At 35.6% G+C, this 144,179-nt stretch overlaps 1 protein-coding gene and 1 long non-coding RNA gene across 2 annotated transcripts; one reads left to right on the forward strand and one right to left on the reverse strand.

The window, feature by feature from the left end:
* Positions 1-2,422: 2,422 nt before the first annotated feature.
* ST8SIA4 (ST8 alpha-N-acetyl-neuraminide alpha-2,8-sialyltransferase 4) lies at positions 2,423-101,995 on the reverse strand. Its single transcript, XM_007078889.3, is given in 7 exon segments — positions 2,423-5,690; positions 56,056-56,349; positions 84,637-84,894; positions 94,748-94,879; positions 101,514-101,704; positions 101,706-101,792; positions 101,794-101,995. Coding segments are annotated over 7 exon segments (1,365 nt in total). The 5' UTR covers positions 101,914-101,995; the 3' UTR covers positions 2,423-5,407.
* An 8,664-nt stretch (positions 101,996-110,659) lies between these two features.
* LOC122239813 lies at positions 110,660-131,730 on the forward strand. The gene is made up of 4 exons (XR_006219203.1): positions 110,660-110,762; positions 112,708-112,836; positions 130,115-130,214; positions 131,368-131,730. It is a non-coding gene; the product is annotated as an uncharacterized LOC122239813 (long non-coding RNA).
* The last annotated feature ends 12,449 nt before the right edge of the window (positions 131,731-144,179 follow it).

The following is a 144,179-nucleotide window of genomic DNA, read 5'->3' on the forward strand; positions in this document are numbered from 1 at the left end:
TGGAGCCTGTTTGGGATTCTCTTTCTGCCCCTCCCTCACCCATGCTGTCTGTCTGTCTGTCTCTTTCTCTCTCTCTCAAAATAAAGAAATAAATGTTAAAAATAAAAGAATGAATCAAACAATTTTATTCTTACATCCAAGATTGTTTTTCTTTCATGGGCTTGTGCATATTGAAACTAGTGAATAGGGGAAATCATTAAGCTGCCCCCTTAATTTGGAGTTTAATTACTCCTATTCTTATAAAGAGGACACTAGTAAAAAAGTTTTTAAAATATAGGAAATGCATGAACTTTGCCCTCTGCAGAACTTCAACCTTAAGATATTTCAGTAGTTGCTAATAGAGATGAATGAAACACCCAAATTCAATAAAATGTTTGCATAGGAATCTCATAATGAGAGTTTTATATAGCTGTAATGTAGTAGATTTTGTGATACATAAAGTCAGATTCTAACATAAAAGTAATCAAACTTGCATGAAAAAAATATAGGAAGAGTTTGGACCAAGAATTGGCAATGTTTATCCAACACCATCCAGGAGACAGCTACTGACTTGGAAGACACAGAGGATGATTGCTCTATCTTGGGACAGGGATAGTTTATCAGACAGTCCCAACATCTAAATTATATACCCCTCCTATATACTTACTTATGCTTTTGATTTGTGTTCATTAAATAATAATTTCGTTAAATAAAAAGAGGCAGCATCAAATTGTGATGGGTAAGAATGTGGACACTGAAGTCAGACCACTTGGGTTCAAATCCTGGTTCTTTCACTTCTAAGCTGTGTGACCCTCAGCGAATCACATAACCTCTCAATCTCATCTGTAAAACTGAAATATTGCCATATCCATCTTACAGCTTCACATCAGGTCTTATTTTATCCCAAGAATCAATAAGGATTACCCACGGTATATGGATCCTTATAAATAAAAAGTAATCATGTAAATACCAATAAGGTCTATATTCATTATCCATTGTTAATGGTTCTCTAGCAAATGCTTTACAAGTGCAGAATGGTATAAAAGGGACCTCATGAGGAGCACCTAGGTGGCCCAGTCAGTTAAGCATCCAACTCTTGATTTCAGTTCAGGTCATGATCCCAGGATTGTGGGATTGCACCCACATGTCAGGCTTGCCTCTGGCCGTGGAGCCTATTTGGGATGCACACACTCTCTCTCTCTGTCTCTCTCTCTCTCCCCCTTTGCCCCTCTCCCCCACTCATGCACTTTATTATATATAAAAATAATAAAAATAAAAACAAAAAAACCCAAAAACCCCTGTTCCTTATAATGACAGATAAAGTGGAACCGAGGGCTTAAATGTAAGAGATAAGAGAAAAATTGGAAAAAAAAGGGGGGATTTAATTTATTTTACAATTTTACAAATGATAAAACAATTACACCCAATTGCTATACATAAACAATAGGAAACAGTGTTGAACAGAATGAACTTGACAGAATAAATCTCATCTTTCAATTCCACAAATGATTTAAGAAATACTCAGTAGCAATTATCCTGTGCAGCAGTGCTATCTCTGTAAACTCTTTTTTTTTTTCTCCTGCTATATACATTTGAAACACTTGTGCTTTTTGCCTACACAAAGAAACAGTATTTATTAAAAGGTGCTACTTAAATGGAGACACAGGGCCCGGAGCCACAATCTGAAAAGTCTAAGTCAAATACATTGCCAGCTTCAAAACTTTTTTTATTTTTTAATTTTTTTTTCCTTTTTTTAAGATTTGGCCATACTAGACCCTTATTGACACTCTAAGTATGAACAATAGAATTCAGTTATAAAGTAGATCCCTCTTCAGGTTAGTAACTGAAGTCTCAAAAGAACTTCTTTATTCTAAAGTGGTCTTATCTCCAGAGTGCTTAACAGCACAGCCTCTGAAGATGTTAGCATAACACAAATCTAGTGCGTGTATATTACAGACTCTGTGTATATAACACAGACACACATATATAACATTGTATATATGCATCACACATGTCTATTTGTACTATATAGATATATCTATAGCACATATATAATAAAATATCTATTTCTAGGTGGGCTTTATTTGGATTTTCTTTTGTCAGATATGCACAATAACCCTCTCTCACTCAATTTTCAAAACATTGGTAACTTGATAAGGTCTAATGAGGAAACTTTCAAACTTGTAGAGGTAACAACTAACAATACGTAACTCTTCCTACACCTCTTCCACAATTATAGATACCCCCAACAATAAGCACGTGAAAACAACTCCTATGAACCAAATACCACATTGTGTGCATTATGACTAACTGGCTCAATTAGAAATAAATTACTTTGTTCACCCTTTTCCTGTGGAGAAGTTTAATAACTAGTTGGTATGTACACTACCCATAGCATTATTTAAATAAATTTCTTATGTAAGCATATATGTAGAAATTCCCATTAGCGATTGATATACATTTCATATGATATACAATACAGAAAGACATTTGAATGCCCAGCACCTTCTTTGAGACTCAAAAACTTCCACAGTAATTTCATCAGTCCTATGGGCAGAATCACTAGATTTGCCCGGAAAATCTGTTACTGATTCTTTTTTTTTTTTTTTATTCGAGCAACATAATATTAAGTATAGAACAGGCTGGGTAATGGTGAAATTGTTTCCATGGCCTATTCGTGTCAACAGCACAGTAACAACCATGTTCTCTAAAGGACAAGCATCTTTCACAATCAGCTGCCTGAGCATTGCCAGGTACAGGGGTAAATTGTGAAAAAGAAACAAAAAATTAAAGCTGTGAACATATGATAGATAGTCTCAAAAGAAAAAAAAAACTCAGATGTTTCAAGTACGTATGTATAGTTTTATTTTATCATGATCCCTTTTGGCCCTTATTGGTTAAACGGAATTCTTCTTCTTCTTGCTATTAGTGATCTCCTTGCCTTATCCCTGTAAGAAGGCCACAGTAGATTGTGGAGGTGGTGAGGTGAATGGAAAGGTATACAATAGGGAATGAAATGGTCTTGTACAGTTTGTTTTCTTTGAACACTAAATACCTTTGAATTCATTCTTGAGTATTGAAAGTTCCCTGAGATGAACAAAAGTAGTCTCAGTCGATACTGAAGCCCTTTTTATATGCTGAACATTTTCAGAACTGGGCAATTTATTTAGAGAACACAAAGTTAGGGTAACAAAGCAATGCAAAGCTAAAAAGGCACTACTCAATGCATCTATGAGATAAACATTAATGCACAAAACGATGAGTGGCTGTATGCTTTTGCTGTGGCCTTAAAATTGTTGAAATACATTTGTTGATAATGCAGTAAAAATGGCAAGGTTCCTTGCTGCTGCTTTGTAAGACAAACTTTTAATGAGCTCTGAGATGGACAGTACCTACCAGAATTTACTTGTGACTTCAAATTTTCTATCGAATTCAAATTAAAGACTACTCCAACAACTTACCCACAAATAGTAAAAATTAAGGTTCTATAAATCACCTACTTTGGATTTGTTACATAAATCAGACTTTTCAACTTTACATTCAAAACATGTGCCTAATTCTTTTAAGATTTCCATTAGGTAATAAGAGGTTAATGATAAAAGTGCATCATGTTCATAGCATTTTTAGCTATGTATCTCCTTTATGCATTCTATTTTGTTTTCTTAGAGACACATGAATTCTAAAAAATAGGATTTTGAAACCCAAGGTTCTCTTATATTTTTAAAAATAATACCATGTATTATTAATATATTAAGAACTCTACTACTGTGGACATCCTTTTCTATGATTATATATATATATATATATATATATATATATATATATATATAAAATCTCCATGATATTTATTCTTTTTTCAGACTGTCTTCCCTAAGAAACAAAACATACATGTTCCCCACACTATTTCTTCTCTTCTTACACTGCCTTCCCTAAGAAACAAGAGGTCATCTAAGGGTTTCAATCCAAGAGTAGAAGTGGGAACACAGCACTTCTGCTTTCTAAACAATTCACTGTCAGAATTACCTGCCGCTGAAGTAGAAGTTAACAGAAAACTGGCCCATTGGTCAATTCTATCACATGTTAAAACTTTTTGAATCACTTTATTAATAATTTCATGTGCTTCTTTGAAAACACATTAATGTAGTACTGTGAATAAATTTAACCACAGAGAAAATATTGGTCAATTTCATTCACTTGAAGTGCAAAATGCTGACACAGTTTCATTATTAAACCTCTTAAAAGTAATCATCCCTGTTTTGGAAACAGCATTCTATTAATCACGTTATTTCTGCACTAAGAAAACTTAACAGTAATGTAAAGAGAATGCCAATCTTTCCATTTGAGTAATAAGGGGAATATCAAAGAACTGGAAGTCAGATTTCAGCCCTATCAGTCTGACATTTATCCTAAAGGGCAAAATGCTTCCAGAAAATTATTATGAAATGTAAAAGTTATGGAAGTCTTCTTCAAATAAAAATAAAGTTTGAGTTTGAAAAATTCAACATATTTAAAGACAACTTCTGTATTAGTAGCATCATAATATATTAATATATTATTTTCATGAAAGGAGAATGGTTTGTTGTGTAGAAACATCAGTATAATCTTTGGTACCAAAAGTACTTTTTTTTTCCTGCTAATTTTACCATCTCAGATGACATTGAACATCTTTCCTTTAGAATGGCTCAAGATTACTGAGTGGCACAGTTTAGCTGGTACCTTCTACACCACTGGGAAAAACTCTGGAGGTTTAAAGTTGTGCAAAATAAAACGTTTTTACAAAGTCATTGTGTGATTGCTCTTTAAAAATATAAGAACTTTAAAAATGATTTCTTGAAGGTTATTTATCTCATTCATCTTTATCTCAGAAAGGATTTCTAAGCACCCAATACCCAAACCAAAAGAGATTCCAGAAGACAAAAACAAAAACAAAAACATAAAATTCATGATCAGACTCAGAGTCCTGACTGAAGGCATTTACTTGAGTTGTTTAATCTTATGGATTTCACTGCTCCAACTATTTCCATCTTGATTTCTTCTGACAAGGATGGTTTAATCCCCAGGGCTGGGTTACTCTTCTAATGTGCTTGGCGTTGCCGTGGCAGCCCAACAGTGATGAACATATTTGCCTCATTAACTAATGACAAGTGCATTGTTGGATCTTGTAAACACTACTGATTATACATTCAAACTGTGTTCTTAGTGGAAGTGGCACTTACTAGGACCCTTGAAGTCGAAATATGTTTTTTAGAGCACTTTGCAGGTATTTCATCAGCTGGTAGCGGATTTCTCATAAATGTCCTTTATCACCTTTCGGATAATTGGTGGATACTGAAACTCAGTCTTGTTCTGGATCCTATTTTCAAATCTTAGGAAGCATCTTCAGAAAAGAAGTGCATATTCAGTTTGTTTGTATGTTTTCAAATGTGCTTTATTGCTTTACACACTTTCCTGTTGTTAGTTTCAGGGCTCCTCTATTATGTAGCACATTCAATGTTTTGAATTCTAATGGCATTCTGTGAGGACTTGCATTGGAAAAGTACCTATATTTTAAGTCATCGTAGTAATGATATTTGACGGCTTTTCCATTCAAATCCTTAGGGAATGGCCAGAATCCATACAGGTGAATTTCATCACAGAATCTTGTGGCAAGTGTATACATGAGGAGACCTGTGCTGGGTCTTTTGATGGGAACTTTGTTTGTCAGCCAGTAACTGGAAAAGAAAACACACACACACACACACAGAAGAGAAGAATTTAGAGGAACACACAAAATACCCTACAGCAAAGTATACTATGTGGAATTAAAGTAAATCAAATTTGAAAAGTATCCTTATGAATAACAATCAAAAGATTCCTGAAGAAATATTTCTTAAGCATTTAGAAATTTATAATCTCTTTATATTATTTTCTCTTATCCTTTATTTCCTTATTTTTGAGGTCATATAAATAAACAGGGGACCTAGAAAGTATGTAAATATTATTGTAGAATCTCATATTCAAAATGAATTAGCACCAAATACATAGTATACAGAATAGAATCTTCTCAGAAAGTGTTAAATACGACTATAAAAGACACAGTAATTGGGCAGAGATTGAGTAATTCTCCTAGAAAAAGAAAATTTGAAACTTTGCCCCTGGGTTTTTCAAAATCTCTGATATTTCAATTAAAAATCCAAACAAATGCTTCACTTGCATTATACTGATTTATTTCATTTCAATTGTCCAAATCCCATTTTACTAAAGCTAATTAAAAATGTTGCCTCAACCCACAGAACGACGACATAAAACAAATAACATATGAACATAAACAGTTCACCATTCATTCAGTTTAACACTTTGTTAAATAGGTAAAATAAATTTAATGCTGATAAGTATTTTATACTGTTCATTTTCAAAGGTGATAAAATACTCCAAAATGTTCAGATCCATCATTGTTGTCAAACTTTGTTCACCTGAAAAGCATGCAAATTCACAAGTTAATCATCACCCCTGGCAAAGAAGGGGGTTTCCAGTATTTCTTGGCATATTCATTATCTCATGTGGAAACAGCTAAAAGAGGAAGGGTATAGATTTTCTTTAACTTTCAAAGTTGTCCAATTATAAATAAAATTAAGTTAATAATTCTTTTTTTTTTAATTTTTGTTTTTACTATTGTCTCTTATTTGGGGAAATATATACCCTGCCATCCAAATGTAAGGGCAAGATTATATAAAATTTTGGTCATTGCTGTGTTTAAACACTTGCCTTGGATTTACACAGTATTCTTTCCTTTGTCTTTTTTTTTTTTTTTTTTTTTTTTTTACTAATTTATGACGTTTTCCAGGGGACATCAAATACATCTAGACTACTGAATGCTAATCAAGAAATATTGGACTTTGAAACCTCCCTACAAACATCCAAAACAGGGAAAAGATACTTATCCATTATTGTTCCTCTTTTTTTCCCCTTCATTTCTCCCTCTCTGAACCAGGATTGACCTTTCACATCTTTTAGTTTTCTACTTGGGTAAAGGCCACGTGCTAAATGTTTTGAGCCATATGAAATGCACTATAGATCTTTTGTAACAAAAGTTTTTTAAGAAAGCCTATTCTCAGTAAAGAACATTTGGAAGGAGTCTTCAAAGAAGATTATATAAGAATTTTCTCATAACACAAAGGTAGCTAATGAACAAAAACCATAGCGCATGCATTGTTGACATCATGAAGAAACCCAGATATTGATTCTGTGTGAGAAGTTTAGTTAAACTATGGTTTGAAGGTTTTGAAGAGACTGATAGAGACCAAAGCTGCCTCAGCTTTGAGAAAGCAGATGTTCTAGCATAGAATGATTCTTATTGGAAAATTTTGTAATGTGATCTGTGTGTGATTACAGATGTCAGTTGATGAAGTTGGTTAGTTTTAAAAAATGCATTTATTTATAAATTTTTAAAACAGGTGAAGCAAGTTCAAACTCAGTCAAAAAATGATTATTTCCACCAATGAATGTCAATGATTAGGAATAGTCTGACAATATGAAGTTTGTGCTGAATTATGTTATTTCTAAAGTGAGAAAAAAAAGCTATCAGGAAATAGTATAATGCCATATTATTTATATGGGACTCCAAGGTCACATTATATGTGACTTCAAGAACACATTATAAATAAACACTTTGCATTTTCTAATTCTGGAAAGATTTCCTGAATATTCATTCAACTCTGATCATTCATAGACAAAATACCAAAGCAACTTTTTTATGTAATACAAATAAGCAATTATAGTGTTAGGGAAAAAAAAAAAAACGCTGATGGCAAAATTATTGGCCTAAATGTTTTAAAATAGTATCACAGATACATAGTAACTCAACTTTTTTGATCCAAGGCACCCCATGTGATACCACAACAGAAAATCAGTGAAGTCATCTCCTTACCCTCAAACGCCTGACATCTAAAAGCTAACAGGCAAAAGAGTATAGTGGAGACATCAGTACATCCAGAAGAAAACAATAGAAACATGTAATTTTGGGGACAATTCTCAAGTACGTGATGTGACTTCAGTGAGGTTTTTATGGAGGAAATAAATTTGTGAATTTTGGAATAGGAAAGATATACCTAGAATATTAATTAATTAATATTAATAAAAATTGTGTTTTGAAAACTAAACTCAGATCACAAAGCATCCTATTTGAAAGTAATGGGTAGAGAGGCTCTAGAAACTTGTTACTTTAATCCATGCAGTTCAAGCACTGGTGTAAATACACTTTGCTTTAGAAGTTCTAAAACTGTCTGATGTTTGGCTTGAAACAATTTGAATAATTTCAAAGAAAATTAACTACCCATTTTCAGGATATTTTTGGAGAAAAAGAACAAAATAAATGCCATTTATCAAACAGACCTTACTAAATGGTGTCAACATGTAACAGATAAGTTGAAACAAAACCTTAAAGCAGTTGAGAACTAAGGCCACAGTTAACAACATTCTGTGAAATTAAAAAACACAGGAGCCGATCCAAATATAGTCAGTAAGAATTTCCTATGCGCTTATTATAAATCTAATGTTGGGCCTGACATTGTATAGGCCAACATAAATTACCGATATTCAGTATTTGCCCAGGAGCACATTCCATATGTGAAGAGGACAAAAATGGATATTCTTTTTAAACTCTATTAGCACAATCAGTTAGATAATATCTGCCAACTTTACAAGCCAAAATCCAGAGAACAATTTTAAAATCCATATCGCACAGTATCTACTTATGTACAAGCTGACATTTAAAGACCACAAATTTCTTATAAAGAGTTAATCAAAAATAGAATGTTAACTTAAATTTTAAATCCTAATTAGGAAGATATTGAACTGAAAATAATGCATTTATAAAATAATGAACTATTTATATTCTAATTCAGGATAAGCTGTTCTAATTTTTATCTCAAATTCATTTCTCTTGTAATTTCAAATTTGGCAATATTTTCAATTCAGCAAATAATCTAGTTTCTCTGTGTGTATTTCTTTTTATAGAAATTGATATTTTTCATCACAAAATCAATGCAGCTTCCCTGTAGAAAATATGAAGAAAAAAATGAGGAATAAAATATTACTTATAAGTCAACTACATGCAGATAACTACTGTTATAATGTGCTGCATCCTCTTGTTTCTCTGTCTGTTTTAGTCTTAATATAGCATTCATAGACATACATAGAATATTTTTTCATCAGCTAGGCTAAGTTTTATTTCAGATACTATTAATTCCCTCTCTCCTTTCCTCCTTCTCTTCCTTTCTGCTTTAATGTTGTAATACTCTGTCTTGTTGTATGAAACAAACTCACCCTGGATTTTATTGAACATTTCTAAGTTTTTATTTTTTTAAGTTTATTTATTTTGAGAGAGAGAGGGAGAGCAAGTGGGAGAGGGGCAGATCCAGAGGGGGAAAGAGAGAATCTCAAGCTGACAGAGCAGAGTCCCACATGGGGCTCATTCCCATTAACCATGAAATCATGACCTGAACCAAAACTGAGTCAGATGCTTAACCAACTGAGCCATCCAGGTGCCCTGAACATTTCTAACTTTTTATACATGCAGTAGCCTCCATAGGTCTCACTACTTCCCACCATGGAAGCTCAGTTCTTGCTAAGCCAGGTGTCTTACCTACTCTTCCTCCAACATATCCATTGTTCTTATTTCAAACAAACTTAGCGGTTGCAATGTCTCTATCCACCAAATCTGTGTCACAAGAAGTGCGTATGAATCTGTGATATCATATATCAATGCCTGAGCCCTTGGGCAAGCTACTACTTCTCTTCCTTGGGCCTTGATTAATAATATTAAGCCTGTAAGGTTGTCATGATAATGTAAGAGAGATAGTATGTGTGGAAATCATAGCAGAAAGCTTGACACATAGTAAGTAATACTAGTTGAATTTTAACATCTTCCAGAAAAACCCACTCTATTCCAGCTCACACTTCTCTCTTAATGCCTTCTGTCACTATATGTTCCCTGTGGTCATGTCATTTAACCTCAGTGGGCATGTTTCCTTAGTTGAGAAACAAAAGCATTTAATTATGTGGCTTTGGAGTTTCCTTCATCTGTAAGATTCCATTGGTGTTTCACATCTTCTGTCTCCATGAAACTGCACACTGCCTGAAACTGTGTGAAACACTCTTGGCCCTGCTGTGCTACCTGCTCCTCATTCTGTTCTCTTTCGCTTTTTTCAGGTTTGAATATACTGAAAAGCAAAAAAAGTACTTATAGTAGTTTTGACATTAAAGCCAGCAATAGGTTAGATTTTTATCTCATATTAAAATTGGGTAATGATCACCTGATAAGCCAAAATATATTATTTCAAGCAACCAACATTTTCTAAATAAAAGAAAAAAACCTTATCATCAACAGCATTCCACATGTGATACACTCATGACAGTTCACACTCAACATTTTGGCAAACAAGGAATATTAATTAGCGTTTATATTTAAACAAAAAAGTGTAGAAGTTTAGAAGTAATAGGTATTTTTTCCTCTTAAGATATTATTCTTTCAAAAATCAAAAACATGGAAATTTCTATATAAATATAAAATAGAATATAAAAATATATAATAAAAATATGCATAAAATACATATAATATATATTATATATGGTATAATATATATATTAAAATATCCTAGAATATAAAGTATGGAATCCCACTGTTCCAGTTTTAATGTTATATTATATGCAAAGTTTCCATTCATGAGCCCAGTGATTCTTTTATCTGGAATGCAATATTGAAGTATATAGCATGAGGTGCTTGTTCACACTACTTCTCCTCTCATATTTATCTTCCCACAACTGAGCTTTGTGCTTGTTTCCCAGAAAGATTCTGTTAATGGTAAATATTATGGCTTCTGGGTCTGAAATGTCTACAGAAATTTGAGATATTGTTTAAAAATTATCTTTCCAGGGGTGCCTGGGTGGCTCAGTCGATTGAGTGTCTGACTTTGGCTCAGGTCATGATCTCACAGTTGGTGAGTTCGAGCCCTGTGTTGGGCTCTGTGCTGACAGCTTAGAGCCTGGAGCCAGCTTCTGATTCTGTGTCTCCCTCTCACTCTGCCCCTCCCCTGCTCATGCTCTGTCTCTCTCTCTCAAAAATAAATAAACATTAAAAAAATTTAAAAATTAGCTTTCCATAATTCATCTTTGCAGAAGATGTTGGCATTGCCCCAATTCTGTACTCCATGCCTCCAAACTAATTTTTAATAATATCTGAATATTATATATGAGTTTTTGAATATTCTGTCCTTCATACTTGTTAATATGTTGGTTCATTCTTAGAAAAAGTACATGTGTATAGGCTGGCTAATATAACACTTAAAGCAATCATCCTTGGCATATTGAAATGGCATATCTCTGCTGTTTTGTTTTCAACTGTTCAAATTATCCTTCCATCATATTCCCAGTCTGCAATATGCTCCATCATGTGAATTTACTTTTTAAAGTATAGAAAACTTAATTTTGTTTTAAAGCTGTTTTGGTTAAGTTCATAATACCTCTTAAGATTATGAAATAGCCCATCTTTCTATAAAAGCAGGGTGGATGATCATTTCTTAAAAGAAAAGAAAAACAAAACAACACACAAAAAACCCACAAATAACAACAACAAAAAACTTCCAGCACTATACTCACAGAGAATAATTCAGTCCACCATAATTAATCCTTATGTTATTCCATTGAAAGAAAAAGTAATAGATGCTTAACTCTACCTTGATATGAAGCATATTTCAAGTTCTTAGGCAAGCTAGGAATAAAGTCAGGAATATAGACATAAGCAGTGGCATAAAAGGTAGCAATGGTAACACTAATTAATTGAGAGTGTATAAAGGACCAGAGACCATGTTAAGTACTCTACCTATGTTGTTTTTCTCCTTTAATCCTCATCACAAACCCATGAATGGATGTTATTTCACAGATGGGGATATCGAGGCTTCACAGGTTAAATAACCAGTTTAAGGTCATGGAGATTATAGGTGACAGACCGGGTTTTAAACCACCCCTATCTGGCTATGGTGATTTCAATTTAAACTAAAAATGAATGGGATTCTTTAGCTTCTCAAGAGAATTCAGCTTGGAACAGTAATTCCCCAGAACATTTTCAACATAGGGTTCATATGGGAAAAAATAAAGTTCTGTATGGTGTTTTGGTGATTAATAGTCTGGTGTCAATGGTGATGTATTTTACACATGTAGCTTTTTTGGCTTTTTTGTTTCTTTCAAAGGCAAATAAGAGCTGACCAGTATATAGGACCCACTTTTCCCATGAACACTCTCAAAAGTGTTCCACGTCAGAAGACGATTTTGTAGTTTCAATATATAACTTACTTAACCACACTGCAAATGTCAAAGGCAATGACATTGTATCAAAGGGTAGGGATTTCCATGCAGATATGAATAAGCTTCTTAAAGTATTTTGACGTGTTATTAAAATGCAGGAATTCATAACCTCAATGGGTCAGTTTGTCAGTATTTTTTCTAGGTGCCCTTTGCATGCAGAGCTCTACATTATTATACTGACCTTCATAAACCTGACTCATCAGAGGCATAGAGTTTTCATGCCATGGAAAAAGGAATAGGGATACTAATTTAGGCCCAATAATCTCTATATTCTATTTGGTACCTATTTATGTTATTTGGTGTCCAACACAAGAATCGGGCTTTGACCTTAATTTTGAATTTCAGCCCTCTTTTTACCTGGCCACATATGTAGTCTGGTTGAGCACAGATAGTGATATAAAACTCAAGATCTCCTCTTATTATATTGGTTTTGCCAAGTGTCTTATATTTTATCAGTGAACATATAACTCTTGTTATTGTAATATTAGTTATTATATTTTATACTCAGAGTTTAAAGTACTTTCACATGCTGCTCATAAAATCCTGTTATATATGCTGCAGTATATGTTATCATTTCTACTGCGCAGAAGGTGCAGTGGAAAGCCCAGGAAGTAAATAATTTGTCTGATTTTGTTCAGCCAATATGCTATACATGGTGTGTTGGTAATTGTTTAACAACCAGCAGTCACTAACCAGGGAGAAAGAGTTGCTGAGAAAGAGTTGCCTTTACCAATTTCTGTGGTGTAAATACTCCCATCACAGTTGATTTCAAGCTACTGACCTGACATCAGTGAACACTGAGTTGGGAACACAATCCACTCTTGCCAGCCAGTACCAGCTAGCTCCAGTACACCACTGGCTGGAGAACACATAGAAAATATTCTTCCTGACCTGTCTACCCATAAGGTCTGCACAAAAAAATTCAACATTAAGGAAGCTTACCTTAGAAAAATTTCCAGGTAATTATTTATTTATACCTCACTTGTAAAGAGAGAAGATGAGGGTATAGGTTGCATCTTTTTTAAAAAAAAATTTACTTACTTATTTTGAGAGAGAGAGAGGGAGGGAGACAGCAAGCAGGAGTGGGGGGGGGTGGGGCAGAGAGAGAGGGAGAGAGAATCTCAAGCAGGATCTGCACTGTCAGCGCAGAGCCTGATGCAGGGCTCAAACTCACCAACCATGAGATCATGACCTGAGCCAAAATCAAGTCAGACTGCTTAACTGACTGAGCCACCCAGGTGCCCCTAATTTGCATTCAATAATGTAAGATAATAGAGAAATTTAACATTATTATATGATGAAAACAAAGATGAATGAGTCTTCTATTTTTATCTCTTAAATATGATATTTAGCACCGTCCTGCATATACAGTAGATAATTAATGAATGCATATTTAATTTATTCTTGCTGGTGTTTTAGAGATTTGTAGTGTTAATAAAATGGAACATACTCATGGTTTGGCAATCTCGGAGTAATAATATTTAATAGTGGGAAAAGCACTGGAAAAGTTGGAGTGCTGGCTTTGCTTTACCTTAAACTAACTACATGATCTTGGGCAAACAACTTAAGTTTATTCAGCTTCAGTTTAGTCAACAATAAAATGAGATTTTTAATATGGTTCCTACTATATCTAAAACTCTCATTTTTAAAAGGTCACAATTTCTGAATTCAGAATGAGGAGCATGAGAGTTAATCTATTTGTAGCTGGAGTCTATGTTTTGCTTGTGGTGATTAACTACTCCTACTTTTATAATGTGTAATCTGATATCACATGCAGCTCATCTCTTCAATAATGTTATAGAGCCCTTTGATAAAATCACCCTGTTAAAAACTTTAATATCATTTCTAGTTCCCTATATTACTCGTATCTAGAGGTCGAAAATTCTTCTCTACATAAAAATTAATAAATTGTTTTTTGGTTATTTAAAAATTATAAAATTATCCATCACAATTTCAGAGATAAAGCTAATGGGAGAATAGTGTCCAAGAAAATGGAATCTTGCTGAGATGTGAGAAAATTAAAAATAAACAAAGGGGATCCTTTAGACTTTATTCACCACAAAAGAAATGCAAATAGAATTTAAATGGATCACTCCAAAACTATATCACATGTTGATCTGATTTTGGTGAAGGAGAATTTAAAAAACAATTATAATATACAGATTAATTCTATATTAAATATATAAAAGATGGGGGTTCCTGGCTGGCTTAGTTGGTGGAGCATGTGATTCTTGATCTCAGGGTTTTGAGTTTGAGCCCCACATTGGATGTACTTAAAGTCTTTAAAAAGTCTAAAAAAAGAGTACTTAAAATATTTTAAAAGAAGTTATTAAAGATAATATATTTTGGAATTTCTCAAAGATAATGCTTAAAAACTTGAATTGGTGCATGGGGGCTGTGCCAAAAAAAAAAAAAAAAAAAGTAGATGTAAAGCCACAGGTTTTAATGACCTTCTTTTTTAACACAATTGAAGTCTGAAAGACAAACTGAAATTTATAATCTGAACTTGCAGAATGAGGAAGTAGTGGCATCCAAAAGGTGAAATACTGGAAACAAAAGGGGGATGGTCTTTTGAAACATGATGAAGGAGTTAAATAAGGTTACTGCTAAACAGCCTTATGTAGGATCCTCCTTATGAGATCACACTGCTTTTTGAAAAGCAAAAATTATGGAAACTTTTCATTTTTCCTATTAATATGAAAAGGAAACAATGAAATCATTTATCATAGGACATGGGGTCCTACAAGAAAAGAAAAAAAATAATTAAAAGCAAGTGGGGGTAGGTAATCTCAAAGCATATCAAAAATGGGTTAGATATTGAAAGATAAAAATGATAGCAGTATTTTATTCATGGAAATTTTTTCTCTACATAAACAACTTCCAAGAAGGCACTTAGAGATTGTATTTCCACATTCCCTAGGTAACATAAAGACAACTTCCTAATAAAAGTCCCTTTTACTATGATAAAATGTAAACAACTCTTCTAATGGTCTGATGTCCTTATTTTAGCTTGATTTGGACAATTTACAAATGGGTATGCCCAGTTTTCATCAATAAGTCAGGTTACATTAACCTTCCAAATAGGGATTGTGCTAAAATCTATTTCAAGAGCGGTCAAGACTAACTAATGTGATCCATAATCCATTTGATAATGTAAAATGCTTGCTAGCTAAGTATACAAACTAAACATCAGCCAAAGATCAGACTTCTCAAAGCCCAGTGAAGGAACAGAATCAAGATAGACATAAGCAAGTTCTAAGAAGTTCTTTAAAGCTTTCCCAGCAAGTATCAAAATAATCACATGTGGGGAGGTTAGTCAAATGTAGATCATTATTCTCTATATTTATTCCTGCCATAAAGTGTGCAATAGTGAAGGGACTGCCCATTTAGACAATTGCTTTGTCTGTGACATAAATTTATCACTCAATAAACAGCTTTCTATGAGCATATAAGTTGATAAAGGGGCTTCCAGCTGAGGGAAAAGCCCCATAAAGGAATATCACCAAGGCAACACCACTGATGCAGGCTTTGGGGTCTGCATTATATTCCAGAGCTGTCTTCACTAGAAATACTACCGTTGTAATTCTCCTCCACCAGATTAATTAGGGGAAATTTTATATTCCTATCCCTGAAACTTTGAAGGGCTATAGGTGGTACATAATATTTTAATTAAGTCAAAATATTAATAAAGGCTTGTGTATTTTTCCCTCCAGATGCCATCTCTTTTTGATGAAACTCCAATCTGATGGAGTCAATGCTAATTTTCCTCCTTTTACTCTCTTTCAGCCTCACTGAATGCCAATCCCTTCAATACATTTTTAAGTAGAATAATTTAATTTATAAATCACATTTATAAACTAGTTGTTAAATGAAAGTCCACTAGTAAAAAAAAAAAACAAAACAAAACAATGTTCTTGCACTTCTGAGGAAATAAAACAATCAAATACAGCCGTAAAGACAACTACATTATGCAATATGCTATTCTTTGCAATGGAAAAGTATAAAAGTGAAAACAGTACTACAAAATCAAGCTACTGTGTAACTAACTGTACTTTAACTGAGATGTGCACTGTTGAAAGAATGAAGTTGTACGCCTTCATCATACCATATGAAAAGAAGAACTCAAAATAGATCATAGACCTCAATCCAAGAATTAAAACTCTAAAACTCTTAGAAGGAAATACAGGAATAAAGTACGATGACCTTAGGCAAAGCTTTTTTTCAGATAGCAAACTCCTATGAGTGGTGGTTATAATAAAAAAGACAAATAATAGTAAGTATTGTCAAGGATATTATGGAATGGGACACTCATACATTGTTGGTGCCTGTACATGAGAGTAAAGTGGTATAGACCCTTTGGAAAACAGTCTGCAAGATCCTCAAAAGGTTAAACATGAAGTTATCATATACGTAGCAATTGTACTCTTAGCTAGAAGCTTCTTGTCTCAACCAAATTGAGTTATGCTTCTCTGAGCTCTCTTTTCAAGTAGGCCTCTCCTTTGGCCTTCTGTGTTCCTCCTTAATGATTCTAGTGTTTAGCAAGAATCCTATTCAGTTAGTTCAGGTGAGAATCCCTCCACCCTTAATATCTGATTATCTGTGTTTCAGTTTCCTGATCTGTAAATTTGAGGCAAAACATCTTACCTTCTGGAATATTGGAGAAATTGGATGATCTCATACAAATAACAGTTCACTATAAATTATGAATTTTATGTACAAATGTATGTATATCATGTTGATGCATATTAAGGAAGTCAGACACAGTACCTATGCACATACCTATAGAATATTCACTCAACTAGTGAATTTGAGTTTAGTGTAGTTCTTGTTTTTTTTTTTTTTTTAAAGAACTTCATGGATTATTGCCTGCATTATATACTAGGGCCAAATCATCTAACAAAACAAAACAAAACAAAACAAAAAGCCTAATAGTTACTTCTTTTAAATTTGATAAATTTTAACAAGCAGGGAGAAATGATCATAAGGTTTCCATCTAGAATGTGAACTATGCAGTTTAAATGAATATAGCAATCATGAAATTCACAGAAGTTTAGAGGCACTGCCTAAGACAACCATTTATTTTATGTGATTTGTTTTATTTTAGTTTTACTGATATAATAGAAATTCAGGAATGAGAGTCAGGAAACTTTTTTCCTGACTCTTTGAATGAGAATATAAGTTGATAGAGATAATTAGCTCAGACTTCATAACAATAAACTTATCAAGTGGGTGAAACATAACTTTCTTTAACATGGAAATGTAATTGAAATGGCTTTTTGTTTTTGTTGTTGGTGCTCAAGAGGAATATTTCCATAATAAAGAATCTGAAATCACTTGTCTGATGATTGATTCTACTTGGGAAAAAAAAATCTGAAGACAGGCAATCTGTGGGAGTTGGTTTACAAAGCATGTGTACAGTATTCTTGACCATCTGTTTCTCTTTGTGTTAGTACATTCATGTAATATTGTTTTGAATGCTGACTCCAATTTCATTTAAAAACCTCCTTCATGCACAATACATGAAAGAATACAGAAAGCAAGAGATGAAATATGGAGAATATATAGGTTCAGAAAAGAAGTATGCACTACTGGAGAATAAATTACATTTAAATTTTGGAATAAAAGGATTAAGTTTAAATATTTTTAAAAATTTTTTAATTTTAATTTTTTTTTTTTTTTTATTTTTCAGAGAGAGAGAGACAGAGTATGAGCAGGGGAGGGACAGAGAGAGAGGGAGACACAGAATACCAAACAGTCTCCAGGTTCTGAGCTGTCTTCACAGAGCCAGACCCTCAGCTTGAACTCAGGAACTGTGAGATCATGACCTGAGCCAAAGTTGGATGTCTAACCGAGTGAGCCACCCAGCCACCCCATGGATTAAGTTTCAAATATTAAAAAAGTTCACACTGGTGCACCTGGGTGGCTCAGTTGGTTATGTGTTCCACTCTTGATTTCAGCTCAGGCATGATCTCATGGTTCCTGGAATGGAGCCCCGAATTGCAGAGCCTGCTTGGGATTCTCTCTCTCTCTCTCTCTCTCTCTCTCTCTCTCTCTCTCTCCCCCTCCCCCACTCACACTCCCATTCTCCCCCTCCCTCTCAAAATAAATAAATAAACTGAAAAAAAAGTTCACACTGAATCTCTAATGGTCTTGCTTAACTAATAAAATACCTCTAAAATGTCTCAGTTGCTATCATAACATTCATACTTTCAAATAAAGAGGGTAAATGAAATGCTACACCAAAAAGCTGCAAATCATTAAAATTCATGGACACTCTGTTAGAGCAGTCCTGAGGGTCCTTCATTTTGTATTGGCATGAAAACAAGCCTTTCATCTTTGGCTTATCAGTTGTATATAAAAGCAAACTCAGGAGTTTAGGGACAAAGCTATATATCCAAGGAACATTTAATTATAGAATCTAAGAGAGAGAGAGAGAGAGAAAGAGAGAGAAAGAGAGAGAGAGAGAGAGAGAGAGCGCCAATGTAGGCCATCCTGTAGAGTTCCTTAATTAAATAAGAAAATATACCAAATGAGTTCCTGGAAATGGCTGCCTACATGTGAGACCTGATAAGATCCTTAACTAGCTTATTAAAGCCAGTGATTATTTCAACTGCAAACGGGGAAACAGGTGGATTTCTGGAGTGGTGTGGATGTAGAAGAGCTATAATAAATGTTACAATTCTTTTGATTGGGTTTAAGTCATACTATTTATTTTGAAATTCCAAATATAACTAAAGAAGGACATGAGATTTGGCAGTTTTTAAAAGGGGCAAGGTTTAAAATAGCTTTAAGAATGGTCTATTAATTCTACCTAAAATTTTTTTATAATATTAACATTAAGCTTTCTCAGTTGGTAATGTTGAAATGTAGTAATAAGCATACAAATAAGAACATTGATGGCTGTCTTTCAAAGTTCACATTTTGGTTATTATATTCTGTCTGTAGCATATGGAGTTTCCAAATTCTGAAGTACTTAAGAATTCAGTTATCTAATCCAGACCAATTGCCAATTAGTTTGTCTCATAAACGTCAATTTAAAGAAAGCCAAAAATATTCACTATGATTGTTCTTCCCACAGCAAGAATTACCAGGTCAGAGAGAGGCTCTGGAAGGTGCACAGCGGTGACTGAACTCCAGGCATTAAGTGGTCCTTTAGGTCTGACAACTGGTTATGGTAAGGAAAATAATTTACAAGTGGAATATCAGTGTATAAATAAATGTGCAACCTATAGCTGTAGAATTAAAATTTAGCTGTCATAGGTAGATTTTTTTATCATCTTTTTTTTTAATAAAAGAGTATTTAACTAATTTATACCTTGTAGAGTGTTTTCCCTAAAACTGAATTTCCAGTAAGGCTCAATTTAGGTTGACTATATTAAGGTCAAAAATATAATTGTAATCTGTATAATTTATATAAAATATAATTTGGCAGAGTAAACAAATCCTTGCCAGAAGTTTAGCTTATTCCCTTCTCTCTTAACATTTAATCGTGTTCTCCATTTCCCAAATTAGTTTTCTGTAGAGTTTTCTGACCAGAGACAAACACAGGCAACCTGATACATATACTAGTTAAATACCATCTCTTCAAAAGTTTATGGAAATTGAGTTGGTTTGTAATGACCTAGAACTATTTTTTATATGTGGTGCTCTAGACTAAAGAAATTGAAACTACACTACAATGCTAAGTGATGATCTTCCGGTTTTTATTGTTACACATTTTGGCCAGTTTCCTTGTTCCTGATCTTTTGCCCACGCTTAAGAGCTGACTACATATTCCACTGTGGGAAAACACTGCTCCTTTTCAGACAGGACTTCTACATAAGTTTCAATTTCCAGTTGATTCATCAAAACAAAGCTGGTTCAGAAAGGGGAAAAATTACAAATTGCTTACATCTGTTCAACCTAAAACATTATTCATAATCTTCCAGGGATGATGTCTAAGCCATCTGGGGAATATGATAGGTGTTTGGGGAAAAAAAATATCTGTCACAGTGCAATGGAGAAATGAAATGTGTGAAAGTCTCAAGGTTACCTCATGGTTCAGTGATGGCTTTCAGGTACTTTGCAACAGACAAGTTCTAAATTTCTATATATACAAACTAGAAACATTAATCTACTCAATTTTACACAGTAAGCATGAACATACTTGTAAAATAAATTAATGAATTGTTGGAATCAAGAGTTTCTGAGATAAGTGAAACAAATTTTACAGGTTATGATTAGGAAATAGGATATTTTGTTCTAATTTAAAAAGTAAATCTCTGAGCAACCAGCTGGCTCGGTTGGAAGAGCATGTGACTCTTGATTTTGGGGTCGTGAGTTTGAACCCCACATTGGGGGTGGAGATTACTTAAAATAAATAAATTTTAAAAAAGTGACTCTCTAGATATTATATACTAAGTATGACTATATAATACATATAGTTATATGTTGCATATTATATGTACCATTTTATATAATATACCGATATGTAGAATACACATGTAAATAAGCACATACGATGCATATGTAAATGTATATCGCTAGTTTGCTATGCAAATGTATATATACATGAACAAATCATAGATATGTTATAACTACCTAGATATCAGAATGCATAGTTCACAATATTGCCTTAAAATAAAAAATCGTTTGAGATGGCAAGACTTTTATGACTTGTAGTGTTAGTTGAATCAAATATTTTTCACATCTCCTTTTGCTGTTAGAAGGAAGTCTGTTGGTTGACAATGTGGATCTCTACGATCCCTAATAAAACTCTAGGATGAGGCATTTTTGTTATGAAACTTATTTCAGCCAGTTTTATCAAGAACATACCACATCCAATCAATCATTAATTTGTTACTTGACCCTGTTTCCTACTTTTCAGAAACTTTAAATAGTAAACTTACAAGAAAATAAATTTGCTCTAAAATTGATTTACTGCCACCGATTTGGGCACACCTGAGGGACCATATGTGTTAATTCCTTATTTGGAAAATTTTTTTTTTTAATTTTTTTTTAATGTTTATTTATTTTTGAGACAGAGAGAGAGCATGAATGGGGGAGGGTCAGAGAAAGAGGGAGACACAGAATCGGAAGCAGGCTCCAGGCTCTGAGATGTCAGCACAGAGCCCGACGTGGGGCTCGAACTCACAGACCGTGAAATCATGACCTGAGCCGAAGTCGGACGCTTAACCGACCAAGCCACCCAGGCGCCCCATTATTTGGAAAATTTTTATATCATCACTAATCTTACTGAGCTTCTCTTGACATTAATGGAACAAGTTAGAGGTTTTCAAATTTTATTATAAACTTCTGTGTTAATGCTATAAATTTATAAAAATGTAGAATAGGATAAGTTCAGTATCAAGTAATAAATATAAAATACTTCTTTTAAATCTGGGTTATAGAACTGTCTCTTTTTCAGACATTCCATTGAAATATTTTGGGGAATCTAGATGAATTTTCATCTTTATTGAGGAAAGAGAAGGATATTAATGCCTAATTTAAATGTGTACGACTTCCAAATATTTCCTACCTCTCTCAAAAACAGACCAAGAGAAATAATGAACCAGTTTGCTTCCAGAAAATGCTTAGCAATCAAAGATGAGAAGAGGTACAGGGGTCACTTTCACCCATCTGCTTATTAAGTGTAGAGGATCCTGTTGAAAAAGTCACATCCAAATGTGACCAGAGCTGTACATTTGTATGCATTCCACCTTGGAAACAGTCGGAATGCTTTTCTCTGAAGACTTATGTATTTCAGTGACAGCTGCATTGACACAATATGCTGAAGTGGCTCATTTTGACAGGTCACATCCTGGATTTCACATTTTGAATGGCAGCTGGGATTCCAGAGAGTTTTCTCACAGTGGGTGGGCTCTGTATTTAATCAGTGACAAGCTGCACTTGAGGCTACACGCCATTCTAAGAAGTCCAGGATGTACCAATGCCACTCTCATGGCTCTCTAAATAGCAGTGACATTCGTGGTAGCAATCTCTGTGACACTATGAGGACCGTGTGAAGTGCCTTTGAAGATCACAGATTTTCTGTGTCCCATTGCAACGCTCTTCCCTGATGCCATGGGCAGCATAAGCACCATGCGCACTGTGATAAACACCAGTTAAGTGGTTCAAGTCTCAAACGGAATCTCTATCCACATCCATTTATCTATGTATATACAGATATATAAACCAAAGTGAAAAATCAGGACCCTTAACTTACAGTTCTGAGACATCTTGCCAGTCAGAGCAAAGCTGTGACTGTAACAACAAAACATGAGTCCACTCCTGTTCACCGGAGGGTGAATTACCTGTCCCGGATGAGCACTTGCTTCCCTCCAGAGGTGAGTTTTCACTTTGTGAGTTCATTACCAACTGGGGCCTGCATAAACCAACCACTGTGCAAAACCCTAACGAGCTGATGGGTGATAAATTGATATGTCCTGACGTGAGGAATATTTCCCTCGGCTTTTCAGAGTCTCTTGTTTGTGCCAGGCCAGCAGATTTCAGGGCATTCACCCAGAGCACCTGAGAGAGCAATCCTGTGCTCTTCCTTCTGCAGGCTTGAAGCTCCAGGTTTTCTTTCTGAGATCTCAAAAAGCAATACCTCTTTGAAAACCTCTCTGAAAGTAGCTTATAATAGAATAAAAATTTTTTTTGTGTTAGATGGGAATATAGGTTGAGTTTAAGATTTCTAAGCACATCTTTGCAAAAAGATTTCTCTCAGGCCAAAAGCATAGATTGTGCTGTAGATTGTGCTGTGCTGTAGATTGTGCTGTATCTCACTTGCAAGACTCTAGAGACATCTAAGGCCATGTTTCAGGATTAAATTTGCAGTTTGCCTGTTGAAAATCTAGGTGGAAAGCTCTAAAATTCTAATACAGGAGGATCAGCAGATTGCATGGGGCGTGGGAGATCCTTAGTCCACAGGTGTTGATTCAAGTCAAAAGAGGGCAAGGCCTTCAGTTAATAATGCTCTCTGATTGAACAAGGAGGAGTTCAGCTTTTTCAAAGACCCAGATTCCTGGGAAATGTTCTTAGCAAGTTTGAGACTGAGAAGAAGTTTCATTTGCTTAATTGTTACAGTCAGGAAAAGAACAAGGCCCTGTCAGGTGGCCTACTATGAAATGTCTATGAATTCTGATGCAGAAATATTTGAGCCCAGACACAGTGCTGTGATCCTCCGGTGGATAGTGTGGGAATAGGGATGTGTAAGTACAGGACTATTACCAAATCACAGATCTTTCCTCATGAAATGTGACTACCCTGCACGTAGAAATATCAGTGAACCCACCCCAAAGCCCTGCCATGCTCCATCTTCTCAGGATAATTACCAAAAGGATCCCAGTGAACAAAAGAACCAGGTGAGCTCCTGAGAGTTTTGTGAATCAAGGACTCTTTCCTAGCACTGTCCCTCTCTTCAAAACAATTATCTTTAGGCCTGATGCCCTCTCCTTTGTCTTTTTCCTTTCATAGGTTAGAAATTTTACCTTAACCCTTACTGGGTGAGCTTGAAGAAGATATTTAACTGTGTTGTATCTCGCCTCATCGTCAGTAAAATGGGAACAATATTCACTTTATAGGATTGTTATAGAGATTAAATAAGTTAATATTTGTAAAGTGCTGCAAATAATGCCTCACACATAGCACTATACTATTTATTACTGAATAAAACAGCGAACGAGAGAGTATTAGCTTATTATCGCTAGCTCAGGGAAATCTTCCCTATTTTTCACCCATTTTTCCTTTGTACTACTTACCCAATTTTAATACAAATAATTTATCTAATCAATGTTCCCCTGCTACAGTGAAAACTCTGTGTCAATCAGGGTGGTATTTACCAATGTATCTCTACCAATTAACACTAGATCTGACACATAGAAATTGATCAATATATATTTATTGCAGAAATCCCCAATTAATAAAATCCATAAAAGCAGCAGGCAATAAGAAACCACATTTTTGTATCTCAATCAATTTCTAAGTTGGAAACTGTGCTTATGCAGCAAATATCTATATAAAACAAAGATTTTATTTTCCTTAATTCAGGATACCCTTTCAAACTCTCAGGAGACCTATTTTATGTCTTCCAATATCTCTGGATGATGATATATGGTAATAATGCTTGTGAGTTTAGGCAAGCAGTCAAGGACACTTCATCCAGAATAACATGGCAAATCAATGTGTTATTTAGCCAGTTATCCTTTTGAATGGCTGCATTATATTTGTCTGTGTGCTTGTGTTAGCCTAGACATATAGAAAGTATATGTGTGCAAATACAACCAAAATTAATCCCAAAAAAAGATACAAATTATTTCCACAGAGGATTAAGTAAATAGTCATATCTATTTATACAGTCATACTTACATAGACTTCAAATCTAAATACTTTTCATTGTTTTTACTTAGGTTGTGATTTTATTATGTTAATTAGGTTAACTCTAACTTCAGTGTTTCAATAACAAATTGCTAAAATATAATATAACCAACACATTACTTCTTAAAATTTAGACCCATAGTTTCTTAAAATAAATCCTACTGTGAATACATATAGGACTTGCTCTAAGTTTCTGCTGACAATAATATGAGTTGAAACTGAAGTTGCTGGTTTTTATCAGCGGATCATTATTTACATTATATAATTATATGTATCTGTGTAAATTAATTTTGGAAAGATTTCCCTCTTTTCCTCATTTAATGCTCCAGTCCTCCAGCAACCACTTAGTTTTGAGGGACTACTACTCACCAGATACAGTTTACCATCCTGGAGAAAGTGATAACCTCTACCCTGTAACTGAACACCCCATGAGCTGTTTATAAGTGAAGTAAGGAGATGTATATTATACCTTGGTGGTGTCAGATTAGGAAAAGTTCCAAAATCTGACTATAGAAATACTAGGATTATATCTTATGAAATAAAGCACTTCTCAATTCTACAATTTCCTACCTGGATTTTTGAACAAGTTCTTACTTTCTGAGCCTCAATTGTTCTCATCTTAAAAAGAGGCTTATAAAATCTATTTTTTATGAAGATTAAATGAGAAGGTAAATGCTCAGTCAATGGAGTTACTGTTATTGCTATTCCACTCCCCCCATGCAGACACCCAGATCTGCAGCATATCCACTCATCTCCCTTCAGCTTCCTCACATTTACCTTTCCTTCATTTTCCACTATTTCTGCTCTACTACCTAAGCTTCCATCATAGTCAGACTCTAGTTCTTAGCTGGATAAAGTGCTCCTAGATGAGTAAGGCCTGGTCATCACTAAGGGGGCCCCAAACAAATTATTTTATTTTAAGTGTTTATTTTTAAGAAAGAGAGAAAGCGTGCGCAAGCAGGGAAGGGACAGAGAGAGGAGACAAAGGATCCAAAGCAGGCTCTGCACTGATAGCAGAGAGCTTGATGCGCGGCTCATATTCAGGAACTGTGAGACCATGACCTGAGCTGAAACCAAGAGTCAGACATTTAACTGACATAGCCACCCAGGTGCCCTACAAATCATTTTATTTTTAAAATTCTTCACATCTGACCCTTGATTTAACTTTTCCACATTTGTTTTTCTTTTGGAGTGGGGAATGATGGGTGACATAGAAATTCAGACATGATAGGAACCTATACATGTAAGTGAAAAATATTTGAGTCTCTCAGAATCTAGAACCATACTTTGTGTAGAATAATGATTCTGGTGGCACCTGGGTGCTCAGTTGGTTGAGCGTCAGCCTGGATCAGGTCATGATCTTGTGATTTGTGAGTTCAAGCCCCTCGTTGGGCTCTGTGATGACAGCTCAGAGCCTGGAGCCTTCTTCAGAGTCTGTCTCCGACTCTCTGTGTCTCTCTCTGCCCCTCACCCATTCATGTTCTGCCTCTCTCTCGAAAATCAATAAACATTAAACAATTTTTTAAATAAATAAAAAAATAATTTTAATTCTGGCAAAGTCTTAGAATTTATCTATGAGTTCTAAACAGAATCTATTTTCATGTAAACACTATTTTTCTAAGTAGATACTTAATATAAATAACAAAGACTTCATATTTGGATAAATTAAATGTGTTGCATTCATTTATATTTAAAATAAGAGCTTTGATATGAATCAGTCCCTGCTTTCTTTCTTTCTTTCTTTCTTTCTTTCTTTCTTTTTGTTTTTTTGTTTTGTTTTTTGTTTTTTTTGTTTTTTTGTTTTTTTGCTTAACTCTACAGAGACGAGTTTTTCTTTTTGGGGCTATGTCGGGACACCACAGTTTTTGCAAGTATACCTAAAACGCAGCACTGTATATCTGGGACATATGCCTGAGGGAAGCCTTTCCAATTCTTAAAAAAATATTGAGGATATTTCAGTATCACAGATGTTTCCTTATTGAAGATATTTCAGTATCACAGATGTTTCCTTTTCAAACATGCTTTGGACCCCAGCAACTGTAATAATAAGAAAGATTTGCTGTTCTCATCAATGAAGTAAGGGAAATTGTTATTTTCAAAGTGTGACTGTCTTTCAGTTAATATAGGTTAGTGCACTAACATGTATTGCAGCATCCTAAAAATTCAGTACACCTTTAGCTGACTCCCAAATCTTTCTGCTGCTTTCTCTTCTTGCTTTTATTAGTGTACTTTAGATCATCATTAATTTTCACACAGTTTAACAAACTAGCTTCTACAATATGCTTATAGTTTCCAGTTACCCAATACAACACTAATTTTAAGAAAGTACACTGTAGTCTTTCATTTCTTGCTCACAAACTTCTTATTGTCCTCTTTCAAAAGAATAAAGCTCCTTGTTACATCAATCAAGACTTTTTGGAATCTTACAGAGTCAAACTGTTTAGATAATTCTCTCAATGGTTTTACTCAGTTCTCTAGTTTTCCACTCTAATGATTTTGTTCATCCTCTCCTCCATTTGTCAAGCAAGTTTCAACTATACCACCTTATATCAAGGAAATCTTATCCATTATTCAGGGCCCCAGATGCCTTCTTTAAATGAAATATCTAATGATTTACCCTGATGCAAGTAATTCTTCCCTTTATAGCACATCATCATATTTATTCATTCTATATTTAATTAGGTGTTGCTACTATGCTATGAATCCAGAGGCAAATAAGGTAAATTCTCTGTTCTCATATCATTCAGAAATCTGCTTGGTTGTATTTGTCTTAGGTTTTATATACTCTTATTGGTTAACATATAACCTTGAGGCAAAGTTGAGAAGCCATGGAGGACAGAGATTAATAAACTAATTGATCTTTATGTCCCCAGGTCCTAGCAGAGAACTTTGCATGTAGAGAAAAACAATAAATCTTTGTCAAAGTGAAGTGAATTCCTAGTCTGTCATAAAATTCTGATTCATGATAAATGAGACAGTCTACTTGTTGATTTGTATTATTTCAGCTATTGTAAGTTGGTCTTTGAAATAATTTTACTGGTTTTATTGGGCTCCCAAATGAATACTTACTTCTCTTTCTCCTCCCCTTCCCATATGTGCATCTGTCTTGTTTCTTAAATTCCACATATGAGTGGAATCATATAGTATCACAAGAGACTCTTAATGACAGAGAACAAACTGAGGGCTGAGGGAGGAAGGTGGGTGGGAGACGGGCACTGAGGAGGGCACTTGTTGTGATGAGCACTGGGTGTTGTATGTAAGTGATGAATCATTGAATTTTACTCCTGAAACCAATATTGCACTATATATTAACTAAAATTTCAATACATGCATCAAAAAAAAAGACACACAAAAAGAATACCTAGTATAAAAAATTAAAAATTGTCTTTAATGTATGTCAATCATAAAATGAAAAGTACAGATTATGGAATCAAGTTTCTTGGCTTTGATTCTGGCTTTGCTCTTTACCATTTGTGTAGACTTTAGCAAGTTACCTAACTAGTTACTTCCTCAGTTTCCTCATTTTTAGAATGGAAGTAAAAAAGGAACTAGCTCACAGAGTTGTTTACTTAGTGCGAAAATCACTTTTAATAATGATTGCCACACAGTAAGTGCTACGTGAGTGTCAGCTAATATTAGATAACAAAATGATTGCACAAAGGCATGTATTTATATGTGTCATTTTCTCTGCCTGAGACACTTCCTCCTTATTCCTGGCATGAACTGTAAAACATCAATTTCCCCAGAAGGTCTTTTTCTTTTAATCAGTCTCCCATTCTCACTTCTAGAAGTGACCCCTCTGTGCCCCAGCCAAACACACACACAATATAGCACTTCTTATACCAGACTCCAACTTTCTGGTGGTGATATAATCATCCAAGTGAAGGTGATAATTGTGTCTGTTTAACCCATATTTGCACCCCGGACCTAGCAAAGCACCTGGCACATAGCCTATTAAATGAATACATGAAAGAATTATAGAAAGCTGAAGTTTAGGAAATCATCTTAACCATGTAAGTACTAACAATAATAATGCAGCTGCCTGTATAACATGATCTAAATATTTTAATATATATTATGTGTATGTGTATATACTATTGCGGTCTATTTTTAATAAAATTAGAAAAGTCAAAAAATGGAAAAATAATAAAAGGAAATAGGACATGAAATCCCATAGTGACAAAAGGAACGATTGTTAGTTTGTGGGGCATGAAAAAGGGTAGAAGAGCTTAGGACTTAGCACTTCTTAAAACTTTACTTGGATATTAAATACAGTAACTTCATGGTTATCTATCTCATATAAAAAAATGTCCTTATTTGTGACAATGCCTGCAATTTGGTATCCTATGGGGACATAGTTGCTGCCAGAGATTACTGTATGATTTATTTTAAGTTGATGGCTTTAAGTGATTTATTTTAAGTTGATTTATTTTAAGTTTGGATTTCTGAATGCTTAAAAAATATTTTTTCTGCCTTTTTAATTTAATTTAATTTTATATTTTGTTCTCATTCTCAAGTTGTTATGATGATGAAATTGATGCATCCTCTTTGGATTAATTTTTTTCAAAGCCATAAAACATGAGAGAAATGGGAAGAAGTCTTTCAATTTATACTATTGAATTTATAGCTGTAGCATTTTTACATCCTAGACATGACCCTAATTTGGTCTTCTCAATTTGTACACAAAGTTCTCAATCCAAATTCTAAAGACACTCGTAGGTTTAGATGTTTTAACAAGTGTTCATTTCATTAACTCAACAAAGTAACATTTCTCTCAGTTATGTGATATAATAAGAAGTATATTTAGTCTTTGTTTCCAGTCCCTGGCTCAGAGCTCCTAAAACCCTTGGGATTTCCTGAGTGATGGGAGTGTCTTTTGTTACTCATAAAGAGTCCCTTTCACTTTCACCTGACTTTATGCTAATGAGGTGACTTAACGTGTGGTGACTGGTGATTAAGGACAACTCTTAGAGGGTGGGGACTGTCAGCCCCACTCCTGACCTCCAGAAAGGGAGGACTAGAGATTGGGTTATAAAATCTCTTGAACAAGGAAAGTCAGAGAGCTTCCTGGTTGATGTATACACCAAGGTGCTGGAAGCTCCTAGCCATGTCCTTTCCATATTCTTCCACCTCCATCATACCTTGCCATATACCTCCCTTCCATTTGGCATTTCCTAAGTTATACTCCTTATGATAAAACAGTAATGGTAAGTAAAGTACTTTCCTAACTTGTGTGAGTTCTAGTAAATTATCAAACCCGAGGAAGCAGTTGTGGGAACCCTTGATTTATAGCCAGTCTGTTGGAAATGCAGGTGGCTGGGGACCTGGGATTTTGTCTGAAGTGGAGGGTAGGCATATGGGCCTGAGCCCTTTAACTTGTGGGATCTAAAGCTAAATCCATGTAGATTGTGTGAAAATTGAATCGAATTGTTGGACAACCAGTTGGTGTCCAGAGAATTGCTTGTTGGTATCAGAAAACACCCCAGAGATTACCATATGCGGAGTTAGTCAGTTGTTTGTGGAAATGTTAGATCTTCTGACAGACAAGCATGGTTTGCTATTTTGAAAGATATTGCTATTTTTTTTCAAACATAACCAAATTATGTGGGAAAATATGTGGAAAAAAGCATTGATTTTCTCAAATCCTTTTTTTTTTTCTAGTCCCAACAAATGTGGCCACCTGAAACTGGAACACATACAGTGTTATAGAAAGTAAACACCGGATGATTTACTTTATGGTGTGTTGATATTACTAGTGGTTGAAATAAGTTTCATATTCATTCATACTAGATTTTGCATCAGAAGCTCTACTTGTCACTTGTGCAAAGTTTAAAATTAAGTTTAGAACAGAAAAAGTTGCTACGGCACTATGTTTGCCAATTAGCCTTTCAGAAATAACATAGTAAAAGACAATAGAGATTTACCAACAACTGATGCAGAGTTGATATATCTGCCAAGTTTGGAATGGAGGTATTTCCCCTTTGGTGGATGCATTAGAAATATTCATCCATTATTATTATTCACCAGAATGGAATGATAAACATCAGTTTACTTCAAACCAAATTGAGAGAAAGATAAACTTGAATGGCTGGAGTAGAGTGCTTTCTGATACCAGGGCAACATATAAGATGTAATTACTGGGTCTGCGATAGGTTTTTCTACCAAAGTTTTGAATAATTCAATGTATTTTATTAGGAGCAATCACTATTAATGTAAATAAACCAACAGAAAGGTGGGGAATGAGGGGTGCCTAGAGAGATGGGAATACCTGGAGAAAGAAATGAGCTTTTCTTAATTACCCCCAGGGTAATTTATTGAACCTGTTTTTTCAGTGATGCATTAGTTAGTGCTAAGCCTTATTTAGCACTTACAATGTGCTGGGCACTGTTCTATATGCTTTACATATAATTCAAATGATCTTCTCATCAGCCCTATGAGGTACTTACTCTTAATAACCCCATTTTACAGGTTAGAAACGTGAAGCATCATGAGAATAATGAATTGGCCCAAAGTCACCGTGTTGTAAGCTGTGGAACTGGGAATTAACCTATCTCCCTCCAGAGAATGTGCCCGAAAAATTAGGTTGCCCTGAATCTCAGTAATGCTATTAATTTCGTCATGCCAGTTTTAGTTGGCATTACATTAATTTCAAATCTTTAAATTACTAAAAAGTAAAATGTGACTGAGGTTCCAATATTCCATTTTATAACTTTTTTGGGTATTATTCTGAGATTAGTTATTAGTTGTGTTACATTAACTAATTAAAAAAACAGAAATAGAAACACTTCTAAAATCTAACAAAGAAGGTTACCATGTTTTTCTCAGTTAAATATATGGTACTCCTTACTACATGTCACCCAGGATTAAACAACTTCCAGTTTTCCATGGCAAGTGTTAAATTCCATGTTGACTTCCACTTGCCAAGTCAGTTATCATTCCTTATATCTGAGGGGGACAAATAATTTTTAGAAATAAAAACTAATTTAGTCAATCAACTTGAACTACACATAATTAGAAAAAAATGCTAGAAACGTATTCTATCATCTCCAGATTCTATTTTTACCTAGATTTGGCAGAAATAACACTGATGCTTAGGAAAGAATAAAATCCATCAGAGAAAACTGCTCTGTGCTAACATTTAAATGAAACACTTTTGAGATTTACCTTCCAATTCCAGGTAAAAATACTCCCATGCCAGTTATTATCACTATTGACTTTACTCATAGGCACTCTAAAGAAGTCTAGGGAATTTTCTCATTAGTGCTAAAACACACATAGACACACACACACACACACACACACACACACACACACACACACAATAAAGCTGAAGGAAATAAGAAACTATTTTTATTATTAGCTCTACTTTCCACTTTCACAATCTGAGTTATCATAGCTGTCAGAGGTGCTTCTTTTACAAAGAAGGAAACCAAAAGACAAATGACAAATGATAGATAGGTAGATAGGTAAATAGCTAGATTGCTAGCTAGCTGGCTAGATAGATTCCTGTAGCTTTATTTTCCATACAGCACTTTCTCTTTAAATTTCAGTAAAACACATTAAATAATCAGCCAATACATAGCTTAGTCTTATGCACCCATTTCTACTCCTATATTCTGTCTTGAGGATCATTTTAGAATATGAGAACACAGGTGATTTTACTTTTCTCTGCTGTTATTTAAAAAAAAAATTAAATGTTTGTTTTTGAGAGAGTGAGAGCACAAGCAGGGAAGGGGCAGAGAGAGAGGTAGATACAGAATTCTAAGCAGGCTCCGGGCTCTGAGCTGTCAGCACAGAGCCTGAAATGGGGCTCAAACTCACAAGCCATGAGATCATGACCTGAGCTGAAATCGGACACTCAGCCTACTGAACCACCCAGACGCCCCTCTGATGTTAATTTCCATACACTCACCCCAAACTCAAAGTCCTAACCCTCTCCAAACTATTGAGTAAAGAGATAATTTACTTTATGTTTTAGGTGAAAAACTAATAAATAATAAAGGATAGAATTCAACAACTGTTCCAAGTGATTCTCCCAGTGCAACACACACACACACACACACACACACACACACACACTTCCATTTTGCCAGTCTTTTTTAGACAATAGATAAAGTAAGTAGGGTACCAGGTCCTGTGAGCATCAGCAACCTTTCACTAGTATTTGAACGTTTTATCTCCAAATCTTATCCTTCCTCCCTTTCCCTAAATCAGATGTTACATTTGCCTGTTTCCTTATTGCTTCTTTCAACCAGAAAAGAAAAATAATGGAAACAAATGACACAGATTCACCATCTATAACATTTAATAATTCTGTGGCTCTGGGTAACTCTTTTTCTTGCATATTTCAGATGTACTGGTTGTAGTAGAACTGTGTTCAACTATGGGAAGGAATTTAAGAGATTTTAGATGAAACATCCATTATTTTATCTTGCCAAAAACAGCTCTCCAAAGTCAGTTTTCTTGACAAAATCATTCTCTTCAATTATAGGATTAAAACTGCTAGAGAATAATGATGAACCATGTCTTATGTATTGTAAAAGGTTCTAATTCTCTCCTAATGAGATACTTTTTATTTTGGAATGAGGAAGAAACAATATTTCAGTTTCTTAAAACATGTCTGAAATAGATACCTGAGAGTTACAATAACATGTCACAAGTGAAGTGAATTTTTTTTTTCTAAAACTCTGAACTGCTACTTTTCACCCACATGAGTTTTTTTTTTGTTTTGTTTTGTTTTTCTGTATAGAAATGAATATTAATTGGGCCACCTAGGTGGCATTGAGCATCGGACTCTTGATTTCAGCTCAGGTAATGATCTCACAGTTCTTGAGCTCCAGCCCCACATCAGGCTCCGTGCTGATAGCAAGGAGCCTGCTTGGGATTCTCTCTCTCTTCCCTCTGCCCCTCCCCCACTCTCTTTCATGCATACAAGAGCTCTATCTCTCTCTCAAAATAATAAACATTAAAAAAAGAAATGAATCTTACTCTGTATTAATAATTAATTCAATTAGTTCAATAAAATATTGCATTAGAGTTCTGAAATTAGATATAAAATTAGATATTCATTAACTGGAATAGACACATACATATTTTTCTTTGTGTATGTTTAGTTATTACCAAAGCAAATGACTTAATATAATTTTGCTTTCTCAGATAAGTTATTATCATTTTTCCTAATATAATTTGGATTTTGGGTTAAGTAGTTAGGAAATCAAAATTTTCCAATTATGTAAGTAAACATGTTTCATTTTTTTAAGTTTATTTATTTTTGAGAGAGAGAGAGAGAGAGAATGCACAAGTGGGGCAAGGGCAGAGAGAGAGGGAATCCCAAGCAGGCTCCTTGTTGTCCAATGCAGGACTTGAAATCATGAATGGTGAAATCGTCACCTAAACCAAAATCAAGAGTTAGACGTTTAACCAACTGAGCTATGCAGGTGCCCCATAAGTAAACATGTTTCTTATCTGTGAGAGTCAATAGCAATCCACTAAGTTTCTAATAAAATGGAAAATTTTAACTCCTGAAAAAAAGGTTTTAAGCATTTATAATACAGAAATTAGAATATAAGAATTTTGCTGTATCATAACTATTATTAATGAGATTAGGAGTTCTTACATTTTAGAAAAAAATGATGAATGTGTAAGTCAAAAATAATGGACACAAATATTCATTTCTGACAAATATCATAAAATCTGAAAGCTATTCAAAAGCATTTAGCCAGGCCAAACTCAATTCCAGGGCAAAGAAGTCGAGTATTTTTCTGTAGTCAATAACATTTAGAGACTTCACGTTAGGGATTATTATATAAAATATACACTATGCCTGCTTATTTTTATTAGTATAGTAAATAAAAGTTATTGATTTTGCTTTTATGTATATCACTCTTGTTAGTGCATTTGCATTAGCCAATCTAAACTGCAATAGTAGATATAACAAAAAGAGAATATTCTAATAAATGAGACAGACATTTCTGACAGTGTGATAGTAAAGATTTTGTTAATAGCCTGTATGTTAATAGCTTGAATTTTTCTATAATATACACAAGAATTTCTTTGAATCACATACTTAGTCTGGCGGGCTGGAGCTGGTTCTTACTGATTCACCAAGGCCATTGTTAAATCTTCTTGAATTTTATAAATTGGCTGACATCTCATCATTAGCTTGAAATTGGACATGGTGGGAGTATTTACACTATACTCCAGTTTTGTTTGTTTCCCCAGAGAGCTGATTCTTAAAAAGTTATTAGCACACACACTTCTTGGAAAGAATCTGCATCAGTGAAATACTGTGTAATTTTCTACAACTATTTCAGAATCAATTTCTTGAACTAGTGAAAAGAGCATAACATTTGGTATCAAAAGATATGTTTGAGACAGGTTGCTTAGAGTCTTAGGATGTCACTTAACCTGCCTAAATATTCTTCTTTTTTTTTTTAACATTTATTTATTTTTGAGAGACAGAGAGAGACAGAGTATGAGCAGGGGAGGGGCAGAGAGAGAGGAAGACACAGAATTCGAAGCAGGCTGCAGGCTCCGAGATGTCAGCCCAAAGGCCGACGTGGGGCCCGAACTCACAAACCGCGAGATCATGACCTGAGCCAAAGTCAGACGCTTAACCAACTGAGCCACCCAGGCACCCCCCAAATATTCTTTAATGTCATTATTTTTAATGAGATCTTTGAGTAGATGACATGCAAAGTCTTCTGCAGTTCTAATACTATCTGAATCAATTACCATGTATGTTTGTATCTCATTCTCTTCCCAAAAGGTAGAGTAATGAAACAAATGGTTGAGAGATGAATAAAGCAGAAAACTATGATCAGTAAGTCAGGCTTATTGTCAGAATGGAAGAGACAAAGGGTTATGTAGATTGTGAAGAACTGGACAACAATGCCTAGACTATAGAAGACAGAACAACTCAGCTGTGGCTCATAGTTATCATGAGGCTATAAAGGTCTGATATTGCCAGATCTTCCTATTTTTTAAAGAATCAACAAAAAATAAAAGTTTTATTTGAAAGCTCATGGTTATAAAACGTTGGCAACAAACTTCATTTTTAAGTATCTGTGGTGTTAAACAGGTCAGTGGACTGGAATCAATTGTTAGTCATCAATTTGCTACCCCTATTCTTTAATCAGGAAGGGGAACAGAAATAGCAATAGGGTGTTTCTAGAAGAGAAGTGAAAGAAATCAGGGAATTTAATAAAGACCAATGTAATATTACACATACTACATACACATGCCTACAAATAAATAAGTGCCAAAGAAACACTATAAACAACATATTTTAAAAATGTGTTTTGGCCGGAAAGAATATCTAAATTGTACTTTTCTCATTCTAGTCCAAACATTAATAACTGAAGGAGTTAGTAACAGGGAGCAATCAGAGTAAAAGAATCTGTTAAATTAAATATTGAATTAAAAGTCAAAGTATTGCAAGTCACTTGGTTATGTATCTGTAAGAAGGCAATTTGTTCAATCCAAATTTAAAATAAAGACTTAATATGAAGACTTAAGTGCAGAGACTGAAGTGTAAGTCATCAACATTGTAGTCACTTAGAATGTATTCTCTGGCACTTTTCTCAGGTATATCCTTACGCATATTTGCTTTGTATACAATAATAAATATGTACAATACAAAAAATAATTACTAGGTAATTTCAGCAAATTGTGAAGCATCAACATTCTGATTCTGATGCTGTGCTGTCCACACTAAACTCCCCAGAAAAACTAAGCCATGTTGACAAAGTTTTCTCTAAAAACATTATTTATTCCTCTAAACTTTCACCAACTTAGGATGCTCAAGAATTGATATTCAGTTTTGATACAAATTTCAATTGTTCTCTAGCCAACTCCATATTTTAAGGTGCTTTAATGGCTTTCAAATTTCATTTAAAATAAAATAATTCAAATTTAGATGGCATGAGATTCACAAATAATATGGCACACCATCAATCAATTTTCTAGAAGAGATCTTGATTTGCTCCGCAGATGTCAGCTGAAAGCCTGAGTAGATAAATGAACTTAAATATAATGAAATGCTCAGAACTCAGCTATAGGAATTGTGTTATCTCTTTTTGAGTTGAATAATAAATGGAATTCTATTTTAGAATTACTTAAAAACTTATGTCTAAAGTTTGGGATAAAAATCCTTAGCTAGATAGGCAGTTTATTTAAGTGTTTCCTCTTCTTGTTTGTGAAAAATAATCTTTTTATCTCTGGCCAGGAAACACAAGACAGAAAAAGCTCAAGATATGTGGTAAGTTATATAAATAGGAATGCATTCACTTTCTGAATACCATTTTGGCAAAGTACAAGGCTATATAAATTAATAGGTATATATTACATTGAAAACCAATACATCAAAAAGGAATTATAAAATAGCACAAAAACTGTTACAATAATATAAAGCTATGCTCTTCTATGGAGATAATGGTGGAAAGTGAGCTGCTCCTATTATCAGTGATTCTGGCTTGCTACTGAGTATCTTACTAGATGGGACTCTGGGCCTCAATACCTTGCTCTGTAAAAGAAGAGGTTTATCTAGTTTACATCAAATGGTCACTAAAATTAATACATGTTAATTAGCTATGGATAATATATCTATATACTTTTTTGTCCAAGTTTTTATTTAGATTCCAGCTAGTTAATACACAGTGCAATATTAGTTTCAGATGTACAATATAGCGATTCGACACTTCCATACAACACCTGGTGCTCAACACAAGTGCCTTCCTTAATACCCATCATCTATTTCCCCCATCCCCCACCCACCTCCCTGTCCACTGACTAATGAATGGATAAAGATATATATATATATATATATATATATATATATATATATATATGCACACACAATGGAATATATTTATATACTTTTATGACAATCATATCATTTAAATATTTTCCTGCAACTAAAATCTGTTTTAAATATTCCTGATCCCTTACTTATATATTATGTTATTATGATTTTATCAGTGAGACACAAAAAAAAATTGTCTGATGCATGAAATGAGAATTTTCAATGTTTTTCTAATGGGTTTAGGTTTTTCTAAGCAGTTATGAATTTCTTCACACCTTTTTCAACATTTCCAAATATTTTATACTTATTTTAGGGAGGACCTGAGTGGTATCTTTAAAGAAACAGCTTGATGAACATAAATAAATACATGGCAAATTTACAGGTAAAGACAGGGGATTTTCAAAGACACTATAAAACATCTTTCAATGTGTTACTGTAATGGAATAAAAGCACAAGTTATGAAAATGTTCTGTAATATCACCATCAGAACAGCTTGGTTAGAAAGTCCCCAGTCAAACCTAAGTGTTAAAAGGTCCAGAGCATTGAAGAGGAATGTCAAATTCCCCAAGCAGTTCATGTCATCATGAGTCACAATGTTTGGGCAATGCAAAGTTATTTCCTAACACTCTAACTGCTAAAGAGGAAACCTCATGCTTCCATCATCTCCCAGCCAGTCAGAGAAGTGTCCTGTAGAATAGCTTTATTGTCTCTGGATCTCTTTGTTGAGGGTCAGCCTCATTTGCTCTTGTAACTGTCTTGTCCTTAGTTTCTTAAGGACATAAGAAAATCAATCTCCAAAGTTTTCCAATTACAGAGATAAAAAAAAAAAAAAAAAAAAAAGCAAAAAAAAAAAAAACAACAAAAAATGAAGATACTTTGTCCAGCGTGTCACCTTTCTCTTTCATAATTGCTTCTTCCTGTTTATTCTTGTAAACCCCACCCCCCCCACCTAATCTACTTGCAGTCACAGTATGCCTCCTCATTGTCATATTCAGTGTCTCACACACAGTGAGAAATCCAAGGACTTAGTTCCTTTGCACACCAAGTTAAATGAGAAAAATGGAATAAGGGAAATGTCAAACCCACCATATATCATGGTGGAGAAAGAGGAGAGATTCATAAATCTATTTGAACATAATTTTGTTCTATCACTTTGAATTATTTCTAAACAGGTTACTCATTTCAGTAGTTGTATAACTGTTTCCTTTTATCATCTTCCATCCCTTTCTAGAATAAATTTTAGCATGTAGAAGCATTGTTTGGATCCTGAAGCTCTTTGTAAATCAGAACTCTATTACCATTCTTTTTTTTAATCAAGCTGTAGGTAGAGGTATCATGTTTAGGTCTTTCAAAAGAGGACTATTTTGCAGTAGGTAACTCTGATACAACTTGTAAGTAGGCAGTACTGTGAATTATTGGTATATACTCTCAGTTGACTTTTAATCCTGCTTGGAAACTCTTCTGTGTGTTTCTACTCAGTGATCCCACTCACATCCCACTGAAGGTATTCCAAGCACTTGCCAAATTACATCCCCAAATTACCTTGTCCCTTCCTTACATAAAACCCTGGACTATGAAAGTGGGGATTTCCTCCCTTGCGGGAGCCCATGCTTAGATATCTTCTTTGCAGCCCCAGACATAGCCCAGCCCTGGCCATATAAATATTCCTGAATGAGCAAATGTGCAGAAACACTATCTATTCATTTTTTCCAAATGTGGAGTTATGTGATTTAAAGTATTTTGCTGCTTCAAAACAAACTTTTTAATGCAAAATTCTGAATCTGATTTTTTATTCCGTCGAATAGGACTACCATGCTTTGTGTATTACTACAATATTTGTATGAAACATATTCTGCGTTTATTATTTTCTGTAAAATAATCAGCTTACTAGTTTTGAAACTGACAGCAATTTTGTTGTAGGCATCTGGTCTAGGCAAAAAAGAAACAGAGAAAATATTTGCCAGCTGAATAAACTACAAAATATGTTTAGTAGCACTGATTCTTCCTAGTGGTGACTTTTATTAATGGGAACCTACAGATGGATTGACTACAACACATATGGATTATACAAAGAATCAAGTTCTTTTATTTTTTTATGTGATGACTATCAACAAGCAAAAACAAAGAGTTTGGGGAAGGTGCCCACATCCTACCCCGACATTGCTTCCTTAATTTTTATTATTTTAAAATGATTACTGTCAAACATTTATAAGACGGTGCAATTTTCTCAAGCACTACCGAAAAACATATATTTTAATGTAAGATCAGCTTGTCACATTGTGAAAATTTTATATGTGGCTATAAAATAATTTTTGCAGAAAGTTTACGGAGTTCTACTGAGAGGAGTAAGATCAATGGAATAAAATGCAAAATCATAAGTAGCTGCAGGTAATAATTTTACTTTGAGTAAGATCCACTGGGGGAAAGGAAGAGCAAAAAAAGGAGTTACTATTAAACCAAATTATCAAAAATATTAACTGTGTAATATAGAGTCCCTTGCATTTTAGATTATGTAAAGGTTATCTAGATGTCACATGATTGTTTTAGCTATTAAATTTCATTCAAGTTTTTAACTGGCACAACTATCATTGGATATCTGAACTCAGTTACTTGGAACTACAGCTTAATTAATTTTGGCAAATTGCCCTGAAATGTTATAAAGACCAAGGAAGCTGAGTCTATATAATTCATTCAATGGAATCTATACAAGCTAGGTACCTAAGAATTCCTAATTTCTTTATTACACTATCACTTTATGACTATTTTTTTACAGAAGGACAAATGGATTCTTCCATTGCTTTTACTATCCCTAGAGTGACATCAAAGGACAGTATTTTCTTCAAGAGCATGCTTCAAATGAGTAATGAGAGAATGAGGCAAGCAATGTGAACCATACTTTTTTCATGACAACAATTTAGTGTTGAGAATGAAAATGTTATGCTGCCCGAAACAAAAGCAATTTGTTTTTGGTGAGAAATTAATGATAGCAACCGCCAGCCCATTCTCTCTGCAAGGCATTCCATTTGACCATCAACATGGTCATTGGATGATGGTTTGGAGGATAAAAGTGGAGGCAGGATAGAATGGAGTGATTATAACTGAGTTCTTCATACACTAGCATTTGACTGACATTTTGTCCAGAAAAACCTTAATCAGGGAATGAGCTCTTGGGCTGCAAACTCATGTGAAAACAAGCAGGCATTTACCCAATAAAAGAGCAGTGACTTGTCACAATTTTTGGTGCTGACCTTGACTGCAGTGCCTAACTTCATGATCCAGCTGGATAAAGATGCAAAGTAAGGAGCAACAGGAGGAAAAAATCAGCAGTACTGCTGCACCCACGGCTTTTCCACTTCTCACTCCCCAGATTTCCCACATCTATTCTTTGGGCCTTTATGATTACTTTTCTTTATTCCCAACAACTTATTTACCATTAGTTAAGAATTAGCTATCAGTTATATATACTTTAATGTTTATCTAAGCTACTTTATCCTCTCTCTCCTGAGTATTTGAAGTGTAGGTGGTTATTTCTTATTGAAACTAAAATCTGTTCAAACTATATAGACGTAAGGTCTTTCAAAGGATGAGAAAGCCTTCATGGCATGTACAAAACTTCTACCATTTACACAGGACCCTAACTTACTGACAAGGAGTAACAATGGTGTATCAGAAGGCTAAAGTTGTGTGTGTGTGTGTGTGTGTGTGTGTGTGTGTGTGTGTGTATTGCCTTTTTTTTTAAATCAAGTTTTTAATTTTAATTCCAGTATAGTTAACATACAGTGTTACCTTAGTTTTAGGTGTACAATATGCCGAAGGCTAAGGTTCTTAAGATATGATAGAAATTATCTTTTCTTAAGAACTGAGAAAATACTGAGGTGCCTAGGTGGCTCAGTTGGTTAAGTATCTGACTCTTTATTTCAGCTCACTCATGATCTCACAGTTCATAAGATGGAGTCCTGGTCTGGCTCTGCACTGACAGCACAGAGCCTTCTTTTTATTCTCTCTCTCTCCCTCTCTCTCTGCCCCTCCCCTACTCATTCTCTCTCTCTCAAAATAAATTAAAAGAAAAATAACTGAGAAAATATTTTAGGATTTTACTTTCACTTAGGCCTCTGAAGTGGCAGTACCAGCATAATATCATTTGGAGGAAATGATTGTGACAATGAACACTGAAAACAAGTGTAAGAATTTACAACTTATATAATGTGATTTGATTGGTTCTCAAAATCAGCTGTTGAACAATATTTCCCACAGTTGTCAACAAATATATTGAGTTTAAATACAGTCTTCAGAAAACCATATTGAACCACAAGCCCTATCTTGAAGGGAGAGTGCACTCACTCACTAATGCATAAAAAGGAACATCATACAGCATATTACTGGGGGACAGAAAATAGGTCTAGCTGTTTGGGATGGACCTCAGTGAGCGCAAGCTGGTAGAGTTATCAGACTGACCTCTGCAGTGTGGTTTATCTTCCTACCACTGAATACTGGTTTTTACTGGGACTCCATAATTTTTCCTTCTTCTCTTGTTTCTCTGAATATTTTCCTTGACTTATTTCATCCATGGATTGTGAAAATGTAAATGTTTTATTTACTAGACATCAATCCCAGACATAGAAAATAGAGTTTCTAGCCTGCTCCTGGCTAACATGCTTTCCAATTCTTGGTTTTTATATAAACCCATAACTAGAAGGAATTTTTAAAAGGACTTTAAAAAATATTTTAAAATCAATCCCTTATTCTGGTACAATATGTTTACTCATTCACCCAGATTTTTAAATAATTTGGGGGTAAGAATGATGAGAAGAGAAAAAAAGGAGAGATGACCCTTCCCTTGATCCCTTGCCAAAAGTGCCTTTGAAATATGCAACAGATATGTCAATAACTTTTTTTCCTACATGAAAAGTCTAGTGCTCAAGCCCCAAGTCTTTTTCCTTTATTTTTTAAGCGTTTATTCATTTTTGAGAGACAGAGAGACAGAAAGTGAATGGGGGAGGGGCAGAGAGAGAGGAAGACACAGAATCCAAAGCATCAAGTCTTTTGCATTATTCTCTTCTCATATATTGCTGGTATCTTGGTACCAGCTGGCATTTCAAATATCTAAGCCATAATTTGGAAGTTGCAGCTGAGACTGTGATAATCTATTAAAAAATGTTAGGAGCTAGGGTTAGCTGACTGACAATGATCAATCATATGCAAACACCTGATCAAGTAGGTTGAAGGAGTTCAAGATAAACCACATCTAAATTATTCTAAGGAAATAAGAAACTATACATTTTTAAAAGATTTATGGAGTAGTTGATTCAATAACCTTCCTTGGCAAACTCAGTATCTAGTCACACTGTTTAAACATTATTATATATTTGCTTTTTATCTTAAATTGACAATTATTTTAGTGTATATAAGAAATCTTGGAATGGAATAAAGTCCCAGTCACCTGGACTTAAATTAGAATAGCTTTATGCAGAATAATTCAATACATAGTTTGCATATTGATGAGTGTTCCTCTTTTCTTTCCTGAAAGGTCAGAGAAACAAGGGAATTTCTAAGGTAATTTATATAGTTTCTACCACTCATTACAGGATTGGGGTTTGAAAGTAGAAAGGGAATAAACAACCAAAAGCATGTACTGACTATAACCTATGAAATAAATTTATGAATTTTTCCTGTAGCTCTTAAATATAGCAGTATAAACATTTGTTCTGAATACTAAATTTCAGTCTTGGAATTTAAAAATGTGGAAAATCAATATATTTCCCTGGCTACAGTATTTAAAATAGCCTTTTTTCTTCTAGAAAACACTATAATAAATCAATCTGTTAAAAAATCATATATATATATATATATATGATTTTATATATATACATATATATATGATTTTATATATATACATATATATGATTTTATATATATATACATATATATATATATGTATATATATATATGGATTTTGAAAGATAATGCTCAAGGTAATAATCAAGAGACACTAAGTTATGAAATTATAGAATTAGGGCAACTTTCTTAGTTTTTCAGGATGAATTTATAGATGTTCATTCTAGATGTTCCCAAGTGTCTCACTTCATTATTATGGTTCATTTACTTTTTAATCAGAACTTAGTCTAACAGTTTTATTCTAACAATACCTTAGGCAGGTACAATTTAGTAAGCATTGATTTACAATTATGTGGGTACTGGGCACAAGTTGGTTCTTCACATATACCAGTTGATTAATTAATACATTGCTGGGAAAACAAGCTATCTCTATGGAGATTCAAGCCTTCCTTATTGGCAGGGTTTCCCTCTGCTTCAAAATAAGCTGCATGGTAAATAGGATTTCCAGTGATACCCAGATTGATTAAAAAATTGCTTCCTCCATCCAGCCTGCTGCCCTGCTTCTTTGATTGCTCTAAAGAACTAACCCTGATTCAAACTTCAAAGTCTTTCTACAGAACAACTTTGCCCTTTTTCATGACTCAATTTTCTACTCCTCTGCACCTGTGCCCTAACCCCCATCATAATGAATATAGGCTTTCATCCTTTCTCTTAGTTATATGAAGAGATAGATAAATAAGTATTTGCACTTATGAAATTTATAACATAGAGAACAAAGGGAACAATAAAATACATTCTGATTACTGTTTAGAGGCACACATCCTTTGTAAAGAAAATACAGAGAAAAGACTCCCAGGTCAATCTCTGAATAAGGGACAAGAGTGAAGAAAGAATGGAAATGATCCAGGAGGAGAAAAGAAAAAAAAATGCATACCAAGGGGAAAAAAACCAGGATGGGTCATTGTCACTGACCACCATGAAGGCTTCCCCACTCCTCAAAAGCCATTCTAGATACTTTGCAGAACCTTTTAGTCTCAATGAGAGAGAAATATGTTGGCCAAGGGCAGCCTAGAAGCTCTGCTTCCCACAGGTTCCTTTGTGAGCCATATACCTGTGAATCATTTCTCAGATACAAGCCATTTATATTTTCACATTCCACAATGAAATATAACTGACACGAGCTGCTAGGAAACAATACTTTAACACAAGGGTAACTGGATTATGATTTCAGGAAACACTGCAGTTCCAGAAGGACAAACATCCGCATTCCCAGCAAAGAAAGAAACATTTCATCATGGAAATATCATGAGGTTTAAAATACCCAGTATGCAGTGTTTAGCTAATCAAAAACATTAAAGATGCATGTTTTTTTTAAATAAATATTACAGCTGTGTTGCTCATTGGTCAAAATAGAAACCATTTGGAAATGTTTTTGGCATAAGATTAAATTTAAAACAAGCCATTTTCAGAAAACATTTGGAGTGAATGTCACGATCTTCAGTTGTTTCTTAAAATTACTTTTCCTTGTGTGACTTTGAGTTGGTTCAATATTCCAAAACAATCCATTTGAATAACAGTGATGAACTCATATTTCCTACCAATGGTCTATTTCAGTCTCTATTTTTACTGGGAACTCCATTGGGAGCCTGGTCTGATTCAAATTCTGAAAGCTCATGTCATTTACATGAATTTAGCCTGCAGAAGATCACCCTAATTTTAATTAGCCTTTTATCTTTAGATTCATTTAAAGTTGAAAGATTTTCATGTCTGAAAAACGAGTGTAGTAACTAAAATCTGAGCAGTGGTATTTTTGTGTCAGTCTTAAAACTGGAAAAAAAGTGATGCTAAAAGATGTGTGAAGATAAAACCTTTTAATTTGTTAGGAACCACATTAAAAAATCATACATTCTATATGTTAACTAACTTGAATTTAGATAAAATCTTGAAAGAAAAAATAAAAAGATAAATAAAAATTTAAAAACTCATACATTGTTATATACAGTGGAATATTATGCAGACATTGAAAGGATGATATTGTGCCATTTGCAACATGGGTAAACCTACAGAGTAGTAGGCTAAGTGAAATAACTCAGACTAAGAAAGACAAATATTATATGACTCGCTCATATGCAGAATCTAAGAAAAACAACTGAATAAACAAACAAACAAAAAGCAGAATTAGACCTATAAATAGAACAAACTAATGGTTACCAGAGAGGAAGGAGGTGGGTGGATAGACAAAATGGGTGAAGGGGAGTAGAAAATACAGGCTTCCCATTATGGAATGTTCATGGGAACAAAAAGCACAGCATAGGGAATACAGTTGATGATATTCTTTTTTTTTTTTTGATGTTTATTTATTTTTGAAAGGGAGAGAGAGAGCGCGCGCATGAGCGGGGAAGGGGCAGAGAGAGAGGAGGACAGAGGATCCCAAGTGGGCTCTGTGCAACAGGCTGGATACAGGGCTCAAACTCACCAACCGTGACATCATGACCTGAGCCAAAGTCGAAGCTTAACTGACTGAGACACCTAGGTGCCCCTAATCAGTTATATTCTAATAGTGTTGTATGGTGACAGGTGGTAGCTACACTGTGGTGAGCACAGCATAATGTATAGGGAAGTGGAATCACTATGTTGTACATAGAAACTAATGTTAACATTGTGTATCAACTATATTCAAATAAAAAAAATTAAGGAAAAATATCATACATTGTAACAAATTAACTGTGTGCTGCTTTTCTTTTAATAGAAAGATATACTTGACTAATGAAAAATTTAGAACATCAGCTACACAGAAAAGACATATCACTTGATTTAATTTCTGCAAGTCTTGTTATTCCTTCCTACATTTAAATGCACACGCTAGAAATTATGACCCTGATCATTAAATTGTGAATGAAGTACTCACAACCTGCTAGTTTATGGGTTGCCTACCAAAGAAAACCTAAATGATCCAGCAAAACCCCAGGAAACTTAAGAGGGTATATTAAGTGATATCCCATTGTTAAACTTCATTTTATTTAATGACAAAAATGAAGAAATAAGTATACTGCTTATGAAGCATGCAGATTAATTTATTATATTCTGAATAAGAGGAAATAATTCAAAAGTTAGTCACTTCCAGTAATAGTGTAAAAGAGTACTTCTCCTCCCAACACAAGATGAAATTACTAAGAATAAATTCAAGATAGCACAACAAATGCCAACACAATAAATATAAAGTGGGAAACTTTTGCCATATGTTAAGCATGACAAAATCAATTTTTCAAAATCCTAAGTGATGACAAGTTGCATATGAATGTATCATTATAAGGAAAGTGTATTGGTACTGTCTGACATGCAAAAAGTCCAACAAACAACTTGCATGGGATACTATTAGTATATCATATGTTATCTAATTGCTCATAATAGTGTATTATATTGTATATCACATACTGTGTTAAGTGTATACAAAATATTAATAGTATATTAAATATTGTTATATGTTGTGTGTATATGTAGCAGTATATATTATTTTTATTTTTCCTGTATGCAATATATAAACACTACTCCAGAAGTAATTTTACATAATTTGCATTTATAGAAAGAGCTATGCTTTTTATTTTTTTTAAACGTTTATTTATTTTTGAGATAGAGACAGACAGAGCATGAACGGGGGAGGGTCAGAGAGAGAGAGGGAGACACAGAATCGGAAACAGGCTCCAGGCTCCGAGCTGTCAGCACAGAGCCCGACGCGGGGCTTGAACTCATGAACCGCGAGATCATGACCTTAGCCGAAGTCGGACGCTTAACCGACTGAGCCACCCAGGCGCCCCAAGAGCTATGCTTTTTAAACAGGTTAATAATTTTCAAAATTTAAAGAAAGAACAAATTCAATAGGATAAATGGCTCCCTAACAAACATATATCCCTATATCTTCTATATCTATATCATCTATAACTATATCATCTATATCTATACCTATACTTATCTATATACACAGACTTACACATATTTGTGTGTATATGTGTGTGTACATGTTTGTGTGTGTGTGTATGTCTTTTACCAGCAACAAGAAACATTTAGATGGGGGTGGGTTAGCTTAATTATGGTCTTGAAAAATATAAAGAATATTTAAATTCCAAGAGAAATGACTTTGAAGCAGGAATATTTTAGTAAGCTACCTCAATTATTATGTTGATTAAGTTAAACAAAGCTTTTTATTTAGGTTAATAGATGACATTTCTGAGGATGTTTGTAAATATTAAGTACAAATGTGTATTGTGTTGTTTTGAATATTCACTTAAGCATCAACAGTTAAAGCACAGGACCAGTGAAACTCAGCACTCAAAAGAACCTAAATGGTTATTTATGTCACTTCCCACATTTTAAAAGATACAAATCTGAGTCTGAAGGATATAAATAGTCTTGTCCATGGACAGAATAGTTTTATTTTGACCTTTCTTGTATATTAAACTCCTAAATAATTCTTGAAAATTCTCTAAGCCAGAATTCTCAGTTTGGATCAATGTAGAGACAAGTTTTCAAAAGAATAAGAATATTTTTTCAGAACCTGCAAAATACATCTGTTAACTCTAATTTGAGAAACTCTGCTATAGGTCATAGGGTATACCAAGCATTTCAAATGAAAGTTCTTAATTCCAAGCTATTTTAATGCATTCATTAGTCAATTTTACTCACACTTGTACATTTCTTTTGTAGTTTTTAAATTATCCTTTAAATAAGAAACATTTGGAAGATTTGTTAACTATAAGGGTAGCATATATATTCTCCACTAAAAGATAAAAAAAAAACCAGATATCATAGATAGAACTCATAAAAATTTTTAAAAATCTACATGAACTGAATTTATCTTTCCCTTAATCATTTTGGTGAAGATGTTTACAAATTGTTGGATAACTTTAGAATTACCATCTATCAAGGTAACACATAGAACATTATCAACTTTTATTAATCTCAATATTAACCAGTCCTTAATCTAAGTGTTTATCTTGATTAATACAAAGTATCTTTATCAACTTAAAGAGAGTATAGTCTCTATTATATGAATATTGATATTAAAACAAATAATTAGGGTATGATGACAAAATAGGACAAACATTTTTTTTGTTGTAGTAGAACTGAAACAATAAACTAATGGATGATATAAATTTATAAAATAATTTGGACTTGAATATTTAAATTTTGACTTAAATACTTTAATGCTTCATAATAATTGTCAGAGGCAAAGGATTCAAATATAAATGTTTGAATATATTTTCCAGAATGATTGCAACAAATCTAAAGGTTTTTTTTTTTATGTTTATTTATATTTGAGAGAGAGACAGAGCACGAGTGGGGAGGGGCAGAGAGAGATGGAGACAGAATTCGAAGCAGATCCCAGGCTCTGAGCTGTCAGTACAAAGCCTGACACAGGAGCCATGAGATCATGACCTGAGCTGAAGTCAGACATTCTAACCAACTGAGCCACCCCAGCGCCCCGAAAAAAAAAACTGAAGTTTAAATCAATTATGCTCTTAAATATAAATATCTGAATAGAGGTAAGAGAATTATAATTAAGATACCAGAGAATAGAGATAAGATTCCAAGGAACAAACTCCCTAAAGTAAAAACTTAAAAAAAAAAAAAAAGAGGCAGAAGACTATATATCATTCTAAGCAAGAACTGGAAATTTGTATATAACATTGTTATGCATATAAAATATAATTTTAAAATACACTTATTTATCTATCTAATCTCTTTCCTTGGAGAATTCTTTTAAAAAAAACATTTTTATGTTTATTCATTTTTGAAAGACAGAGACAGAGCACAAGCACTGGTGGAGTGGGCAGAGAGAGACAGGGCGGTGGGGGTGGGGGTGGGGAGGCGGTGGGGAGGGGACACACAGAATCTGAAGCAGGCTCCAGGCTCCAAGCTGTCAGCACGGAGCCTGACGCGGGGCTCGAAGTCACCAACCGCAAGATCATGACCTGAGCCGAAGTCGGATGCTCAACCAACTGAGCCACCCAAGTGCCTCTTTTCTTGGAGAATTCTTAAGAAACTATCAGGGGTGCACAGGTGGCCCAGTCGGTTAAGCATTCGACTCTTGATTTTATTTAGCTCAGGTCATGATCTCGTAGTTCATGAGTTTGAGCCCACATTGGGCTTGGCACTGACAGTGTGAAACCTGCTTGGGATTCTCTCTCTCTCTCTCTCTCTCTCTCTCTCTCTCACTCTCTCCCTCTCTCTCTCTCTGTGTCTCTGTTCTTCTCACACTCTCTCTCACTCTCTCTCTCTCTCTCTCAAAAATAAATAAATGAACTTAAAATTATCTATAGCACTTGGTAGTGGAACTGAGGGTTTACTTTTTCATGCTGATTTGTTTTTACCCTGTTAATAAATGAGAAAATAAAGTATAACCATCCCACTGTATAAAACAGCACTTGGCTATTGTGCATCAAATTATAGTAATTATAAAAATAGGACTTTTTTGACTAACACTAAATATTTTATAAAAATATATTTTGATATGTCATATAATAATTTAAAATTGTATCTTAAACTAGTCCATGGGTTAAATGTTTGTTGCAGTATATTATGTGTTGTACATTGACAATTTTTTTTTTTTCAACGTTTTTTATTTATTTTTTTTGGGACAGAGACAGAGCATGAACGGGGGAGGGGCAGAGAGAGGGGGAGACACAGAATCGGAAACAGGCTCCAGGCTCCGAGCCATCAGCCCAGAGCCTGACGCGGGGCTCGAACTCACGGACCGCGAGATCGTGACCTGGCTGAAGTCGGACGCTTAACCGACTGCGCCACCCAGGCGCCCCGACAATTTTATTATAAATGTAATAGAACCTTGAATTTTTTATATCTTGTCACATTTTTAAAGTTTCAGCAAGTCATTTTGAAGTTTCAAAATCCCCTCTTCATTCTTAAAGTCTTATGAAAATTATTCCTCTTTCATAAGGAAAACTGCAAAATAATTATAAAAATATGTAGTCATGTGTAGCTTTTGAAGAAATACCAGAGAAAAGCTTGCAACTCCACACCAGTTTAATGCATTCAGGTATTGTCTTAAATTTGTAAATATATCTTTTATTTGTCCCCATTAGATTACCCTTTCATTATTTTGTAAGATTGTTTTAAAATTATAATCTAGCTATCCTTTTGTCCTTACATTTTATTTAATATGGCTTGGGAAGAATGACCATTCATTAAAACATAATCTAAGAATCTCTTTGAGTTTTATGATTGAGGTTATATTTTTGGGGCTTTATAAAAAAAATCCCGACAATTGAATAGACGTTTGAAGTTGGTAAGCCATCATAATTTTCAGCGAGGAAAAAGTTTAAATAATGATGCTTGACAATATGAAAACTAAATGATTCTCATTGTGTTCAGGAACCTTTTGCTTTCCAAATCACTTAAACTCTCTACTTGTAATTGCAGTGCTTGGAAGGCCCTTTGCATACACAGTGATTACATGCACACTAAACTGCGTGCTTTTACTAGGTGTTCTAAACTTTTTATGAGAGACAACAAACTCCAGGAATCAACAGAGGCTATGAAATTCTCTAAACTATTTTCCTGAACTTTATTAACCACAGTGTTTCAGAGAGATGTAAAACAGATACTTAAAGAACAGATCTTTGGGGAGTTTGCTCATGCTTTCATATCATGTGAATCTGTTTCATCAGTATTCACACTTCCTTATTTTCTTCCAGAGTTCCAGTAGCTTTGCAGAATATAAACATTATGTTGAAATGCTACATTGCATGCATTAATGTGTTCATTTCATTAATTCCATAAATGAAGTCACCTTTCACATATACCACCTGTACAAATTTCCAATGGGATTTGAAGAGTGAAAGGCACCTCTAGAACTACTTCTTTATATCCTGGGTCACAGTTTAGAATTCAATCGTTTGACATCTGAAGGGGGAGCACATAGATGGATGAGTAGTACAGTAGCAAGGTGAGTTCTTCATGGAGAATTCAAAACAATTCTTGTGAAAAACATCTAAAGCATAGTAATCTAAAGAAAGTATACCATTAACTTCACCAGTGGTCAGAAGTTTGGCCTTGTTAATCTTTGGAATAAAATGCTTAGGTGAAATAGTTTATAATCGTTATGGAAGGAATGTGGATAAAACAAAACATGAGTATTGATGAACTAGTTATTAAAAGGTTCTGCACTTTCTATATATTTTTTAATGTTTATTTATTTTTGAGAGAGAGAAAGATACAGAGCATGATTGCTGGAGGGGCAGAGAGAGAGGGAGACACAGAATCCAAAACAGGCTCCAGGCTCTGAGCTGTCAGCACAGAGCCCAACATGGGGCTTGAACTCATGAACCGTGAGATCATGACCTGAGCTGCAGTTAAACACTTAACCACTGAGCCACCCAGGCTCCCCCCTGCACTTTCTTTTTTTTTTTTTTTTTTTTTAATTTTTTTTTTCAACGTTTTTTATTTATTTTTGGGACAGAGAGAGACAGAGCATGAACGGGGGAGGGGCAGAGAGAGAGGGAGACACAGAATCGGAAACAGGCTCCAGGCTCCAAGCCATCAGCCCAGAGCCTGACGCGGGGCTCGAACTCACGGACCGCGAGATCGTGACCTGGCTGAAGTCGGACGCTTAACCGACTGCGCCATCCAGGCGCCCCTGCACTTTCTATATTAAAAAAAAATCTGTTAAAAGGGGCACGTGGGTGGCTCATTCAGTTAAGCCTCCGACTCTTGGTTTTGGCTCAAGTCATGATCTCATGGGTTCATGAGTTTTAAGCCCCACGCTGCCGCACAGAGCCTGCTTGGGATTCTCTCTCTCTCTCCCTTTCTGTCTGCCCCTTCACTGCTCATCCTCTCAACCTCTCCCAATATAAATAAATAAATTTTAAAAGTCTGTAAAAAAGCTTATGTGAATCCACAGCTATTAATCATGCACAATTCCATTTAGATTCTAATTTATTGAAAATGCTCCATTTCAACCATACCTCTTATTTTGTGCTTTGCCACTTAGAGTGAATGAAGAAATATACAACAGAATTTAGGGAACAAAATATTAATTGCAAAGTTTATATGGAGAGACAAAAGACCAGAATAGTCAACACAATATTAATGGGGAAAAAGAAAGTCAGAGGACTGACACTCCCTAACTTCAAGATTTACCATAAAGCTAGCAAAATCAGGACAGCATATAGTCAACTAATGTTTCGGAAAGAAGCAAAGATAATATAACAGAGGAAAGGTAGTCTTTTTTTTTTTTTTTTAAGATTCTCCTGGCACCATCTTGCACTGGAAATTGCTGGGAGGACCCAGGCTGTGCATGCAACCAAACTTCACTCCTGCCCTTCAATATATACCCCACAGGCTCCCCAAGGATAATCTTTTCAACAGATGGTGCTAGAATAACTAGACAACCACATATAAAGAAAAGAATCTAGGCACGGACCTTATACCCGTCACAAAAAATAACTCAAAATGGATTGTAGATCTAAATGTGAAATGCAAATCTATACAATTCTTAGAAGATAACATAGAAGAAAATCAAGACAACTTTGGGTTTGGCAATGACTTTTTCGATATATCACCAAAGGCATGATCCATGAAAGAAATATTTGATAAGCTGGTCTTCATTAAAAATAAAAACTTATGTTCTTTTGACACTTGTCAAAAGAATGAAAAGACAAGCCACAGATTGGGAGCAAATATTTGCAAAAGACCTACTTGGTCAAGGAGCGTTATCCAAAATATACAAAAACCTCTTAAACTCAGCAATAAGAAAACCAACAACCTGACTAAAATATGGGCCCAACACCTCAATACACCTCTCACTGAAAAAGAGATAAAGACCACAAATACGCATATTAAAAGATGCCCCACATCATTAGGTCATCAGAGAAATGCAAACTAAAACAACAATGAAATATCACTACGCTAACGATTAGAATGGCCCAAACCCAGAACACTGAAAGCACAGCTGTGAGGATGTGGAGGAACAGGAACTCTCATTCATTACTGTGGAGAATATAAAATGGTACAACCAGTTCGGAAGACAGTTTGGCAATTTCTCACAAAACTCAACATACCCCTATCATAAGATCCAGCAATAATACTCCTTGGTATTTACCCAAATGAGTTGAAAATTATGTCCACAACAAAACCTGCACACAGATGTGTACAACAGCTTTATTCATAAATGTCAAAACTTGGAAGCAACAAGTAAATGAATAAACTGGTACATCCAGACAATGCAAGATTGTTCAGCACTAAAGAGAATGATCTGTCAAGCCATGAAAAGACATGGAGGAATTTTACACGCTTATTGCTAAGCACAAGAAGCCAATCTGAAAAGGCTTACTATATGATTCCTACTATATGACATTCAAGAAAAAGCAAAACTATAGACACAGTAAAAACAAACAGAAGCAAACAAAAAATGTTCTTACCATGAATTAATGGGGAGGAATGGATGAATAGGACTTTTAGGTGAGTAAAACTACTCCGTATGATACTATAATGGAGGATACATGTTATTACCCATTTGTCAAAACCCACAGAATGTACAAACTAAGAGTGAACTGCAGTGTAAACTATGGACTTTGGGTGATAATGTTGTGTCCATGTAGGTTCATCAGTTGTAACCAATGTACGGCTCTGGTACAAGATCTTGATAGTGGGGCTATGCATGTGTGGGGGCAGGGAGCATATGGGAAGTCTCTGTACCACCCTCTCAATTTTGCTGTGAACCTAAAACTGCTCTGAAAATAGTCTATTGAAATGGTACTAATTCAGAGTAATCTTAAATTTTATTAGTTTCCTATAATCAAAGAGTACTTACTTCAAAACATTTGTTTTTGGATCTTAATAAACTATCACTGGAGTGTGTATGAATATTTCTATGTGTGTGTCAGAGTGTATGTGTCTTCGTGTGTGTTTAAGATAAGACAATAAGACAGTGTTATCTTTAATATTTTCTCACACTCAAATGATACTCAACATTAACATATCAAAAAATAAGATGCGTTCTTAGCACAATGCTTTATAAAGTTATCCTGTTAAAAATACTTTTGTTTTTCCTTCAGAGTCAAACTGTAATTACCAGGAATCTTTCTAATTAAAAAAAACACCTATCCTCCAAATGAATGTATTTTATCTTACTTTGTTGAAGCTTCATGTCAAACATCAAAAGAGTGAATGTTGAATAACCATGATTTAGTTATAAGAATGCAATTTAATTGTGTGAAGAATAACACAATCCAAGAAACTGTCTCGAGCCTTAAACAAGGAAACGGTAGGTAAATCCTGGAAGGAAAGTATCACAGTAACAAAACAAAATGAAAACACCTTAGCCCAGTCCCAATTACAGTATATGAAGCAAACTATTTTTAATTCTGGGTTTGGAAACTTTTTTTCTTTTAGAACTTCTATCCATTGTATTTAATTGGTCCCTTGAACTTGCCCTTCCCTCCCATGGCCACTAATTATGCCCCACATTTTTATCATCTTGCGAGTATATTAATCAAAAAAGTCTAATTGGTCTTCATACTCCTAGCACCTCTTCTTGCCAATTCAGAGTCTGGTGTTACAAGACTTACTCTCCTAAATTCACACATATAACTGTGCTTTAAAATAAAATTGATTCTTTTCCCAATCAAATCACAAGTTATTTTTCCAACCTTGTATTCCAATGCTTTACACTGGACTCCATTACTCCTCAAGTTTACCTTGTTCTTAATTACATCATTGTCTCGGTTCACTCTAATAATGCAATAACATTTCCTTCTGTTTGGTTTTCTCTGTCACCCTCTCTCTCTCTCTGTCTCTGTCCTGTTTCTCTCTTTCTCTTTTTATCCCTGATAAATAGCTATTCTGTTTTTTATGTCTGGTTGAAATGTTAGACTTTTAAGTGTTCTTTGCTAACATGAGAAACAAACTCTACACTCCTGACAATATACCCTCTTAACATTCGTTTAAGTACTAGCCAGTTGTATACATACATCTGTTTCTGCTATAAAGCCTATGCATTCCTTTAAAGAAGTAATCAGACTTCTTCATTTTTCTATCTCCAATATCTGGCATTCAGTAGATATTCAATAAATACACATTACTGCTTATCTTTGTGTTATATATTTTACACATTTATATGTGTGCATGACTGAACTTGGCCTTTTGGCCACTTGCCACTTTTATATAAAGTCTATTTCTTGGTTTTACATCTGAGCTTGTATTAATAAAAGGGAAATGTTAACCTAATTCATAAAATTGGAATCTATGGCTTTTGGGGGGAAGCATCAGGGCATGTTATCTCATCCAGCCTTCTCTATCTCTAGTAGACCTCTTAACTACAGAAGGGACTTAATTGCTCCTTAAATATATCTAACATTTATGCTTCCACAATATTGCCCAGTAGCCATTTAGCACTTCTGTTGGTAGTTTTCTTACCCCAAATTCATCAACTTTACCATGAAATCTTATTACTCTTTAACATGGCAAAACATAAAAACCAGTAGTATGCTCATGACTAGACATAAATAGATGCTAAGTTCAAATATTTGCTTTTTTTAAGGAAGAGAATGAGCTTTAAGATAACATAGCACATAAACAAAATGCAAGTTGCTGAATAGCGTACCCATTATAAAAAAGGAGAAACATGTATCCATTGGAAGCTTTTCCTGAAGCTCCCTCCTGTCTAGGGAAAACATTTAGTTATGTGTTCCATTGTGCCAAGGACAGACTGGTCCTTTCCAGACACTTACCCTCTGACAGCATGAATAAGTCTCAATGATGGATAGGCAGTTCGCACTTTCAGTTTGTTCTTAAGGATTAATGCATTAACCCACTCCACGTGCTTCTCTCCTCCTTTGACCATGAAAGCAGGGATCCAAAGGACACTGTCATTCAGCATGGAAAGTCTATGCACAAATTTTTCTCTGTCACTCTCATTCCGAAAGCCTCCAAATGCTCTTTGTACAACTGATGGATTCATGGTAATAAAATCTGATTTAGTTCCCACATCTGCAGCAAACTCCACCACAGGGGCTAGATTACACCTGAAGAGGAAAAAAATTAATGGACAAATGAAAAATTAATATGAAACATTAACTCCTAAAACAGTGTACATAAAAAGAAGAATGGGGAACAAGCATTTTTTTTTCCTACCATGTTAGAAAAATAAGATAATCTGCCTGATAAAATTATATTTTCAGTAAGTTATCACATATTCAGGAATATTATCTTCAATAAGGATGTGCTCTCCTAGTATAGGGCTCAAACTGTCATTGATATTAATTCGGCCTGTTGTCTAAGAATACTCTTTGTTGCTATCTTCATAAAACCACATGATATGAATTCCTAATAGTTGAATTTATGATGGTAAATTCACAAAAGCTCAGCTGCCGTGCAGTAGGCAACCTAAAACCACATGCTGTTCTCTAAGTAAGTAAAACACACATTAGACTTGATATTCTAATTCCACACCACTTGTCAAACTTAGGTCATTTTAATAACTTTATAAACATAATTAAGTGAAGGTGGCTTTTCTGTATCCTGAGGTCCAGTAAAAGTACAATTTGCTATAGCATTTTCCACAACCATATTTTTAATTGCCCTCTACAGCCCTAAATGGGAAAGAAATGTAAGAAAAGTGGAATTATTACATTTAATATGCCTTTTTGAGATATTAAACAATTCAGAAAAGCCCTTATTATCAAATATCTTTCTGTTCCTTTTGAGCACATCATCAAAATGCACATTTTTTCCCCCTGCTATCAGGCCGCATATGCTTTGTGGAGGAGGGACAGAATTCCATGTCCTGTTCTCCCCACTGAAGCTCCAGGGTCTCACAAAGTGCCTGCACCTGATTTCATTCTTACATCGCAAGAAAGCTTTGAAAGCTTTGAAAAGCACCTTGAATTTTGTCTTCAATCAAATTTTGATGCTTCTTTGATCCTATCACATAGGTGTTTGGATACTTGACTTAAAAATAGTTTTAAAATGTTTTTCATTTTCTAAAAAACGTTAATTTGTACGTGAAAAGTTAGATATTTAACAAGTAATAGTTTGATAATTTATAAAAAAATCATTTGAATCTATTCAATCTACCCCTTCAAGAAAACACACACACAGTACATACACGCAATTTTTTCTTTTATTTTTCTTCCCTAATATCAGCCTTTAAAGAAAAGGGGAAATAAACTGATTTCCTCTTTCTGTATTTTTGTGGGTTATAATGCATTATGAAAATTTCTCACATTTCCCTTCCTTGTGCTCTTTGCCACTTTAATTTAATTCTCAAACAAGTCACATTTAATTAAAGGGTGAAGTGTGTGCTCCACTATTTAAAATACTGGCTTGTATATCCTTCCTTTCCTTATCTCTCTTAATTAATATATCTTATTACTTGCTAGATCTCTGACACCATTTAGCTACCATAAGGAACAACTCACACAATTCAGCAAAGTCTGTATTATTTAGGATGAGCTCCTCAGAGAAAACAAATAAAAAATAACGCATCATATTGTTTAGAAAATATTTTTTTCAAGTTATATATATTTAATTATACCCACTACAGTGTGTGACATTTATTTGTCTTTAGCCATGATCCATGCACTATATGAGATTAGATATTATTCATTCCCATCACAGTAAGAATATTATGGATGCCATCATAATATTATGAAGAATATTATGAAAGGAATAGCTACATGTGAACAGAAGCCAAAATGGACATCTTACTGTGGAACTCACTGTAGGTTGAGGACATAATTATTTTTCAAGTCCTAAACTGTGTTTCATACCAACTTTAAAAATAGTTAAAATTCTAACCAAGTTGATTGCAAGATGAATTTGAATACTTCAGGGAACATGCATTCTGAACGTCAGTATTACAGATACTTCTCCTTCCTCAGGTAAAAATAGACAATGCTTGTTAGTGTTACAGTTAACATAATATGTCTTCCCCATCAAATTCCTCAGCTATTCTTTTCAGAGGATTTCTACTGTAGAAAAACAACATCTCTACTTCATTTTTTCTATAATTGTTAAAATTACCAGAGCCAACCGAGTTAGAAAAAAAAAAATACCATTCTACTGCATTATCTTTTCAGGGGAAAAATGTCACTTACTTTATGATTTACATTACTTTTTCTTATCACAGATTTAAAAACACCCATACTGGAGCACCTGGGTGGCTCAGGTGGTTAAGCGCCTGACTCTTGATTTCAGCTCAGGTCATGATCTCAGAGTTCATGGGATCAAGCCCCACATTGGGCTGTGCTGGCAGTGCAGAGCCTGCTCTGGAATCTCTCTCCCTCTCTGTCTGCCCCTCCCTTGCTTGTGCTCTGTCTTTCCCTCTTTCTCAAAATAAATACATAAATATAAAAAAAATTAAATATTCCTAGTCCCATGTTGGCCAACATTTTTTTTTAGGATTTTAGAATTGACTTTTAGAATTGACTCAGCATGTTTCTTAAACATAAATGTATGGCCATGTGTCTTTTAAGAACTAATAGATTCATCAGTGATGTTGGGTGTTGAAAAACAGGTACTTTCCAGTAGGAAGCAAAAGTAAACTTAGAGAATAAGAATATTTTTTGAGAATAGGGTTGATCTAGGAGACCAGCCAATGTATATGATGCAAGGAATGCTAACTGATTGTACTGTTCACTAAAAAAAGCAGGAGGAGATGAAAGAGTAATTGATTCACATGAACTCTATTGTAAAGTTTTTATTACCTAAGCACAGTGTAACCAGGCTTGTGAGGGATGGAAATAGAAGCACTGAAAATAGCACAACAGAAGGACACATCATAAAATATAATCTACATTAGCTCTAGGAGTCCAGTATATTCATTTTCCTTGGAGTGACTATGTCTGGTTTTTCACTGGAAGGAAAGACTAACATCGTGTCCACATGTGGTCAGTAAATTAACTACTCTGTGGTTGAGTCAGATATTTAGTCATATAATTAGCTGAATGCCACATAATCGGGGCAAGCATTATAAAACCCAAAATAACCAACCAGCTGTGTTGCACTCCCGCAATTCAGTAGACTTGTTGTGAACTGCATAGTGTTACTAGTAGCAATACTGCTGACTGAGCAAGATTATGAATAGATCTGCAATCAAACATTCTGCATCTTTCTTTTTTCTAAAATCTTCTGAAGGATTATAATACTCAAAAGTATCCAGAATGTGTAGCAAGCATTTATGAATTAACACATTAGTTTTCATTTAATTCTTAATCTCATAAAACTGATCAGTGGCCAATTTTTAAATGAAGGATTTCTGTGAGTCAAAACTACTGAGTACATAAGAATATTAATACACTCAAACTCTATTTCTTTAACAAGATTAAATTTTGTGTACTACCTGACTATTTTTGACATATCAAAAACATGAAAACAGGTATTCAGAATTAGGTATGTTGGCCAAACTCCCTGTATACTCTAAGCTACCCAATTTTAAATTTATTTGTGTTTATTTTCCATCATTAAAAACCTGCAGGAATGTATACTCTAGACCTCTGAAATTTCTTCTTGACCTCACACCAGATGTGATTGCCTCTCAACATTCCTTTTATATAGAACTGAAAATACTTTCATTTCTTTCAATGCTATAGAAAATGTTTTACATTAATTTTAATTTTAACTCATTTAATTTTTTAAGGAAAAAACTCTTATTTCATGTGTAACACCTCAGGATCACAGAATTCCCTAGGGACATGTCTTTTAATTTGTCAATATTCTCTGCATGTCCTTTAAGTAATAGCTCAATAGTCTAAGCAACTAGAAGTTCCCCCTTTCAACAGCTCAGCAGATTTGTCTTGAGAGTTCATTTTTCAAATACTATACTATATTCAAATACTCAGAACTCTTTTCCCAGCTATTTTACTATTTGTGCTATTTTCAAATTATATAATCTGGCCAAAAAATAATCTTGACCATTATTGTTAGTAATACCCATAAGATAAGGTTCATTCATTTAGCTGTGCGTTTATTCATCCCAGGGGTTGTGTTATACACTTATGCTAGCTATAGAACTAGTCATCCACAATACTAAAGTAAAATAGTGTGTGCTGTGATACAGGAGGTTGCTAATCACTTCTTTAAATGAATAACATAGATTAATGAGCAGAAAACAACAATGAGTGGATTATAGACCAAATTGTATTCTTTTTTACCATTTAATGTTCAAACAAGTTCCAAACACATGATTAACATCTTTTTTGCTCTCTTGGCCAGTCCCATTGTGTGTGTTTCTACACACACAGGTATCAACACTGAAATATCTCAACACAAACTATCATTACCAAGGGAACCATGTTTGTCAACAGACTATGAAATGTGAGATAACCTCTTCTCTTTTCTGCCCTCAAAGGAAGCTTATGGTTCATATCCGCTCCCATCCTGCTTTTGAGTTGAAGAGCCAAGAGAACAAAGAATCTGTGATACCTATTTCTTTCTTTCCTTTCTTTTCTTCTTTTTTTTTTTTTTAGGTTTTGTGGTTAACCTCTCCAAATGGCTAGAGGAAGCTAAAACATGCAACCTATCAGTCAGTCTTGCTGACTTTGTTGAGTGACTGTAGTAAGCCCTGAAAAGACCTAAAGCCAATAATTTTTGCAATATTTTATGGTAAGGAATAATATTAGCTCTACTCAGAGATGAGAAACTAAGGACAAAATGGTTAAGAAACATGTCCAAGGACATAGTGCATATAAAAGAAAAGCACAACTGTCTTAGAATGATTCAGGATAGCAGTTTTAATTGACACTATTTATACATGTGATTTCTTTCAGAATCAGAGAAAATGTCAATATATTCATCCTTCATCCCAACCTTCCTATAGAAGAAAGTGCAGACTCCCAGGACTTAAGCATATTATACAAGTCCATTCAGCCATATGTTCCCCAAATCCTGAGAAGTTATTAAACAAAGCGTTTTATGTATCTCAACCATAAGAATAATATTTATATTTCACATCTCTTGAAGGAGAGGATTTTCAGAATGTCGATAAAATAATTAAGTATCAAACTGATATGACATTTTGAAATTTGAATCATAGGATTAACAGTTAATTTATATGTTGCATACCATCAATGTAGTAAACAAAGTGTAAGAAATAGAGATGAAACATCATGTTGAAGATTTGCGTTTCAGTGTGATGGATGCACACAGAAATACACAATCACACATACACATATCACATTTTATGCTTGATCAGATAACAATTAATGGAATCCTCAATTTGACAGAAATAAAAACAAATGACACTTATGTTGTGAAAATAACTAAGTGACAAAACAGAAGAGGAAACTTTTTCACAAACCCAGATTTGTTTACATTACTGGCAAGGGTGGGAAAAACAGTGCCATATTATTTCCAGGGAAATCACAGAATTGAAAAAAAATTCAAACTCATTCTAAAATACAAAAATGAGAGGGGCGCCTGGGTGGCTCAGTTGGTTGAGCGTTGGACTTCAGCTCAGGTCAGGGATCGCGCGGTCCATGAGTTCGAGCCCCGCGTCGGGCTCTGGGCTGATGGCTCAGAGCCTGGAGCCTGCTTCCAATTCTGTGTCTCCCTCTCTCTCTACCCCATCCCCGTTCATGCTCTGTCTCTGTCTCAAAAATAAACGTTAAAAAAATAAAAAAATAAAAATGAGAGCACCTGGGTGGCTCGATTGTTCAATTGCCTGACTTCAGCTCAGGTCATGATCTCACAGTTTGTGGGTTCAAGCTCCGCATCAGACTCTGTACTGACAGCTTGGAGCTTGGAGCCTGGAGCCTGCTTCAGATTCTGTGTCTCCCTCTCTCTGTGCCCCTCCCAGCTCGCACTTTGTCTGTTTCTCTCTCTCTCTCTCAAAAATAAATAACATTTAAAAAAAATTGATACCGAGAATTACGTTAGGCTATATTATTCCCACACTTCTGCCAAATCCAAAATGGAGTCATTGTTATATTATCAAATAATATATTAATAATATATATAAATAATATATTTAATAATATATTAAATATGCATCCAGTATGTATGCAATTTTAGCTTAAACTTTACGAATAAAAAGTATTTGGCTTAGTTTCTGCCCTCAATCATCTTTTTTTTTTAATGTTTATTTATTTCTGAGAGAGACACACAGAGAGAGAAAGAGAGAGAGACAGAGACAGAGAGAGAGAAAGAGAGAAGCTGGGGAGGGGCAGAGAGAGAGGGAGACACAGAATCCAAAGCAGGCTCCAGGCCCTGAGCTGTCAGCATAGAGCCCAACGAGGGGCTTCAACTCACGAGTCGTGAGATTATGACCTGAGCCAAAATTGGACACTTAACTGAATGAGCCACCCAAGTGACCCCCTCAGCCATCTTTTTAAGAGTAGTTATGTGGGCATTGGTGTTCACATCCCAACCTGCATGGCCTTGGGCAAGTTACTCAAACTCTCTGAGATCCAACTTTTTCTATAAATGATGCTACTAACACTGATTAAAATGCTATGAGAAAATTGAAACAAAATATCTGAATTTCATCTTAGAATTGTTTGCTTAGAATTGGTAATAAATATTAGCTTATGGTAATCATTTTTTTTATATGCCCTTTCCTTTTGCAACCTATTATGAGAGATAAAAGGAATGCATGTAGGCAAATTAAAGAGCATGTAGATAGAAAAAACTTACTGAACAACAGTGTGGGGAAAAAAGATTGACTGATAGCACATGTGATAAACCATTTTGGCTGGAGTCGAGCCACTCTTCCCCCTTCCCCCTCCAAAAAGAAACTAATTAGGATTTAAATGGTTGACTCAGTGGTTGATTAAAAATGACTTGAATATTAGACAAAACAAATCTAACTTCATAGGCAATATGAAAACTATTCAAGCTCATAAACATGGCTAAATGTACTTAAGAGAATAGGACACATATATGCAGGAAAAACTAGAATAAAGTTCTACAATTAGGACTTTGACACAATTCTTAAATAAAGTAGTGAAGGTCTTTTATTACTACAGCAAGAAGATTAATAGCTAAGTTTTATTTAGCATTGATTGTGTGGTAGAAATTGTTCTATTTGCCTTTTTTTGCTGTTTTCCTCATAATAATTTCATAAGACAGGCACTCTCATTATGTTTCTCCATTGATGAAGTAACTGAGTCGTTGTAAGTTGTATAAATTTACAAAGCTCGTAAAGAGTAAGGCAGGTTTTTAAGCTCTGAAACATCGTGCATCAATTAAGTCCTGTGTATGAAAAGGAAGAACTAGACAAACGAATTTAGATATCTTTGTCACAAGTTCAGTTGCACCTGAATGTGATAGAGCTGTATCTTTGATCATCCCAGTAACTTCACTGATTCACACATCTGATCTGAAGGTCTGGTTGGCTAAAGGAAGTGAGAAAGTTACATCCTTCCTCACTCTTCTGTAAACACTCCTCACCAAAAGTGGGGTCTTGGATGGGAGAAGATAACTACCCAGGCATGTGGAGATTACTCCTTGGCAGGGATATATAAACAGCTGTGTTCCTCTGAAAAACAATCAAAGCAAGTAAACATGAAAAGGAATGTGAAGGGGAAAAAATATGCAGATTATGGAAGAAATGTGAGGCAATTAAAAGTAGAAGGGCATCCGGGTGGCTCAGTGAGTTAGGCATCCAACTTTGGCCCAGATCATGATCTCACGATTCGTGGGTTCCAGCCCCTCATGGAGCTCTGCATTGACTGTGCAGAGCCTGCTCAGGATTCTCTCTCTCTACCCTTCGGTTGCTCTTGCTCTCTCTCACTCTCTCTCTCTTAAAAAAATAAGTAAGTAAGCTTTAAAAAAGTATATATACAGAGACTAAGGAAGGAAAGGGAGGGAGGGAGGAAGGAAGGAATAAAAGGAAGGAAGAAAAGAAGGCAGCGGGCTGGTGGTGACATTTATTTATTTATTTATTTATTTATTTATTTATTTATTTATTTTAAAGTTTATTTATTTTGAGGGAGTAACAGAGAGAGAGGGTGAGAATGAGAATCCCAAGCAAATTCTGCACTCACAGCACGGGGCACAAACCCACAAGCCCATGAGATCATGACCTGACCCGAAATCAAGGGTCAGACATTCAACTGACTGAGCCACCCAGGCACCCCTGGTGGTGCCATTTAAAAGCACAAGACTAAAATTCAAGTTGAGACTCTATGTTAACATCAGTGGACTACATTCTCTTCTGTAAAATAAGGAAATTGTCTCAGGAGAGAATGAGATGTACAGTCTACTCAATGAGTTTAATTTTGAAAGAAATACACTGAACTGTTTAGATGTTCAGTTTCTTTCTCTTCTGGGGACTTCTTTCTCATAAAAAAGTGTTCTCATTATGAAAAACTAATATGAACAAGAGGTATTGTTGGAAGAAAAAATCTCCTGGATTTTAAAATAATGAAAGGATACTGAAAAGATCTCACAACAATATAGAGAATACTAGAAGGCTATTAGTAACGGTAACAAATTTAAATGTAATATAAAATACAAATATCTCCTCTTATATAAAGCATTGGTTTAAAAATAAGGCCTATTCCAGTGGAAAAAAATAAAAATAAAAATAAAAATAAGGCCTAAAAAGTATAGACTCACTCGAAGACTTCAGCTTACACAGGTATCTTGACTCAATGGGCCTCTGCCTAGACTCTCACCATGAAATCTAGCATATGAATAGACAAGAGTCTGGGAAATCAGGTGACAGTCAAAGCTTTTCACTCTGATTCCACATTTTTAATCAATCTCTGACATTGATCATTCTTCTTGGAGCCTGCTTAACTTTGAGTAGTATGAATACTTACAAATCATCACTTATTTTTCAAGAAAAGAGGAAAAAACTGGAGGAGCGATAAAAGGAACTATAGGAGAATTAAAAGGGGAAAGTAAGGCATCAGAAGGGTAATGACTTACAAATATATTTTTCTCAATTAAAAAATAAACTCTCACAGCCTCTGGTTGTCAATGCACAGTAATGTGCAATAAGCAATTTAGAAGGAAAGAATTTTAATTGCTGTCCTCTATCTGGGGCCTGACAATATATTTATAAAAGTTCATAAACCTCCTGAGCATTGTTAAAAACTTGTCATTATACGACACAGATTTTAAAGGAATTTAAAAATGATTTATTAATGTCAGCCTTTATCACAATTAAGAATTTGCATGTGATTGTTTTTTCACAAAAGTAAATATGTAATGTATATAGGGTAGCAAGATTAATATTTATTTGAATTACTGTAAATGTTACTTCTTGGAATTGCATATAGAATGAATCCTAAGCATACCCTCAAAATGCTTCCTTTGTAATTAAAAAAACATCATTTTTATTTTTCTGAAGACGGTGTAAAGAGAAAATGCTGGCCATTGTTGAGAAATTCCCTGTTCATTATCTTGGGTAAAAATTCATGACTGGGGAATGTTTAAGACATGGGAGTGGGAAACCAAGCAAGAATACTTAGAATATATTTTCAGGTACTCTTGTCATAATCAGGGGACTGGACTACCCTATTGATCAATGGTTGCTAAGCAGTTACTACTGTTTTAAAGACGGAAGAACTGATTAAGCATGACATGTATGTCCTTAAAAGTTACGTTGTGCATTAAAAAGAAGGAAACGGGATTCACAAAACATTATAGTTGGTATTTTAATCACCCAAGAAAGAAAACCAAGGCAGAAAAACTGTAACTTCTTCTCATTGTAATTCATGGTGTTAATAAACAATGTACACTATGGTCATTACAGAGGCTGTGGGAAACACATCTGAGTTTGCTAACTTTTAGTGATTATACTATAAACTTGTCACAACAACATAGCTTTGACATTTAATTTTCTTGTTTAAGAAAAGAAAAAAAATTGATTTGTCATTATAAGTTATGAATATATTTTTTCATTTTTTTGAAAGTACAACCAAGGGTTGAAAAATAATTTCTAACTTAGTATATATGATTTATTCCACACTAGGCCCTGGAAAGACAGTTGGTAGTATGCTCAGAGGATTTAGGGATTCTGGTACCAATCAAGTATTCAGAAAAATTGTCATATTATGAGTGAATAAAAATGAATGTTTTATTTTCTGATATAACAAAGTAGGCCAAGGCAACTTCACATTCATTAAATCATATTTATTCTAAGTAGAACTTCCTTATAGTCTGTTTTAGTAGAAAATCACATTTTGACTTGGCAGAAAGGCCTTGATCTCCATATTTCTTTCATCCTCCATATCTGATTCAGAAAGTTCCTCTCAGAAAATCTCTCCTGAATAGGGGTGCATGGGTGGCTCAGTCAGTTAAGTGTTTGACTTTGGCTCAGGTCATGATCTTGTGGTTTGGGAATTTGAGCCCAACGTCGGACTCTGTGCTGACAGCTCAGAGCCTGGTGTCTGCTTTGGATTCTGTGTCTCCTTCTTTCTCTGTTCCTCCCCAACTCGCATTTCTCTCTCCCTCTCTCTCTCTCTCTCTCAAAAATAAACATAAAAAAAAGAAAATCTCTCTTTAGTATATTCTTTCTTCTCTATTCCTATTGATATTTTCTCAGCTTAGTCACCACCATGTTTCTTTGGACTTTTGTTGCAATGATTTGTTAATTAATTATTTTTTAAACTACTAGCTAGACCCAGTGGTGCATCATGAATTATATTTGGGGTCACTGATCATCATTTTTAAAGAATGTGAAAGAAGAGAATGAAAATATTAGAAAATGACAGTGTTTCTTGCACATAATTTTATGAAAATTTGTTGAAGGTTTGTGTGTGTGTGTGTGGCCTATGTAGTAACAGCCATGGAAGCAGTAGTAGGAGTATATCATGATGTAAGTTGTATTTCTTACTTTGCATCTTTATTAAACAGAATTGAAAAACATTGCTCTCCAGTTTTTTAACACAAAGACTCCAATTTTATTATTCTGTTTCAAGGATGTTATCATCTTATTGAAATGCACCTTTGATCACATTTTTATCCTAACCAAAAATTCTTTGCTGATATCAGTCCAGGGCTTTCATACATTGTCCCTACCCTTTTCAGAATTTTATTTCTATAAGCCCATTGCTTATCTTAAATCTGAGATAAGGCTTCAGACTACTCCATATATATCTTTTCTATGTCCCTTTATTTATGATGAGGTCTCGTCCTGAAATGACCTCCCTCTCCAATACACTCTAGCCTCTAATCCAAAAAAGTTGTGTTTGTTCTTACAAGTCAAAGGTTAATATCCATTGCAATGCTTTACAGTATTTCTTTGGCAGGAAAAATCACTGCCCCTCTACTGTTCTAAAATATTTACTAGTACCTTTATTCAACCACATTTGAAAAGTTATCATATTTACTTGCTTATATAGTGTTGATATCTTTAATGAAATTAGTAGAGCTAACCATAATAATAATGAGAGTTACTCTGTGTATCTTGTGTATGTGAACTGAGAACCTGTGTACAGCTATTTGATATCTCAGTCTTCTAATAGCACTGCTGATGCTCTAAACCATGTCCTGAAAACATGCAGAACTGGGTCAGAGGTTAACGTAACTTTGGAAAATGGGCAATTTTGTTTGAATATATTTCCTCATTTAAAGGGGACAGGCTCTTCTGGGCTTCTGATGGTACATGCCAAAGAAAACAAATCTACTACCTGGATTGGGCCCTCAGGGTGTCTTGTGAGCTCTGCACCAAATCTTCTGATACCTGTACAGTTGCTTCAATTTTTATTTTTAACATGTTAGTTCTCTTAAACATGTTACAGATGTCCCATTAGACATTTGATAAAATGTGTTTAGAGAGATGAGCTCAAGAAAACAAAGGGTGCGGTACCAATAAATATGTGTTAAGCTGTGTTAAGAATGACTGCTTTTACTTTGTTTTAACTGAAAGTGTTAAAATGTTTAACTGTCAGAAACTGTGCTAACTAAAATAGACCAATATTGGAAAAAATCATCCTTTTAAGTTGGAATTATTTAAACTGAAACAAGAAATGTGACCTGTTCCACTGATGTATCTAGTTTAGGTAACTAGTGTTTTCAGCAAGCAGAGCAATTCATTCAAAACGAGTTAGGAAGACAGGAGAAGCTCTAAAGACGGATAAAATTTTTTCACTCTGATGTTTTAAAATACCCATAAGTCTGAATTTACCCATAAGAAGAATTAGTACATAGGGATGGTAAGTGGAAACAAGAAACTACCAGTATTCAGCATTCTTCCAATTGTTAGGACCCCACCCCCTTTATTTTATTAAAATATAACAAGTTTCAGTTGGTGGTTTGTAAAAATGAAACTCCCACTTCTCTCTTACCCGGATAGTGTTCTTTTTTTAATTGAACACCACATAAAATATTGAGATAAGCTTAAAAGCCTATTATGCATTAAAATTGACAAAGACTTAGAAATATCCTTATCAGGTAACTAAAGAATAGATCAAAAATATTGTAAATATAAAAGGCACCAAATTAAGTATTCCAAATATTAGTAGTTTTCTTTTTTTAATTTTTTCAATATTTATTTATTTATTTTAAAAATGTTTTTAATGTTTATTTATTATTGAGAGACAGAAAGACACAGAGCATGAGCAGGGGAGGGTTAGAGAGAAGGGGGAGACACAGAATCCGAAGTAGGCTCCAGGCTCTGAGCTGTCAGCACCGATCCTTCAGCACCGATCCTGATGCAGGGCTCAAACTCACAAACTGCGAGATCATAACATGAGCCGAAGTTGGTCGCCCAACCGACTGAGCCACCCAGGCACCCAAATGTTTATTTATTTTTGAGAGACAGAGAAAGGCAGACCATGAGGAGGGAAGGGGCAGAGAGAGAGGGAGACACAGAATTCAAAGCAGGCTCCAGGCTCTGAGCTGTCAGCACAGAGCCTGACGCGGGGCTTGAACGAACGAACCATGAGATCATGACCTGGGCTGAAGTCAGACGCCCAACCGACTGAGCCACCCAGGCGCCCCAATAGTTTTCTTAAGATACATATAGAAAATCATGCTTGGGGAATTTGAAAAATTAAAGTGAAGGGCAAGGCATACATATATACATGTTAAAAAATTAAGGATGATTATCAGTGATCTTGATCATTGGGACTAAAAAGCATGAAAAGCACATTCACACGATACTTTGATAAGATGATGAAAACAAAGATTAAGGACAATAATAACCATAAAAATACAATATTCTTGGAAAGGAAATTATTTTTCCTGTTCCAAATAGAACTGTCTTAAAACTTAGTTTCATTCATTTGTATAATTAATTCCTTCTGTCTCACTGGCAGCAATACTTTGTTCCTAGCTCTATTACTATTGGTACTTTACTATTTTTTTATTCCTCTCCATGTCTATCTTCTCCATTGGACTGCAAACTCCAAACAGATTAGACCGTGTAATTTATCTTTATTTCCCTAATATCTACTGCAGTCTCTCAGGATTTGGCATATAGTGGCTGCTTGATAATTATTTGTTGAATGAAATAATACTTGTTGAAATTATGTGACAACAAATTCATAGAATGACTGCTTTTACTTTTAAACTTTAAATACATGTTTCTATTTTTTGAAATAATGACAATTAAGAGCCATATATTTATGCAAAAGATTATACCATTACTCAAAAAATTATGGGACTCTAATATTGAACTTCTTTCCTGAACAAGTTATGGATCACAGTAGAAAAATCATTCTCAATTATTTATGAGATCACTATGCTTTTGACGCAAGACCAATTTCTTCAGTCTGATCATTTGCACAATTCATTAAATATAATAACAACTACTAGTTATAACCTTTTGTCAGATGCTATATATAAGTTGTTCAAATCTTAAAGAACATTCACATAATTGAGTTATCTATAATCATGTTTTAAAAAAGAGGGGGGAGAAAGCTTCAGTTTACATAGCTTCAGATCTGGGATTTAAACCCAACTTTGAATATAAAACACTACAAATTCAACAAACGGTAGCTACACTTGTGAGCATGGCATAATGTATAAACTTGTTGAATCACTATGTTGAACACCTGAAAGTAATCTAACATTATGTGTCTACTATACTTCAAATAAATAAATAAATAAATAAGTTGGCCCAAAATGAAACTGAAGTAAATAAAACAAAACAACAACAAAACTACAAACCTAAAATTTAGTGCACAATACCAAAGCTTCAAATGATTTTGATGCTTCAAATGATTTTGATTATCCAAAACACATTGTCCCCCGCCCCGCCCCCGTCTCCCTCCGCCCCTCACACACACGCGCGCGCGCGCACACACACACACACACACCATGCTTGTCACTAATGAGAAAATACACAAAACTATAGGCTACAAAACTCTATAAGTTACCCTAGCCCTAACTCTAGCCTTATTTTATTTATTTTATTTTATTTTTTTAATGTTTATTAATATTTAGGGGCACCTGGATGGCTCAGTGGGTTGAGCGTCATGCTCTGTCTCTCTGTCAAAAATAAATAATAATAAACATTAAAAAAAATTTTTTTTTTAATGTTTATTTATTTTTGAGAGAGACAGAGACAGGATGTGAGTGGGTTAGGGGCAGAGAGAGAGGGAGACACAGAATCCGAAGCAGGCTCCAGGCTCCCAGCTGCCAGCACAGAGCCCGACGCGGGGCTCGAACTCATGAGCTGTGAGATCATGACCTGAGCTGAAGTCGGACGCTCAACCCACTGAGTCACACAGGCGCCCCTCTAGCCTTATTTTATGCTCAAAATCACTCAGGTACTATTACAACTGAACCCAACTCTTCAGATTGCCAGGATATCATCTTTCTCACCTATCTCCAGATTTTTAACCACTTTTTTAAAATATAATTTATTGTCAAATTGGTTTCCATACAACACCCAGTGCTCATCCCAACAAGTGCCCTCCTCAATGTCCATCACCCACTTTAACCTTCTTTTTAAAGTAAAATGGTTTTGTTCCCAACTTTAAAACAGTATTTGCATTCACTGCATGGGGAAATGCATACACACACACACACACACACACACACACACACACACACTATCACTACCAAAAACAGAAGTTAAGCTAACTCAAACGTAAAACACTTTTAAGTTTCCCTCTAAAAGATAGTCACTGTTAACATTTGGTACCATACTGACTGCCAATATTCTAAGAAAAAAATATTTCCAGTAATGGCATAAGTCAAACAACATACTGAAAAGACTACATTCTGTAGTTCCCAGAATTTTGGTGGATGCCAGTAAAGTAGATATGGGAAGTGGGAGGTCTGATCTCTTAGAAAAATGTCAGGGTCCTTTCCCCAAAACTATACTAAATGATGTTGATGTAAAACAACTTCTCTTCCTTTTGATGATACTTGTATTTACTAGTTCTTCTTTATTTATTTTCTGTGTACCATGACTTCCCAAGGCCTTGACCTTATCATATTTACCAAAACCTGTATGAATCATTAAAAATTAGTTTTGTTTTTCTTTGCCTAAGAAGTGATACTCTTCTCTTAATTTTGAGTCTAACATTTGCTTGACTACATCAGGAAGAAAGGCAACACTCCTGGACCAAAGGAAACAAAAGCCAGATTACAGGATGCAATATTAAGTGGACAATATTATTTCCACAAATTGACTGATGAGAAGCAAATTTATTCATAAAACATGGCAACCAGAAGGAAAAAAAAATTGAAACAACAGTGCAAGTTGACAGAACCTATCTGAAAGGTGTCTATTGAATCATAAGAAAATAAAGTCATAGAGTTTCAGAGCCAGAAAGAAATTTATGAGACCATCTAGTTCAACTGACTCATTTGGTATATTGGAAACCTAAAACCCAAAGTGATTTACATTACTTGTTCAAAGTCACACAGCTATATTTAATGCCGATGCCAGCAGGAGGATCCAGGTTTCTGAACTCTCGAATGACTACTATTTCAATTATACTTCAATGGAGAAAATGTACTGCTTAGCAACAATGACCATTTAACTGCAAATATTTACATCTTCTGTGTACCTAGGTCACAGATGTAATTTTCACATCATGAATATACTACAAATACATTAATCCTAAACCATCAGAAGAAAGATTTACATTTACTGAATAAATAATTTGTACTTGAATTTATATCAGTCAAGTTCACACATTATCTCATTCTACTTCTATACCCACAAAAAATAGAAGGATGATTTTATTTACATTAAATGTGAAGAAACCATGGCTTACAGAAGTAAATAGATCATTTGAGACTGAATATATATATATATATATTAAATGGAAAGGCTAAGACTTGAAATCAGATCTATCTGATTTAAAGATTTATCTCATTGATGAAGGTGTTAACTCTCTTGAGAGAAAAGGTCTTCAGTTTCCCCCTCATTTATCTGGCCTTAGGATATTTTGGGATACTTTTTGCACACACTAAATAGATATTAAAATAAAGGAATTTCTAGGGTTCCTGGGTGGCTCGGTCAGTTAATCATCTGACTATATCTTGGCTCAGGTCATGATCTTGCAGTTGACCAGTATGAGCCCTGCATTGGCTCTGCACTGACAGTGTGGAGCCTGCTTGGGATTCTCTCTCCCCCTCTCTCTCTCTGCCTCTCCCCCAATCGTGCTCTCTCTCTCTCTCTCTCTCTCAAAATAATTTAAAGGGCCACCTGGGTGGCTCAGTAGGTGAAGCATCTGACTTCCACTCAGGTCATGATCTCATTGTTTGTGGGTTCGAGCCCCACATCAGTCTCCATGCTGACAGCTCAGAGACTGGAGTCTGCTTCGGATTCTGTCTCCCTCTCTCTCTGCCCCTCCCCTGCTCACACTCTGTCTCTCTGTCTCTCTCTCCCTCTCTATCTCAAAAATAAACATTAAAAAAATTTAGAAAAGGGAATGCCCCACAAAATGGCCCATAGATCATAACTGGAGAAACTGCTCAACACTATAAATTCAGATTGGTGTTTCTTTTGTATTTCTGTGATTTTTTAAATTGTTCTTCCCACCTTATTGAGATATAGTTGGCATATAATATTGTGTAGGTTGAAGGTATACAACATGATGATTATATAAATACAAATATATGTGTGTGTGTATATATATATATATATATATATATTAATAACTGCCAAAACAAAGATTATTAAAATATCCATCATCTCACATAGTTACCATTTCGTGTGTGTGTGAGGTTTTATTTGTTGTTGGATTTGTTTTGTTAGCCTACTTTGAAGAATGGCTGGTGCCTTGTGGAAATATCAGACATTAAAACGGCATTCCTCATTCTTTTTTTTTCATGATAAGTTATCAAAATTTGAAATTTACCCTAATAAAAACAATCTGTCACTGGTTTTCATGTCTCAGAGTAAACATACAACTGAAGACCTCTTGATCTAGTACAGCACAAACTGTTATTTCTAATTAAAAAATATAAGTGTTTCCAATCTTAATTTAAAAATAAAATATTAAGCTTTGAGTAGGAGAGAAAAAAGCTCTATTGTTGCTTCCTTCCCTTACTGTGTGTACTCAGGAAAGTCACTCAAACTCTTTTTTTCCCTATGGAAAAACAGTTTGTCAACCTAAGCCTAAGTAACTCAGAGGAACCAATAGGAATCAGTTTAGTTTCTTCAAGATTCATTTTTTGTCATCCAAAAAAATGTCACATTTTAAAACATAGCACATTCATATTTATTATCATTTTCCTTTCCATTTAGTATACAGTCCATATCATTCCTTTATTTTTTTAATTTGCCTTCCACTCTAGCTCCACTGTCACTATCTTACTTTGCCCTCATTATCTCTACCTTTTAGACTTAGTCGTATCATTTTTATCCCTCTCTAATTTATCTATTACCTAGAAATCTTCCTGTAATTTAAACTGGCCACGTCATTCCTCTACTGAGTGGCTTTACAGACTACCTGCAAAATGAAGTCCAAGCTCCTTAGCAAGGCACCAGGGACCCTGTGTTACCTGTCTCTCAGCCTCCTTCTCCAGCCTCACCTGCTTCCATTGACCCATACAAACTTCTATTCTAGCATGCTGAAACGCCCCCACAGGCCTGGAAATGCCACTTTCTTCCACACTCAGGTCCCTCTGTGCATAATGGATCCAGTTGGGACTTGGTCTCACTCTCCTTTCTCTCCTTTCTATATTAACCTTCTCAGTCAACTCAAGTGCTACTTCCCTCAGGAAATCATCCTTGACCATCAGCTTATGTCTCCTCTCTGCCTCACCACAAGTGCTTACTTCTCTGTATAACTCTCATAAAGCAATGCACACATTTTTGATCATTACTTTATTTCCTACACTGGACTGTAATCACCTCAAACTTAGAGACTTACTCCCCATTTTTGTATCTCCACTTCCTGTTAAGTAGGCAGATAAAAAAATGAAGGTGTTAATGAATAAATTATAAGAAAGATCAAAGCTATGCTATGCATCACTTGAAACAATAGGTGCTGAAAGTTTGTATTTGATTTTGGAGTAGATATTTTGGGCCTAAGTCTATTACAGATGAGTTTGCTAGTTGAAAAATAACAAATACTTTAAACCCAAAACTGAAGCCATATTTTGAAAATCTATAGAAGGACTGATCAACTGTCCATTTGCTAATGCTCAACTCATATCAGGAAATGATAATCTCCACAACAGTTTATATTAATATGAATTATATCAACTTTCTTTGTCCTATGAGTTGGATTTAATCACATTTTGCCTCCTCTAGTAACTTCCTTATTCAGTTCTCTTCCTGTTTTTATCTTTGATTTATTTATTATCATGGTCCTTTAATCTGTAAATATGCTATGCTTATATACCTCAAAGTATATCCCACTTCTGCTTACAACAACAATAAAACCCACACAAGAAAAAACAAACCAACAAACTCTAAGGAAATTTCTTGAACTACAGGATGCTATGTAAATCCTTAATAGGGTATAATGATCCTTCATCTTATAAGCCCAACATACCTGGACAATTTCCTCTTCCACATTGTTTCTCATTTTGAACCTAATAGTTCAATGGTCCCAAAAACCTCTACCTAACCGAAGATCATGGAAAGTATTTGTCTTTATGCTTACTGGTCTCTTTGCCTTAGATTCCTGTTTTCCACTTGTGGAACGACAAATCATCTAGATGTACCATGATTGACTTATGCTTTTTTTCATGCATACATGTTATACAATTCCTTGATACTCAAGCAATTGTTTATGTTTGGATAGATTCCTACAACTGCAAATAGTAAATAAAGGAATACACTATTTGTAAGTTTTGGTAGACATTATCAAGCTGATTTTTTCAAGTAATTGTATCAATTTATGTACTTGAAAGCATTTCACAGGAGTTCCAGTATCAACACAACTTCGCACTGAATATGAAGAGTTTTAAAAGTCCTTGCCAGACTGATGGATGAAAAATTGTATCTGTTTATAATAATGTGTTTTTAGAAAATGGGCTATGCATTGTAAGTCAAATTTCTAAAACTTAAAATAGTTAATCATTGTCATTTCCATTAAAAAAATGATCTCTTCTAGATAAAGTCTTTTTATCCAAGGAATGATGTCGTTAGGAAAAAAAAAAAGTCAGACTTTCACCTCAGATCACAATCCACAATGAAGTCCATATTTGGTTTTATGTTAAATTTTAAAATTCATAAATAATTATATAAAATGGAAATTCTGCTCTCTACCCAGAACATGAATTGTATGATTAAATCAATAGAAATCATAAAGATAATTAGTTTTGTAAAAACTATAAAATTTCAAGATCAAAAATATGAATAAAATATTAAGTAAAAATATGGTAGGAAATATATGGAGTAAATATTGCATATGCAATGGAACTATCCCTAAAATATAAAATATAAAGTGGTTATTTTAATCAAAAAGAATGTCTTAAAGTTTATTTATTTTTGAGAGAGAGAGACAGAGACAGAGCATGAGTGGGGAGGGGCAGAGAGAGAGGGAGACAGAATCTGAAGTAGGCTCCAGGCTCTGAGCTGTAGTAAATTATGTGCTGTCAGCATAGAGTCCAATGTGAGGCTTCAACACACGAACCACCAAATCATGACCCAAGCCAAAGTCGGACTCTTAACTGACTAAGTCACCCAGGCACTCTTGATAAAAAAAAAAAAAAGTTTTTAAGTCTTTCCAATGCCTTGGACCTGACTCATTACCAGAAACTTAGCTGTTTGCAGTTAACACATTTGAGTTAAGGACAAACATATTCTCTGTGAAGGTGGAGGGGAAAGAATTAAGGCCATTTTCATGAACATTGAGAAAAGCAGAAATATTTTTCTCTCCCAGAAAAGAGTCTATTTTGCTGTAAGAGTTACATGCATAGAAGGGCAAGAGGATGATTTAAAGTTTGCCATAAATTACCCACTAGTGGAGAATCAAGAACTGACTAGGTTATGAAAATGCATTGTATCAGTCAAGGGGAATAAATTCCTCCATCTTGTTCTTTTTTAAAGACATATTATCCCTTCCTTTAGGAAACTAGATCATCATAAAGTAAAACATTTTTATCTGATTGCCTCAGTTTCCTGAAGAAATATGTATCTTCACTACAATTATTTCTAATATTATGTACTCAGATTTTACAGATGCTCCTATCTAAGAAGTGTTCCTGTCTGTGTCTTTGCCTTTCATATTTATGTTATTCAGTGTCAACTATATACATATTTGATGAATTTGGAGAAAGTTTATCTTCCTGTATATATCAGACAATGAGAATTTGCATTTCTAGTCAATGTCCATGTCTATTGGGAAATGCACTGACAAATTTAATTTTCAACTACAACACTTAAACATGATGTGTTTTAGTATCATTCATCATTAATTATTTTTATAGTTTTTGCATTTCTTTACTATATTTCCCAGCTGACACTATAAAAACACTTTGAAATGATAGGCATATATTATTATTATCACTGAACAGTGGAAAAATTAGACATTTGTTTAATATTATGCTTCTATTAGCAGGAACCCAGCTTTTTGACATCTAGGATATTTCACTATACTATCCTTCATATTTCTGTATTTTCTTCTTAATTGTAAGTGTTTCAATGACTTTTACTTATATATGACTCCTCTTAACATACTAATTTTGAAATCCAGTGTTGTATGAGCTCTAAGACAACAATACATGAACACAAACTGTATTTTTCTTAAGTCCTACATTAATTCTTTCATTCAATAAATATATAGCATATACTTCAGTATATCAATTTTGGTGCTAGATCGTGAAGATACAGGCTAAATAAATTAGACATATTGGGAGTTCCAGCTTACCTAGAGCTTAGTGTCTACATATACTGAGATGTCCAATACATCTCAAACCTTAAAGCACATAAGAACCACCTGAGCACTGTGACCAAATGCACATTCTGACTCAACAGGTCTGCTGCAAATTCTGAAATTCTGTATTTCTAACACGCTTCCAGGTAATGACAGCATTGGTAGTTCAGAAGTACAATTTGAACAGCAAGGATTTACTTATATAAATATGTATGTATAAATATATGTAGGTAGGTAGGTAGATAGGTAGATAGATAGGTAGATAGATAGATAGATAGATAGATAGATAGATAATTTTAACTGACCTCTCATTGCTGATTTTATATTTTAAGGAAAAAAATGAACCAAGAGGAAATTAGGAGAGAGTTGGTTGAGCACGTCAGGAACCAAGGATGATGATTAACAAAGGAGAAACTGAGCAAATACAAGATAGTTGTCTAGACTGGAGGGAAGATGGGGGCAGTATAAAATGGAGAAAAAAGAGGTACAAGGAAAGGAATAAATAAACAAAATTAAATTTGAAATTCCAACGAGCCCGAACAGAACAAAAGGTGTTTTACAGCCCTCAGTTAACCATTTCTTAATCACTTCACTCTTACTTGCTATTCCTAGCATCTCTGTTTAAGCACAGTGAAGAGCAGCATATGATGGTCAAAAATATCAGTTGCTGTTTGCAACTGTTAATTTACTCCTCTCTCAGAGTCTTCCACATGATGTCAAAGTGGTACAGAGCAGAGCATATTTATTTTATCAGACTGGACACAGTCTCCCTTCTATAAAAACCCAGTAGGGACAGGTTGCCTGACATTTCCTTCAATCCCCAGATATTGAAGGAAAAGGAAAGAATACACCAGCGCTTTCCCACACCTAGGTGAGGTGAGAAGAATAGGGTAGATGGACTGAGGATTTGTTCTCCACCATCTCTCAGTATCAATATTAAGAATTATTTGAAATTTCTGTTGTCATCAGAAAACTACTAAGTTCATGAAATTCTTGAGTAAAGACAAATATTGGAATGTACTGTTTTGTAAGTTCACAGGGGTGTAAATTATGTGAAAAACTTAAAAAAATAACTGAAGGAAAATTTAAAAGCACTTTAAATATTGCAAAATCCAAAGCAATTTTCACCACTAAATAGTTATATACTTTAAAATATACAATGTTATAATAATTTTACAACTACATGAAGTTAAAAAAAAAGACTTAAAAGATACTTTTAAACAGATTGTGTAAAAGTAGCTTTATAAACCTGTTTTCCTTTGCCTATGATGATATAAAATGATACATACTGTCTTCTAATTCTTGAAATTCTTGAAATTTTACAGCATACTTTTAGATATGTATGTGTGGAATGAACGGGGCAGAGATTTTGTAGAGGCAATTCTATCACTCTGTGGGCTCTGTGAGTAGGTAAATTGTAATACCTTAAGTAAAGATAAATACTTTATACAATGATCTCAGCTTCTAAATTAAAAAAACAAAAGCATAGAAAGCATATACCTTCTTTCAATATCATCTACAATGAACTCGGCTTGTACTCCTGAATTCTATACTGGGCAATGGTTTTCCTGTGCAGTGTTGATTCTCTCTCCAATATTTAGCATATGTCAGGCCACCCAAAGAAAAAATATAAAAAAATAATATCAATAGGATAATTTATTTAATGCTTACCAGTTTTTTAAACTTAATGATGAAGGTTCTAGTGATATCATTATTCTTCTTCATGTGATATTAAAGAGCTATCAAAATTAAATTTGGCTCAGAGAAAGTACTATTAGGATTGTTCCATAGATTGTACATAAAGTCTAAAAGTGGGTCCAACTACCTTACAGTATAACTATAGTAGAAGTCACCATGCCCTTTAGACTGAGTTGAATATTGTTCCATATCTTGTGAAAGTGATTGAGTCTATTGAAGGCTTGGTTATTTCTATAAGTTGTGTAGCTGTTTGGTATGTTCTGTTTAGTGTATGTTGGGCTGTGAGACAGTTTGTGGCACTATACTAATGCCTTGTAATGCTCTATGATATCTTCTTATAATGTATTGTATGTGATATCTAAAGGTTAGTCACCTATCTAGAATTCTTATGGAATATTTCAATATATCAAAGACTTCACATAAAATTCTGAGTTTGAACAGTCTCACTCAGTATAGGAAGCATACCTTATTCTCTTTCAAATATGTTGTATTGTTCTGCACAACTTGAACTAATGGAGCTGACCACAGACAAATATTTTAAATTTACCATGTGTGTTTAGAGATGTCTCATTTCAGGGATTATTTCTGACCCCACACAGAAGGAATGCAAGAAGGAATGTATAGGTAATCATTTCTATAACTGTGCTCCACTCAAGACTGGCCTGAGTGGCATGGTTGGCCACAACAGGTTTGTTGTATGAATAAACTAAGGTAGTAAGTTACTGATACTTTTGAGAAAATAATTACAGTTTACTTTTTAACACATTTTCATTTTACATGACAATTAGCATCATACCAAACACATATGTTCGATGAGTAGAATTATAGTTAATGTGGCACCTGGATGGGGAATTTTAGAGAATTATTTGTGGAAACCTCTAAATTTACTGGTTCTATAAATACTGGTACAAAGGAGTGTTTCACAATTTTAAAATCACATATATTTTTCCTTCTTTTGTCTACAGACATCTTTTAAAATGATGTTAGCAGTGTAACAGTAGCCCACTGAATATTTGGAATGTCTTTTTATTAATTAATAAAACAAAGCTATCATTAAGCCTAAAATTATACTTCTCTTCACTTAAAAATGCCATAGATATAGATTTTATTTGAAGAGAAGAAGAGTTATCCCAGACAGGAAAAGAAAATATTGGAGATAAAATCATACATCCCATAGAATTCTTTTGTATAGATCCTGGTCTGTGCCAACTCTATGGATGCAGAGGCACATAAGAGAAAGTCATAGTTTCTTATGGTTTCAAGATAACAAATCCAGAGTATTCAAAATGCTTAGATCTGAAGAAGTAGATGTAATGAATAATATTAAAATATTTCCTTTCCTGCCATTTGTGACAACGTGGATTGAAATTGAAGGTATTATACTAAGTGAAATAAGAGAAACACAAATACTGTATGATATCATTTATATGTGGAATCTGTTATTTAAGTGCATTTTCCTGTTACTTAAGTACATGTAAATATGAGACATAGATTTTATACATAAATTCCATATCTAGTCAGGCATTAGGGAATCCAAACTAGGCTTTAATTGATTTTCCTTTTTTTTTTTTTTTTTTTACTTGAAGCATCACAAAGACCAGGGCTTTTACTTTGTGTAATATCCCACTGAAACCATCATTTAATTTAATTAGTTAAGTGATGATACAAACTTCCACTAAGGGAGTATTTTGGTTTTTTTTTTGTTTGTTTGTTTGTTTTTGTTTTTGTTTAAGGGAATATTTCTTTTAAGACAAGAAAGGTATGACAATGTGTGTGTCTTTGTATTTATGTACAACTACCACTATACGGGCAAACATACAAATGGTCACTTTTCACAGGCTAATTTTAAAATACTTATGTGTGGTATTAAAAATAACATTTTCTGGGGTACCTGGGTGGCTCAGGTCGGTTGAGCGGCTGACTTTGGCTCAGGTCATGATCTCATGGGTGCTGGGTTCGAGCTCCACATCGGGCTCTGTGCTGACCGCTCAGAGCCTGGAGCCTGCTTTGGATGCTGTGTCTCCCTCTCTCTCTGCCCCTCCCCAACTTGCGCTCTACCTCTGTCTCTCAAAAATGAATACACGTTAAAAAATAATAATAATAAAATAAAATAATAAAAAATAATATTCTTCAAAATTATACTTCACAGGTCAATGATGCCACGTGTATGCACCATATACCCTCCTCCCCCCAATAGGACAACAGCTTAGAACAAGAGATTCCTGTTGCCATATAATAATACACTTATACATCATTAAACAAAAAAAAGCATTTTATTTCTTTAAAGTCTTTCTGAAAAAAACTAAAAGTGAAGCTTAAAATTTAATTAATGTCAACTGAAGATTTTATCTAAAAATAATATTTGGTTTATAAAGCTTGAGGTTAAGTTGAACATAATACTTCTATGTATGTGATCTTTGAAGAGTCACTGAACTAATCAGTGCCCTCTGCAAGCAGACCAGGCATAATTTATCTCTCTCTTAACAAACTTACTAACAGGAAAAGTGGGAAACAAATAAAGAACCTGGGAACACAGGCTATGCATGCAATCAAATGACCAACACCATCTGTAGATATGCAAATATATGTGCAGTAGGTATCTAGGAAGGTGAGATATTTGAAAGATTCTAAAGATTGTTACCAAAATTTGTAACAACTTCAACCAGCTTGATATGGATAGAAAACTAATTCAAGGAATGAGTCTCCCATTGAGTTTTAAAGCAAAAGTCCTTTGTGGTATTCTAGAGTAAAAGAAACATATGTACAGTAAAAAAAAAAAAAAAGACACACATACTCAGAGAAGGAAAAGGTATTTGGCACATAGATGATGTGGCAGAACTCCATGAGAAAGGCAAGAGCTTTAGGAAAGATTGAAGTTTGGTTTAGTGATATGTCATTGAAAACTATTGCGTCCATGAGACTCAAAGGAATGAATTCTCCAAACAGCTATTATTACACAACCAAGATTGTTTTCCTGCAGAGATTATTTCTTTCCAATCATAAGTGGACTTTGGCTAAAGTTTTCCTTATAAAACCAGAAACCTAATCCAGGGCTGCATTGCCCTAGTACATACTATTATCTAGAATATTCCAACTTCTATTTTTGGAAACTAGTAAAAACTTCGGGGTAGGAGAAGAAAATAAAAATAATTATAGTGATAATTTTCATGCCTTCATTAAGATCATTATCCTAATTTTTTTACACTTCTTGGTAACTCCATAACACAGTTATAAGCTTATAGAATTGGTCATTATTTTGCTCTTGTAAAATAAATTTTAAAAATAAAATAGCGGGGCACCTGGGCAGCTCAGTTGGTTAAGCATCTGACTCTTGAATTCAACTCAGGTCATGATCTCAGGGTCCTGAGATTGAGCCCCACATCAGGCTCCATGCTGAGAGTGGAGCCTGCTTAAGATTCTCTCTCTCTCTCTCTCTCTCTCTCTCGCTCTCGCTCTCGCTCTTTCTCTCTCCCTGTGCCTCTCTCTCTCTCTCTCTCAAAAATAAATATATAAATAAATAAATATTAAAATAATCATAGCTCAGAAAAGTATAATTAACCTCATGAAGTTCTGTTCCTAAAATCACTCCCCCATTTGCAAATGCTCAAAACCAATAAGTGACTTGCAACAAGGAGATAATAAAGTTCTGGAGATACAATGCACAGCACCATGATTATAGTGAACAATACTGTACTATAGACTTCAAAGTTGCTAGAATACTCAATCATTTTCACTATAAGAAAGAAGTGGCAATTATATGAACTGGCAGAGGTGTTAAGACAACAGTCTTAATTTCAATCAAAGGTGAGGCTGAACCTAATAAGTTATATAGATCCCAGTGCTAAAGCTTAGAGGGATGTAAGAACAAGGATTTCAGTCACAGGTGATCCTGTATTCCTCCAGTATTAACCAAACTTGAAAATTCTTCTCTTTACATTGCAACAATTTCCACTTATGCTATAAATCTTTATTTCTTTATTATTCCTGTCCTCTGATTTTCAGTCTCTTTAGAAATTCTAGAAGCCTTAGTTTCTTCTTCACAACCATACTTCACACAGACTTCAGTGGTTGTAGCTCATTACCTCCACTTCCAATTTAAATTTCCCTTTTTCTTTCCCAATTTAAATTTCCAATTTTTCTTTCCCTTATTAAATTTTTTTTACCTCCTCTTTGGATACATTTTTGTTTGTATATCTACATGTTGACAGAGTTTTTTCTCCCCCTCAATCCAATCAATCTTTGACCATGCATCCAATTGAGAAAAAGTAAGATAATAAAGTAAAATGTTTGTAGTTCTATTCATTGTTATGAAATGTATTCACCTGATAGTGTGCTATTATGATTTTTCATGGCCATTATTACTTTATGAAAACATTGCTGCCAATTTATGATTAATATTTATATAATTATATTTATTTTTAAGGCTATATTTCAAAGAAATATCTATACTTTTATCTTTCAAAATCTATACTTTTACAGGCTGAATTCCAGCATAACTTTAGGTTTTCAACATAGAAAATTGGTATGCTTTCCTATGTTGACATTGAGCTATTTCATATTTAAACATACATACTTCATTCATTCAGAAAATTTTTTCTGAACAACTAAAACAAGCCAACAAATATGTTCAGATGCATGAATTGGAAATTAAAAACCAGTACCTATGATGTCATCACAATCCCATTTGGTTCACCTAAGGTTAACCAAACACATGACTCATCAAACATCTGCTCACCATCAATGAAAAACAGGGATGTTTAATTATGTGAGAAAACTCAAAAACTAAAGCATACTAACATACACAAATATATAGAGTACTGTAATGAAGGCAATTTGGTGAAAGATATCAAATGTAACCTTGCTTATGTACTTTTTGAAAATTTGCTTTATAAACTTGTTATGTTCTTAGAATCTGCTAAATAATTGTCATTATAAGTGTAAAATTGCTTACATCTATTACATCATTACATAGATGTTCATAATCTTTATGAATAAATAAATATAATTTCTTATATATAAAAAGGATTATAAAATTAACGACTAATTAACCAATAATTAACTATTATTTATATTAGTGAATTAATTAATTAACATTAAATTAATTGATATCAAGGAAAATGATTAACAAAAGTCAGTTTCTGTGTATTAAATCTAATAAAATTGTCAACTGGCAAAAAAAAAAGCTGGTGTGACACTGCTACAATAAGATCACCTTTTCTTTCAATGACACAATAATTTTAACTTCATTTTCCAGGGTAAATGTAAATTTGGAAACTATGCAGAAAAACAAAGCATACATAAATATTTGTTTGATTTTTCAATAATCCTTAATATTGATACTAGACTTACACTCTTCTGTCAGTTTTCTATTCCTTAGTAAAACATCTTTGAAGAAATTACAATCTTTAGGAACAAAAGAAAGCTCACCTTATTACAAAGTTGTGACTGTCAATCTCCTTTCCACATTCACTATCAAGCAGAATGCCAGAATTTCCAACAACTGCACAGGTCTTAAATCTGCGATTTTTCATTGGTGACACTTCAGGTAGGAGGCTGTGAAGATCCTGAGAAATATTTAGTGTCCGACGCCTGTCGAGTACATAGTGTATGACATCACCAGGCTTAAAACTGCTCTTGACCACTGAGACATCTCGTTCTGCATCTAGGAAACGAAGAATGTTCTTCCTATATGTCAAATACAAAGTCTTCCATTAATAACAACATAGCCGAGAACTGGTGATATGCACAAAGTAACGGGTAATAAAATATAAATTGGTAAATTACTAATCTTAAATTGTCAGGTGGTAATTAAAACAACCAAATAAGTGAATTCTATTGAAATTGAATTTGTCCTTAAAAAATCATTTGCACATACATTCTCAATGATTTGTCAAATAAATATAGTATACACATCTATTTATAGAGTGAAAAAAGGTCCCCATCTATCAAAAGATATAGAAAAAATAATTTATTCTGCTGCAGGCACTCTGGAAAACAAAAGGGAGTTTCCTCAGAAAGTTAAAAGTACAACTACCCTATAATCCAGCAATTGCACAACTAGGTTTTACCTAAAGGATACAAAAATACTAATTTGAAGGGACACATGTACCCCAATGTCTATAGCAGCATTATCAACAATAGCCAAATTATGGAAAGAGCCCAAATGTCCCTCAATTGATGAATGGATAACAAAGATGTGGCACTTATATGCAGTGGAATATTACTCAGCCATCAAAAAGAATGAAATCTTGCCATTGGCAACAATGTGGTTGGAGCTACAGTGTATTATGCTAAGCGAAGCAAGTCAGTCAAAGAAAGACAAATACCGTATGATTTCACTCACATGTGGAATTTAAGAAACAAAACAGATGAACATGGGGGGATGGAAACAAGAAAAGAGGGAGGTAAACCATACGAGGCTCTTTTTTAACTATAGAAAACAAACTGAGGGTTGCTGGAATAAAGGTAGGTGGGGGATTGGCTAAATGGGTGATGGGTATTAAGGAGGCCACTTGTTGGGATGAGTACTGGGTGTTACATGTAAGTGATAAATCACTAAATTCTACTCCTGAAACCTATATTACACTATATGTTAACTAGAATTTAAATAAAAATTTGAAAAAGGCCAAAAAGAAAATTTTATTAAATAAAACAAAAATGCTGTGACTTGACTTTGCCTAACTACATATTCTGCTAGCTTTAGTTAATTTTCTATAGTCATATTGTTTTGTTTTGTGTTCTGTAGTTAAGGTAAATAGAAATAACTTAAAATGGTTTGGAATTATACCTTACTTAACTGTATTAAAAGGATTAAACTTCCCAATAAAACTATACATTAACTCAAATCATGTATATATTATAATTATTTGTAGAAGGGTTAAAACTACACTGTATGAAAGTTTTCTTTCAAGAATCCAGGAAGAAAGATGGGTACATTAGAGGAAAAAAAATGGATAGATAAAATAACTCACTATGCATGGCAGAGATAGCTAATAGTTCCTTAGTGATCTTCCTTGCTATCTTGCTTTTAGTATTTGAATTTTCTAAGTTTTGCTCAGGCATAAGAATCCTCAGCTAAAACATTTCCAAGTTTACAAACCCAAGCGCAGATGGGTTTGGTCATGCGAGTTAGTTTTCTTACATGGGATATGGGTGGATCATGTGCGTGGCTATACAAGAGAGAAATAAAATCTCAACTTGTTTGATCCACTGTATTTTAAGGTTTCTCTTTTGTATTATGGAAGCTTAGCCTATTCCATACCAAATAAAGAAATTTATAACAGATTCAAAGGTGCTGTATAAACAAATATGTATATCCTAAGTTAGACGATAAAAAAATAAAGGTATAGCTGGCTTTTGATATAATCAAAACTCTTATCTGCAGTAACCTGGGAGTTATATCCTATATGTAATAAGCCTGTTGCTCTTGGAAAAATGGTTAAAAAGTGTTTCATGTTGTTTTATGTTGGTTGCTCCTTTTAGGAAGGCACTAAGACAAAGTCAGCCAAGTGGCAAGTTGAGATGGAAATGGCAATGACCTGTATGTAAACTGTGTGAGTTTGGTAATTGGGACCTCCAAAATGTTTCAAATACCCCAATTATCAAAAGACACAACTATAAATCAGAGCCATCCCAGGAGCAAGAGTCATTGCCTTCCCACCAAATTTATAGATTCAAATGACTTGGGAGGGAAATTGAAGGAAAGGATGGTGAAGCTAGAATAATTAGAGAAGAGTCAGAGGCTGAACTGTTCAGAAGAAATCTCTGGGTGTGGTTATTTATACAAGGAATTAACTATAAGGAAATGGCCCAGGAGTCTAGCATGTTTTTGAGGGAATTTTATTTCTAAAGAAATGATAAGCCTGCCTACAGACGTCTGAGATCACTTAATCCTCAAGCTACCAAACATATACCAGCCAGAAGCAATCTGAGAAACTCTCTCCAAGATTGGAAGTTGGATATAATTTACTGAAGTGCTCTTATTATAAGCTTGTATTCTCAGAGTGCTAAAAACAATGCCATTATTATAACATTTAAGATATGACAGACATGTTTTCCTTTAGTGCTGTTACGGTTTAAGCTCTAACACATTTGTAAATTTTATTACTGAGCACAATGTGATCTCCTCCCACTACTCAACCAAAAGGGCAATTCTCCATATCACACTTACAAGCCAGAAGCATGAATAGCAAGGAGGGATGAAAAATAACTAACTCAAATCTTCCTTTTTGTTTTACTTTGGTTTGCTTTAAATAGGTGCCAGTTTAATGTCTTATTAGAAAACCAGTTGACTGAAAACTTTGGCCAGGTTTGATACACAAGGGATATAACCATTAATTCTCTGGAAAAGAAAATATTTTTTGAATTTTTGCTCCAATCAGAATATCAGGTTCATAATTAGAATTTATACAGGAAAAACCTTTATAAATGCCCTATCAATGAAATTTAAAAATTAATAAAAATGCTATCAAGCACCATAACAGTTCATCTTAACTAAGTACAGATTATATGTGAAGACAATTGCTAGTGAAATCAGCAACTATAGGGTATATGAATTACAAAAAATTAAGAAGTCTTTCATTATGTTAAGAACATATAATTCTTCACAAAAGTTAACTATCACCAAGAACAGCAATCCATAGAAACTTTTGTACATACTTACTGACATTTGTTTGTTTAGAGAAAAGTTTTAGTAATGCCTGACACCTGTATTTCAAAAAAAAATTCTCATTTCCTGTGAAAATGACAAGGCTGGCTCTAAAATAAAAACTGCACGGATGTGGTCAAATCACCAAACTAGATTATCATTTTCCTTTGAACATAATTTAAAGGGGATGTTGTAGATATGTGAAGATGTAACTCACAAGTGGTGAAGTGTTTCAAAAGTGAAGTAAATAGACCAGAGAACAAGATTTGAAAGAAGACTCTTTAACTGGGAAATCCAAAAAGCAAAATCCCTTTACTCAAGAAAAAGTTACCACTTACGTTCTTGTCAACTGATGGGGACTTTCCAATTAACAGCACCGTTGCTGTGTTATAGAGACTTCGCAGCAAAATGTTTTATTCTTTATTTTTTTTTTCAGGGCACAAAGCTACTGTATTTGGACACAGTTTGCTACATACACAGAAAAGCTCAATACGCGTTTCCAGCCAGCCCAACCCTGAGCACTGCAAAATATTTTAAACACAGGTCTTTCACATTCCTCAGTATAATAGAACATCTTTAATTTGTTCACTTTTAGGGAAAATTGATATTAAAAACGAATAATAAGAGTTCAGAGAAATTTCAAAATATAACACATTGTCTAACACTTGAGATACATGACATAATTATTAAATGCAGATAATACTATGTGTTCTTCCAATGCTCTTGTATAGGCTGAACAATTGTTTATTTTGTTAGTATAGTATTTGTCTTTTTATTCATTTTATTTTTTTAATGTTTATTTATTTATTTTCTTTTTCTTAATGTTTATTTATTTTTGAGAGAGAGAGAGGGAGAGGAAGGAAGTGAGGGGCAGAGAGAGAATCTGAAGCAGGCTCTGCACTGTCAGTACAGACCCTGACACGGAGGCTGAAAACCATGAATTGTGAGATGTGACCTGAGCCAAAGTACAATCTGAGTGAGCCAAAGTACAACACTTAACAGACTGAGTTACCCAGGCGCCCCATGTTTACTTATTTATTTTGAAAGAGAGAGACAGAGCATGCACACAAGGCACAGAGAGAGAGAGAGAGGGAAGACAGAATCCCAAGCAGTCTCCGTGCTAACAGCACAGAGCCCAATGTGGGGATCGAACTCACTAACCGTGAGATCATGAACCAACCCGAAATCAAGAGTGGGAGGTAAACGACTGAGCCACCCAGGTGTCCTTATTTGCTTTTTTTAAACTGGGAAAAGGGGGAAAGGAAACCTTGAATGTCTGCTGTATGTCCTTTTTCTAATATTGAACTAAACTTTTCTATTTTAGGGCTTACATCTATGCATGGAACATTATTTTAGCTCAGAATCCTGGTGTAGGATCCAAGAAAAATTGAAAATAATTATTATGAGTGAATAATATCGTGACTTCAATGCTTAATAACTTCTTTTTTTTTTTTTTTTTTGCAAACAGTATGGAAAGGTTATGTTTTTCTCCCTAGCACGCTATAGGCATTTTTTTTTTAGATTATAGATGTAATGGACTATAAAAAGTTCTGTAGATTTGCTAAATCTAGTTGTTATTCAGACTGTAAATCTCTGAAAAAAAAGAAAAAAACTAATGCCTAAGTATAATTAACTAAATGCCATTGGAAGCATGAAAAATTCTTATGCTGAACTGAAACAACACTTTATCACCAAGAACATACATGCTTTTGCTCAGATAATTGACATGCATGAAAACAGCAGATTCAACAAAATGATTTCAGCAGGAGAGAGACAAATTATTCCTAATACTTTTTCTTAATATGCGGTCAAGTTATTACCAGATACTTAAAACAAGGGGTCATGTTTTCTGCATGTGACTGAATAGAGCAACAACAGAAAAGATTCCTGACAGGTCTTCAACTGTCGTTTTGTGGCCATAATGTAACTTTTGAAGCAAAAACCTAAATTCAGTAACTGTTTTGATGATAAAGATAACTGAAGGAGTCTGAAAATATGTTTCACTTTCAGTGAGACTAAAAATCTTAGTCATAAAGATTATGTTTTGTTAGGCAATCCTGGTTTAAACTGAAAGGCTGGTTGAGACTGTTAAACTGACAGGAATAGATTCTATACAGAAACTTTTCAACTGAATTTTCAACTAGAACTTCCCTTTCAACAACACACATCACTTGAAATAGCAGCTGCAGAGTTCCAGAGAGTTAATTTACTAAACATTGTTTTCACTTGTGTAATGTTAAATATAGCTAACCTATCACCAGGTGCCACTCTTTCTTCTCTGTAGGTTTCTTGTCAACAACAAGCATACGTGCTGTGGCAACTAAAATTTAATCTAAATGACACTGTTGACTCCATCAGAGATTATTGTTGAGACGAATCTTACAGCTGGAACACATCACAAGTTGAGAAGCAAATTAGGTTATAAAAAGAATCAGTTTTTGTAAACTTTTGACTTTAACCAAAAATCACTGAATTGAATCAATTGTACTAATGTGGTTTATTAAAAAAATTAAAAGGCTAAGAAATGCCAAGTGTTTCATTATGCCTACAAAAATGCAGAGAGAACACACAAATTTTTGTCTCAAAGATTATTTTCACAAGGCAATGTTTTTCAAAGCACTGAAAGAACATAATTAGCTTGTTATAGGACTTCTGAGCTTAGGGTCCCAACTGATACAGAAAGATATTCTAGCATCAAAGAAAAATCCTCCAGAGCCAGGCAAAATTGTCTCAAAATGCTTGAAGAAAAGCATTTTTTTAGCTTAATTTACACCTCAGATGGTCATTTGATTATTTGGCACAGCATTTAGCAATATGAATTAATACTATATTTTATTATTTTGGAGCAAAAGAACCCTCCACTATGTGTATTCCATAAAGACTACATTTTTAGTATGAAAATAGAGTCCCCCCCCCCCCCCACAAATTGTTTTAATAATAAGAGATCTGGTACCAGTTGGACAGAACTAGCTTTGAAGTTTGAGCAACAAACAAGCTGTGTGACCCAAAATGTGCTCCTCTGGTTACTTACTGAACAAAGTATGTAGAAGAATTTTATGTGGACTTTGCTCTAAAGTAAATGAATGCATGCAACAGTGAATTATTTTTGATAGGTAAGCATATATAAATGTGCAATTATGTTTAGTTAACCTGCAAGCTTGACCTTTTTAAAAACCTTGATGTCTGACAATGCTAAGAGTTGAAAATATTATTTCAAACTAATCATGATGTTTTTAATCTTTCCCGATAAGTTGCTGACCTTGTACCTCTCTATATGTCCACATTTGGTATTGTAATTCTTTAGGTTTCTATTCAACCTATGAAAAATGAGGGGAAAAAAAACAACCCAAAGATGTAAAAAATGGTCAAGTCATCAGTGTCGGACACGATCAAATAATCTCTCAGTACAATGTTTATGGATTTACTCACAAACACCTGATGTATCTTAAATGTATCATTTCTTGGCTTACGCTAACAAAGAACAAACAACTACCAATGAAATCAAGTCCTTAACCAAAGTAATTATTTTAAATGTGAAATTAGCTGTGGAATGTATAAACTCTTCTAAATACTGATGAATTTTCAAAGTACAATGAAGGTGGAGCCATCTCTCTTAGAAAACTCCCCAGAGGTACAGTTGTTTGATGAACATATATAAATCAATTCTTAATGTGCTTATGAAAGTAGCAGAATATATATATATATATATGGCTGGAAAAATTAGTAATAAGAAAGAAAATCATGTCTACTAATGTAGGGAAAAACAATTTATCTTTAGTGACTGCTTCACATGTTAATGCAAATAGATAAATAATTTATTAGGAATGTCACAAGAGCATTATAAATGTAATGAGATTTTTAAAGTTAGAAAGATTTGTAAGCATGGTTTAATTATGTAAGATCAAAAATGATTAGTTGTAATATCCTAATCAAAACTTCAAAGTAGAATTTTAAAAACACTTGTAAAATATGTCCATACCCACTCACAGACACCAAGTAATATGGTTCTTCATAAATGTTATACATGCAGGGAAGAAATAAAGAAATTTAATAATCCAAAATAGTTTATGGTTAGTTTCTTGTACAACTTAAGAAAAACAAAACTCAGCTAACAACCAGACATTTTCATAGTCTGAATTTTTTATTACAGGTGTCAAATTGATTAATACTCACTAGTTACTGCTACTATAGTCAATTTTAATTTTTATGAACTGTTTGCATGTTGTACAATAATGGTTTTACAGATTATTTCCTTGTAAGGAAGTGACAACTTTGTATGTATTATTCAATATTTGCTCAATGTTTTATTGTTTACTTCTTTATCTGTTACGGAGAATCATATGAAAAGAGTACTAACATTTCATACATATTATCATCTGTTATAACTGAAAACAGATTAATCGCCTTCAAAGATATGAACACAATCTTCATTAAACGGTAAAATTATAATAATGAATTTCTTCACTCAATTTATGGTTAATACCCTTAGTTTGAATATCTTAAAAATGGCAAAATGTATCTCTTTATCCTCATGGGGATCTATAGTATTCATTTTTGTATAGATACTAGAAAGGCATGGCCACATATATTAATTAAACTATTGCTAATTACTTATTGAATTTACTTATTAGACTTTACCTTATCTGATATGTTATTTAGCATACTTAGATACATTAAACTATTAAAATTTCTTATTTTACTTTACTTTCTTCCACTACTTTTCTTTTCTTTTTTTTTAATTTTTTTTTTTAACGTTTATTTATTTTTGAGACAGAGAGAGACAGAGCATGAACAGGGGAGGGGCAGAGAGAGAGGGAGACACAGAATCTGAAACAGGCTCCAGGCTCTGAGCTGTCAGCACAGACCCCGACGCGCGGCTCGAACTCAGGGACCGCGAGATCATGACCTGAGCTGAAGTCGGACGCCCAACCGACCAAGCCACCCAGGCGCCCCTCCACTACTTTTCTTTACTTGATCTGTATATCCTTACCTAATTGGCTCCCTTCTTGCCCAATCTTTCAGTTTGAGAGTTCTTTTTGGGACACCTATAGATTAAATATTTCCTTTTTAAATCACCCATATTTCTGTTTTCCCAATCTACTTCCAAGAAGTAGTAATCCTTATTCTGTTCTAAACTAAAACACACCTGTATTTATGACCCTATGTAGTCCCATATTCTGTTGCTTTTTCCTCATATAATTATCCTTTTCAGGGTTTTTAATTTAAATGTGTGTATAGGGGTGTGAGATAGTGAGGAAGATACTAGATATGTATCAATAAAGAAATGAACCCCAGGTGTAAAAATGTTGAACTGCAGAGATCATGGCTACAGTTGGCCTCAGAAACTAGTTCTCAGGAGGAATACAGGCCCAGTCATCCAATTTTTCCTTTTCTCAAGAGTATATGAAAATCTGTGCTTTTATAAGGAATCTCCTAATTTTAATATTGGTTTTGAGGGTTTTTATTTATACAGTTGAAATAAATCTTGCTTGCTGACCATATTCTACCCAGAAGACACCAACTTATAAACTGTCATCAGATTCTACTCATCTCCTCATTCTTATTATCTGCCCACAAATATACAAAACTTCCCCTAAACTAAAAGCAACCAAGCATACACTATTTGATATTGCCATGATTTCATTTCTGTTTCCCTCTCCTTATACTTCCAAAGCTTCAAGCAAAGTAGTCTAATGATTCCTACATTTCCCTGGCACCCATCTTTTAAAGAAATTTCCAGACAATCTTCCAAGTATATTTCAACATGTAGTGTCTTTGCTACAACTCATTTTAAGAATTGTTATGCATACTCTACAGATGAGTATAGTAGACTCTTCCTTCAAGTTGGTCATAATCTATATTATATGTTGGTATGATCCAAGAAGCAAGTAGATAGAAACCCAACAAACAGATCAATGGCTTATCCTCTTAACCACTAACCTAGTCTTACAAAATCTGTGCAGGAATATCCAATCATTGAATAATTAGCATTTTGCCAATATAAAAATGCAATTATTTTATCATGTAAAGGATATTTCTTTGAAACTTTTAAAACGAGTTTGATTTACTGAAATGCTCTGATTTAAACATACCAACCAATATAGCTATGTAGTTGTAAAGACACATGATCTGCTTGCTTCCTCCATGCTTAGGAAGGTCTGGCCCTAAACTTCTTATTAGTTATAGGATTATACTAGAAGAAAATAAGATATAATAGATATATGCAGGCACTGAGATTGATTTCATGAGCTTGTTTCAGGTAAAATGCCAAAATCTTATAAAGAATAAAAAGTAAAGAATAAACCCGTACTCTAGAAAATGTACTTTCTGACTTTTGCCAATTTAGGATATAATCTTATTACAGGGACTCACATAGAAATATCTATTCATAGATAAATAGATAAATGAGACTCTTATTACAGGGGCTCACATAGAAATATCTATTCATAGGGTAAAGCAAATTTACTTATAATAGTCAGCAAAATAGGAATTGCATAGGCTGTCCTTTCATCCAGTGTGCAAAAACACAAGATAGGGAAAAACTTATAAGGAAGTTAAAGGTAGGTTTCAAAATATATGTCCACCCTGACTAATAGAATAAAAAAAAGAAAAGCCTATTAAATATTAGTATTCTGTTGAATATTTTATTCCATTAAAATAGAGACAGTATATTCAAAACTCACACATTCATCCTTAAATTTCTGACTGCATAATGATTTCAGTTTTATGGCTTCATATCCTTCATTGATCAACATTAAGTAGAGCTGGTTCACTCTTTTATTAAAGTATTCATACTTAAACTATAAATCAAGCATTCAATATAAGTTTGCCAAGCCCAATGTATTCAAGAACATGATGTGAAATTTATTATGGCTTATTAAAGAAACCCACCTTATTTCCAGCACCAAAGAGGAATTGATTTTCCAACCTTCTACAGAGTGCTGGAAGATTGAAGAGCCAGCCTTTCGAATGATTTTATCAGAACTATTGACAAGTGATCGACTCAAACACAGTTCACCATCTCTGAAACAAAACAAAAATGCCAGTTATGTGAAAGTAAGAAACATTTTATCTAAGCAGCATAATACATAATTTGACTTAGATTACTGGTAACAAATTGTCGATACAACTTTTTTCTACATGTTAGAAATATGACATTGCTGAATGGTACTACAAGAATTAAGAGAATATGACTTTATCAGGGTAATCATTTACACTTATTCTTTTTGAAATAAAAACAGTTTGCCTATAAAGTCTTTTGTGGTGTTTAAAGAAAAAAAAATCCGTTTCAAACTCTGTCACCCCTCCCTGTTGTGTTTAGACAATAGAAACAGGAAGTTTGGCCAATTCTCCTGCATCTGTATAATTGTGACTCTCAAGATTGTAATTTTGTTTCCACAGAAGGCCTACAGACACAATGGAAAGAAATTTTTTTGGGGGTAAGAAGACCTTGGAATACCAGGTGATCTGGACATGTTGGTGATTCTTTCACTTGCTAGCCTATATGTCCTTGGACAATATTCTCTTTCTAGGCCACAGCGGCCTTGCTTGTTCTTGAAAATTGCAATAACATTATCTAATATGCAATGAATTTGTGACAGTGGGAGTCTGTATGTGAAAGTAACTTATAAAGCATTATTGACGTGCTAATTTCTAAAATTACATTGAGTCTCAAATCATCTCAACAATGAGACACTTTCCTGATAATTGTTGGTGGTAGGGAGACAGGGATTATAATAAGGAGAAAGAAAACTTATTCACTAGCCATTTTTACTGGTACTTTCTATTACATTATACACACATGTACACACACACACACACACACCCACACACACACACACACAAAACAACTGTGCTACCCATTTCGGTCAATATTGTCAGGCAAGTACATAATGTGGCACGGTCGGTGCTGGTGGTAGTGCTGATAGTGACAGATACCCGTGAAAGTATTTGTGTCATTAGAACAGTTAAAACAGAACCAGTTTATTGTTCAAAAGACTATTTTCATGGCACTTTATAGCAGCTATAAACTGAGACTCAGAGAAACAAAATCCTACCTGTTTATTGTATAGCCCTTTCAGTATCTGCATTCATTTCTTTACATGTTACCTTTTACTTTTTTTTAGATCTCAAAAATATAGTTAAAAAGTTAGGCGATTATTTGTTCAGTCAAAAAGTTTAAATCTGTATTTATTAGTAGGCAATCCTCTCCCACTATCAATGGAAACATTGCCTGTGTAACAGCTGTTAGATGAATTCTGTAATTAGAGGCTTATAGTTTGGTATTTTGGTTTGCATTCTTTTTTAAACATGTAGTTCCAGTCTGAAGTAACTCAAAGTATCACATGCATCTACTCCCTGTGAAATTTAGAATTCTATAAAAATCAATATTTTAAACTATGCTGCTGATGAAAATGATGCACTTGCATGCCTATTCTTAGCTAACAATAATCATTTTAAAGAGGTCATTTAAGATACTAGGAAATAGGGGTGACTGGGTGGCTTAGCTGGTTAAGCATCTGAGTCTTGGTTTTGGCTCAGGTCATGATCTCACAGTTCGTGGGATTAAGTCCGCATTGGGCTCTGTGCTGATGGTGTGGAGCTGCTTGGGATTCTCTATCTTTGCCTCTCCCCCTCTTGCTCTCTGTCTCTCTCAAAATAAATAAATAAACTTTAAAAAAATTTAAAAAGATGCTAGGAAACATGGGGTGCAATTTACTACTCAAAGGCCCAGAAGTCAATTTTTATGTTATATGTTTAACGATAATAACTGTATTTGAATGAGAATATGGATATATACAGAAGTTAACCTTCACACTTTAGGAAGTATACTTTCAAGAATATGGGCACAAACTCTCACCATTTTTAAGGCTAGGGATTTTTTGCCACTCTTTCTCTCATTAACTGGCTTGTTAATATCATCTTTTTCTAACCAGAGATTGCTATAATTATAACAATTGTTTTTACCCCCGATAAACCTTCATAGGAGAAGTAAAAATATATAAATGGGTAGGCATTTTTAAATATCTGTGGAAGATTGTTTCATTGACATGTAGCTAAAGGTACATTTTGCATGGCAAAATAATTGCTGTGATGTACCTAGTTGTATGGAGTCTTTTTCAGAACCTGTAGGATTAAAAAAAAGTAATTTAAAAGTTTAAATCAGTTTTATACTAATGAAATACAACCACATTGCTCTGCTCTTTGAATAGTTTTCATTGAACTGGTGATAAGCCAAAATTCAGCTTTATTCCTGGAAAGAACTTTAAATGAAAATAGCTACAACCAGTCCCACTTCTTGAGGTCGATGGAATTTCTGTGTAAGAAGCCTAGGCTTAGTGCAATCTGAGGCTCTGGAGCAAATCTCTTTGTACAAAGTTAGATGGGTCCCAAGGGATGTTTCATTTGTGACCTTGGTAGTATTCTGTCTTAAAAAGGCTTTTCCTTCAATGCAAGGCATGAAGGATGTTGCTACCCTCTACTAGTGTTTCATTCCAGATCAAACATGATTACTAAACAGCACACTGAAAATATCTTTTGCATAGGGCTATGTTCAGGAAGATTCAACATATACCTCTAAAGAGAAAAATCACAAAACACATTAAGGAAATAATGCAGCATAAAGCAACAGATATTATAAAGTATTCCTGCTTATATTGAGCTAAGAAAAACCTACTTACAAGATCGTCTGTATGAAAGTAGTAATGGAAACTGATCATTAGTTACGTCACCAGTTTTTACAAATATTTTTCTCTTCAAAATATGAGTTGCCAGGCATCCCTACAACTTATTCTATTAACTCTGCAGTATATGACAAATATGATTAATTTTTTTGTTTTTTGAGATTAGGTCCCAAAAGACCTTCATTCAACCCTACTGAAAAGTCCTCATAACTTGGCTTTGGAGTAAATGTGCTCCCCACAGATTAGGTTAAATGTCCTCCTTAATACAAAATTATAAAAGTCATTCAAAAGAAAAGAACTTACACAAAAGTAAGCCTGAATAAAAACAGCAGGCAATTTTGTGTTTTCATTCCCTAAGTATCAAACAACTAAAAATAAAGATGAGAGGTACTACCTTACCTACTGCTTAAGGTTTTAGTAGAATTCCAAATAAAGCATGTAAAGTGCAGATTCTGGGTTTCTTGATTTATTAGTGTGTTCTACCCTAGAACTAACTGGAACCAACTTTGCTGACAATGGTAAATATTCTATGAATGCTTATTTCCACTGTCAATATTATCATGTTTCATTATTAATATGGGTGGGCGATCATTTAGTGAGACAGTCTAACATACATGGGCCAAAAGGAAATCTCTAGATGATAAGAAAATTAAGTTAGTGTCATTTGCGGTCAACTAGGAACACAGTACGTGGAAATTTTAAGAAGTCACAATCAAAACAAGTATTTGTATGATATTAAAGTGTACGCCACTCTTTCAAATACATTATCTTATTAAATGAGCACACCCACATGTTTTTACCTGTAGGACCCTTCAGTTAACACATTTCCAATTATACCTCCAAATCACAGAAAGCAAGTGAAATCATGGGCCAATTGTGAAGTAAGTGCCATTTTTCCCATTAAAAAAAAAAAATGTCCGTCAAGAATAAACCACTTTATAGCCCCATGCCTTTTGAGTTAAACTTTACTAACTAGTCATCATACCAGGCAATTGATATGTTTTGTTTGCATGAAAGGTTAAATTTCCAATAATTACTTGACCTATTCTCAAAGAATTCCTTACAAAATCCATGCTTCTAGTATTCCTCTGGGGATATGAGAATGTGGATGGTAGGCAGGAAAGTTGTGCTGGTGTTCTCTTTCCTTCTGCATGGAATGACCGCTCAATGTTGTATGTAAGAACAACGCTGCGCTGACTCCAGATGGGACCTCCAGGTAAGAGAAGGGGGCGTGTAATAAAGAAAAGGTCTGCCTACTGCAAATGGTGGCAGGGAAGCTAAATAGGAGGGTGTTTTCTTGGTGGTGAGGGGTGGTTCCCTAAGGTACAAGGATTACGAAAGGCCCTTAATTGAATGTACTGCCCACTCTCAAAGTCACGCAGTGCCTCCCAAAGGGCAGACTGCCCGTTAACCTGACTTTTGAATATCAGTCGGGGCTCTGGGCTAAATCTCCACTCTAGTTCACTCATCTTAAAAATAGACCCTGTAAGTGGCTTAGGTTAGAAATAGAGTCACAGAGATCATTAGATCGTTGGGTGAGTCAACTCCTCCACTAGAAGCACTGTTGGGAAGTTAAAACGAAATCATGAGCTAGTTATCACAAGCTTTTCCACCGAACGTTTCATCTTGACGGAGAAGGGCAAGAGCGCTCAGCGGGACTGGCTGTGCCCGCATTCTCCCGGCAGCGCCAACTCTAGGGCGTCAGGGCAGCGGCCGCCGCGGCCGGGGCGCTGCAGGGCAGGAGTGCAGGCGCGGCGCCGGCGCCAGCCTCTCGGCCCTGCCCCCGCACCGCCGTAATTGCGGGTTTTAATTAAGGAGGAGGAGTCCGGTTGCCGACTGAGCCATAAAAGTGATTTTTTTTTTTTCCAAGAGGAGACCGGCTTCCTGCATTAAAGGCTTTCCCCTGCCGCCCCACTCATTCTTGCACCCCCGCTGCCAGCTCTCGCGGAGGAGGGGAGAATACCGGTGCGCACCTCGCTTCCTGTTTGATTAACTCACGCGCTCGCCTCACGCTTTCTCGGAGCAGCAGGGGAGCGACCGCAGCTCCGCCCCAAGAGGGGGCCAGCGAAACCCAGCCGGGCTAGCCCAAGCGCGGCACCCCTACCTGCGCCCCCTGCCCCTCGTCGGCGTCCTGTGCGGTGCCCACTGGCCGGCGGCGCCCAGGAAAGGGCCAAGGAGGAATGCTGCCCGGGAAATGTGGAGTGTCCCAGGTCGGTCATTTCCCTCGGCGGGACTCGGGGTGCGCTTCCCCATTCTGGCGGCGGTTTAGGGAGGCCCGGAGAGGGCGCCTGGGCAGCATGGGGCGCCTCTTCTCGCCTCACGCGTCCTCCCCCTCCTGCTCGTCAGCGAGCAGAGGGCCTGAACCCTCAGAGTCCTGGCGAGGCTTGGCGGCTTTGTCTGGGCTCACGCGTCTGTTCGGAGCCCACCAGCCCGGAAGGGAACAAAGAGCCTCGACCCCCCCGACGCCCAGCCTCCGCCTCTCCACCTCTCCCCCGCGCGCCGTTTATCACCTTCCCTAAGACCCCTTTGTCTGCCTGGGAAGCACAAGTCTGCCCGAGATGCCCACGTCCCCGCCCAAAGTCCTGCTTTCCTGACAATTGAGCTAGGCGGCGTTTTCAACCCACCCACTCCCTATGTAAACGACCTCATATAGTTAGGCTTTTCTTCTCTTCCCCAGAATAGACCTTTTACAGATTTGTGATGCATAACGACCATCCAGCCCGTCAGCTTTCTCATTCCCTTCCAGTCCCTTTCGACTGTACTTCTGCTATCTTAGTTTCCGATCGAACAGAAGATTCTTTCTTTAAGTATAAGCCTGCATCTTGCTCACTTAAACACTCATTACTTAGGGAGGAGCAGGAATATTAAATGGAGTGCATGAAGTTTGTGTGTGTGTGTGTGTGTGTGTGTGTGTGCGTGTGTGTGTACGCGCGCGCGTGCGTGCACCTTTTAGCAGTCCACACACACACACACACGCGCGCACACACACACGCGCACACACACGCAAAGACTCTATCTTCGTTTTAATAACTGTCAGGGAACATAAAAATCAGGCTGGCATCTCTGCCAGCGTGGAGTTTCCGATAGCGGACGCCTCCGGATAAGGGAGGATTTCCGAAACAGGACTTTGAACAGTGTTGACAACCAGGGTCACATCCTCAGAAAACGCTTCCAAGATATGTAAGCAACACGAAGTTGCAGCCACCTCCTGGGTAAACTTCAAAGAAACAGAAGCCAGGGGAAGGGAGGAAGGAAGTGCGATATTTAGAGAACTTACTGGGGTGGGGGAAGCTTCTGAACTCATTTAGACAAACTAAAGAAATAGCAGAAATATAGTCTGTGAGAATCTACAGTACCCAGTTGCTAAAACTGTAACCATGACGCCCATGCGTTTTGCCACAGAAGAGCAAATAGGGAAGAATTCTTGGTTGTACTGGAGTTTCTAATTCAAACGATACACAGATCTACCCAACGAAAAGAAGAGTAAAGAATCAGTGGAGACACATCTCCTGCTCTCTGGGCTTTAACTTCAGTCTTTGAGGAAGCCAGGCTCTCTCCAGTATCTCCTTAGAGTGATGGGCAGAAAAAGAAGGACAGCCACATGGGAAATAAAGACACCTCTCCTGAGTTCTGCCCAGGGATTAAAAGGACAAAGGCACACGTTCTTTGTTGACACTTCTGCAGTGACTTCTCCTTGGGCGTGCGAGCCCCGGCGCGAACACAACTGCCACCATCACCACACAGGGCAAGTTGAACTCCTACTGAGAGCACGCCGGGGAGAAGCACACACACCTCAACAACAGCCTTTGTTATTTAATTCATGAGACTAAACGCACAAAAGCTCATTATGAACACACACACTCTCCCAACCCTCACTCTCCCGTCTATATTCACATTTCATTTATGGCTTGACTTTATTATTATTATTATTATTATTATTATTATTATATCCTGAAATGAAGCTTTGCATTTACCCGATGAGTTGCGTCTCCTGGTGCTCCTCAGTTCTTGCTATTTCTTTTGTCTTATAAAAGATCAGGAGCAGACTTATCGTGCAGATCGTCCACCTCTTCCTAATGGAGCGCATCTTGGGTGCCCGGGAAAGTCCTGGTTGCCCCAGCTCCCTCACCTTCTCTTGGGATAAAGGCTCCGTTTTGGGGAGATACAGTCGCCGGGGGAAATCTGTAAAATTCGAGGAGAGTGTGGAGCCGGGATCTCAGGAGCGGGTCGCAAGGGTCCTCCGCGGCCGAGCTCCCGCTGGTCCTTGAGCGCTGCCCAGCGCTCTGCCTCCTGGTTCGCGCCAGCCCTGCCCCGGTCGCTCCGCGCCTCCTCCCTGGGGCTCAGGTTTCTTCTCAGATGAGACACCTTGTGCATCGGAGGTGGCGGCCGCTTCTGCAGCTGGGTTCGGGGGCGTCACTGGCCCTTCCCTTTTCCTAGCAGGGAAATGATGAGCAAAACCAGCCAATCACCAGACTGAGGGGGCGGAGGCTGCGGTTGCCTCGCGTTGCTGTCGGCTGCTTGGAGAGTAACGTCGCCGGCGCTGCCTGCACTGTGCCGGGAGAGGAAGCTCACAAGCTCGCAGCCGTGTACACACACACACACACACACACACACACCCGCGCACGCAAGCAATAGCAAGTCACACAACCCGGGGAGAACGCAGCGTGCCAGAAGGAAGTCAGGTCGCCCTCCTGGGAAACCTACGTATCAGCTCCCTGGACGAGCGCAGAGATAGTCTGTCCTTATCAGCGGGGAGAGGACACCTCAGCCAGGGACAGATTAGAGACGCATCTTGCTTGAGAGATGCTTCGTCCTGAGCAGGGCGGGGGGGGGGGAGTGGGTTGCAAGGGGGTAGCTTCATCCAAGAGCCTTTCCTAAACATACACACGCGGACACACACACGCGAACGCGCATACACACGCCCTCCCGAGAAGAGTGAATCGAGGAAGGGAGGGGGAAGGAGGAGGAGGACGTTTAGTATTCGGTGCACAGCTCGATCTGGAAAGTACCCATACACACATGAACCAATTAGCCGATCGCCCACTCAGGGTGGGTGGTGGATGACCACCCCGATTTAGGATCTTGAAGGAAACAGATGACAGAGGTGTCATTAGGCGCTTTATGGATATTTATGTGACGCTTTTTCACTGCCATTTGGAAACTCCTCACGCAGGAGTCAAGGAAACTCCAATCCGCCTTAAACTTCACTGCGGAGAAACAGAATTTTGCGAAAAAGCAGCCACCAAGGACATCCTTTAAATGCAAGTACACCCAGACATAGGAGAAAGAAGGGGGAAAGGTAGGAGGATAGGAAGAAAGGAAAGAAGGAAGGGCACGTTCTTCCTCAAAAATTTCAGTGATGTGTGTTTAGCCTCTGATTTACACTCTCTCCTCCCTCCTACTGTTTTCCTTACTTCTGTTGTATTGTGTGGAAGGGGCACTTTGGAGTCCTAGTTAACCGTGAGTCTGAGTACTTACTTCCTTCACTGTTCTTTGGCCTCGCCCTCACCAAGAGAGAAGCTTGCTGTTCTAGTTATATCCATGCCTTGGTTTGGTTTTGCCTCGTGGCTAGTGGGATGGATGGGTCGGGAGGCACCCCTAGTGTGAGATCTTGCCCGGAAGCCAGGATTTACCCCATCTGTAAGAATAGGTTCCAAGTTCTCCGCTTTCTCCTCTCCCCACCCCACAGCCTCTCTCAATTGAATCACTTATTCTTTAGGGTTGTGCAGTGGCTCCAGCTGCCTTCCACTCTTGGCCCCTGGGGCTTATACCTCCCCAAGCCCGGAAATGGTGAGGCCCACCACCAGTCCTTGGGGGGAGCTGAGCAAGAAGGGGAGTTCTGAGTTACTAGTCCCCTAGCAGCTTAAAATAACAACGATAGCAGCCAGCACCTTTGCTTAAAATTCTGAGGTACCTGCCAATGTTTGCCATTCTTCGCCTAAGGTTTAAGAAGTTAAGAGCCTCTCAGTTCTCAAGCCTCTTATTCGCAGCAGAGTGAACTAAGGGGTTGGGTCTAAAATGCTCAAAGGAGCAAGTAATTATGAGTCTTTATTGACACTACAAGTGGCCCGCCGGGAGCCTTTGGAGTTTATTGATGTCTAGGCAAATCCCGCTAGCATCTCTATCACACTGACTTCTCAACTAGCAGAAACTGCAAGAATAAAACAGCTTCTTATTTAAGTTAAAAGGGAATTGGGGCAGAGAGGGAGTGGGCAGTGCATGGTTAGGATTCTATAGGTTAATTAATTAAATTCTTTAGGTTAACATTTGGTTTCTAAACAGTAAACAAATATGTTTTGGACTCAAAACGCTCGCTGATGGGAATGGAGTAATATGCATCACTTAATAAAATTTGTCCGACATATTTTGGATCAATTAATATGGTCCAGGAAATCTGTGAGGACATGGAGACACAGTTGAATAAAATATAGCATCTAAGGAGGGAGGGAATTCATTCACTCAGAGGAGGTCAGATTGTAAAAGAATTAAGTTGCCATGTGGCACCGTGGACTAATGCCAGCATTTTAAGTATCTCCTATCTGGGTGAGCTGCAGGGGAGCAGCAGGTGGAGTGGTTTTAAGTTGTTGGGAGCAAGGAAAGTGAACTTCCTGGAAGAGGGCACACATAAAGTGGGGTTTGCACATCTACCAGGGCAAGCTAGGCAGAGGAAGGATACAACACTGCAAACAAAGCAAGATTTTGTGCACTTCAGAGAATAAAATGCCAGTACTTTGGGGAACTTTGAAGTAGTTCAGTACTGTTAGAACATGGAGTGGGAAAGGAGAATAGTGACATAAGGTTTTAGTGTGATCGTAATATTCTATAGCTTCACATTATCAAACTGTCTTCTCTAATAGGGAAGTTGCAACAAGAATATCTTCAAGAGGAAAGTGGGTTTAATTTATGTATTATGCCTCAAGTTAAATTAGGGGAAACTGTTCGTTTGGCCCAAACAAAACAAAGTAAACCCACCAAGAGTGAAACAAAAGAACACAAAGAACTAGTTACTGGAACACATAAGAAAATGTAAACATTGAGAGGAGGAAAAAAAAAGAACTCTCCAGTCATATAATGCTGCTATTTCTGTATTCATTAAGCATAACACCTTTTATATTGAGGTGAACACTTCTGAATGACTGATAATAGTTTTAGTGAGACTCAAGAGATTCCTCTTTCCCATAGTTGAACAATTTTGGTTTTAGAGTGTGATTTCGTGTCATTTGTTTAATATGATTAGATTCATGAAATATACATCCATAACAATTTGCCAGGTTAAAAAAAACACATAGGCCAACACTTAGGCCAAACTGAGGATAGTCTGATTCTTCTCAATATGCTATTAGGTACAAGAACCATAAACATAAATATTGAGTAAGAAGTCTTATCCACATAAGAGTCTTTTGGACTCAACTCCTTCCATTAGCATGCCCCATTTGATGATCCTGAGATGTTAAAGATGTTTCTAAATTTCCCTTCTATCTTTGGACTGTAAGTTCTTCAATGAAGAGAACACATTTGTCTTTATTCAGCACAATTCTGCAATTACACAGCACCTGATGAATAAATAATGCAAGTAATGGCAGCTGGTTTTAAAATGCTACTTTATCCTTTAACTTAATGTGAATCATGTTTTAATTGCTGGCTGTGCCCTCTGCTTTAGCTGGAAAGAAATGGGTAAATACATGCAGTATCATAGTATAATAGCCTATGGCATGCTTCAAACAGATATTTTTTAGAGTAGTTTTAGGTTTACAACACTATTGACCAGAAAGTACAGAGACTTCTCATATACCCTCCCCTCCAAATATGCACAACTTCCTCCACTATTAACGTCCCACACCAGAGCAGTACATTTGTTAAAATCAATGAAACTACACTGACATCATTGTCATCCAGACTCCATAGTTTACATTAGAGTTCACTCTTGGTCTTGTACGTTCCATAGGCTTTTACCGATGTATTATGTATAATGACCTGTATCCACCATTATAGTATCATACAGTTTTCACTGCCCTAAAGATCCTCTGTGCTCTGGCTATTCATGCCTGCTCCCCCAGCCCCAGGCAACCACTGATTTTTACTGTGTACATAGTTTTGCCTTTTCTAAAAGTCATATAGTTGGAATTATACAGAAAGCCCTTTCATATTGGTTTCATTCACTTAATGATATTCTTTAAAGATTCCTCCATATTTTTTTCATGGCTTGAAAGTTTTTTTGTTTTTGTTTTTGTTTTTTAACAGAGTAAAATTCCATTGTTTGGGTATATCACTGTTTATTTACTTAAATACCTGCTGGAGGACATGTCGGTTGTTTCCAAGTTTGTGAAATCATGAATAAAGTTGCTACAAACATCCATGTGCAGTTTGGGTAAATACCAAAGAGTACAGTTGCTGATAAGATAGATGGTAAGACTATGGTTCGCTTTATAAGAAACTTGTTCTTAGTGCTGAATTGTCTTCCAAGTGGCTGTACTATCTTCCATCCCACCAGCAAGGAATGAGAGTTTGTGTTTTTGTGTTGCTCAACATCTTCGCCAGCATTTAGTATTTTCAGGTTTTTTGTTTGTTTGGGTTTTTTTTTTTTTTTTTTTTTTGGATTTGGGGCATCATAATAGGTATATAGTGGTATCTCATTATTGTTTTAATTTGTATTTTCTTGATGAGGTATGATGTGAAACATCTTTTCATATGTCCATTTGCCATCTGTATATATTCTTTGGTGAGATGTCTTTTCAGATCTTTTGTCTATTTTAAAATTGGGTTGTTCTTACTGCTTAATTTAAAAGTTCTTTGTATATTTTGGATAACTGTCCTTTATCACATATTTTTTTGCAAATATTTTCTTCCACTTCATGGCTTGTTTCTCATTATCTCAACAGTGTCTTTCATAGAGAGGAAATTTTAAATTTTGATTAAGTCCATTTTATCAATGATTTCCTACATTGATCTAAAAAGTCTTCATCAGACTCAAGGTCATCTAGATTTTTTCATGTTTTATCCTCTGGAATTTTATAGTTTACCATTTTATTTTAGGCCTGTTAACTTCTGAGTTAAGTTTTGTGAAGAGTGTAGGGTATATGTCTAGATTTTTTTTTTTTTTTTTTGCATATGGATGTCTAGTTGTTTCAGCACTCTTTGCTGAAAAGACCATCTTTTCTGTACTGTGGTATCTTTGCTCCTTTCTCAAAGATCAGTTGACTATACTTGCATGTGTCTATTTCTGAGTACTCTATCTGTTGCACTGATCTATTAGTCTATACTTTGACCAGTTTCACATTGTCTTGATTATTGTAGCTATATAATAAGTTTTGAAGTCTCAAAATGTCAATCCTCTGTCTTTGTTGTCCTCTAATACTGTGAGTCTTTTCTCTCTCCAAATAAATTTTAGAATCTCTCTGTCAATATCCTCAAACTAACTTGCCAGGATTTTGATTGGAATTGGATCGAATCTGTAGAGCAAGTTGGGAAGAATTGACATCTTGACAATATTGAGTCTTCCTTTCTGTGAACATGGATCATCTCTTCATTTATTTACTTCTTCCTTGGTTCATTTCTTTTTTCACTCTTTGATTCAGAATTTGACATATTTATGAATGTTTTTTTCATCTCAAATTCCAATTATTTCTTGCTATTAGAACCCATGACATTTTAATAATGGCAATATTGGTGGATTAGTCAATAATCTCCAGAGAAACAGGACCAATAACACGTGTGTCTATACTGGGAGAAAGAGATTATTTTAAGGAATTGATCATGTGTTGGTGGAGGCTGGCAATTCCCAAATCTACAGAGTAAGCTGGTAGTCTTGAGACTTGGGAAGAGGGAAGAGTTGATGCTGCAGCTAAAGTTTGAAGACATGTGAAGGCAGACATCCCTTTTGCTTGGGGAAACTCAGTCTGTTTTTTCTTAAAGCCTTCAGTTTATTGGATGAAGACCACCCATATTATGGAGGATAATCTGCTTTACTTATACTGATTTAAATGTTCCTAAAAAACAAAAAAATAAACAAACAAACAAAAACACCTTCATTCATGGTAACATAAAAGATCTAGACCAGTTTTTGACCAAAAAACGAGTACCATGGGTACCATGACCTAATCAAGTTGGTACATAAAATCGTCACAGATGGGCTGGTTGAAGTTCTTGTTAATGATCTTAAAATACACTAAGAATTGTTCATATAAAGCCTTTTACCTATAAATCAATGATCAGGATAAGCAAGAAGCGTATTAATGAGAAAAGTCAGCTTTTCGCCACTAGACAGCCCAATCTCTTTTATTTGGGGGGGGGGCGGTGATATCTAGTTTAAAAAATTATTCTAAATTAATTTATTTTGCCTATGTAAATATCCATAAAAGCTACACAGATTTTTTTCTATATGTATATTCATCAGCCTTCTGTTACTTTTGTTTTCATCCTTAATAATCAAATATAATAAGCTTACAACAGAAGGGTGACCTTCACTTTAAATGCAAGATACAATTTTGAATCTAGTATAATTTCTGGAACAGGATAAATCCCATCATAACCATTCTCAGTTCTTCCCCATTATCTAACCCATGGTAGTTTATTATCCTTTGCATTTAGTACTTGATCTCTATTTAAATGTGAATGTCCTTAGAAGATACAATTCTTAAGTACTATTAGTCAAATATTCTTTAATTTATAATATTCATTTGCAATGTTCTGTAAAACATCTTTTAACTGCTACTAGTCAAATATACCCCAGTTTGGAATGGGTATTTCACTTGCTCACAACCAACATTTTAATTGTTTATAGACTCTTAACCCCTTTAGTTCTATAATACTAGCTCTTGCTACTTTTTTGTATTGCACAGACCCATGAAATGTCAAAATAAACAGACACACTATCCTACACATGTTTTGGGAAATCTTTGTTGATCCACATGATAACATGGCAATATTTTTTTGTGTGTTCTCCCAGTGGTGAGGGGAGGAACTGAATGGTAAGAAGAGAGTAACTATCAGGCTAAATACTACCCCAAACTGCTTTTCCATTGAATAGTGATCACTTACTAGATAATTTTCTATGTTACTATTTAGAGAGTTTGTTGTTTAAGGTTATAATTTCTTTAATTTTTGTGAACTTTCTAAATGCCTCTCTTGTATCTGATTTAGATAGAATTTCTTCCTCCTGTCTTATTATCTTTCTTTTCTTATATTTCCCAGTGTAATTTCCCACTTAGTTCTTCTTGAATGCAACTCAACTTCCTTTTATATAATTTTAAATTCACCATAATAAAAGCAAAGGAGAAAAAGCAGTATAAATTGTTCAAGGTTGAAAAATTATTAGTATATGTGTATATATACACATACACACACATACACACACATCTCTGTAATTGCTTTTATAGTTATAATAGTATACAATGAGTATCTCTGGAAAATATTGTTTCAGTGTACATAATTATAACATGGAACAGTCCTATGTAAATTGAAATTTGTGAAGCAGTCATTTTAAATGATTCATTAATGTTTATTATTTGAAGATTCTAAAGAAAAATACTATTGAGGTCATTGTTAACTGTTAAACTGGTAAGCATTATTAACTGGTAAAGGCCACAGAAGATGTTTGTTTTCTTGCAAAATGGATTAAAATTAAACACACACAAGGGCTCCTGGGTGGCTCAGTTGGTTAAGCATCTGACTCTTGGTCTTGGCTCAGATCATCATCTCATGGTTTGTGGACTTGAGCCCTGTGTCGGGCTCTGTGCTGTCAGAGTAGAGCCTGCTTGGGATTCTCTCTCTCTCCCTCTTTCTTTGGCCCTTTCCAGCTTTTACTTTCTCTCTCTTTCTCAAAATAAATAAATAAACTTAAAATTTTTTTTAAAAAATAAAATACACACAAACACATACACACACAGCAAGTCACCAATATTTTAAATTTTTTTTTAAAATACCATAAAACTTGTTAATACCAAACTCACCTACTCTGGTAGTAACAATTAAGTAGAGTTAGGTAGTTTCATCTCTCCCTTTAATTTATTTTATTCCAGAATTTTTTATTCATTTATTTACTTGGTCCCTACATATATTTGAATTTGTAATACTTCAAGTAAATAATTCTGTTCAAGGATACACATTTTATGATTTACCTGTTTAATGGATTGAAATATTGATAATTTTGATAAACAAAGCCTTTATGAGCTAAAATTTTGATTGCTGAGTCTATGGATGCCTGCCTACTCTGTCAGCAGGAAAAAGTTGTTCTGGGAGAATGAATCAATACATATTTATTGGAGGGAGCCTGTGGGAATAAAGAAATAATAATGAGTCTAATTCACATCTGACCTGTACCTCATTTTACACCTCTTGTATGACCTGAATGCAAAACTACCTTTGACTGCATGTGTTAGATGGAGATATGAAGAAAGTAGATTGGATTTATTCACTTATAATTTTTTTGACAGAGAAGTGAACTTATACGGAATTCTCAGGGGTGAATGGATTATTATATATTTTTTTAAATAACATTTCTGGTGTGTAGAATTCCTTTCGGGACTAACCTAGAACCCATGAAGATTTTGAATGTGTGTCCTTGGTATTATAGACACTTGTCATATGTCTGTTGAGGTGAGCAGAGGTGTTTGGGAAGTTGGTGACTCTTATCCATGGATGTTGAAATCCTTCTGAAGATGAATTTACCCATAGGAAGCCTCAGAACTAGCCTTATATCATGGGTTCTCTGATGACAAATGGTAGCTCACATGTAAAAACACGCTTCAAATGAGTAAATTCAACTACTCACTTAATTTCATGGTACACTTATTCCCAACCTATAGGTAAGGGGTTAAAGAGGGAACCAGAAGCCCACAGGAGACTTTGAAAGCCATTTATTACTATTATCTTCTTACTTTACTTATTAAAAAAAACAGTTAATGTGTTATGAAGTGATTTGTATAGGGTATTGATTTGTAGAGGAAAAAAACCTTTCCTTCCCTTCTAGGTTCTTTGACTGGTAGATTAATGGGAGAAAAACAAATTTAATTATATATATATATATATATATATATATATATATATATATATATTCATAAATATATGAGGCTAAAAGAAATGACCAAAGCTGGAACCTTTTATACCTTTTAGGCAATGAAAAAATAAATTTGTGATGAATTGGCAACACAAAGAATTTTGAGCTTGGAATATTCCTTGCTGTCCCTAACTCTGATGATAAAGTTGCCTTCTAACTCCTGATACAGGTAGGGTACCTTTTGTTTCTTGCTTTCAGCTGAACAAAGGAGCTTAGAGTGTCCTTCTTATACCCGCTGTTTTTTAAATAACTTTAATTTAAAATAATATGTCAAAGTAGTATATTTTGGGGTGGGATATTTTGCTTCTCTCATACTCATTTACTCATTAGACAAAAAATATTCCTTGAGTACATACTATTTGCCAGACATTATACTTGGCACTGAAGATACAGCAGAATACAGCACAAACTCCTCCTCCTTTTGAGAAGTTTAATTTCTACATGCAGAAAGATATGACAAAAGGAAAGAAAAAGAAAAAAATGAGGTAATTACATATTGTGATTAGTGCCGTGAAGGAGCAACAAGGTGATATAACAGGGTAATAAAGGAGCTGTTCTTTGAACAAGATGGTCAGAGAAGGGCTCTCTGAGGAGGTGACATTTGAAGTGAGACTTGTGGAATAAGAGGGAGCTATGAACTGGGTAAGAGCATTGTAGGCTGAGAGAATAGCAAGTACAAAGGGCAAGAAGTAGTGAATGGCTAGGCAGAAATGTCAGAAAATAAAGAATACAATGGAAGCCATTATATCATGCATAATAAACTAAGCAAAATGGAAGATACTGTATAATAAGGTATTTGTTGAAAGCAAATTTCTGAATTATTTACACCAAAGTCTGGGAAAGCAAACTTATTTAGAACATGTAATATTACTTTTAGGTAGTGCTGCTTGTCTATTTAAGGCTTGACCTCATGAATTTAAACAGAGACTTGTCAGTGTGGTTACAATGACTATTTTCAGCTGAGTTGAGTTATACAGGCTTTAGACAACAGAAATATATACTTGAATTCAACCAGGGCTGAGGTTTTGCGAACAAGTACGGCAGAAGGAGAGAAAATAAGACTTGTAATTACTGTACTTAAAAAACTAATGAAAATAATGATGAACTAAGATGATAATCTAATATGGAAAAAAGGGAAGGGAAAACATAAGAGGACAGATGCATTAAGATAAAGTCTACAACCCTGTGGGATGAAATTTCAATACAATATACTAAATTTAAGGGGCTGCCAGAGAAAGTAAGCTGGAAAGGTGATAGGTAGTACTAAGAGAGTGAGTTACTTACAACTTGGATTTGGGGGAAAATACGTTAATGATTGTGCAGGATGCAAAATTATTATGGGAATGGTAGACTAATGGGAGATTGAATTGAAGTGAAACCAAATTTTGCTAGAGATGAGAAAAACAAGAAGTGCAGAAAGTCTAGGGTTTTAGATAAATTGTCTGTGTGACTACTGGAAGTCACTAAGAATAATAGGAGTTAAGTGTGGATTACACAAATTGAGCAGGCCATTAATTAATGACAGTGAATAGGTGGTCTGTAGATGACAACAGGAGGCGATGAAGATAACACTGATGACATAAATAGATTGTTTGTATATGTAAAGGGGAACCAAAAGGGATAGTTTCCTTCACTGACAATGACTTACCTGACATGCCAAAGAAAAATAGACTTCTCTTGTGACTGCTTGCTGGAGAAGGAGTGATCTCTCCTCAAAGGCTCAAAAGTGATCATGAAGTGATGAGAAGACTAGCTAGTTACTTAATCTTAAATTGTTATAACCAAAGGGCAAAGAAATAATATTTTTTTAGTAACTCTAGATCGCAGATACCTTCTTATTTAAGATTTTTTTTCTTATTTTATATGAATGTGAATTTCAAGTAACCTTAATCTTATTTTTATTTTTGTTTAAACAGTATATTTTTCACTCTTACTTGACACAACCTCTAAAATGGCTTCAAATTAGCAATTCAAGTTTGCTGTTACAGTATTTCATTTTGATTATCTCCTAATCCAGTATATGAATTTTACTAGTTAGCTTTATTAATAACAAGTGACCCTCCCCAAATCACAGTGGTTTACTATAACACACATTTATTTCTTTTTCATAATAGATGTCAGTGGCTGTGGTCAACTTCTATGGCTCTGCTACATGTCTTCTCATTCCAGATTCCAGCCTCAAAAAGTGTGCCTTATTTGGGACATCCAAAAAAGAAGAACTCTTGATGCCTCCTAAAGTTTCTGTATGTTATGTTCCCTCACATTCCTTTGGCTAAAGCTTGTACTGTGGGCAAGCCCCAAATCAATGAGATAGTACCATGGCATATGCTTCAGGAGGTCTCTGTGTGCCCCATGTTCATAAATTAGGCGAGGTAAGGCCCTTACCAGGAAAAAAAAGCAAGAATTTAGCACCTAAAATAAATCCTACCACTGGAATGTAGCACTGAGATCTTAACACAAGATAAAACGTTATAATAGATAGATCCGTTAGGAAAATAATCATTAGGAGATAAATCTGTACTGGGCAGATAGACATGTTATCTGCCACGGATAGAAATACAAATGCTGACAGTCTGCAGGGTCCAAAGGGAGAGGAGATTTAAAGAAAGAATAAATGTCAAGAATCTTTCTGTAAAAATCATAGAAAATAAAAACAGGTGAAGCAATGGGAATAGTACTGTTAGAAAAGTTAACTAGTCCATATTCCTAAAACGCTCACATAATAGCAATTCTATGGTAAAACTTTCATGATCCTAGTGTCTGACCACCAAATTTACTGACTCAAATATATGATGATGTTCCATGTGTCGAAGGGTAGGCTCACATTATTAATAGCTAATAGCTTATTTTATTCATCTCAGCCTAGGAATGGTTTTGCCAATGAACTAAATGTATTTGAAGCCTGATGGCCAAAGCTCTCTTTCCATAGGACTGTGATTGGGTAGGAACTGCCAAACTTATAGCTCAGGTTTCTTTTCTGTACTATTTCTGGTTTACTCTTCACCATTTATGATTGGCATATTTATTCTTTAGTATTATTAATCCATAGTCAGGTTACATTTATGTCTTCATGGCTATGTAGCTATTGGGTCTTCTTCATATAACAACTGTGTCTCTGCTCTTTAATTTTAAAAATTCTCTCAGGAGGCAACCATTACTAACTCCACTCTAAAAAATTTAGAGGGTGTACTCCACTATAATTCCAGAGAACAAACATGACACACATATATTCCTGAATCTCAATCTTGGAGACAGTTTTCCCTTAATTATATCACCTCAATAAGTTAATAATGTTTACATTTGAAAGGCAGATGTAAAAACTCTGAAATATCAAGCCAACAACCCAAAATATCTGATCAGGGGGGAAAGAAGTAAACAAAGGAACAATTAGCGGAATAAAGGTGTTCACAAAAGCATAACAATGAGTTTAGTTACTCTTTCTCATTGTCTAATGTGGACTGTGGGGAGAGTCATTTTAATTTTATTGATATAATTTACATTCATTGAAATGTACTCTTCTTAAGGGGGCAATTTGATGAGTATGGTAAAATCCGTAAGTTATGACTGGCACTCTGGTCCAAGCATAGATCATTCCCATCAGCCCAGAAATGCCTTCTGTACTTTTTTACTTTCTCTGCCTACCATATGTAATGATTCTTTATCATTTATCTCACTGTAGATGAGTTTATCCTATTCTTAAGCTCCATGGGAATGGTTATATAAAACCATTAGTAGCTTCTCTTTCATGACTTAGTTTTGAGAGTTTTCAATATTTTGTTTATTGATAATTTGCATTATCATATACCTTTTCTTCCTTTTTTTAATATGAAATTTATTGTCAAATTGGTTTCCATACAACACCCAGTGCTTATCCCAACAGGTGTCCTCCTCAATGCCCATCACCCACATTCCCCTCCCTCCCACCCTCCATCAAACCTGAATTTGTTCTCAATTTTTAAGAGTCTCTTATGGTTTGCCTCCTTCCCTCTCTGTAACTTTCTTTTTCCCCTTCCCCTCCTCCGTGGTCTTCTGTTAAGTTTCTCAGGATCCACATAAGAAAGAAAACATATGGTATCTGTCTTTTTTGTATGACTTATTTCACTTAGCATAACACTCTCCAACTCCATCCACATTGCTACAAAAGGCCATATTTCATTCTTTCTCATTGCCAAGTAGTATTCCATTGTATATATAAACTACAACTTCTTTATCCATTCATCAATTGATGGACATTTAGGCTCTTTCCATAATTTGGCTATTGTTGAAAGTGCTGCTATAAACATTGGGGTACAAATGCCCCTATGCATCAGCACTCTTGTATCCTTTGTGTAAATTCTACCCTTTTTCTTCTTTTGCTTTCAACTTATCTTTGCCTTTATATTTAAGGAGAAATTATTGACAGCCTATAATTAAGCCTTGATTTTTTTAAATCAAATTTTATAATTTTTCATTTTATTTAGAGTTTTTAGTCTAATTTTTTTAAAGTCTGTTTGATTTTAACCAATTTTGAATATACTTTTGTTTAGGTATATTAATTTGATATTACTTTTCTACTTGATTAATTATTGTGCTTCTTTTCTTTCTTTCCTGTCTTTCCCACCCTCTTTTAGATTATTCCAACATTTTTACCATTTCATTTTATTTATATATTTAGACATATTTCTATTTATTACTTTCATAGAATGGTTGCTATGCATGTTAGAATGTTCATTTTTTTGAAGTACAGTTTGCATACAATATTATACTAGTCTCAGGTATACAACATAATGATTTGATAATTCTATACATTACTCAGTGCTCACCCTGATAAGTATAGTCACATTATTATAATATTATAGAGTATATTTCCTATGTTGTACTTTTTATCTCCATGAAGAGGATTAAGAGTTAGAAATGTTCATTCATAAAGCATATTATGACAGTTCATTAAAATGTAAGAAAATTACAAGTATATACTTCTATTTATTACCACTGTGCTTTTGTCATATAGTGTCCCTTTGAATATATAATAAACCACACAATACACTGTTATTGTTTTTGTTTCAATTGGTAGACATTTAAAAATTTTAAGATAGTACAAACTGAAAATATTTGTTTATATTTATCCATATGTTTACCATCCTCTTTAGTATTTTATGCAAATATGAATTTCCATGTGGCATTGTTTTTCTTCTACCTACACACTTCCATTAATATCCTCTGTAATTCAGGTCTGCTGGGAACATGTCCCAACTTTTGGAAGGACAATTTTGCTTGATATAGAACACCTATGGGATAATATTTATTGTTCTTGTTCCAGCACTTTACAGATGTTATTTCATTGTATTTATTTCCCTCTCTATCTTTTTAATGAGAAGGCAGCTGTGATTCCTATATTTGTTCCTACATAAGTATGTGTCTTTTAATATTTCTCCAGCATTTTGTTTCTTATCTTTAATTTCCAGCTGTCTGATTATTATGTATGTAGGAGTTGTTTAACAAGCTTTCTGGATCATAGGCTGACGTTTTTCACATAGTTTAGCAAAGTTTGGGCCATCATTCTTCAACTGAACTCTTTTTCTGACCCATTTTCTTCTTTCCTCTCCTCTGAAACACTAATGACATGTATCATATCAATTGCTATTTTAACACTGGCCACTGAGCCTGTTTTATATTTTTCTCCCAACTTTTTTTTCCTCTTTATTCTTTAGGTTTGATCATTTCTATTGGACTGTGTTCAAATTCACTAACATTTTCTCATGCTATATCTAACCTCCCACTAAGCTTGCTCATTAAATTTTTCATTTCAGATATTTGTTTGTATATTTGTGTTTCCATTTGGTTCACTTTTATAGATTTTCATAGCAGTTCTCAGAGTCCCCATCTGCTCCTTCATCATGTCCAATTTTCTCCGTAACACCTTTGTCATATTTGCTTTAACTCTTTTAAATTCTTTTTGATAATTTCTGTATCTGGCTTATACTGGGCTATGTTTCTATGTGCCCTTTTTGCTTAACTGTGGGGTTACATGTTTTGCATGTCTCATTTCTTTTTATTGTAGAGCAGCTAGTGGGGATAGATAATTTATTATAGGAAGCCTTGGATGTGTTATAACTCCAAAATCTCCCACCCTCACATGACCTCCATTAGGTCTTATCCTGCAGCAGTTAATTACCTTCTGTTGGGTCTTTTTAAGACCCCCTGAGTACATGCACAGTTCTGTCCTCATGCTGTAATGTGTGGGAAACCACATGTAGAATTCTGGGGCTACTGCTTTGCATATTTCTACCTCTTCTGTTACTTGTCCTGAAATTCCAGCTGATTTGCAGGTCTAGAACACAAGTATCTTCTCTGCAGTTCAGCAAACTCTGTTCTGTTTTGCTTTTAAATTCCTGCATTTCAATCCAGAACATGGAATACATTCAGAACTTAATGAGAACATGAGACTAGCCCTAAGCATTTCCCATCTATTAGAGATCACATAGTGTTAATTCATTTCATCTAAGAAGCAGAAGCCAAGGCAGGATTAGACTTGCAAGATATACTGGAGGAAGGAATACAAGGAAGCAGCCAGAGGAGGCAGGGAGAACCATCAAATTCGTGCAATGTTACACCTCTGAAGGAAGGCGGAAAGGGAAAAGGGCCGAATAGGAAATGAAATCTCAGCCTTTAGTACAACTATGAGGGTTTCGGTCAAGTGTATGGAGAATCCTTGAGACAAAATTTCCCATTAGAGGGCATGAATATTTCTGCCCTAATTAGTAATTAGTTGGTAGTAGCCCGTAGGAAGTGTGGCCTTGGCAGGAATGGGGTTGTAAATTCACAGTGTAGTATCTGGGGTCTTCTATCATTTATGCTTTCTGAAGCAGGATGTGTCAACAGTACATTTTCATGGCTCTTGTCACTACCTATCCCCACCTACTCCCTGCTCCAGATTCGCTTCTATGCACATGTTGGAGAAGCGCTTCTTGTAGGATTCTCAAGGGCCTCTCTTTCTGGGAGGAATCTTAGAAGGCAGTAGTTAATTAAAAAATATATAGCCCCTGTCACTGCAGATGGTCACAGGGCTATATCTTAATACTCACTGTCCCTCTCTCCTTCTCTAACCCTCAGCTATCATCTTTGAAGGTCTTGGTAGCTTACTTAGTGGTTTGACCCAAACCTTCATTCATGAGTGTTCTGACTCCGTGGTAATCATAATCTTCCTGGGACAAGGTTGCTGCATGTGTCTCTTCACACTTACATTAGAGGGATGGAGTAACAGGAAGTATCCAAGTATGTCACATGAATTCCACATTTAATCCTCCTGCCTCTAACATGTATACCATCACACCTGCAAAGGTGTTCTCACCCACTGGAACATCTTTCCAGGTCACCACTAGTGAAATTACTAGGAGTTGGGCCACAATTTGCACTAATGTCCTACCTTCCTTTCAAGATTGTATCTTCTTTGCCTACTGGGTAGCAAGTAAGCCAGTTCCAAATCTTGGATTAATCCTAGTACCTTTGTATTATTTCACATTGCCTGAAAGGTAACCATTTCCATAACTCTCTAGGAGTACCCATGACAGCCACTCCAATTTTGTCACTCATTATAACAATTGCACCCAATTTGCTTCTGATGGTTAGATGCTGCCTTTGACCTCTATATTTTCTAGATTCTATCATCCCTCTTACCTTCTGAGAACACAGTTCTATAATAGCACTTATTATTATAAATGCTATGAGCCCTACCAACAGAAGACAGTTGCCATTGATTGTCTCAAGGATGATGGTGTTTCTTTTACTAGTGTGTTCCTATTGTTTTTATAATTGGGGTGTATTCCAGGTTTTACCTTAGAATGCAGTTCTAAGTTGTCTAGCCTTACATAGTATATCCAGTAGCTTGGTCACTTTTGTGAATTTTTTAAATTCCTTTTTTTCATGTCTGCCATGGCAGTTTTGGTTTTTCTACTTTACTTATTATTGGCTATCATTTTCTCTAAGCTTCCAAGAATCATCTTGAAAGTGTATTAGTACTGTTTTCTGAGGTCTTTGTCAAAGTCTCAAATCCTTTATAATGGGATAGTTCTTCCTTATCAATTAAACTAACAATTCCTTATCCAATTTCATGTTCTACCTTTTTTGATGTAGGACTCTCAGGATGTAGTCCCAAACATATTTTCCCAACTCCTTCAAGTGTATATTGGCTAGGTCCTGCAGAACCCACTAGAAGTTTATTGGGAATGACCTCAGGTTCCTTTGGGGTCTATAGTCCCTTATCTCCCTTAGCATCCCTCACACTTTCCCAGTTTAGAGACTAAATGAGGAGCTACAGCCAGGTGCTGAGGGGTGTTCATGATGTCCCATGAAGCAGTGATCACTGCATCATTTTCAAGCAGTGAAGGCATACCAACCCTTTTTATTTTTATTTTTTTAACTTTTTTAATTTTTTTTTCAATGTTTTTTATTTATTTTTGGGACAGAGAGAGACAGAGCATGAACGGGGGAGGGGCAGAGAGAGAGGGAGACACAGAATCGGAAACAGGCTCCAGGCTCCGAGCCATCAGCCCAGAGCCTGACGCGGGGCTCGAACTCACGGACCGCGAGATCGTGACCTGGCTGAAGTCGGACGCTTAACCGACTGCGCCCCCCAGGCGCCCCCCAACCCTTTTTAGAAATGCCAGAGGATTCAAGGGATCTGGAGCTATTGTTTATGAATTCAGCAACCCAGATGTTCCCAACTCAAACCTAAAGGGTCTCACTCTTTTCAACCAAGAATCTATCACTGGCACATCCTTTGTTGGAAAAACTGACAGTTCAACCTTCTCTGGAAGGCTCTCTGATGTATTATAATTAATTCCTGGGCCAAATTCTCAGGGTTTTTTTTCCTGCTTCCAGTTGCATGAGATAAGAGTATCTTTAGTAAGCTGCCATAGGGGCCCTCTGAATTTCACATTTCACCTCCAATTGGTGATTCATCACCCACAGCCTTCTATTGGTCTTCTCTGATGCATCAAAGTCACTCAGTAGGAGATATCTGATGTAATTTCCTTCTAATGCTTCCCTCAGCTACTCAAAATCCTGAGATACTGCATTTGTGAGTACATTCATTTGCACCAGCATACCAAACCAGTTTACCACAGGTGTTTTAACAAATGCACTGGTATAATTGAAGAGCTCCACCTACTGCCAGTTATGAAGTCCTCCTTGCCAATTTGTTCACATGGTATTTAGCTTCATGGTCCCATATTAAAACTATATACTTAGACTATGACTGACACTAATTGTCTTAAGTCAGGATTTATGGAAAACAGACTCAGATGGAGATTTCCATGTGGGAAGTGTTTTGGTCTGTACCTTCAATATCAGCATTTTGTAGGAGTAAAGGCACTAGAATTAGACAAAGAAAGAAACAGAACTTCAAAGCAGTTACATGGATGAATTTATGTGGTGTCCTGGGAAGCAGGGGAGTTAGGATGCCCCTTAGCAGTGGCTTTGCCTTTCGATGAAGGAGCCATGACTATATACTCCTGTTTTGACAATGGGTAGATTTCTACTTTGGGATGGGATATGACCTAAGTATAGATGCTTTCTTCAGCTAAAGGGAATTTCTAGAGAGAGTTAGCTACTGGCATTCTCAAAATGTGGGAGAATTGGTTTCTCAATCCTTTTTTTTTCTTAATCTATATGCTTTTATTCTTTTTTATAATTTTAAAGTTTTTTAAAAATTTTTTTTAATTCTGTATTTATTTTTAAATTTACATTCAAGTTAGTGCATATAGTGCAACAATTATTTCAGGAGTAGATTCCTTAATGCCCCTTACTCATTTAGCCTATCCCCCCTCCCACAACCTTTCCAGCAACCCTCTCTTTGTTCTACATATTTAAGAGTCTCTTATGTTTTGCTCCCCCCATTTTTATATTATTTTTGCTTCCCTCCCCTTATGTTCATCTGTTTTGTATCTTAAACTCCTCATATGAGTGCTGTCATATGATATTTGTCTTTCTCTGACTGACTAATTTTGCTTAGCATAATACCCTCTAGTTTCATCCATGTAGTTGCAAATGGCAAGATTTCATTCTTTTTGATTGCCAAGTAATATTCAATTGTGTGTGTGTGTGTGTGTGTTGTGTGTGTGTGTGTGTGTGTGTGTGTGTACACCACATCTGTTTATTCCATTCACCCATCAGTGGACATTTGGGCTCTTTCCTTACTTTGGCTATTGTTAATAGTGTTGCTAGAAACATTGGGGTGCATGTGCCCCTTTGAAACAGCATACCTGTTTCCCTTGGATAAATACCTAGTAGTGCAATTGCTCAGTCGTAGGGTAGTTCTATTTTGATTTTTTAAGGAACCTCCATACTGTTTTCCAGAGTGGCCGCACCAGTTTGCATTCCCACCAGCAGTGCAAAAGAGATCCTCTTTCTCTGCATCCTTGCCTACCTCTGTTGTTGCCTGAGTTGTTAATGTTAGCCATTCTGACAGGTGTGAGGCGGGATCGCATTGTGGTTTTGATTTGTATTTCCCTGATGATGAGTGATGTTGAGCATTTTTTCATGTGTCAGTTGGCCATCTGGATGTCTTCTTTGGAGAAGTGTCTATTCATGTCTTTTGCCTATTTCTTCACTGGATTATTTATTTTTTGGGTGTTGAGTTTGATAAGTTCTTTATAGATTTTGGATACTAACCCTTTATCTGATATGTTGCTTGCAAATATCTTCTGCCATTCTGTCAGTTGCCTTTTAGTTTTGCTGATTGTTTCCTTTGCGGTGCAGAAGATTTTTATTTTGATGAGGTGTCAATAGTTCATTTTTGTTTTTGTTTCCCTTGACCCTGGAGACGTGTTAAGTAAGAAGTTTGCTGCGGCCAAGATTAAAGAGTTTTTGCTTGCTTTCTCCTCAAGGATTTTGATGGCTTCCTGTCTTACATTTAGGTCTTTCATCCATTTTGAGGTTTTTTTTTGTTTTGTTTCGTTTTGTTTTCTTTTGTATATGGTGTAAGAAAGTAGTCCAGGTTCATTTTTCTGCATGTCACTGTCCAGTTTTCCCAGCACCACTTGCTGAAGAGAATGCCTTTATTCCATTGTTTATTCTTTCCTGCTTTGTCAAAGATTAGTTGGCCATACGTTTGTGGGTCCATTTCTGGGTTCTGTATTCTGTTCCATTGATCTCAGTGTCTGTTTTTGTGCCAGTACTTTACTGTCTTGATGATTACATCTTTGTAAAACAGCTTGAAGTCCGGGATTGTGATGCTTCCAGCTTTGGTTTTCTTTTTCAAGATTGCTTTGGCTATTTGGTCCTTTCTGGTTCCATACAAATTTTAGGATTGTTTGTTCTAGCTCTGTGAAGTATTGTGTTATTTTGATAAGGATTGAATTGAATATGTAGATTGCTTTGGGTAGTATTGATATTTTAACAATATTTTTCCTTCCAATCCAGGAGCATGGAATATTTTTCCGTATTTTTGTGTCTTCTTCAATTTCTTTCATAACCTTTCTATAGTTTTCAGTGTTTAGATTTTTCACCTCTTTGGTTAGGTTTATTCCTAGGCATTTTATGGTTTTTCATGTAATTGTAAATGGGATCAATTTCTTGATTTCTCTTTCTGTTTCTTCATTATTGATATATAGTAATGTAACCAATTTCTCTGCATTGATCATATATCTTGCGACGTTGCTGAATTCATTGATCAGTTTTAGCAGTGTTTTGGTGGAATCTTTTGGGTTTTCCATATAGAGTATCATGTCATCTGCAAAGAGTGAAAGTTTCACCTCCTCCTGGCCGATTTAGATGCCTTTTATTTGTTTCTGTTGTCTTATTAAGGAGGCTAAGACTTCCTTTACTGCGTTAAATAACAGTAGTGAGAGTGGACATCCCTGTCATGTTCCTGACCTTAGGGGGAAAGCTCTCAGTTTTTCCCCATTGAGGATGATATTAGCTTTGGGTTGCTTGTATATGGCTTTTATGATCTTGAGGTATGCTCCTTCTGTCCCTACTTTCTTGAGGGTTTTTATCAAGAAAGGATGCTGTATTTTGTCAAATGCTTTCTCTGCATCTATTGAGAGGATCATATGGTTCTTGTCCTTTCTTTTATTGATGTGATGAATCATGTTAATTGTTTTGCTCATATTGAACCAGCCCTGCATCCCAGGTATAAATCCTACTTGGTCGTGGTGAATAATTTTTTAATGTATTGTTGAATCCAGTTGGCTAATATCTTGTTGAGGATTTTTGCATCCATGTTCATCAGGGAAATTGGTCTATAGTTCTCCTTTTTAGTGGGTCTTTGTCTGGTTTTGGAATCAAGGTGATGTGGGCTTCATAGAAAGAGTTTGGAAGTTTTCCTTCCATTTCTATTTTTTTGGAAAAGCTTCAAGAGAATAGACGTTAACTCTTCTTTAAATGTTTGGTAGAATCCCCTGGAAAGCCATGTGGCCCTGGACTCTTGTTTTTTTGGGACTTTTTTTATTTCTAAGTCAATTTCTTTACTGGTTATGGGTCTGTTCAATTTTCTGTTTCTTCCTGTTTCAGTTTTGGTAGTTTATATGTCTGTAGGAATTTGTCCACTTCTTCCAGATTGCCCATTTTATTGACGGATAATTCCTCATAATATTCTCTTACTGTTTTATTTCTGCTATATTGGTTGTGATCTCTCCTCTTTCATTCTTGATTTTATTTATTTTAGTCCTTTCCTTTTTCTTTTTGATAAAACTTGCTATGAGTTTATCAATTTTGTTATTTCTTTCAAAGAACCAGCTTCTGGTTTCATTGATCTGTTCTACTGTTTTGGTTTTTTGTTTTTTGTTTTTTGTTTTTTGTTTTTGTTTTTGTTTTTGTTTTTTTTTTTTTGGTTTTGATAGCATTTCTTTCTGCTCTAATCTTTATTATTTCCTGTCTTCTGCTGGTTTTGGGTTTTATTTGCTGTTCTTTTACCAGCTCTTTAAGGTGTAAGGTTAGGTTGTGTATCTGAGACATTTCTTCCTTCTTTAGGAAGGCCTGGATTGCTATATACTTTCCTCTTAGGGCTGTCTTTGCTGCGTCCTAGAGGTTTTGGGCTGTGGTGTTTTATTTTCATTGGCTTTCATGTACTTTTCGATTTCCTTACTTCTTGGTTTGCCCATTCATTATTTAGTAGGATGGTCTTTAGTCTCCAAGTATTTGTTACCTTTCCAAATTTTTTCTTGTGGTTGATTTCAAGTTTCATAGCATTGTGGTCTGAAAATATGCACACTATGATCTTCATCTTTTTGTACTTGTTGAGGACTGATTTTGTGTCCTAATATGTGATCTATTCTGAAGAAAATCCCATGTGCTCTAGAGAAGAATGTGTATTCTGCTTGTTTAGGATGGAATGTCTGAGTGTATCCATTAAGTTCATCTGGTCCAGTGTGTCATTCAAAGCCATTGTTTCCTTGTTGATTTCCTGTTTAAATGATCTGTCCATTGTTGTATGTGGGGTGTTGTAGTCCCCTACTATTATGGTATTATTATCATTGAGTTTCTTTATGTTTGTGATTAATTGATTTATATATTTGGGCACTCCATATTTGGAGCATGAATGTTTACAATTGTTAGGTCTTCTTGGTGGATAGATCCTTTAATTATGATATAATGCCCTTATTCATCTCTTGTTAGAGTTTTTTTTTTTTTTTTATTTTAAAGTCTAGATTGTCTGATATAAGTATGGCTACTCTGGCTTTCTTTTGTCGACCATTAGCAAGATAGACGTTTCTCCAACCCCTTACTTTCAATCTGAATTTTTTTTTTAGGTCTAAAGTGGGTCTCTTGTAAACAGCATATAGAGGGATCTTGTTTTCTTATCCATTCTGTTACCCTATGTCTTTTGATTTGGGCATTTATTCCAGTGATGTTTAGAATGAGTACTAAAAGATATGAATTTATTGCCATTATGTCATCTGGAGAGTTGGAGTTTCTGATGTTCTCTGGTCCTTTCTAGTCTCTGTTGCTTTGGTCTCTTTTTTTTTTTCTTTGTGTTTTCTCCCCTCAGAGAGTCCCCCTTAAAATTTCTTGAACTCTTTTAATTTTTGTTTGTCTGGGGAAACTTTTAATCTCTCCTTCTAGTTTGAATGACAGCCTTGCTGGATAAAGGATTCCTGGCTGCGTATTTTTCTGATTCAGTGCATTGAATATACCCTATTGATGGTTGGTTGTTGTTGAATCTAATGGGAGTCCTCTGTGCTTCCTGGATTGTGGTGTCTGTGTCTTTCCCCAGGTTTGGAAAGTTTCCAATATGATTTGCTCACATAACACTTCTACCCCTTTTTCTCTCTCTTCATCTTCTGGGACCCCTATGATTCTAATGTTGTTCCTTTTTAATGAGTCACTGATTTCTCTAATTCTTAAATCGTGCTCTTTTGCGTAAGTCTCCCTCTATTTTTTCTGCTTCATTATTCTCCATAACTTTGTCCTCTATATCACTGATTCATTGCTCTGCCTCATCCATCTTTGCACCCGTGGCATCCATTCGAGATTGAAGCTCAGTATAGCCTTTTTTATTTCCCCCTGACTAGTTTTTACTTCTTTTATCTCCACAGAAAGGAATTCTAATCTATATTCAACCTCAGCTAGTATTCTTTTTATCATGATTCTAAATTCTGGTTCAGGCATCTTGCTTGTATCTTTGTTGATTAAGCCCTGGCTGTCATTTCTTCCTGTTTTTTCTTTTGGGGTGCATTCCTTTTTTCGTCATTTTGAAGGAAGAAAATAATAAGGTAAAAAAAATTAAAATTAAAAACTTAAAAGCAACCACACAAAAATATCACACCAATGATCTAGGTCCTAGGTGTGTTTTGGTCTGGTTGTTGAAAGGATCTTGATAGATTAGAGAAAAAAGGGAGTGATAAGAAAAGAAAAAAAAGGAAAAAAGGAAGACGTTTGAAAAATTGAAAAAATGAAATAGAACAAAATGGAATGATAGAAGTAAAGTAGAATTTGAAAAACTTACAAAAACATAAAAAATGTAGAAGAAAATTAAAGAAAATTATTCTTAATAAAAAATGAAAATAAAAATAATTTTTTCTCTTTCTGTATTCAATAAACTAAAAGAAAAGAAAAAGAAGAAAAAATTTAATAAAAGACCAGTGAACAGGAATTATGATTTAAATTATATCTGGTTTCCTGTAGAAGTCAAGCTTGAAGCACTTTATAGTCTGTAAACTAAGCAGATGCATAAATGAGTTTGTCAAGAGCACGGTTGGCCCTGTTGGGCAGGGTTTTCCACTAGATGGCACTGCTTAGCTTACTGGGGTAGATTGCTGACGCAAGTTTAGGAGTGCATGCACATGCGTGGAGGGGTGAACATGGTGTCTCCCAGCTACCCAGTCTCTGGTATCAGAACTCTGTCCTCTCCATGACTGGAAATCAAGCACCCCTCCTTTTTCTCTGGCTTCTGTCCACTCCCTGCTTCTACACTGTGACCAAGCCATTAGGCTGCCAGGTGGCACCTCCCTCCTGTGTTTTCTTTCAAATGGGGCTGTTTCCCAACTCCTCACTTCTGAAGGACTGTGGCTTTGATCTGCTCAGACCTTCTGGGTAGGGTCTCACTGAGCAATGGCCAGGTGCCCGTCTGCCCCCAGGAGCATTCCCAGGACAGTGCTGCTGTCAATGCTCAGAAACCGTGGCTAGGTGCTACACCCCCTCATACCCCTGGAAAAATTTCCCACAATCTTATAGCAGCAGTGTTTTAGGGATTATGGTAAATCACAACATGTATCTGGCACCAGCCTTTCCCCTTAACGTCCATGTTCCAGCACCAGCAAATGTGGTTGTTCTCCAGGGTCCACAGGGACCTTTGCCTGTGGGGTGGCCACATAGCCTCTACCAAATGTCCTCCCAGCAGGGAAACTGCCTCTCCCCATGTGGCCCATGGACCCCTTGGGCCTCGCTCCCTGCTTCTGGGGATTTGCCCTTTCCATTAGAGCACCACCAGGTATCGAGCTGTGGAGTTTCAGTCTCTGCACTCCACCTGTTTCTAGAGTCTTAATGGAATTTAAACCCTTTCCTTTCTCCTTTCTCCCTTTTTTTGTTCAGTCCCTTGCATACTCTTTCTTTTCTCTCCAGCTGCTTCTGAGCGGGGAAGATGCTTTCCCATACTCTCCCCCTGTCTCCATCCTCTCTCCCCAAACAAAAAACATCTCCTTGCCCTCCGTGGCTTCTCTCTCCCCCAGTTCACTTCTCTGTGCCACGTACCTGCTGAGTTCTGTGGTTCAACTTGTGAAGATTGTTGTCTAAATCCTCAAGTCAGTTTTCTAGATGTCCAGGTTTAGTGTTGATCTGTCTGTATTTCAAGGACGAGATACACAAAAAAAGCTTCCTTGCTGTTCCACCATCTTGGCCTCTTCCCTGCGTTTCTCAATCCTAGGGAGAACTCTGAGTTGGCCATCACATTATATGCTACAGAAAGTGATTGAAAAGGACATTGTGTTGGTTAGTCACTGCTTCTTTGATTTTGCATTTAAAATAATTTTAGAGCCTTTTTTCCTTCCCATTTTTACCGTAATTTCTGGAAGTATTGAGTAAGTTGGTTCAAGTTTCATTAGTTTTTTTTCTGTACTGTAATTAATATTCACGTAGGTGACACTGTTTAAAGTTACACGTGTTTTTGTTATTTAACATTTCTGTAAGAATAAGAATATATTTCTTACAAGAAATCCAGGAATTTATAGCGGAAATACAGCTTTTTTCTGATGCTTACTATGGCTGACTTCAGCAAGCCTAGTGTCTTTGTAGGCTTTAGAAAAATGGGCTGTTTAATTAATTCTTGGAGGTTTAAAGTAAAATAGAAGTGAAGAAAAAAATGAATACAGTTTTAAGTGGATTTTGTTCATCTTGTAGTTTAAAGCAGCCCATTGTTAATTTTGGAATTCCTTTACAATATTTAACTTCAAGATCACCTTTAATGCCACTGAGATTTACTATCTAAATGAAACAATCAAAATAAGAGACAGTGATGTAAGTAGCAAGCACCTCTTGTCTATTTTCTCTTTGTAGTAAGATAATAAAGCTCAGGTCAAATGATCCAAGCATCACTGTATAGGAGCATCCCATGGCTCATAGCATAAAATCCCAAAGATAATATGTGCAGAATCACACTCTAATACAACAGTAAAAGCCCAATAGTAAGATAATGTATAACATTATGGTTTGAAGAAAGATTATTATTTTTTTTGTAAGATATTGCACATTCAAACATATTGAATGCTCAATGTGGCATTTATTTGGATGGGCAAGGAAAGATCCATATAAATGTTCATGAATGATCACACTGTTGCACGTAATGTTCAGCAACACTTACCTAAATGTTTTCATATTGCCTTGGGAAAATTCATATATAAAGCCTGAATGCACACATTTGAATATATGATTAATGAAAATAGATCTAATTGATATTACTCTAACATGATCTATTCACTCTAATGTTTACATAGGTCTTTGTATTGTTTCCAAATATAAAAATAAGATGTGGTATGAGAGCTTTAAAGATATTTGACAGGTTATTTGAAAGAATGAAGATTTAAAAATGCAAGTGAATTAGGAGCCATTTTATTATTTTTTCATAGATTGAAGAGAGACAGTTTTTGAATGAATGTTTTAGAACCTTGTGAAAATGGGGGTGGCTCGATTAACTCTGAGCACTTGGAAGAGTGCTGTGTTTGACACAAAAGGCACAAGATTCTGCTTTTTTATTTTCCATTTCATCCAGTATGATTGCATAGCTGAACAAAAATTTTCCCAATCACTGGATAAAGCTTTGAGGGTAGAGGATAAGAATCAAGGAAGTGTAGGAATTTTACACATTTTAAGTATCCAGGGATAAAAAAAGACAGTAATCTAGCTGGGGAGAATTCCTCACAAATTACTCTAACTCTTGCCTTGGGACCAATAAGAGAGGTTCAGAAAATGACCCCCCAGAAAACCCTAAATATATATCTACAGATTTACATATATATCTGATTCTGCTTGATTGGGAGTCAGAATAGGAACACCTTTACCAAAGTTTAATTATTTAATTTTTGCTGTGTATAATACTGCTTTCTCTTTGGGAATGTTAACACTGAAGGCTAAGGTTGAAAAATCTCTTACCCTGGTATGATTAAAACTGCTTATTAATTGTCACACTAATTGTAGGGTTTTTACACATGATTCTTTGAAGTGTCTGAAATCATTAGCACTCATGAGTTTTCATAGCTATCTTTATGTGCCACTAATATGTAAGGCCTCTGGGACAACAGTAAACACATAGAGATTTAATAACAGAATACAAAAAAAAAGAAAAGAAAAGAAAAAGAAAAGTCCTACTGTTTTCCTTTACATCAGCTTTTCAGTGATTCCCTTCTAATGGATTTTCTATAACCTCCACCCCCTCCTCTTCATTACATCCTATAAAATGAGAATGTCTTTGTTAGTTTATCAAACATTTATTTTAAGTTACCTGTCTTTTTGTCAGTATTTTAATAAGGTGTAAGGGATTAATGTACATGCTATTGTGTCAACTTGGAGGGTGTTTGTGGATAAATGAATATTTCAATTGATGAACTTTGGGGAAATCAGATTGCTCTCTGTAAAGTGGATGGGCCTCATGAAATCAGTTGAAGGCCGGAATAGAACAAAAAGATCAACCTTCCTGACGAAGAAGGAATTCTTTAGCAAACTGCCTTTAGACTTCATCTGTATCATTGGCTCTTCTGTGTCTTGCGCCTGCTAGTTCACACTGCAGATTTTGGCCTCCCCAGTCTCTATAATTGTGTGAACCAATTTTTATATTAAATATCTCTCTGCTCCCCCCATTTCTCTCTCTACGTGTATACCTTATTAGTTCTGTTTCTCTAGAGAACCCTAACACAGCTATCATATAAAATTTGGCAGTTCAAGTTAGATAAAAGTATATTTCAGAAAGTTAACCAGGATTGCATTATTTGCTTCTCCCGGTGGTTATATCTAGGTCGTTAAATTCTCTCTGCTTGGATAGCAGAGCTGGCTTAATGGAGAGACTGTATCACTAACTGCATTGCCAGAGAGGGTTTATGACTACACACCAGCCATCTTTCTCAAGATAGTGACAATGAAAGCAGGTTATTTAATATTTGAAATCCCAAAATACCAGCAATAGCAAATGGGGAAGGAAAAGAGATAGAGTTTAAAATGACTATAAATATTAACATCACCTGTTTTAGGAAAAAAGTGACAATATTAGATATAGAATAGCTAGATAGGGCAAAAAACTCCTAAAGTCACTATTAAAGCTTGACTTTTCTTTCACATTTTCCCACTGAATACCTTTCTAGCCAGTAGAATCAGTAAGAATATGCAATGAAACCTTAAATTTTAATTTTTTTTACATAGTTGTGGTTTTGATTCTCCAAACAAGCAACATACACACTCAATGTATAAAAGCATTTTTGGCTATACAGTGTTGCTAAGGTGTACTTCAAAAGTAGGACTCTGCCATCCTAACACACTGGAAAACTGATACAGTCCTTTAACTTCTTATAGATTTTAGAGAAAAATAGTAATTTATCTATTCTGTATTTTTTTCCTCAGAAATGTCCAGAAGTGTTCCTCAGAAAGAATGTGCATAGGTAGCAAGTTTCTCAATAAAAAGCTTCTTCATAAAAACTACATAGAGGACTTATGCTTCCAGGTAAGGTCTTACTTCCTTCCATGAACAGCTAGAAAATTCAACAAAACATTTGTTTTCAGACCATGGGTTTCAGACAACACAGGACTGTGAGAGGAGAGAAACAAGAGTTAACTGTTGTCACTAAGTGTGGCTTTCTCCTTACAGGCAATTTTTAAAATTCTAGAGCATGGAGGACTAACACAAATTACCTAGTTTAAAGTTTGGAGAAGCCATGCTGGCTGGAATATTGGAAGCAGATTGCAAGTGAAGAGGGAGTTACTCAGAGAAAGCTCTGGAAATCTGCATAAGGATCCTTTGGAGTCTTAGGCTCAATACCAATCTACATGTGTAAACTTAAACACCATGAGAGTAGGCAAAGAAAAATTTCTAGGGGAAAGAATAATTTACAGGTAACTGTAAGCCAAACAATTTCTGTACCTCAAAAAGGGCCATAGATCCTTCAAAAACCCAGCAACGACAGTGAAGAAACCTTATTAAAATCAAGGAACATTGTAGAGATGTAAGGCCATGGTTTAGTAATTGTGCTGAACTACATCCCTAGAATAGATTACTCTAGACTAGGGGTAAGCAAACTAAGAACCAAATCTGACCCACTGCCTGATTTTGCAAATAAAGTTTTTTTTGGAACACAGCTCTTCTCACTTATTTACATATTATCTATGGCAGTTTTTGTGCTACAACAACAAAGTTGATTAGTTGAGATAGAAACCATTTAGCCTGCACAGCTTAAAATAGATACTGTCTCACCTTTTACAGAAAGTTTGTTGATTCCTCCTGTAACCACACCTGATCAGTAGGACTTTCCTGCAACTCAACAGCCTGTCAGAACAAAGTCCAACATTGTTAAAAGTCAGACAACAAAATTCAGTAATTGAAAATTTATTTTTATTTTTTTAAGTGTATTTATTTATTTTGAGAGAGTGAGCAAAAAAGGGTGAGCAGGGAAGGGCAGTGAGAGAGAGAATCCCAAGCAGGCTTCTTGATGTCAGTGTAGAGCCTGACAGTGGGACTCTGAACTATTAATCATAAGATCATGATCTGAACCAAAATCAGGACTCCAAAGCTTAACTGACTGAGCCACCCAGGAGCCCCAGTAATGAACAATTTAAAGTTTATAATGCCTGTCACTGAATCAATTTTTTTGTTGTTGAAGCCAAGATTGATTGCACCGTGGGAAGATTCAGAGCTCCCTTCTTCTGTAGACACTCAGCTGAATGAGAAAACACAAACATCAAAAACAGGTAGGAAAGACTGAAGACACATTTTTTGGTAAGGAACTCCCAAATCCCAGCTTTAGTTAGGCTAGGGTCCATGAGACCTACAAGACTATGGCACACAAAGGAGCAGTTGCTAGTGAGCACAAAGGCACTCTTCAGTAGACATCCTATACCCTGCCCTGCCTCCTGCCAGCTCAGTATGGAGTGAGCAGCCAAAATGGCCCATCTCCCAGTCTTTCCTGAAAGAGTTACATCTGCCTACTTTGAAAGCACTGACTAAGTTGGCTTCTAATGTAGCATATATCAAGAAATACTATTTTGTTCCTCATTTTATCTTTAGACTTCAGGGCTTTTGTGATTTTTATTATCATGTATGTGTTCCATAGTTATTTTAATGAAATTTGGAAGATGGAGAATGAAATACCCTTAGAATTTGCCTCACAATTGAGAGATTTACTATATGTATTTTTGATGTTTGTTTTATTGGAATCATCATTGTCCTAAATTTAGTGGCTGCAGTGCTATATTCATCCTATTAAGAAAGGTTTCTCAACTGAATCAATAAGTCCATGCTTATTCCTTTTAGATTTCCATGGTATGTTGGAAGGGTAATCTGTATGCTTTGGCTGGATATTATTATACAATATTACCTTTAGATCACTTAATACACTTACTTGATTAATTGTATTCAATTTACATTTTAATGTAACATTCTTTTTATTATTTTATTTATTTTTTCATCATGATAAGTGCACTCCTTAATCCTCATCCCCTATTCCTCTCATTCCATAATCCGCATCCCCTCTGATAACCATTGGTTTGTTCTCTCTTGTTAAGGGCCTTTCTTTCTTGGTTTGTCTCTCTCTCTCTCTCTCTCTCTCTCTCTCTCTCTCTCTCTCTCTGTTTCTCTCTTTTGCCTTTCCTTGTTTGTTTGGCTTCTTAAATTCTACATATGAGCAAGATCATAATATATTTGTCTTTCTCTGACTTATTTTGCTTAGCATTATATTCTCTAGCTCTATCCATGTTGTTGCAAATAGAAAGATTTCATTCTTTTTATGGCTAAATAACATTCCATTGTGTATATATATACCACATCTTCTTTATCCATTCATCTATCCATGGACACTTGGGCTGCTTCCATTGTTTGGCTATTGCATATAATGCTGCAATAAACACAGGGGTACATGTATCCCTTTGAATTAGTGTTTTTGTATTCTTTGGATAAATACCCTGTAGTGGGGGTAGTTCTATTTTTAAGTTTTTGGGAAATCTCCACACCCTTTCCCACAGTCAGGACCAGTTTGCATCCCCACCAACAATGCATCAGGTTTCCTTTTTCTTCACATCCCTGCCAGCTCCTGTTGTTTATGTTTTTGGTTTTAGCCACTTTCATAGGTGTGAGGTGATATTTCATTGTAGTTTTGATTTGCCTTTATCTGACAACGTGTGATGTTGAGCACATTATCAGACACGTCTTTTTATGTGTCTATTGGCCATCTGTATGTCATCTTTGGAGAAATGTCTATTCATGTCTTCTGCTCATTTTTTAATTGGGTTATTTAGTTTTTAGCTGTTGAATTTTATAAGTTCTTTATATATTTTGAATACTAACTCTTCTTCAGATATATCATTTGCAAATATGTTCTCCCATTTTGTGTTTTGCCTTTTAATCTCATTGATTGTTTCCTTCACTGTGCAGACACTTTTTCTTTTGATTAGTCTCAGTAGTGTATTTTGGCATTTCCCTTACCTCAGGAGACAGTTCTAGAAAAATGTTGCTAGGCCAATGTTGGAAAAATTACTGTGTGTGCTCTCTTCAAGGATTTTTATGGTTTCAAGTCTCACAGTTAGTTCTTTAATCCATTCTGAGTTTATTTCTGTGTATGGTGAAACAAAGTGGCCCAGTTTCATTCTTTTGCATGTGGCTGTCCAGTTTTCCCCATACTATTTTTTGAAAATATACTATTTTTTCCCATTGTATATTTATTCCTCCTTTGTTGAAAACTAATTGTCCATGTAGCTGTGGGTCTATTTCTTGGTTTTGCATTCTATTCCATTGATCTATGTGTCTATTTTCATGATGTACCATACTATTTTAATTATTACTACTTTGTAATATAAATTGAAACCTGTAATTTTGATACCTCCAGTTTTGTTTTTCTTTTCAAGATTGCTTTAGCTACTTGAGGTCTTTTGTGGTTCCACGCAAATCTTCGGATTGTTTGGTCTAGTTCTGTGAAAAATGCTGTTTGTATTTTGATAGAAATTGCATTAAATATGTAGATTACTTTGGGTAGTTGATATGACATTCTAATTTTCATTGGATTACATGAGTCAGGTACTGTTACGTGAAAGTTTTAGCTACCTATGTTTAAACTTTTGTCATGATTTTTTTCAACATTATGCTGTCTTTATAAAGTTCATGGCACCTACCTGGAGTCTGATATATTGAATGACCCCAGACCTTGGTATGAAAGACATTTTTGAATCAAATTCTAGCATTTTGTTAGAGCTTTAACAATACAAATTATAACATTGTACTACAGTTCTGAGATGTACTAGAAAATAACAGGCATAAGGCTAATTGTACCAGGTGGTGCATTTCGTTTGTAATGACAAAGCTTATTACTACACGAAATGAGTTTATTGTAAAAGAATGTTAAAAATTCCTATCTAGTGCATCACCAATTTCTTTAATCACCTCCTCATAATGTGCCTTCAACAGCAATACCTGGTGCTGACAAGCTATAAAGAATTAAATATTGAATTAATATTGTGCATTTATTATTAAAGGAAGTATTTAAATAAAGCAAAAGGAACTTTATATCTAATAATCTTCAGTTATGTGAATGAAAAATGAAGAAGACCATATTCTCTCTTAGGGAAGTTTATAGTAATTGCTGAGTTTCTCTAATAATAAAAATTGGATTCAACAAAGTATAAACACAAATAATCATATGTTTAAGAGGCTCAACATTTTCGTGTGTTAATTACCTTCAAAGATATATTCTGCCTCAAAGCCTCCTTACATGCTGAGGAACATATTGAGGAAATATAAACATGTCGTGTAAAATATGTTGTCATATATTCTGCAGTAAGTGGGTTTAAGGAAAGCCTGCCCAAGGCTTAAGATAAAATGAAAGAGTTTAAAGTTTTATCTGTCTATATCAAAAGCAGTAGTTCATTGGTTAAATGAATTATGGTACCCTAGTGAAATACACGAAATAAAATGCATGTGTGTAATAAAATAATGTGTAACCAATAGTTAAGTATTTTATAAGAATATTTGAAGTTCGTAAAATGTTCATAATACATTAAATAAAATTCAGTTGTTATAGAATGATGAGGACTTTATGATAAAAATAGTGTAGATGAAAGTAATATGTAAATGAGAATATGTAGAAAATGAGATAAAGAGAGAGACTGACTGACTGACTACTTAACACCTTGAAAGAATTATAACTGGAGGGGGTTCCGGAAGATGGCGGCGTAGGAGGACGCGGGGCTCACAGCGCGTCCTGCCGATCACTTAGATTCCACCTACACCTGCCTAAAGAACCCAGAAAACCGACAGAGGATTAGCAGAAGGGAGTCTCCGGAGTCAAGCGCAGACTAGAGGCCCACGGAAGAGGGTAGGAAGGGCGGCGAGGCGGTGCGCGCTCCACGGACTGGCGGGAGGGAGCCGGGGCGGAGGGGCGGCTCGCCGGCCAAGCAGAGCCCCCGAGTCGGGCTGGCAAAAGCGGAGGGGCCGGACAGACTGTGTTCCCACAGCAAGCGCGACTTAGCGTCTGGGAGGTCATAAGTTAACAGCTCTGCTCAGAAAGCGGGAAGGCTGGAGGACAAAGGGAGGGAGAGCTGCTGAGCCCCCGGACGGCAGAGCTCAGCTTGGCGGGGAACAAAGGCGCCAGCGCCATCTCCCCCGCCCATCCCCCAGCCAAAATCCCAAAGGGAACCAGTTCCTGCCAGGGAACTTGCTCGCTCCGCGCAAACACCCAACTCTGTGCTTCTGCGGAGCCAAACCTCCGGCAGCGGATCTGACTCCCTCCCGCTGCCACAGGGCTCCTCCTGAAGTCGATCACCTAAGGAGAAGCGAGCTAAGCCTGCCCCTCCACCCCCCCGTGCACCTTGCCTACCCACCCCAGCTAATACGCCAGATCCCCAGCAACACAAGCCTGGCAGTGTGCAAGTAGCCCAGACGGGACACGCCACCCCACAGTGAATCCCGCCCCTAGGAGAGGGGAAGAGAAGGCACACACCAGTCTGACTGTGGCCCCAGCAGTGGGCTGGGGGCAGACATCGGGTCGGACTGCGGCCCCGCCCACTAACTCCAGTTATACACCACAGCACAGGGGAAGTGCACTGCAGGTCCTCACCACGCAAGGGACTCTCCAAAATGACCAAACGGAAGAATTCCCCTCAGAAGAATCTCCAGGAAATAACAACAGCTAATGAACTGATCAAAAAGGATTTAAATAATATAACAGAAAGTGAATTTAGAATAATAGTCATAAAATTAATCGCTGGGCTTGAAAACAGTATACAGGACAGCAGAGAATCTCTTGCCACAAAGATCGAGGGACTAAGGAACAGTCACGAGGAGTTGAAAAACGCTTTAAACGAAATGCAAAACAAAATGGAAACCACGATGGCTCGGCTTGAAGAGGCAGAGGAGAGAATAGGTGAACTAGAAGGTAAAGTTATGGAGAAAGAGGAAGCTGAAAGAAAGAGAGATAAAAAAATCCAGGAGTATGAGGGGAAAATTAGAGAACTAAGTGATACACTAAAAAAAAATAATATACGCATAATTGGTATCCCAGAGGAGGAAGAGAGAGGGAAAGGTGCTGAAGGGGTACTTGAACAAATTATAGCTGAGAACTTCCCTGAACTGGGGAAGGAAAAAGGCATTGAAATCCAAGAGGCACAGAGAACTCCCTTCAGACGTAACTTGAATCGATCTTCTGCACGACATATCATAGTGAAACTGGCAAAATACAAGGATAAAGAGACAATTCTGAAAGCAGCAAGGGGTAAACGTGCCCTCACATATAAAGGGAGACCTATAAGACTCGTGACTGATCTCTCCTTTGAAACTTGGCAGGCCAGAAAGGCTTGGCACGATATCTACAGTGTGCTAAACAGAAAAAATATGCAGCCGAGAATCCTTTATCCAGCAAGTCTGTCATTTAGAATAGAAGGAGAGATAAAGGTCTTCCCAAACAAACAAAAACTGAAGGAATTTGTCACCACGAAACCAGCCCTACAAGAGATCCTAAGGGGGATCCTGTGAGACAAAGTACCAGAGACATCACTACAAGCATAAAACATACAGACATCACAATGACTCTAAACCCGTATCTTTCTATAATAACACTGAATGTAAATGGATTAAATGCACCAACTAAAAGACATAGGGTATCAGAATGGATAAAAAAACAAGACCCATCTATTTGCTGTCTACAAGAGACTCATTTTAGATCTGAGGACACCTTTAGATTGAGAGTGAGGGGATGGAGAACTATTTATCATGCTCCTGGAAGCCAAAAGAAAGCTGGAGTAGCCATACTTATATCAGACAAACTAGACTTTAAATTAAAGGCTGTAACAAGAGATGAAGAAGGGCATTATATAATAATCACAGGGTCTATCCACCAGGAAGAGCTAACTATTATAAATGTCTATGCGCCAAATACCCGAGCCCCCAGATATATAAAACAATTACTCATAAACATAAGCAACCTTATTGATAAGAATGTGGTCATTGCAGGGGAATTTAACACCCCACTTACAGAAATGGATAGATCATCTAGACACACAGTCAATAAAGAAACAAGGGCCCTGAATGATACATTGGATCAGATGGACTTGACAGATATATTTAGAACTCTGCACCCCAAAGCAACAGAATATACTTTCTTCTCGAGTGCACATGGAACATTCTCCAAGATAGATCATATACTGGGTCACAAAACAGCCCTTCATAAGTTTACAAGAATTGAAATTATACCATGCATACTTTCAGACCACAATGCTATGAAGCTTGAAATCAACCACAGGAAAAAGTCTGGAAAACCTCCAAAAGCATGGAGGTTAAAGAACACCCTACTAACGAATGAGTGGGTCAACCAGGCAATTAGAGAAGAAATTAAAATATATATGGAAACAAACGAAAATGAAAATACAACAATCCAAACGCTTTGGGATGCAGCGAAGGCAGTCCTGAGAGGAAAATACATTGCAATCCAGGCCTATCTCAAGAAACAAGAAAAATCCCAAATACAAAATCTAACAGCACACCTAAAGGAAATAGAAGCAGAACAGCAAAGGCAGCCTAAACCCAGCAGAAGAAGAGAAATAATAAAGATCAGAGCAGAAATAAACAATATAGAATCTAAAAAAACTGTAGAGCAGATCAACGAAACCAAGAGTTGGTTTTTTGAAAAAATAAACAAAATTGACAAACCTCTAGCCAGGCTTCTCAAAAAGAAAAGGGAGATGACCCAAATAGATAAAATCATGAATGAAAATGGAATGATTACAACCAATCCCTCAGAGATACAAACAATTATCAGGGAATACTATGAAAAATTATATGCCAGCAAATTGGACAACCTGGAAGAAATGGACAAATTTCTAAACACCCACACTCTTCCAAAACTCAATCAGGAGGAAATAGAAAGCTTGAACAGACCCATAACCAGCGAAGAAATTGAATCGGTTATCAAAAATCTCCCAACAAATAAGAGTCCAGGACCAGATGGCTTCCCAGGGGAGTTCTACCAGACATTTAAAGCAGAGATAATACCTATCCTTCTCAAGCTATTCCAAGAAATAGAAAGGGAAGGAAAACTTCCAGACTCATTCTATGAAGCCAGCATTACTTTGATTCCTAAACCAGACAGAGACCCAGTAAAAAAAGAGAACTACAGGCCAATATCCCTGATGAATATGGATGCAAAAATTCTTAATAAGATACTAGCAAATCGAATTCAACAGCATATAAAAAGAATTATTCACCATGATCAAGTGGGGTTCATTCCTGGGATGCAGGGCTGGTTCAACATTCGCAAATCGATCAACGTGATACATCACATTAACAAAAAAAAAAAGAAGAACCATATGATCCTGTCAATCGATGCAGAAAAGGCCTTTGACAAAATCCAGCACCCTTTCTTAATAAAAACCCTTGAGAAAGTCGGGATAGAAGGAACATACTTAAAGATCATAAAGGCCATTTATGAAAAGCCCACAGCTAACATCATCCTCAACGGGGAAAAACTGAGAGCTTTTTCCCTGAGATCAGGAACACGACAGGGATGCCCACTGTCACCACTGTTGTTTAATATAGTGCTGGAAGTTCTAGCATCAGCAATCAGGCAACAAAAGGAAATCAAAGGCATCAAAATTGGCAAAGATGAAGTCAAGCTTTCGCTTTTTGCAGATGACATGATATTATACATGGAAAATCCGATAGACTCCACCAAAAGTCTGCTAGAACTGATACATGAATTCAGCAAAGTTGCAGGATACAAAATCAATGTGCAGAAATCAGTTGCATTCTTATACACTAACAATGAAGCAACAGAAAGACAAATGAAGAAACTGATCCCATTCACAATTGCACCAAGAAGCATAAAATACCTAGGAATAAATCTAACCAAAGATGTAAAAGATCTGTATGCTGAAAACTATAGAAAGCTTATGCAGGTAATTGAAGAAGATATAAAGAAATGGAAAGACATTCCCTGCTCATGGATTGGAAGAATAAATATTGTCAAAATGTCAATACTACCCAAAGCTATCTACACATTCAATGCAATCCCAATCAAAATTGCACCAGCATTCTTCTCGAAACTAGAACAAGCAATCCTAAAATTCATATGGAACCGCAAAAGGCCCCGAATAGCCAAAGTAATTTTGAAGAAGAAGACCAAAGCAGGAGGCATCACAATCCCAGACTTTAGCCTCTACTACAAAGCTGTCATCATCAAGACAGCATGGTATTGGCATAAAAACAGACACATAGACCAATGGAATAGAATAGAAACCCCAGAACTAGACCCACAAACGTATGGCCAACTCATCTTTGACAAAGCAGGAAAGAACATCCAATGGAAAAAAGACAGTCTCTTTAACAAATGGTGCTGGGAGAACTGGACAGCAACATGCAGAAGGTTGAAACTAGACCACTTTCTCACACCATTCACAAAAATAAACTCAAAATGGATAAAGGACCTGAATGTGAGACAGGAAACCATCAAAACCTTAGAGGAGAAAGCAGGAAAAGACCTCTCTGACCTCAGCCGTAGCAATCTCTTACTCGGCACATCCCCAAAGGCAAGGGAATTAAAAGCAAAAGTGAATTACTGGGACCTTATGAAGATAAAAAGCTTCTGCACAGCAAAGGAAACAACCAACAAAACTAAAAGGCAACCAACGGAATGGGAAAAGATATTTGCAAATGACACATCGGACAAAGGGCTAGTATCCAAAATCTATAAAGAGCTCATCAAACTCCACACCCGAAAAACAAATAACCCAGTGAAGAAATGGGCAGAAAACATGAATAGACACTTGTCTAAAGAAGACATCCGGATGGCCAACAGGCACATGAAAAGATGTTCAACGTCGCTCCTTATCAGGGAAATACAAATCAAAACCACACTCAGATACCATCTCACGCCAGTCAGAGTGGCCAAAATGAAGAAATCAGGAGACTATAGATGCTGGAGAGGATGTGGAGAAACAGGAACCCTCTTGCACTGTTGATGGGAATGCAAATTGGTGCAGCCGCTCTGGAAAGCAGTGTGGAGGTTCCTCAGAAAATTAAAAATAGACCTACCCTATGACCCAGCAATAGCACTGCTAGGAATTTATCCAAGGGATACAGGAGTACTGATGCATAGGGGCACCTGTACCCCAATGTTTATAGCGGCACTCTCAACAATAGCCAAATTATGGAAAGAGCCTAAATGTCCATCAACTGATGAATGGATAAAGAAATTGTGGTTTATATACACAATGGAATACTACGTGGCAATGAGAAAAAATGAAATATGGCCTTTTGTAGCAACATGGATGGAACTGGAGAGTGTGATGCTAAGTGAAATAAGCCATACAGAGAAAGACAGATACCATATGGTTTCACTCTTATGTGGATCCTGAGAAACATAACAGAAACCCATGGGGGAGGGAAAAAAAAAAAAAAAAAAGAGGTTAGAGTGGGAGAGAGCCAAAGCATAAGAGACTGTTAAAAACTGAGAACAAACTGAGGGTTGATGGGGGGTGGGAGGGAGGGCAGGGTGGGTGATGGGTATTGAGGAGGGCACCTTTGGGGATGAGCACTGGGTTTTGTATGGAAACCAATTTGACAGTAAATTTCATATATTAAAAAATAAAAAAAATAAAAAAAATAAAAAAAGAAAGAATTATAACTGAATGGTAACATCTGGGTAGTGGGATTATGTATTCTTATTTTTCTTTTTATGCTTCTAAAATATTTTAAATTTTCAGTATGAGTATATATGAGTATTAAAATAAGACAATAATACCTGCAAATTTTTTTCGTTAATGATTTTTTTGAAGACAAATGTATTTGTTAATTATTTAATACAGGCCATAATAATAGTTGCTTATTTCAACAGAAAAAAGCTTTGGCTTTTTTTCTAAAATCAGGCAAAAATATTAACCAATCATTACTCTATCTCCTAGGTCTAATAATAAGATGATACTATATATTACAATTATTACAACTCCTAGGTCCATCTGCTCCATTTTATACCCATTCTTCTATTTACCTACAAGAAATTAATCCTGTAATTTCTTTATTTCCTCATCTCATATGTTAATCCCAAAAATGAGTATGAAGTTTGTGGTGGATGCTGGGTGTGCCCCCATGAGACCTTCATTCCATTAGAAACTAGGAATGTTGCATGATAAAGATTGGCAGATGAGTGCTTCTCCCAGAAATGCTTTGTTTGAAGGGAGTTGAGCCCCCCAAGTCTCCATGGTCCCTTCCCAGAAGTGATCAGCTTCTAACAATGGCTAATGTGGAACAACAGAGGGCTAGCTGCTGTGCCTTGATTTAAGGGTTCTCTGAAAGTCCATCCCCATCTCAGATCAACTGTGGAGTTGTCTGATGCTACTGTTCCTACTGTATCCAATTCTTCCTTTTGTCTTCCTAATCCTGCTTCATGTAGCCCTCATAGATAATAGTTCCTGAGAATATGGCCCAATGCACTTCCTACATGCACATCATTGTCTTTGGGCTTATTTTTCAGGGAACACATCAAATTGATTATACAAAATTGCTTCCAGTGAATATTTCCTGGAATTACCCAGGAAGTATTAAGGACCTACATATGAAGGGGAGCCTATTCAGCGTATTTTTGTTCAAATTCCAGTTGAGAGAAATGTCTTTTCTCTTACCCTCATAGTTAATATGGCAAAGGACCCTGAAGTAAGTAGGGCATTTCAGGAATGAGAGACCTGTGGTCTAAGCAAGCTGACAGACAGACACTATTTCTGTGGAAAATAGGTAAAGCTGTCTGTCAGTATATTGCAGAACATCTCATAGGGAAGCAAAGTCTCTGTGGAAATACACTGATGTGGATTCTACTTAAAGTGAACTTTTTTTTATTTCAAAGGCTAAGTATTTAGTGGTAATGACTCATAAAATCATTATCAGAAGGAAAAGTATCAGCAGAGTTGGGATAATTTAATTGAATTCAATTAAAGAAACACTAAATTTGTACAATATTTTTCTAGCACTGTTCTGATGCTCGAAACAGAGTAGCAAAACATGTGGATTAAAAATAAATAAATAAATAAATAAATAAATAAATAAATAAATAAATAAGAAAAAAATCTACTTCATTACTGATGATAAGTGTTAAGGATAAAGATAAAGTCAAGGAAAGTAATAGGTAATGATGGCTGGAGTTTGAGATAAATAGGAGGAAGAAAGAAGGAGTAGGAATCTGAGCTAAGACATGAATGAGTGGATGGAATGAGCCATTATGTTATCTAGGGCAAGAAAATGCAAGATGAGTTTTAGAAAAGATTATAATAGAGATTTTATGGGGAGTAACATGGGTTAACATTTCTTCCCTTCTTAATGAGATGAAATGCAGGGCTCCTTACCTATTACTCACTCACTCCTTAATGTTCAAACCCCTCACAGCCTCAGCCAGTCTTGTCTGATATCCCCACAGTTCTTGAAGCCTGCTAGCTAAATTTAAATATTATTCAGGCTTTGAAAAGAAGGAAATCCTGGCATTCCTGATAGTGTGGATGAACTTAGGGGACATTATGGAAGTGAAATAAACCAGACACAGAAAGGCAAATATTACATGATATCACTTACATGTGGGCTCTAAAAAAACTTGAACTTAGAGAAACAGAGAGTAGAAAGTTAGTTGCCAGGGGATAGGGGGTGGGAGACATGAGGAGATGTTGGTTATAAGGTACAAACTTACTTATAAAATGGGTAAATTCTAGAGATCTAGTGTACAGTGTGGAAGGTATAACTAATTATCTATTGTGTACATGTAACTTGCTAAAGGTTAGATCTTCAGAGTTCTCACAGCATGCATGCACATGCATGCACACACACACACACACACACACACACACACACACAATTTCTAGGATTTTAGGTTTTTGAGTAAAGCTTTTTTGTTCACAGCACTCTGTTTTAAGAAATTCCTCTAGTCAAAATTCTATAATTTCCTGTGGTATTTCTGCAACATACTTGTCTATTAACATTCAAAATTCAGGTATCCTAAATGGATAAAACCAGATAAGCACTACACTTTATATATGTCATCTTAATTCTGGTCGTTTCTGCCTGAGTTTCTTACATCTTTACAAGTTGCTTTCCTTCCTAATGCATCCTTCACTATCGTATTCCCTCTTTCATCTGTTTCTTAGGGTGATTTTTGCATCCTTAGTGAATGCCATCCTTGACACTTTCTTTCATAAGACTCGGGTTGGCTCGTGGCCCAGGAGACAGCAAGTTACACTGGGTTTTCTAATATACTTCAAAAGCTCTGAATTGCATTCTGACATCAAAGAGCCATAGAATGATAGAATGACAGCCCTAGATCGTACTTTGAGAACTCATCCAGTTTAATCCCTCTCTTTCTAAAAGGTTGATAATTGCAGTCCAGGTAGTAGCTATTGTATTCATTTTTTTCCCCTTTCCTTTCACTCAAGCCAACATGGACGACATTTCACCCATCTCACGAGTTACCCTATTCCAATATTTAAATTCTCATGGAGAACTATTTATTTTTCTCCATCTTTTAGGCAATATATATTTCCTTAGTATTTTCTCTTTCTCAAGCATTTTGAGAACATGAGAAACAACTTTTTAGTACCACTGTCATATAATGGTACTAATTTTCTATTATAAGATGGTCATTATTGTATTTTTTTTTAAATTTTTTTAACGTTTACTTATTTTTGAGACAGAGAGAGACAAAGCATGAACGGGGGAGGGTCAGAGAGAGGGAGACACGGAATCTGAAACAGGCTCCAGGCTCTGAGCTGTCAGCACAGAGCCCGACGTGGTACTCGAACTCACGGACCGCAAGATCATGACCTGAGCTGAAGTCGGCCGCTTAACCGACTGAGCCACCCAGGTGCCCCAGTCATTATTGTATTGAGATGTCTTCACTGGTAGAGCAGGTACAAAGTTCATGGTCTATGGACACAAATTGCCAAAGTAACATTTTAGGTTTCATAA

The sequence above is a fragment of the Panthera tigris genome, chromosome A1 (genome assembly GCF_018350195.1).
Source record: "Panthera tigris isolate Pti1 chromosome A1, P.tigris_Pti1_mat1.1, whole genome shotgun sequence".
NCBI classification, from domain to species: Eukaryota; Metazoa; Chordata; class Mammalia; order Carnivora; family Felidae; genus Panthera; species Panthera tigris.